The sequence below is a fragment of the Ruditapes philippinarum genome, unplaced genomic scaffold (genome assembly GCF_026571515.1).
Source record: "Ruditapes philippinarum isolate M1 unplaced genomic scaffold, ASM2657151v2 ctg1525_1_1_1_1, whole genome shotgun sequence".
Classification (NCBI taxonomy): domain Eukaryota; kingdom Metazoa; phylum Mollusca; class Bivalvia; order Venerida; family Veneridae; genus Ruditapes; species Ruditapes philippinarum.
This window is the reverse complement of record NW_026864043.1, coordinates 17,953-125,840: the sequence shown is the minus strand read 5'-3', so window position 1 is coordinate 125,840 and position 107,888 is coordinate 17,953. Positions and strand designations below refer to the sequence as shown.

General features: G+C 31.6%; 5 protein-coding genes and 1 long non-coding RNA gene across 8 annotated transcripts; all 6 read right to left on the bottom strand.

Moving 5' to 3' along the window:
* Positions 1-6,272: 6,272 nt before the first annotated feature.
* On the bottom strand, positions 6,273-11,210 carry LOC132724246 (adhesion G protein-coupled receptor B1-like). Its single transcript, XM_060709079.1, has 8 exons — positions 10,606-11,210; positions 9,910-10,013; positions 8,994-9,096; positions 8,544-8,694; positions 8,327-8,396; positions 7,967-8,033; positions 7,609-7,694; positions 6,273-7,261 (listed from the first exon to the last, which is right to left on the bottom strand). The coding sequence occupies exons 1-8, from the start codon at positions 10,621-10,623 to the stop codon at positions 7,066-7,068; spliced, it is 795 nt and encodes a 264-aa protein (XP_060565062.1). The 5' UTR covers positions 10,624-11,210; the 3' UTR covers positions 6,273-7,065.
* Positions 11,211-11,575: 365 nt separating this feature from the next.
* LOC132724259 (uncharacterized) lies at positions 11,576-15,675 on the bottom strand. Of its 2 annotated transcripts, XM_060709092.1 has the most exons (7): positions 15,398-15,675; positions 14,441-14,635; positions 14,086-14,151; positions 13,573-13,681; positions 12,533-12,649; positions 12,033-12,111; positions 11,576-11,700 (listed from the first exon to the last, which is right to left on the bottom strand). In XM_060709092.1, exons 2-7 carry the CDS (start codon positions 14,519-14,521, stop codon positions 11,631-11,633), a joined length of 522 nt encoding a protein of 173 aa, XP_060565075.1. In that variant the 5' UTR covers positions 14,522-14,635; positions 15,398-15,675; the 3' UTR covers positions 11,576-11,630. The 2 variants fall into 2 exon arrangements, with proteins under 2 accessions (XP_060565075.1, XP_060565074.1); XM_060709091.1 differs by having other exon boundaries at positions 14,441-15,675.
* A 107-nt stretch (positions 15,676-15,782) lies between these two features.
* On the bottom strand, positions 15,783-20,471 carry LOC132724255 (complement component receptor 1-like protein). The gene is made up of 4 exons (XM_060709089.1): positions 20,444-20,471; positions 17,604-17,732; positions 17,046-17,219; positions 15,783-15,988 (listed from the first exon to the last, which is right to left on the bottom strand). The coding sequence occupies exons 1-4, from the start codon at positions 20,469-20,471 to the stop codon at positions 15,783-15,785; spliced, it is 537 nt and encodes a 178-aa protein (XP_060565072.1).
* A 14,438-nt stretch (positions 20,472-34,909) lies between these two features.
* Positions 34,910-67,920, bottom strand: LOC132724249 (neurogenic locus notch homolog protein 2-like). Of its 2 annotated transcripts, XM_060709080.1 has the most exons (32): positions 67,768-67,914; positions 66,469-66,597; positions 65,904-66,077; positions 65,337-65,468; positions 64,806-64,919; positions 64,315-64,428; positions 63,982-64,095; positions 63,426-63,539; positions 60,824-60,937; positions 60,185-60,298; positions 53,284-53,397; positions 52,567-52,680; positions 48,356-48,469; positions 47,817-47,930; positions 47,324-47,415; positions 46,916-47,110; positions 46,417-46,482; positions 46,028-46,136; positions 44,531-44,647; positions 43,397-43,475; positions 42,608-42,731; positions 42,324-42,367; positions 41,649-41,769; positions 40,866-40,969; positions 39,834-39,936; positions 39,404-39,554; positions 39,203-39,272; positions 38,868-38,934; positions 38,520-38,605; positions 38,021-38,147; positions 36,488-36,529; positions 34,910-34,982 (listed from the first exon to the last, which is right to left on the bottom strand). In XM_060709080.1, exons 1-32 carry the CDS (start codon positions 67,862-67,864, stop codon positions 34,911-34,913), a joined length of 3,441 nt encoding a protein of 1,146 aa, XP_060565063.1. In that variant the 5' UTR covers positions 67,865-67,914; the 3' UTR covers position 34,910. The 2 variants fall into 2 exon arrangements, with proteins under 2 accessions (XP_060565063.1, XP_060565064.1); XM_060709081.1 differs by lacking the exon at positions 53,284-53,397 and having other exon boundaries at positions 67,768-67,920.
* An 11,579-nt stretch (positions 67,921-79,499) lies between these two features.
* Positions 79,500-83,602, bottom strand: LOC132724256 (uncharacterized). The gene is made up of 3 exons (XM_060709090.1): positions 83,430-83,602; positions 82,713-82,889; positions 79,500-80,412 (listed from the first exon to the last, which is right to left on the bottom strand). Exons 1-3 carry the CDS (start codon positions 83,452-83,454, stop codon positions 79,700-79,702), a joined length of 915 nt encoding a protein of 304 aa, XP_060565073.1. The 5' UTR covers positions 83,455-83,602; the 3' UTR covers positions 79,500-79,699.
* Positions 83,603-83,837: 235 nt separating this feature from the next.
* LOC132724248 (uncharacterized) lies at positions 83,838-91,451 on the bottom strand. Its single transcript, XR_009624881.1, has 3 exons — positions 91,275-91,451; positions 90,837-91,013; positions 83,838-84,008 (listed from the first exon to the last, which is right to left on the bottom strand). It is a non-coding gene; the product is annotated as an uncharacterized LOC132724248 (long non-coding RNA).
* Between the last annotated feature and the right edge of the window lie 16,437 nt (positions 91,452-107,888).

Below are 107,888 nucleotides of genomic sequence, written 5' to 3'. Positions count from 1 at the left end.
TTTAAATGTTGTACGTTCCAGCTTATCGCTTATCTCAATGAGCCAATTTAAAGATTGTTTGTTTGTACAGAGTTGAAAAATATATATAGTTGAAAATATTTTCAAGATTGAAGCTACATATACGAGCGCTCAGAGACAAATTGAAGTCTAACATTCTTTTTAGTAGCAGCTTTTCCATCTTATTTCACTTTTACAATCAACTTACTGTTTAAATTAAGCAAAGAATTTTTTAGTGTGCCTGAAATTTTAGTTTTAATTGATAATGTGTATTGATATTGGTTGTTTAAAGATTATATGTAACATAACGATGTGGAAGTCCGATATTAATGTAAGAACAAGCTTGTTATAATATACGTCTTGAGTCATGGTTTACCGTTGTATACTATTTTTCAACAAGATTAGGGTACATTATATTCGCTTAATTACATTTTGCCAAAATTAGTATTAATGGAACTTTAATCCGAGAGCTTTCCCTGAACTAGAGTTTGAATGAAGAGAGAGCAGCACTGATAAAGTGAATATACGAGTAGTGACATCATATAAGTCAGAATAGACTCACTATAAGCTAACAGGAAATCGTTCAGAGTAATAACGATCGAGACTAAAAAGTTCACGATATGTGCTATTTTTAACGGTCCTACTTGTATGATCGATGCCTAAATTATCAATATTGAGTGTGTTCTGGCACACCTGGTTGGTTGAAAGATTGAATACTGGTTAAGTCAGTCCAGCGGTGCATCAACCGTGAACGCAATTTTTTCAATGCTAGAATTTGAATATATTGTTTTGAAGAGATCTCACTCACTTCTCGATATTCTTTTATTTAAACGTTGCATAATGTTTGTTTTGTACTGCTTAGCACTTCATAGATACTCCATAACGCAGTAAAAGTTAATTATTATCAAAGACTTTACTCAATTAAAAGACATGTTCTGATTAATATTTTAGGGTATTGCACACTCTGATATTGTTTGATGAATTGAAGACAACGCAAAAAAAATACTATTTAGGCTTTGTTTATCTTACCTTAACCAAAATAAAGAATAAAGATCTTGAAAACACCATATTTAATCTCTGTAATGCAGAAAAACATGGCTCTTACATGCACCCCTCCCTCCCTGGTTATCTATTTTGGTGATGCGAAAGATAAGATAACTCCATTTTGTATTATTTCTATTTTATAGTATAGGACCTTTTATTTGATTATGTACTTTGGTTCTGTGCAATGTGTGGTTATTGGTTTTAATAATGAATGAGTTTAATTTAAATTAAACCTTGTTTCTCACTTTGATTTTTTATGATGTCATAAATATTCTGGACGTTCATTCAGTATTCATCACTACTCGGTGCAAACAAATTGGCATGTAATTTATAATTGGAAGTTTTTGCAGGCTTGTGTACTACTAAGTAATATTATACTTACTGGAACAAAAATAGAAGGCATTTGATATTAACAATTGTAGAATCGTATTGACCACTCCTACATGTTCTAATTTATGAAATTTGGATAATTGTCAGAAATTGTGAAAGGGTGTGTAAAATTAGTAAGACGGAATAATTTACGTTGCTGAATTTGACTCTTTAGCGTTTTTATGTCTAACCCAATCTGTGATATTGCGCAAACATTGTTGAACGATGTTTTATGTAAACAAATAAAGTATCCAAAGGCAAATAGACAATACACAAAAAGCTTAATATTCTGCAGTTTTATAGTCTTTTTATTCCCGCAGTTAATCAAAGTTCTGATAATAATAAAAATTATTTAAGTGTGAAACTAAATTTGATACCAAGTATGCAATGATTATCTAAAAATTTTCCTGTATTTAAGTGAACACTTGTAACTGAGTATAGTTGTGTGACGCATCATTTCTTTCTCATACCTATTTATGGCAATTTATGCACTTGGCAAGATAATTCGATGTCACGCCTTGTAAAAAAATTCACACATGTGAAGTTCAGAAATAAAGTGGGCTATATCTGTATTGTCCCTGTTCTTTTTGAACTTACTATGAAGAGTTCTATATACTCATGATCGTTATACTCTTGACACTATATGAAAATACTCTTTTTGAAGATGATTTGTTAAAATAACTTCATATCTATATAAGTTCGGTATAATCTATGTCGCACACGCTCAAGTGTAATGACAGTTATTTTTACAATTACTCGATAGTATGTAATAAATAATGCGATGATTCAACATGATACGTTGTAATAGCAATGTAACATAACAGAGTGGAAGCTCGTGCTAGACAGAATACTATCTATTTGAATTTTCTAAACGCTTGTATTGAAGTTTTTTGACAGAAGAGGATGTAAAACTATGTATCCAGCGATTTACCTTAAAAAAGACTTGTAAGTTTTCTTCTGCGTTTGGCTACATGTTTATTTAAATCATTAAATTATAAAACTAACAAATTTTTTCGGAAGTTTATTTTTATTGCATCCTTGTGATTCCAATGCGTAGTATCCCTTTGCCTTTCTTCAGACGCGATAGTAAAGGTGTTTGCATTACATTTATTTCAAAATCCTTCTATAGCATTATATTATCGTTTGGTATTTATTAAAATATATTGTTTTTTTTTGTTTTAAACCAACGAGTAGTATCTCGCGAATAGAGATGAGGATCAATAATTTAAATTGATGATTCAAACAATGTTCTCAGCACCAGTAAAATTGAGTTTCGCAAAATTCAGATAGGTATGAATTATTAGGCCATAAAATATGCGTTATTTAACGGTTTTCAAGCACGTTTTGGTCACTACTATCGGTGGTGAATAACCAAACTGCTGATATGTTACCGGTGATTACCAATTTTTACGTTAATGACCACTTCTTTCTCACGTGATGTTCTGAGAGACACAGAACGTGAAAGAGACAAGAAAAGAGCAATTCTATGCCATGGCTCATGAATACTACAGAATTTGGTGACTTTCTCTTATTTTCAATTATTTTCATATTCGATGCCATTTACCAAGAAGATCTACTTTTATATTCTGTTTAATGTTCATCTACAATTCTGTTTAAGATATACGGCAATTCGCAAGTCTCAACTATGAAAATTGTTACAGGAAAGCTGAGTATGTACAAAAATGACGATACTCGCGCTTAATTCCATTGCCAAAAAACTACCTCCTGGAACAAAAGTGATCCCTCGTAAGCATTAATCCAACAAAATAAACATAAGGAAATATGCAGGCCTCGGTTTGTTTTTTCTTTTTGCCCTTTGCCAATTTACAATGTCACGTAATGAATGAAACCTTAGCAAATGTGACCCCTGTCGTAATAAATATTTGAAATATATAATAACGACATAATAGAAATGATTGACCTTGGTTAGCCAAGAGAGCAGGATGTTTGAATAACTTAATGATTTCTTTTTTGTCTTTAAGGAACTATTTCCTTTTAATTAACAAATTAACATGTAAAGTTAGACAAGAGGTTGCACGTGAGCATATGTTCGTCATTTTCTCTTCAAATCTGAAAAAGAAATTTAAAACTGAAGATGTTTAGAATAAATATATTTTCTATTTATCTATAATCAACAATGCTTTCCTTCAAACGTCAGTGTATAATATTGGGGCTGTGAATTTTATACATGGGTGTATTATCACCTATTTTTAAGTTAGTTCAAACATAAATACTTCTTAAATATCACAGTTATTCTAATGAATGTTATCGTGCAATAAAAGGAAAATTGGAAAGACAATAAACTGTTTATATAGTTTAAATTTCTCTTACAATACAACAACTACGGTATCATGCCCAGTTGCATAGCTTTTTTACAGTATCAAATAGAGAAACATCATACTTTGAAGGGCAGGCGCGACATTCATTCCTGTTGAGATATAATTTTTAAAGTTAAAATCATAATAACACTTAAAAGACTGAGAAAATAAGGCACTAGGTTATAAGCCATAAAGAAAAATGCCTTTAAAATAATAATAATTTTTTATTAAACGAAAATCGTAATGACGGTTGCACTTATCATCATGACATTTACTATACATCTAGAGGTGAGGAGAGTTATAAATGCATAACAATTTCATTGTTTCTTTGTTAAAAAGCACAGATCCGTAATAACTGTAAATTGATGAATTGTAACAAATGATACTCTACATTATTGGAAGAGCGCATAGATACAGGTCGAGAGAGAGCCATCAAAAATAAAACAAACAAAAATCATAATAGAGAACTTGGTGACACGCGTGCCATTGGATACGCGTTAAGCCTTAACACGCCAAGGCTCAAATGTAACATTTTTTTGCAGTGGCTGGAGGCCACGTTGCCAGAACATTATCTTTATTCAGAAAAAGAAAACATGAGAGCTTTAATCCGACGATAAACTCAATGGCAATTCTTTCGCATTTAGCAGAGCAAAACATCTCGACTGCCATTCTGCTTGAAGAAGAAATTGCGAAAATATATGTGGCTAAATTAATTTTGAGAATCTTGACGGTGCAATACACTAAACGTACACATTTCGTAACTTAAAAATACACTGTTTACAGAGATTAGTTTTGGGATGTAATCACCAGGAGTGCTATTGCAATTTCTAGATGTGCGATTAACGTATGATTTGTACCATATTTTGTAAAAGCAAAAAAGACCTCAATCATGATTAAACACAAGTGTAATCACCCAAAAAGTTGAGCAGTTCGACGAACCTCTTCGAGAGCCGCTACGGTTGGGTATTCAGAGAAATACTCAACAGAGCATTATGGACTCATAATAACGCAAGGACGAAATACCAGTGAGTTAAGCTATGACGTGAGACGTTGGAGGGTTCCTATATTCAGTTGCTTATTTCCCTTCGAAAGCTGGCCAAATGACATATACTGTCCGATGTAACAAAACCAATATAACAGTTGATTATGGAATAAAGTGTTGCTTTGGTAGGATTAGAAACATTTTACAAGTGTTCTGTTCCTTTTTTTAATGATCTTGTGTATAATTGGTCTTAGGTACTTATGGGGTCGACCTTTGAAAAATATATCAAGCAAAATAGTACCTGTATTTGCAGGCTCGTGTATTCGGCACTGATGTATCGAAGGTAAATAAACGTGCAATATAGTACAGTATGTTAGAACCTAATACTTGTCTTTGTTTATTTCAATTGCTACTGAATTTTGATTCAGATCTGGCACTTATTTAACCATAAGAACTCTTCTAAAGCTTGATTTACAAGTAGTATAAACCGTTTAAAGAAATGGCTTGAAAATGACTTTTTTTGACAATATCATAAGGATATCATATATCTTTTGTTTTGTTTTCCGCTTCAAGCTTTATAAAATCAAACTTACCTTATACAACCACCTCTTGTGTGAATTTCTTTGATCCCACTTTTGTACGGTGTTAACTCTCCTAAGGCCTTAGAATTCTTTAATGTGCTGTCAATAGAGAAAGAATCGTCAGCAATGAATCATATCATTGACCATCTCATCAACCAGAGTGTTAAAAAGAATTAAAATTCATCCAGGATAGTTGTAACATATCAAATTGTATTAGAGTCATAGAATCGTATTCATAACGTTCGATACAGTTAAAAGAGAGCTCGTAATAGTTTGATATACAGATAGCGTCTTAGTTGTATGAAGCATAAAGAGAACTATATATAATGTTCAAATAACAAGGAATACATTGTTTAATTGGCATAGTCTTAAAGTCGGTGAGAACACTTTCATAGGAAAGGCGATAAACCAATAGAAACGGGAACGTTGACCCCGTAAATAGTTGCCGAGCTCTAGAATGGAGTTTATTACTATAGATAATTATTTAAAAATCAGGCAATGTTTCTAAATTATCTTTTATTACGTGCCTCTTAAATCTATATCTAACAACTAATAGATGTTAACGCATACTTTATTGGTACTGCGATATAATCTGAGTTGATTGACATATCCCAATATGAAATAGTGAATCTACTTGTACATCGAACGATACACACGGTTGCTTCATTTAAGACACAATGAAATATGAGAGATATGAGCAAATCCTGACACAAGAAATGGTTGTACAGACTAACAGACTAATGTTCAATACAAAAGACCTTTTACAATACGATATTTCCTGAGAAACGAAAGGAACAATTTGCGCATGCTAGCTCAGTCTGCGAAAGGCAAAAAACCATAACTTCATAAATAATTTGATTTAATCTAAGTTATAGAATAATTTATTTTGATAAATTACTGATGCAAAGGCAAATGTTAATAATTAACTCTAAGTTAACATTGATGCATTCGGGTTATTTTAAATAAAAACAAATCCCCGGATTGGTGCATTCGATTCTGAATTAGAAAGCTTCGTATACAAGCATTAAAAATTAAACACCTGTTGCATTTAAGTGTGTAGAAATGCGTCAAATTGGTATATCTTCAATTACAAATACTCGGTAAAGGAGAACAAAGGTTAGCTAGTGTCACTATTAAAGATATAAACTCCTAAACTCGTGAATGCGAATTCCATGGGCAATATTCTATTCATATTCTCATACTTAGAGGCTTTCATCAACGTGATTTCAAGCGATGTCACCCGTAAAACAGTAATTTTGGCAAGTTGTAAGTGCATATAAAACATATTTTGATATTTATAAAAGATAACAGAAAATATGCGAGACTAACAATTCAATGATCCAAAAGCGTATTCATAAGTCCTATGATTGAACTATCATTTGTCACCAGTAATTAAAATCGAGACAGCAGGGGTTTAAGATAAAATTGTATTACCCTTGTAGTACATAATATAACACAATTGGTACTGTACACTTCTTTGATTATGTGGATTAGCAAGGTGGCATGTGGCAAACAGAAGTATACGTGACCGGTTTTTTCGCCAGATATTTTACAATATCATTTAACCGGGACGTTTTAGTACTATGACATAGTTAATAACACAAATTATGATAAACCTTATTCGAATAACTTTTTTCATACACTTATCTTATCAATGTTTATTATTGAATTTTGTGATTTGACAAATAATGTGGTTTACATTTACCTAGATTTTGTAAATGTGTTACAATAAACTGGATAAAAATGTGGGTTATTTTGCTATGCACTTAACTTCTCAAGATTTTGTAAAATACCTTTTGCAAAGATATGAAATTTGTCTTGAAATGTATATGACAAGTCCTACCTGTAGTCCATTTAAAATTGCAAATATGTACTGGAGGAATTCCGAGTTACCATCAATGTAGAACACCTCGACAATCCAAGTAATACCAAGAAGTGGAAGCAATACGCATAGTGCCCAAATGCTTGTTCTAAACACAATTATAATACATTTAATAACTCTTCAATTGAACAAAAGTAGTTACAAGCTTAAAGATTCTAGGAAAAATTAAAGACTGTGTTATTTAATGATTATTTATATTGAATTTAATCCCTGACAGGAATGAATACATTTACAAAAACTTCAATATGTCTTTATATCAATGTATTGATATTAACTGTATTTTTCTGACAGAAATGTACTTAAACATGTAATCGAAAAATTAAAACAACAAAAGACACAATTAAAATTTGATAAAATATGTAGCTGGTCAATGGAGTCCATAAGACAAACAACAATAACAACAATAAAAATTCAAAATACAAAACATATACTCACTTTACTCTTTTCCCAACAGGTTGTTTCTGCATTGCTCTTGTGCGACATATAGCACGTATAACCAGACATAGACATATGGCATTGAACTTAAACAACAAATAATTAGTTTATTATTTTTTTGATTTTTTCTTGATCTTTACTGTGAAAAATATAAACAAACAAAATAAAAATGCATCTTTAATCGTTTTGTTTTACATACATACATACACATAATGTATCGAGGTGGAAAACCTGTTTTCATACATTATACATTGTTATTGTAAAACGCATTCATTTTTATAAATTTTCTTTTAAACATTACTATTTTACGGTTTTATAAAGTAAAGGATTAAAAAAAACACGTTTAAAGAATTCTTACAGAAATAATAGCAATAGCCGGACCAACAAATGACCAGATCAACCCATTGTCAGACGTTAACCAGCATCTGAAATGGTCGAAAAAAGACTACTTACAGTATAAATAATAACAGATATAACAAAAAATTAATATGAAGTAAATTTTCACCATCAACATTTGTAAGAATGCATTCTTATGTAAAATTGTATCCTCTAAATCTAAATGGAGAAAGACACACATTAAAAATAATTGACTAGAAAATAAAATATATGAAAACAATATCCAGTCAAATATATCAATAATTAAGAAGCTTTTGCTGGCAAATTAATGTATCAATGTTACATAATTGAAACAGTATGACAAGACGTTAATGTTGCTTACATCTTCTTGTTCCCGTAGCCTTCAAGCTCTGACGAAGCCATTGAAATGCCAACAATGACAACTGGTAAACCTGAAAGATAGAAAATCCTTCACAATGTTCTAATTTGATCTGATAAAGTTTAATCATTGATGAAATAAAATAAAATGATTTCAGTGCAAATAACACAAACACATTAAATAATATTTAGATTTTTCTAGACTGAAAATTTAAGCATACCCCATGCCATTGCCAGAAGACTTTTCAGATTCAACCTTGTCTTGAAGACATATTGTACAGCTATGGCGATTTGGATTCCTTGTAGAAACATTATGCCAAATACTACCAGAAATATGTAATGCAAAAATACTGCTATAGCCGTACAAAGTTTCTGAAATACAGAAAAAACAATTATTTCAATAATTTAAAAAGCAAACCATAAAAGCCATAATATACATCAACTTACCAGAAAGCCATGAAAAACAAGTTCACTATTATTACGCTAGAAAACAAAACGAATGAATGTTAACTTGAGTTTTATATATATTGGCTATATTGGACCTTCATTATCAAAAACAAAACTGTTTTCAATCTCATTGACCCCTTCGCTATTTTCAAATGTCATTACCACGAATGTATATTTCATTTTTTATATCAAATCAGGGATATAATTAATTAAATAAAACCTACTTTGCGTTTTGTTCTGTTGATACCAATTAGAAAGACAAGGTAGGCCACAACTAAACATACACATAAATGAATCATCACAGTTGTTCTCTCGCTTCTCAACTGTCTACAAACACACAACAAATTGTAACAATTTAACAGATTAAACTGATGTGTATATTATAATGTCTGTTACTTCATTCAATATGAAATTGTCACAAACTTCAATACTTCATTTGATCATAATATTATAAGTTGTCATCATTTATGTCCTATTATGCTACTTTTGTTAGGAATGAATGTTTAGAAATATATCAAAACTCTCCTATGAACTATTAAAATACTATACTTCTTATTTATGCTAAGTTGCTAAGTTTTGTAACTTGAAAATCTTTTATGATTATAAACAGGTTTTTGTGATACATTATACTAGTCAACGTTGTGATATTGTATTATTTTTATGTGCTGAATATTTGTTGCTTCTTTATTCATTTTATGTTTTATTATATTAATGTTTATACATGTATGTAACATGATAAAATGCTGAATAAGTACTACCATTACTAAATTAACGTCACTGTCTTTCAAAGTACAAAACCACAATAATAATAAAAAAAAATAATTGACTTATATACTGGTATTGTAAGTTATATCAGTACAGTCATATCTATCAATTGGTTTTTATTGTAACACATGAAAGGGATTATTAATGTTATGTTTTGTTATTCAGTCATTGGTCAAATTAGAAGAGTTTAGATATACATGTATTTCTTAACATACAATCCTAACCAAAGTAACATAATGGGACATTTATAGCAAAGTGATGATAACTTTAGTAACTCATTTCATTGGCAATGTATGTTAAGAACGTATTTATATTATAGTTACAGAATGCTTTTGTCATGGTACCTAACATCATATGATTTCAAAGTTAACTTACTTCCAGAATGTAACGTGTAGAACAATGGTTGCAACCAAACAAAGTATAGATATAGAAAGACAGACCATTGAAATTACTCGAAGATCCCAAGCCGATTCTTCAGTCTGGAATAAGATATTTATATCGTTTTATTTTTTCTAAGTATTGTCCAGAAACTATTAAAGTTATATAGATAGAGTTACATTTAAATGTTTATATCTTCCCTATAAAAATACAGCAGATATATGATTATGTTAAATAAGCATTAACTATAAAATAGAGTGGAGAAGTGGAATGGAGGTTAATGAGTAATCTAATGTTTGCTGGCCGCAAAGACACATTAAAATTATTGCTTCCATTAACGGATACAAGTGTTTCAATAAGCATATAGCTTCCAACACAATCATGCTTAAATCAAATCAATCGAATAAACAAAGTAATAAGAAGTAAAATGTTGAAACTTGAAGGTAATGTTTGGGCCTTATTTCTTGTTTCTTTGTTTCCAATATATAGTATTTTCTTTATTATATAGAAATATAATTAACACCCTGACTTTTACATTTCATAGTAAAACATTTCTTGAAAAAAATCCAGAGATTACATTTGAACATTTTGTAACAATTAGTCCCAGTTTAGGTAAAAAACAAAAAAATGCAAACGACTCGCAGAATCGCATTGCGTTATTTCTTACTAAATTATTGTAAATACAGACACTACCTGTTTGATAGGGCTCATCAATACAGCAAAATTTGTAAGATGTGCACATTCACAAACTGAGACGTCATTGCTAGTTGAAATAAGCTCACATCCATCGTCTGACCATATACCCTGGGATTCACTGGTAAATGTAATCTTACATAATTATGCACACATCAAGTGTCAGGTTTATTCAGCTTAATGAGGTTATACATATATTTAAATAAAAGCACTGAATTTACTGAAAAGAAACGAAGCATTAAATTAGGACTAACAACATCTTAGAGCTTAAATCAGTTAAATATCGGTCAACTGTAAAAATCAATAAAATGTTTAGGTGGTGTTTAAGCACGTGTGGAAAGGTCGAGGTGTACCCATGAAAAATTAAATTAAAAATAATATAAAATAAAACAAAACAAAAATCACATTTGCTCGATATTACTTTTGTGTATCAAAACATTTGATACTATGTGTCGTTGCAACAAATGCCACTAATTTTCTGTACATTAACAATTAAAAGATAAAACGTTTAATATGTTTATTGTGAACAATTTAGAAAAAGCAAATGCCGTTGATTTATCTAACACTAGTAGTCTCTAGTTCTGAAATGCGTTTACTTCATTAGAACAATATAAAAATATTTTATCAGATAGCTAGTTAGATTATTTAATTTACTTTTAACAAAATAATACCTTTCCATTTGCCAATAAACGCATATTGGAGATGATAAAGTTTTCTGAAATATAAATAAGACATGACATTTATATATCGTTGAGGAATACATTTTTAACACTATTATTTAAAATCCAACGAATTAAACATTAATGAACTATTTTCTTTTAAAGATTACTAAAATCATTTATTCAATGATATCTTGAAATGAATGTTTTATTTAACCATTTTTAAAGTAAAGCAACTGGATTTTGCAACGTTTTTGCCACTTTGTATACTATTCTACACATTCATAGCAATTTTGTCAGTTGTTACTCACATCAAAATGCTCAAATGTAATGGAAATCGGAGGATTTAACTGCCTTGCTGAATATTTAGACGGTATCGTCATTGCAAAGGATTGGTCCATTTATTTTGTTTTTCTCTGAAGTTACTGCATCTGCACTATTTACATGATTTATGCGTGTATAATATTATTGCAAAACAATTTAAAGAGCTAACATTATTATTATAAAATATATGTTAAAATCTATCACATTCTAAGGAAAGTCAATTTCTATAATTTCTATAATAACTATATAATTTCTGATATCAAATACTATGTAAATGATTATATTGTTTACATTTGTACACTCTTAAAAATTGAATTGTTTAAACACATACAGGCTACAAAGGTTTTAATTTGATTTAGCATGACTTTGAGTAGAATAATATTATTTTAAATAGAATGTTAAAAGATATCATTAAAAATCTAAAGCTTTAATATTTAACCGTACCTTTTAGAATATGTATTTGGTAGAATACCACTGAGGTTCCTGTATACAACAGCTGTAGCAACGACTTGATCTGTTACATCTACATGTACGTCATAATGGTTAGAACAAGTGCAGACAATTTATGTTAATCAGCATTTTCGACATAAACATCCTGCATACTTAGAATTAGTATTATAACTCGTAAACTTTCATGTACAATAGTAAAGACAGTATTTCTTTATGCGGTATGCAATATTTATTCGTTTCATTTCTTTTTTGAAATCCAGAATGCAGTTTATCAAGAACATTTAGACGTTTATTTAATCAATTGACATGGTGACATTACTTTATAAGAATGGATATCATAAAACTACAAATTTCAAATATACACAGTATACAGAAATTAACAAGATATTCAAAAGTTTTTGTTTTTTTAAATGTGTTTGTCTTGCTACACAAAAGTATATAGTGTCACATGATACAAATTTTAAGACAGACAATGATAATTTAATCTTTATAACCATCAAATGCTTGTGGCTGCAATTCTATTTTGCTGTTGGCTGTGTTAAGCCACTCGATGTCAACGTTTTCGTCCGGATACACAATCTTGCTTTCTGCTAATGTTTGTGCCTGAAGCGCTGAAAATAGATGCTAATGATTAATGTTATCTAATAAAGTATTTGGCAAAAATCGGCTACTAATTGTTTTCTAATGCATGGCCCAATCGAAGAGCAATTATTGTTTTACCATTGTCCCCGGTAAGTCTATTTCATATACATTGTATATAATTGGTAGTAGTTTTCAATAGTTTCAGTGTTTAAAAGTCTCCTAAAAATCAGAGACAACGGGTTTACACTGTGTGGCTTAGCTCATTGAACACTGTGTGGATTGGCTAATGGACACTCGAAACGTTTGATGAAGTAGTTAAGTTTGACACAAATGCAAGCACTTACAATGTTTTATCCCGTCTTGTTCTCTGTAATGATTCCATGGTTTAAAACATCAACTGTTATAGAACTAACGTTTTAAAAGCCTTTTAAATGTTATTAGGGATATAATTAATTGTGTAAAACTTAAATTATCCTTAAATCATATCAGACGAAGTTATCTAAAGTTGAGAACATTGCTGGAAAAATATGTCTTACACAAACTTGTAAGATAAGTTGCGTTTCATGAAAAGAGGCCATTAAAGAATGAATTGTGTTCTCAAAGTTGTAAATTCAAAGTGCTAAATGAATTGTTTGTTTCCTTCCGAAATATTATTTATGAGTAATAGGCAAGAAAAGGATAAAATTTAGGCTATCGTTACAGATGGAAATAGTAACTGTTTACTATAGATAAAACTTGGCAGAGCCTTGTAATAGTCGAAAACAGTTACCCTCGAGATAGATATTCCGATATGTACCAGCAGCTAGTGTCAAATAGAGAAAATGTTAGGTTCTTATAATCTGTTGTTAAACAGTAGGTCCCGACCAGGGTAATTTAATTCATATCAGCATATTGTCTTTTTTAAGTAGTATACATCTGTGTCAAACGTCCCTTAAGTCACTAAAATTCATACCAATATTAGCTTTTTTTATATTTCGTATGTCACCAGGTTGCAAATTTTCACTGAGGGTTTCAGAAATTTGATCTACAGCTGACACTAGCTGAACTGCACTTGTACTCTCCTGAAACAAGATTATCCAATAATTACAACATCCTTTGTTTTTTCAACTATGAAAATTAGAAAAAAAGGTTTGTAAACTTGCCCTCTTTCAATGTAGACTTAATCGTTTCGTAGTATTCGTTCCTTGTAAAATATGTTGTTCATACACTTTTACAAAATTATTACATTTCAGTTTACCTTATTGTTCTAAAGCATGTTCATTTGCAACATTTGTAAACATAATTACACCACCGATCATAAATGATCATGTTTCATTTTATATTGTACGGGTTTCAGGAAATTAATCATCTTGAGAAAGAGTTTGTGGCTTTTAGTAGAAATAACTTTTTCGTAGCAAAAGAATGATACTGCATTACAGTTTCAAACATATATAAAGAAGCCAAAGATAAAAAACAACAGATGTACAGGTTCTGATTGCCAGGTGTCACTGTTATTGTTGTCAATGATATTGCCCACAGAATCAAAGAAACTCTGAAAGAAGAATACAAAAACGATAATTAGTACAAAAAACGAGTATTATCACAGCTACTTTTTTAATGACATTCTTCCATATGCAATATATAAATTACTTTGTTTGCTCAGTACACTATATTGTACTTTTGAATACATTCATAAAAGTTTCATGAAAATTATCATAAATAAAGCCATGTTGTTATAAATTTCATAGTAAATTGATAGTTTCAAACTTGAATATTAAGCAATATATTTCTTTCTAACATGATTTTGCATGAAAAAAGAGTTGTTGAGACAATGGACTTACATCTAAAATCGACTCATTAATCACTAACTGAGGTGGCAGTACAGTCGCAATTGTTTTCAATGACGTTGTAAGCAGTTTCATTTCTCCATTTGTTAACTTCTCACTTGCATTTTCTCTTTGAACTGTGGCGCTTACTATATCAGCCAAAACAGTATGAAAAGTTTCCGACTCTGAAGTATTACTCAGTGCATCAACCTTGGCAACGAGTAACATAAAATTTTAGTAATATTCATTATACACTTAACGAAACATATAAGTACCCCAAAAACAAACTTGCATTAAACACGTGTTATTTTAAAAATATGCACATTAGATAATGATTATATGTAATGCCCCAATTTGTCGTCTACTCTTAAGGATTCTATGCAAAATTAACCATGCAAAACCATACTTTGAGAGAGGTCGTTGAAAATCGAAAACGAGCACGTGCACTTCGTGCAACTGACCATAATGACCAATATAAACATGTATCGATAGAGTGTAGATGTACCTAACATAAAAGTACAAAACATGGATTGTATGTCGTTGCAAGAACGTGCAATCGCTATTGGACTTTTAGAAGCCGGAGATGTATTACTCAGTGCATCAACCTTGGCAACGAATAACGTAAAATTATATTCAGATCCGTTATATTTGCGCTGATAATAAACACTTTTTGCATATACGTACTTTTATTTGGAACAAACCAGTGCTTTTTACAGTATATATATTTAGCCGTAGCCAATCAAATATTCGGACTTCCATTTACATAGTGTCGAATGTGACCAAAATATAATATTTCAAGAATATTATGATTTTGACCGACTACAAAACGAGTCAAAGAAAGGAATTGCATTTTTAAAGAACTGTTAAAGTTTAGCAAATGTCAAGTTGTAACAATCGCAGTTCACGACGAAAAAATAACTTTATATAGTTCCGATAATAATGCTGCATAAACAGATTTAACAGGTTACTTACGTCATTTTTGATATTTTGTACGGCATCTCGTATGCAATTATACACAGGTAATTGCCATTTTCCACCGGAAGAACATGCTCTTGTTATGTGTCCTGGTTATGATGTAAATGATTATAATGATTTCTATATGTGACACTTTTAAATGGCACATGGAAATACCTAGACCTTAACAAGGAATTCTTGTTATTTTGTAAAACATCATCTTGGTTATTTCTTCTATGTCATTTTGGTGAAATGAATTGTTAGAAAAATACATGATCATGCAAATATCAAATCAATAATAAAGTATTTTCAATAACTTAACACAGAAGTTGTGCTGTAACCGTCACTGATGTGTCAATTAAAAAATATTATTCTGCATATTGCAAATAAAAAAAAAATACCACTAATCAGTTTTCATTCTGATTATGAGAAATCTAAACATGTAACCAAATTTTCTTTCTTTAGTTAACTTCATCATAATTCTTACCACGCCAATGGTAGTTTTACCTGTAAAACCTTCGCCACATGTTTTGTTTACTTCCATTCCAAGAAGTGTATAATCCCAAATTGTGCCTCTGTTGTCAGTTTCTCTGGTGCACATCTGTCTACCTTTAAACCATATAGCAAATTCAAATTTGAATACTCAAAAACACAGTAACTGTTATAATACTTACAAAATCTTGATACTGTTACATATCACAAAGTTTTTGTACAAACATTGATTCAATTAGAAAATTGATTTGACAGGACATTTCAAAGATTTTAAGTATTAAATAGTTAGTTTTCGTATGTTGTTTGATTTTAAAAATCACACCGACACTTTGCATCACGCTCGTCTGTCTCTTAAAACAAAAGCAGATGCACTTCTAAACCATTACAATAATGTTGAAAACAAGCACTTGACCATGTCCAAATGGGCACTATAAAGAACTATTAATTTAACAACATAGATCAGTTATACACCTTAAATGACACCTTTATTCAAAATTTAAACAAAGTTTACCGTATGGTTAACGTGTTAAGGAAATTAGAAACTAAAACTTGGCTTTTGAAAGGGCTATTTTTCAGAAATGAGTAACTCAACATAGTCTATTATATAATCATTATGAAAAAAATATTTTCCTTTTGACCATTACTACGAATTAAATAATAACATTCAACTAACAAATGACAAAAACAAAATTATTGTTTTTAAATATGTATAAAAATGTTTCCCTCCCCCATCCATTGATAAATTTTGTTTGACAATTTTTCTTATTCAAAATAGCCTAAATTAACCAAAATGAAGATCTGTTTACAAAGTTTGCCTTATTTTTTTCAACGTATATTGTTTTATATTTTGAAATATGAATTACTTTTACCGTCTAGGTTATATTTTATTAGACTTCAAAACATCAGGTACCAAAAATTGGCAAAATTTAATCAATGAATACCGATAATAATTTTAAATGTAAAATAAAACATTTTTGCTTGCAAAGAGTAAAATGACAGACATATAAATAATGTTCAAAGAAAAAAAGAAAGAAAACAGAGTTGCATTTTCTGGGGCTTGAACCGCCGCCCCTCAGTTTTGACATTGATAAACTGTTGAATGGATAACTTTTGAAAGCAATGAAATTAGGTAAATTAAATGAAGAATCATTTTAACAGGCAAATCGATACTCACTTGGTTCACATGTTGGTGCAGCACCATCCCAACCAGTATCTTGCTGACAAGTTCTCGTTGCCGTGCCAACAACCTTGAATGTGCTAACACAAGTGTATTGTGCAACATCACCAGTATGAGTACCGTCTGGGGTAGTAACTGCGCCATTGTCCGGATCAGTCAGATTTCCACAATCTAGAAATTTATATGAGTTTAATAAACATAATACCTGAAATTTAACGTTTGGAAAAAAAGAGTGATATGGTACATTTTGTGTGACATGCTGTACTTTTACGTTACTTTTCTCTTTTATTGTATGTTATCATTATAAATAGCAAAAGCGTTATTTAATTGTAAAACTGATGATGATAATATTCAGAAAAAAATCCCAAACATTTTCACACTCGAGCAATTAATAAAATAAAGATTTCATTACATTTTAATCATATTGCAAGGTTTTTTCGTCTATATAAAAAATTTAATGTTAGCTCTATGATATTGCCCAACTATGTTGCATGCATATCTTTAAACAAAACTTCTCATACGAAGTATTCGTTCGTTACGGAATAAAATTCTTACTATATTCGCAAGTAATGTCGGTGGCAGTTGCTGTATACCCGACAGGGCATTCACATAGCAAGGTTCCTAAATTACAATACGAGTTGGTGAGGAAATTCGGACAATTCGCTTGTGTTGCCACTGTGCATCCTGATTTAAACAAAATTCATCATCAATGTTAAAAAAGGAATACCGAAACATTGATAGTATTAAAAACACTCATTTATAGTCATTGGAAAAGCATTCTATAATTTGATTTCTTCTTTATAACCCTGGACAAATGGTGCAGAAGAACAATGATATATTCATTTAAAAGAATATCACTTAACGCACGGGCATCACTCACAATTTACAATTTATGATCGTATGTAATTAAAGAGATTCCAAATCAAGGTAAGAAATTACATCTTCTTATTAATGAACATTAAATATAAAATAATAAGAGAAACGGCTACTGTTTACTTTATAATGTACGTGTACTTAGTAGAATATTTCAGTTTTGTAACTCATCTAATGGTAAGTAAATAATTCAATTAATCAACTATGCAAAAGTCAAAGTGCTTATACTCGTACATCTAAAATATTTTATCTTAGATTATCTTATAAACATTGGAACTGAGCACTTTTTATTGCAGCGACAATGTTTTGCCGATGTATTCTTGGAATGTAATGTGGCGTTAGTATTGAAATACTGGTGTCTCTGATAAATTACACAGAATGCTAAATGATCTGTAGTTTGTTGAACCATTGAAGGCTACAGGATGAAGTCTCTGTCCCTCATTATACATTTTTCTACATTTTTTGCTTAACCGGCATCAATTTTCTTAAAATGACAGCAAACGAATAACAATTTCTACTAACTTAACCTTTATACTCATATAACAAAACAGAAATTTACACGTGGTCATCCCTCAAATAATTTCCTAAGATGATGTGTCAGAAAAGATAATCTCTCGAATTACATACAGTATACTTTGTAAATAGACTTCGAAAACAAAAATAATATTTAGGTAAACGATAACACATATTCTTATCTCTTAAATAAAATGTAATCCTTTTAAAACTTGTACTGTTTGTATCACATGTGTGACCACTACTTTGCAATTATTTTAGTGTTTAATTACAATACATGAATGCAAACCATGTGTAAAAAACAAGTATTATTATGTAATCAAAGGTTCATATTATTAAAAAGATAAAATTCTCTCATTGTGAGCTCGCCAGGATAAACTTATAAAAGAGAAGTTTAACTTTCAGTCATATACATGTATATTGTAGCAAAAGCTTTACCAAATAAACAATAAGTAAGACACGCATTTGCACGTACCCGTCACCCCTATCTGCCCCTTCACGTCTGCAATAAAATATCCCAGTATTAATAACAGAATTAGTGTCTTCATTTTCAGAATCACCTCTAGAGTAATTCCATTCCTTTAAACACTAACGAATTTGCACACTATATATAACAATTGATTTAATTATCAAATAATGTTAAATGTATATGTAATCAATGTCTCGACCGAGGGCAAAATAAATTGACTGTATATTCGTTTAGATATGAACATAATGTCTAGTGGTTATTGGTTTTGATCCATTTTGACAATAGGTTAAATGTATCACACATCTTTAGTTATAATCAAGAAAAACAATAGAAGATATTTAACAGTATGCATGGTTTAAATATCATTGCCAAACTAGTGTTAAACTTGACAGCATTTGTAATCTTTTTCAATTAAATATGCAAAGATATTTTCAAGGTTAAAAAAAAGTTCAGACTTCAGCAGGTAGCCTTGTCATGCTATATACTAATAATTTCAATTTGTGATGAAAGTAGCAAAACACAAATGAACAAAGTAGCATAATTCACTTTAAACAGTTCAATCATGATTAATTGGAATTAACACTCTTGTTGATGCCTAAATTGATGTTGACCATTTCAGAAACAAAGATCATTATTTAGAAATCTACTGCGCGGCGACACAACAACATTAACACTTTTATATTTTTATTTCAGTTTTAATACAACATGAATGCCAAAATATGAACAAAAAATATTAAAAGAACGCTAAAAAAAGGTTTAATAAAAGGAAAAGGACATTGTAAACATATATAATGAAAATTATCTCTATTAAGCATTGAAAACTTGTATATAGGTAAATCATTTTAGTGTAATAATTCTAGAAATGGGAATATAACGTAAATGCTTACAAATCGCAAAATTGGTTTAATCAGTTATGTTCATGTGAGCCATTAAAAGCTGCAACACGTCCAACGTCCTAAAGTACTGTATCGAGAAGAATTCAAATCTCAACACCAGAAGCATAATGTATTTGAATTTTAGTTCCTTTTCAGCAGCCATGTTACACTTTGAATAACTGTTTTAACAATGATGTCGGTGTGAAAAATACTTAGAAGCAAAGTAACAAAAATTGATAGAGAGATCTCCCCCTGATATAACGTACAAGAGGACATTACTTCTTTCGGTCTTTTTCTTGCCGAATTAACAAGAATTTCGGATTCACATACAATGTATTCGATTCCTTGTATAGCAGCTTACGCAATTATACACTGGTTATTGCCAGATTTCATCGAACATACTCTCTCTTTTGATGTTTCCTGTCATTACAATATATCTATTTGTATAAAATATGCATGTTGACTACTTTGATTTTTGTTTTCCTGTTTAAATCAATGAAAAGTGAGAGCAATATAATAGTTGCATAATTACTATCGGCATCCATCGAATCATTTGCATTCTTTCAAAGCTGGAAAGGATATTATTTTTATTTTCTCTCCGTGTGGTTAATCAGCTAAAGTTGTGTGCATTACTCTTGTTCACCACCTCTCTAGAAACAGTATACTTTCAAACTGTTCCCCGGCTGTCGGCATTGTTCAGACATTATCGAACATCATGAATATGAATATGAACGTCGAATATACATTACCAAGCATTTATACTAAACGAACTGTAGTCTCGTATGAAACGGCCCTATACGTTGATAGGCTACACATAACATGCAGCCTATATTAAATCTAAATTTTTATTAGTGTCTACAAAAAATACGACAACAACAACAACTGCAAAAAACACCCACACACTCACACACATGCCCAGGCATTCGCACACGCACACAGATATATCAAACAGTCTAAGAGCTAGTGTGAAATATAAGCGTGATTAAATTAATAGAACTGGTCATTGAAATTTGTTTTCTCCTGTTCTTTGAATATGCACGAGAACATATTGTCCAAATGAATATTTTTTACAATGATTTAAGTATGAACTATTTGTTTGGATGCCGAAAATCAAATCAAACGTACAACATACTTGCGAATTTGCATTCTCACCTTTACAGACATTTTAAGGTTAAGTTTGTTTAAGATTAGGTGTCAAGAGGTTAAAAAACGAAGTAATGTATATAATTTGATGATTCATGAATGAAAATACTTTATAATATGTATGTTTTTGTTATAAAATTGACTTATATATAAACATGTAGTTATCTATCAGATATCTTTATTTGACCCTCAACGTCTGCAATAAAACATCTTAGTATTAATGACAGAATAATTTTCATCTTCGTTTTAGACAGTCTTACATATCGCGCATTGTAAGTTATGTTTGATCAAACATTAGTTGATCCATTTATATAACTCGTTAAGCAATTTATTCCAACTTTGAAATAATCTGAAATGCAGACGAATTTATTTGCTTTATATAGCACATTAAATGATCCCATATTCATCGAGATATGTTATTGATTTTTGCACTTTTGACAGAGTATTATATGCTTAACACATTAACTACAATACTATAAAACATGCTATATAAATGGTAATAATCATAAAGTGTATCCCCTTGTCTCTTTATACAGTATATCAAATTTATCAACTGATTATCTAGATGTCAACAGTTCTTAAGGTTGCATTGTTTGGCCACTTCCATTCCGTTTCCAATTTGCCTTTGTTCTTTATTTCATATCAACATATTCTATCACATAAAAAATGACCTGTTGAATGATTGTAAGGTAGATAGCACTTCATTTTGGAAATCTATTGGTAAAATCGGTGTAGGTTTTTCAAAAACCAAACCAATTCCAATGGAAGTTATTCTACCAAATGGAGAACTATCTACTAATGTTGACGATGTGTTGTTTAAATGGAAACACGACTTTAGTTCATTGTTCCAAAATGTGAATTTATCAAATATCCCATTTAACGTTCACAATATTGATAGTGTACATGAAGACACTCTTATATTTAATGATAACATCCACATCTCTATACTTGAAGTTAAAAAAGCTATTGAAAGTGCGAATCTCTGTAAAGCATGTGGATCCGATAATATTCCTGTAAAGGTTTTAAAAAATGACACATCAGTGTATTTTCTTCATGTTTTGTTTAATGCGTGTTTTAATACGGGGGTTATTCCTACCTCATGGGGTAAAACTGTTATAAACCCTATCCCAAAATCGTCCACAGCTGACCCGAGAGACCCACTTTCATATAGAGGTATTGCCTTATCATCAGCCATGTACAAACTTTACTGTTCTATTCTTAACAGTCGTCTTAGTTCATGGGCTGTAGATAACAATAAATTACATGACGAACAAAATGGATTTAGAAGGAAACGTAGTACACTTGATCACATTTCATCTCTTTCTAGTATTGTTGAAACAAGAATCAAACATAAATTGTCAACATTTACAGCCTTTATAGATTTCAAAAAAGCTTACGATTTTATCAATATAGACATGCTCTGGATGCGTCTTCAAGAGTCGGGCATCTCTGGTAAAATGCACCGAGCTATAAGTTCTCTATATTCATTTGTTTCGTCATCAGTACGAGTAAACTCACTGAACACTGACTGGTTCGAGGTTCGAACCGGTCTCCGTCAGGGTTGTATTCTTTCGCCTCTGCTTTTTAACTTATACATCAATGATTTGATTACATATTTGAAATCATTCAATGTAGGAATTGATATTGAAGGTGAAAAAATTTGTATTTTATTATATGCTGACGACATTGTGTTGCTTGCTGAGAACTCAAATGATTTACAGTGTCTGTTAAATGTTCTTAATGACTGGTGCTCTGTAAATGATATGACTATTAATTGTGAAAAAAGCAAAGTTGTACATTTTAGACATGTCGCAATTACTAGATGTAATACAATTTTTACTTGTGGCAACGATATATTTGAAATTGTGGATAGATATAAATATTTAGGTCTAATTCTAACTGAACACTTGGACTTTAATATAACTGCTAAACATGTAGCTCAAAGTGCAGGTAGAGCCCTAGGCCTTGTTATCGCGAAATGCAAGAGTATAGGAGGCGTTCCATACGCTGTCTACACCAAACTTTATTATTCCATTGTGTGGCCCGTGATAAACTACGGTGCAGCGGTTTGGGGTGACCGGTCTTTCTCATGTGTTAATGCCGTCCATAATAAAGCCTTGAGGTTCTTTTTGGGTGTTGGTAAATATACACCTAACGCGGCACTTGCAGGTGAGATGGCCTGGCAACCACCAGTTGTTCGCCAATGGAAATCTATATTTACGTTTTGGGCTCGTTTAAGTAATACAAACTCGTCCAGGCTGAATAAGAGAATTGCTCTTTGGGCTCATGGTAATGCAAACAATAATTCTAAAACTTGGTATTTTCGTGTTAAGTCGAAATAGTTTGAATGTAGACTCAGCCATTTTTATGACATTTCTAACTATGTATCAAAACATGCTATTGTTGATAGTGCTATATGTTTTTTGATGGATAAATATGTATGTGACTGGAAACAGCTTATCAATAGATCTGTAGGTAGTTCAGGTAGAGGAAGAAATAAACTAAGAACATATTGTACTTTTAAGAAAGATTATAGTGTTGAGAATTATTGCACCATGATTATGCCACCTTTACACAGATCTGCCTTCTGTAAATTTCGCTGTGGGGTTGCTCCCATTAGATTAGAAACTGGAAGATATGAAAACTTAAGTCAACAAAACCGTACTTGTCCATTTTGTGTTAATAACGTTGAATCAGAATCGCATGTTATCTTACAGTGCTCACTTTATGATGATTACAGACAAAACTTATTTCATAAGGCGGCAGCCGTCGATCCAGAATTTTATAACAAGTCAGATAATGATAAACTTGTGTTTCTTTTTACAAATACCTCCTTAATTAGAATATGTGCCAAAACCTGTTTCGATATTCTTAATAGACGTAAATCTTATCTTTGTAAATAATATTATGGTAGATTATTATTATAATTTTTATTTTACTTATTTATTTTTTTTAATGACATAAGTGCTCCTCTTTTAACTACAAAGTCGTAATGTTTTATTCTTACTTATTCTAACATAGAGCATAGTTTTATCATGTAAATAGTCATAATTATAAAATGCTATATATATATTTATGTGTTTTATACATTTGTAGTCTCCTGTAATTCTGTATAGAATGGTTATATACATGTTCTTATGATATATTTAATGTTGTATTATATTGTACCATGTATATAGATGAGACTTTAATAAATAAATAATAAAAATGTTATACTTCTTTTTGCTTTAAATTTTCTTAAACAATCGCCGTATAGTATATGCAACTAAATTAATTGTTATTCGCTGTTGCAAAATGCGTGTTAAACATGTATAACTGATAACATTACTGTTATTTATTCGAGCATAATGAAAAGCAATATCATGTTCTATATTTAATGCTTATTCAACTAAATATTATATAAAAAAATCACAATTCTGCAAGCGTTAATAAAGTAAAAAAGAAATTAAAATATGTGTTAACTAACAATAATATTTAAAGTCATTTAAAAATTATTTTGAATGAATCTTCACAGGTAAGTATATAGAATGATTAGAAACAGTAGAACAGCTTTGATGCATTGAGATTCATTAGACTGATTAAGTTCTGGTTTCATCATGAAGTATACAACTTACTTATACAACCTGTGTAAACTTTCATGATGATACTTTCTGATTACGCACTCTCATTGCTGTTATGACCTGTATTAATTAAGATTGTTATGCAATCGAATTAGGTATTTTCATATATAAGATACTAGATCATTACCCCCATAGAAGATTACGATGACAATATCAAATTTACAAGAAATGGTTCATTATAAAAGGTTGTTGACAAAATTTGAAAATGTGTTACATGTATTTAAAAAGATGAGGTTGAGTTCAATAAGACGGTCGATACTAATGTAGTTACATCAATCTTAATAAGCAGTAATAAAAATGTGTTTGATGTTTAAGTGATAAGTGTTTTATCTATTTTACCACTTGGAATATCTAAATATTGTGTCCATATAACAAAGTAATGCACATGTAGTACATAAATTGTGATTGTATTCATTAAAATAACGATGTTGATGGGGTGTAATATAAAATACAGTTAAGTTTTCTTTCCAAAGAACTATAAATATAATGCAATGTTCGGGTAAAATATCAAGTTTTTCGATCGGACTATAGAATATACATTAAAAAGCTTATCAACAAACTTAAGTGTTTTTAAGGTCGTTTGCAAGAATTTTTTTTAAGGGTAATCTTATTACAGAGGGTGTCTTTCTTGATCTTTGGAAGGTTATGGAGAGTCAATCTTTTAATGAGCTTTTGCTTGAAGGCACAGTATGCCTCAGAAAAAATATATAAAAAGTTACACATTTAGAAAGGGAAAACATGAATTTTTTAATGTTTAAATAATGGTATGGTTTTAGAGAATTTTTTTGTTTGTTTTGGGTTTTTACGTCACATCGACACAGTATAGGTCATACCGCGACGTTCCAGCTTTACTGGTGGAGGAAGACCTCATGTGCCCTTCCGTGCATTATTTCAGGCACGAATGGGTACCTGAGTAGAACCACCGACGTTCCGTAAGCTAGCTGGATAGGTTTTAGAGAATGCTAGAAGATTGTTACCGGAGAAAAAAGCAATGAATGTGAAATATTTGTCACACTTGTAGCAAAATGTAAGCAATGTAGTATTTGATTTCCATATAAAATACTGATTCATTATAACTGAACTTATTGCCGAAAAGCAACAGATGAAAAACAATGGTTCAGGTAATTGTGCGATGAGTAACTTTTTGAATATTATATACCTTTTTACGACGCAGTCCGTTGCTATGAATAATCGACCGGAATTAGAAATTTCTCGCACATGCGCAATCTGCGTAGGGCAAAATAATGCTTCGCTCTACATAGAAATACAGTAGATGTTCAAAGACAATTCCGAGTTAGTTCAAGGTAAACGGTAGATAATTATATAAAATAGCTTTTAACAAATATAAAAAAGATGACTTTGTAGCTTTGTGGCGAAGAATGCCATAAAAAGGCATGGAAAAGATACTTGTTTAAGAATCTACGATCACGGAAGAGATACATAATAAACACACTTTTTATCCAATTATTTCGTAATACATGTTATTTCTAATAATGCACGTCACACAATTTTACTCTTCTCAAAATCCATAAAGTTTGATCGGTATATTTAAAAGTTACATAAATTACCATTTAAATAAGCGTAACTGATTAACTATATCATGATATTTAAACGTCCCGGTTGAATGAGCAAACATTCGCGTGTCAGTCTGTTTGACACTTGCCGCCTGACCAATCCATTTATTCAAAAGGAAGTGTTCAATACAAATTGTGTAATATTATGTAATACAGGGGTAATAAAATTTTATCTTTAACACCCTGCTGTTTCAATTTAACTTACTGATGGAAAAGTCGTCTAATGATACCTTAAACAAACGACATGTGTGTGCTCTTTTTGACCCCCGCAAATATTCGTATACCTGTTAAAATATAAATTCACGTTTTCAGTACATCCCGCCTTAAGTCATCCCAAAATTAATATTTATTGGGTGACATAACATGAAATCGCATCTATTAAAGCCTTTAAGTATGATAAACTGTAGACATCGTTATTGCGTTTTGCCTTACGCAGAATGCTCATGCGCGAAATGCAAATTTCCTTGCTATGGAAAATCGTATTATAAAAAGGTCTATAAAAGGACACCAAAAAGCATTTTGGGGGAAATACAAAAAAAACATAATGGACCTTTAAACCGTTATTTTTGAAATTTCGTGGGGTTCGACACTCCACCATCCCCTCTAGACCACCCCTCTGAAAACTTTATTATAAAGTTCCACCGTTAACATGTGACTACTTAAATATTTTATTATTTTAATGATATTAAGACTATTGCTTTAGGTTACATATACGACTAGTCAAATTTTACATGTCATATTTCGGTAAGCTAAATAAATGGCCTTTTCAACCTATAATCAGACATACGTTTTCCTGAAATGTGTTATTACAAAAATGTAAGACTGCCCAGAATTCATACTTTTCTATCATGTTTCTATAAAAAGGATTAATAAAAAAGCAGGAGAATAATGCAATTAGCTAAAAGCAATGGAGTTAATAAAATTTCTACATTCTTTTAAAATAACTGGAAAATATGAAGAAAAAAAAAACAATTACAAGAAAAAAAAATTCTTAAAAAGATAATTTAAAATCCTTGTTGATTCTTCAACATTGGACCGCACCCCAAAGTACATAATGCAATTTTGGGTCGGACCTCAAATTTCGTTGGACCCAAAAGTGCGGTGTTACAGTTCTCGTTCGTTTACTTTATATAGAAATCTATTTGGGTGCTATATGTCTGATATCACTTAAAGACCCAGGTAGTTTTTCAAAGTTGTTACCCAAAGTTGTTACCCATTGATGACATCGGACCACGGGATCGTCTGCTCACTCATATACTCTATATTCTTAACGTAAAACATAAGTTAATATATACGAGATAGACATTCAATTTCCTTAGAGAAAGGTTATATCATTTACGGGTGATTTCATGATGTTGCAGTTTAATTACAATTATGTCATGATTTACATTTTAGGAAGCACGGTAAATTTACAGATTATCAGGAATTGAGATTTCCTTTAAAAAATGTGTTCATTTTTAAATATTATATTTGCTGCCGATTCAAATCACTTCGTGTGAAAAATTGATTTATAAACATTTTAAAAAGGAAACGGTAATGTTTTCTTTCGGTATTTATATGTCTGAAAAACTGATTTATGTCAGAGGTAAACATTAAAGTACTATTCATTTAAACATGTACTGATAAAAAGGCATGCAATAGTGGTAATAGTCTGTTCAGACATTGCCAAACATAAAATAGTATTTTATTTAAGTTGATTTAGCACTTGTATGATTGGAAGGATTCAAAGTTGTGTATGTGTGTAAGAACAACTATGCTGTGGTGGGTTTATCGAAGTCATCGGGCTTTGGGATGGTGTTGAACTTGAATGTGTCTTTTGTACGTTCTAAGATGTTTTTCTAAATTATGATTTGATATTTGTACATCATTTATTATAGGTAGATTTTTGTGGCTATTTGGTTTCCATTGTAATCGTTATAGATATAACTTTGTTGGTTATAACTGGCAGGACAACGTAGGCATATATTTATTTACTAAGTATCATTGTATAGAAGTGAATTTCTTTGTCGATATTACCCTTTTGTGTAAACTAGTATTTTGGAACATTGTATATGTTCACTCGAAGAAGAAAAACTTACGTTTATATTAATTATTTGGTTATTGTTATTTGTGTTTACGGAATATAGGGGTCTTTTTGATTGATAGGCGGCGAAACGGTAGCCGATTTCTTGTATAATCCAACAAACCCCTTATATTTCCGTAGGTCAGTAACAAACCCAATTATTGATTTATTTCACCTACAAACTTTCATTACCTAGATGAGAAGAAGCATGTGATGGGTGGGTAAAGTTAAAACAAACTTAGTAAAAATATTCGTGTACAAAATTGCATATCGATAAACCTGTTGGCACATGAATTGATTGAAATGCTGACATTCATACCATTTGATGTTGTCTGATTAATATTGACAATGGAAATAACACGTGTGCCACAAAAAGCTTTGTTTCATTTGTATAAAGGAATACTAATCACAATTTGTAATTTTTGGATTTTCATTTTTGATAAATGGCCATCAACTTGTTCTTGCGTGACAACAGTAGGTCAACTACTGACCCACGATAAATAAATTGAAGGTCACCATATAAATGCTCTAATTCAATGTTAACACTAGATGCTAGTGGAAGGAAAGTAAATTATCATCGGTTTGTCGGACTGAATTTTTATTCATAGTTTCATATGATACCATTCTAAATATAAACTATTACATGATCTTTATTGTTTTCAAGCTATATTCCCGGATGTACTTCTTGTCTTTGGTTCCCTGTTTGTATTCCTGGTTCTGATTGACGTCTTCATCCTGGCATTTTGTGTGTATCTAAGATATTTCAAGAAACCGGTAAGATTTCTTATATGTCTCTCATTTTCTATTGAATGAGAACACGAATGATAGATATACGTTGACTTTAACGTAAAGTTATGGATCGTTTGTATTCGTTGATTAACAGCTTTTCTTACCCATTTCAATTACTGTTAGATATGTGTTTGTAATATACGGCCATGTGAAGTTTAGTATGCAGATTGATGTTAACATCAATAAAGCTTTAAAAGGTTACAAGTATGAAAACAGCCATTTTTTCAAACTAAATTTAAATATTTGCTGATATCATATCATACATGAATTCCCTCACCATACTTCTTTGCAATAAGTATGCATAGAAAATGAAATGTTAAATTTTCCAAACAGTAATTTTTCTTTCAGCCAAAAGAGCCAAAACCTGAAGTTCCTGAAAAGAAAACAGATTTTCCGGATATTTTTGATGAAGAAGAAAAGACTGGTGTCCCTCCAGCTGCATTCCTACAAGCTAGTCAAGAACACAAGGAACGAAAAGAAAGGGAAAAACTGGAGAAAAGACTGAGTAAAGCCGCAAAAGTTGCTCCTGAAACTAGGCGAGAAATTTTACGAATGGATGAACATCCACCACCGAGAAGAGGACCACATGTTCGTGTAGAAAAGAAACCATACCTCGGTTTCGAAAAGCCAAGTTTTCTGAAAAAAATCCAAAGCCGACGAAATAAAGATTACAAGCACGACAATGACTTGACAAAGGAAGATATTGACACTGACCGCTCTAAGGTTTTTGATGACGTACATTTAACTCCGATAGAGAAATCGAACCCTCCACCAAACTCGATACAACAACAGGCGATGAGAGAGCTGCGTGAGGACACTACACACCATGTAATTCATATTCTTGATATGTAGAATATGTTATTTAAACCAATTATATGTATAAAAAGTAAACCTGTTATGATTAACTATGTGTTTAAATACGTATATGTTATATCATAGGTAGATTCATATTAAAACTTGGTAAAATTGTATTGGTTCTTTTCATATTCACGAATCATCAAAACAAGTAGGATGAATGACTGATAGAACGTTGTATAGTATGAGGTTTTATTCTCAACACTGTTATAGGTTGAGAATTGAGTACCGCTCAAGCCGGTGCTAAGGGCGTGAGGGACATTGCACTTATTCATAATCACTCACGTACAGACTCAATCAAACCGAGTCTGCAATTCTGATGTAATTTTGTTGCGATTAATGCTTCCGAGGGATCACTTTGTTTCCAGATTTTTTAACGTATAAACCATGTTTTCTCCTTTATGGTAGTTGGTGGCTCCGGAACTGCAAATAGCGACGACTCTCATCACAAAATACCGGACGATGATCAACTTTCCCTTGACGATCTGACTCCACCGGAACAATTACAAGAACAACATACAAGTCCTACACCCAAAGAGCCAAAGAAGACAGGTGATCAATTTGAGAAGAAGTTCTACGGCCGAATCCCATTACCACCTGTGTCTGATACCCAAGTGAGCTACGATAAGGAAACACCTGAAAAGCCGTACACAGACAAGGAACGAAGACATCTGAAAAATACTGTGAATACATACTCTCCTGTTTTAAAAAATGATTGATTTATATGAATTTGACCTATAATTTTGAAAAACATGAATGACTTAAACACACAATGCAGTGTACTTTACTATCACCAGAGACAAAACATCATTTATTTAAGCATGCTGTTTGGTAATGTTACGTTCCGTTCCGTTTATTCTTTTAATGTTACAATGTCTGGTATCAACTTTGATTTTTGCAATGTTAAAACCTTCTTGAACGTATGCAATTTTCAACACATTACAACTTTTGTAATAACTTATTTTAATGTGCGTTTTAATTTGTACGTTCAGCTTTCGCTTATTAATAGCCAATTTAAATGTTTTGTTTTGTAAAATTGAAAAATTAATATTTGTTAAAAACCTATTTCAGATTGAGTCATACAGGTAGATGGTACAAATTGCAAGTCTTCACTTCCTTAAAGGAGTTTTCCCATCTTATTTCACTTTTGAACAATCAACTTACTGTTTTAAGCAAAAGGAATTTTTAGTGTTAAAATTTTAGTCATTAATTGATAATGTTTGAAATTTGTTTGATTATATGTAACATAACGATGTGTAATTCACGTTGAGCAGTTGTATAAAACATCTTGTCATGTTTTACTTTTATAATTTCAACAAGATTAGGTACATTATATCTCGTATTAATGCAAATGGTATTATGAACCCTTACATTGCCGCTGTAAGTTGAATGAAACAAGGACTGATAAGTGATTACGAAGAGTCAACATCATAATATAACTATCAATAAGCCCGAGAATCGTTCAGAGTATAATCAGACTAAAAAGTCACTTTATGTGCTATATTTATCTGGTCCTTTGTGATCATTGATTCCAATTTATTATTGTGTTGACATGGTTGGTTGAAGATTGAATACTGGTTAAGTCAGTCCTAGCGTGCATCACCGTGAATCTGCAATTTTCAATGCTAGAATTTGATATCATTGTTTTCGAGAGATCTCATATTCTCGATATTTTTAAACTGTTGCATTATGTTTGTTTTGTCACTGCTAGCACTTCATAGATATCATACTCAGTAAGATATTATTATCCAAATTCTACCAATTAAAGACATGTTCCGATATATTTTAGGTTGCATTAATATGTTTACTGATGATAAAACACAACAAAAAATACTATTTGTTTATTTCCTTCCATTAACCAAATACAGAATATCTTGAGAAACATGTACTCTTCATTTTGTGCTGAGGAAAGATAAGATAACTCCATTTTGTATTATTTCTATTTTCATAGTATATTATTTATTGTACTTCTGTGCATGTGTGTTATGTATTAATAATTGATATGAGCTTTAATTTATTAACTTGTTCTCACTTGATTTTTATGATGTCATAAAATATTCTGACTGTTCATTCTGTAATTCATCAATACTCAGTTGCAAAAAGTGTGCATTTGTTTAATTGGAAGTTTTGTATATATACTTACTGGAACAAAATAAAGGCAATTTTGATATTACAATTTGTAGAAATGTATTGACCACACAATGGTTTACTTGAAATTCTATGATTGCCAGAATTGTAACGGCGTTTTAATTGTAAGACGAAAAACTGAAGTGCTGAATTATGACTATTTAACGTTTTATTTGTCTAACTACGTGGTATGAAATTTGGTTTGAATTATATTATGTTAATGTTTAAAAATAAAGTATCCAAAGCCATTTACAGAAAGCTTAATTCTGTAGGTTTCTGTTTTTTTTTGTGTGGTTTTTCTGGTGTTTTTTTTTTGTAGCTTTTTTTACTCCCTCAGTTGTTTACACGTAATCAAAGTTCTGATAATAATATAAAATCTATTACACGTAAAACCATCGTGCAGTCAATACATTCCTGTTAATTTTGATACCAAATGCCAATAATTTTAAAATAGTAAACAAAATTTTCCTGTATTCAAGTTAACACTTGCAACTGAGTATGTTTGTGACGCATCATTTCTTTCAGCTTGCAGGCTATATGTGGCTGTGTAAAATATACATGTGAAGTTAAAACAAATGCAACTGTTTGTCCAGTTCTATTTGAGACTTTTAAAAATTAATTCAAATGTTTTAAATGTGACACTTCTAGCAATTACTCTTTTTGAAGATGATTTGTTAAAATAACTTACATATCTATAATAAGTTCGTATATCTATGTCGAAGTAAGTTGTAATGACAGTTATTTACAAATCTACTCGTATAGATGTATAATAGGCGATGATTCAACATGATACGTTGTATAAAGACCAAAGAGGGAAGCTGTCACCAGTAAAACATTTATTTTCTACGCTTTATTGAGTTTTTTGGACACGAAGAGGATGTAAAACTATGTATCAGGCATTACTTTAAAACGACATGTTGTTATCTATGCGTTTTTGCACATGTTTTGAATCATTAAAAATTTTTTTTTTTGGAAAGCATGCAATTATGTTTATTTGTTTATTGCATTCTTGTGATCCAATGCGTAGTCTCCATTTGCCTTTCTACAGAGGCGATAGTTAAGGTGTTTCCATTAAAATTGCACAAACTTCTTCAAAGTGATATCCTTCAATATCTTTTAATGTCGTTTGCGTATCTTAATAACAGATACTGATTTTTGTTTAAACCGCATATTAATTTTCGGTTGATGAGAGGAAAATCTAACTTAAAATGTTAGCCTGTAAATGAAGATATAGTTTCAGATAAGTCTTTTTTTAGCAACCCGTTTAATCGTTTTGGCTGTTTGTTTACGCCGATTTTCACACGTTTCTGGTCATACTTCGGTGGTCGATACCCTAGCTGCTGGATAAATTCCCATTAATTACCAATTTCTCCGTTAGTGACCAAATTCTTATCCCACATGATTTCTGAAACAGCCTATTGGTAATTCGATTCAATGCCCGTGATTACACAATTGGTGATTTCTCTATTTTATTATTTAGTATTATGCATCCCAAGAAGAATCTACTTTCTACTGTTTATGTAATCTTAAATTCTTAAATACGTGCATGTTTACATAATGTTTAGAGATATGTACTCCTGTTTTCTTTTGCCCTTGCACTGTACAATTCACGTATGAATGAAACCTTAGAATGTGACTCTTGTCTTAACATAAATATTTGAAATATTTTAATGCTTATTAAATCAATAACGAACATATAGAATGATTGATTTGGTTAGCCAGAGGCAGGATTTTGATAACTTATGATTTGTTTTTTGTCTTTAAGGCACTATTTCTCTTTAATTAACAAATTAACATGTAAAGTTAACAAAGTTCAGTGGCAATAATTCTCTTAAATCTTTGTAAACATTTAAAACTAAGATGTTTTAGAATTGAATAATATTTTCTTTATCTAAATCAACAATGCTTTCTTCAAACGTCAGTTATAATATAGGCCTGTGATTTTATACATGTGTATTATCACCTATTTTAAGTTAGTCAAACATAAATATTTCTTAAATATCACAGTTATTCTATGATGTTATCGTAGAAATAAAAGGAAAATTGAAAGACAATAACTGTTTATATAGTTTATTTTTACAATACAACAATACGGTATTCAGGACCAGTTTTGCAAAGCTTCACATAAATAGAGAAACATTTTGAGGGAGGGCATTGTTCCTTGAGATATTTTTGATACAATCATATAAAAGTATTATATGATAAAAAATTAAGATGGGTTTGCCTAAAGAGAAGTTTTAAATAAATATTTTTATTAAAGAAACGAATACTTATTATCAATCATGACATTTATCTATACATCTACTATTAACAGTTATCACATGCAACCAATTTCATTGTTTCTTGTTAAAAACAAGATCTTAAATGTTTATTGCATGAATTGTCTCAAATTTTCCGTTATCAAATAAGAGTAACAAAAGCCACAAAATATACCAAACACTATCAACAAGGAAAGGCAGCGTTCAATGAACGCAAACCCCACAAGCCAGGTTCAAATGAGTCCCTTTTTTGCAGTGGCTGGACGGCCACGTTGCAGAAACATACTAATTCAGAAAAAAGCAAACTATCCTTCTAATAGACGATAAACTATGGCGTTCTTTGTTTGAAGCGAAACATCTTGTTTGCCATTCTTTTTCTGAAGAAGAAGTTCGAAACATCTGTAAATAAATTTGAAAACTTTTCGAACGTATGCATTTCATACTACTATAAATATTCTGTGTATATTTTTCATCTACTGCTCCATGGGCATTTATACATATTTGTAAAGCAAGAAATATTACATTATCAACAGTATATCCAAAAAGGTACAGTTTAGCAACCTTAGCCGCTGTAGGTTCGAATTCCGACAGGGACTTTGGATTCTTTCACGTAAGGAAACTATCCAGCTAGCTGACGGAACGTTGCCGGTTCTAGTCAGGTACCTGTAAGTGCCTGAAATAATGTACGGAAGGGCAAACTTACCTTATACAACCACGTCTTGCGTGAATTTCTTAGATACCTTTTTTATTCGTTGTTCTCCCATTGCCTTTTTAACCTTTCAATAGAATGAATTTATATGAAATATATCTCATTACCATCATTAATACAGAGTTATAAAAATACTTTATATAATGCATTACATCCCAGAATAGTTGATTCATTATTTTCTGTGATTAATGATTAATAAAAATATATAATAATGTTCAAATAACAAGCTAATGTAGACTTTATTGGATACTTAAAGGCTAAATTCATGGGTATATAAAATAAGAGCACTGCTAGGCGGAACATTATAAAAGTGATTGTTTTAGTAAAAATGAAGCATTTGTAAGACATGGGAATTAAATAAAGTATTACCTCCTCCAAATAACAATCCTCCTATGAAGTTTGAATATTGTAGGCCAAATGGAAATTAAGTAATGCTCAAGAAACTGTTTTCAGTTTTAATGTAATAGTGACCTTTACATTTGACCTTGTGACCCCAAAATCAAAAGGGGTCTTCTACCCAATATGGACACTCATACTATGAAGTTTGAACACTGTGTGGCAAATGGAACTTAAGTAATATTCCGGAAACTGTTTTCAGTTTTTGAGGTAATAGTGACCTTGACCTTTGACCTCGTGACCCAAAAATCAATAGTGGTCTTCTACCCAATTTGGACAATCATCCTATGAAGTTTGAATATTGTGAGCCAAATGGAACTAAAGTTATGCTCCGGAAACTTTTTTCAATTTCTAAGTAATAGTGACCTTGACATTTGACCTTGTGACGCAAAATCAATATGGGTCTTCTACCCAATATGGAAAATCATCTTATGAAGTTTGAACACTGTGGGCCAAATGGAACTTAAGTTATGCTCCGGAAACAGTTTTCAATTTTAAGGTAAAAGTGACCTTGACCTTTGACCTTGTGACCCCAAAATCAATAGAGGTCTTCTACCCAATATGGACAATCATTCTATGAAGTTTGAACACTGTGGGCCAAATGGAACTTAAGTTATGCTTCGGAAACCAAATTGCTAACTGAAGGACGGACGCCAGGGGCTATAACATAATATGCCCGAAAATTTTTTGGGCATATAAAAACAAGAACGGTGACCCGCTGTTTCGCTTAAGCGAACTTTGCTTTTATAAAGGTTACAAATTTAAATATGTTGTTTCAAGATAAAGCGTTTGATATAAATAATTAAGGTATAAGTCGATAAGATACATAAGCCCTCGATAACTACAAGTATAATCTACCGGTCCGTCTGTATGTAAGCTAGTGAAGCGGACGATACGTTTCCCAATCAACAAAAGTCACTGCGCTCTATATATAGCTCACGGGCCGCTGTTCTGAAGAAGGCTAAACAATGATATGATGCACTTTTACTATGTTATATTACTGAAATACTTACTCGAAAAAGCACATAATTGTTTTATCATCATATTCTAAAACCAGGCAAAGTTTAAATATATAAGTAATAGTATTAGTTTTAATACTATGTAACCCGTGTATACGTTTTTATCAATATTACATTAAAATACATGAGCAATATAGTGATCTATTGACATACTTACCTGTCTATTAAGGGCACAATGAAATAGGAAAATAAAAAATCCCTGAAACAAAATAAATAAGACGGTTGTACGATCGATGTTGAATACTATAGACCTTTATTTATAAAACATTTCCTTAGAAACCGAAGTAATATTTTGCACATGGGTATTCTGCGGGAGTAACAATTTAATGACCCAAAAGCGCATACATACGATGGGTGTTCCAAAATTAATGCTACTTTGTGTTTTCTCTTTGATATAAGTCGTTAAGATCATTTTAACTCTCCCTGTACCTCAAAGTACTCCCCCTCTACCCTAACGCATGTTTCAGCCGATCAATCCCCTTTTTGAAACAGTTTTCGTACTCTTCAATGGGTATACTCATAAGATACTGGTAAATGACAGAGCCCAAGGCATATCTTAATTTGTATTTTTTTTTCAGGGCAGGTGAAATATTTTAGTTTGTGGAACAAGAAATAGTCACAGGGGGCTAGGTCTGGTGATAAAGCGGGATGGGGGAGGACAGTGACCTTTTCCGCCTTTAAAAACTCCGTTAAAAATGCGTGCCTTGTGAGCTTGCGCATTGTCATGCAAGAGTCTGAGGTACTTCAAACCTGTTGGTGGACGGCGGCGTTTATAGCGAAGTACAACGTCTCTATAGTACTTGCCTGAGACAGTTCTACCTTTCGGCACAGGAATTTGCACGACTGGGCCCTTATTACCATAGAATAGTACATACAAAACCTTCCACGTGGTTCGTATTCTTTTAGCAATGCTAGGGCGCAGTGCTGTTTATGTGGCCTAGATTTGATTAGAGCATTAATTTCGTTTGGGTTCGATAAAATACACCCATGTCCCGATTTAAATCGACCAATCCACCTACAAATAATCATATACGATATTTGACCCTCCCAATACATAATACACACCTCGCGATGAATATCATTCGGCTTTAAGCCAAGAAGTAGAGACCTACCTTTGATATAGGGGCCTAATTTCAATCACGATTAAGCTCTCTGTCCAACCATATTTGTATGAGTGTAACGAGTACGCTTCTAAACAATGTTTTACAGTACCAAGTTAGTGCAATTGTGAGCGAAATATTGACCAATTCTACTCTCCAGGTATCACGCTATCGACATGTATTAGTTTTGAGTTAATATAGCCCGATTTCCACAAGATAGAACATGAGTAACATTAATTTTGGAACACCCCTCTGTCCCCTGTTTGAAGCATCATTACACTACTTTGTCATCAGTAATTAAAATCGAAACAGAATTGTATTTAAGATAAGATTTTATGTACTTTACTAAATATTAAACAATTGGTACTGTACACTTCCTTCGATTATGTTGATTAGCAAGGTGGCAAGTGTCAAACAGTAGACAATGTTGCATACATTTACCTAGATTATGAAAATATGTTAACATAAACTGGATAAAAATGTAGGGGAAATGTACTTTCTCAAACCTTTGTAAAATACCTTTAACGAAATTTGTCTTATAAGGTGTAAGACGTATCTATTTATCATTTGTAAAAAACGTCAAATCCTACCTGTAGTCCATTTAAAATTGCAAATATGTACTGAAGGAATTCCGAGTTACCATCAATGTAAAACACCTCGACGATCCAGGTAATACCAAGGAGTGGAAGCAATACGCATAGTGCCCAAATGCTTGTTCTAAACACGATTATTATACATTTAATAACTCTTAAATTAAACAAGTACGTAAAGGCTCTAGGATTCTAAGGAAGAATTGACAACTGTGTTTTTAATATCTCTATATTTTTTATTGAATTTAATGCCTTACAGAAAAAATCAAATTAATATATTTAACGAAATGTCAATATGACTGTATATCAATGTATTAATATAAACTGTATTTTACTATCAGAAATGTGCTTAACCTTATAAGCATAAAACAACAACAACAACAACATCAACAACAAACAATTTAGATTTGATAAAATTACATGATTCAAGAAGTTCAATGAACATAAAACAACACAACAAAACAGCAACAAACAAACAAACCCAAAGTAACATACTTACTTTACTCGTTTCCCAACAGGTTTTGTCTGCATGGCTCTTGTACGAAATATAGCACGTATAACCAGACATAGACATATTGCATTGAACTTAAACAATAAATATTTAGTTTATTATTTTTAATTATTTGTTAATTATCTTTACGGTGAGAAATAAAACAAACAAAATAAAAATGCCACATTCAATCTTATATATTTTAACAACATATACATAATGCATCGAGGTGGAAAATCATGTTTACATACATTATAATTGTAAAACGCATTCATCTTTATAAATTTTCTTTTAAACATTACTATTTTTCGGTTTTACAAAGTAAAGGAATAAAAAACACGTGTAAAGAATTCTTACAGAGATGACAGCAATTGCTGGACCCACAAATGACCAGATCAACCAATTATCTGACGTTAACCAGCATCTAAAATGGTCGAAAAAAGACTACCTAAAGTATAAAAATATGGCAGTTATCAATAGATGAATAAGATGCATTCTTATGTAAAATTATATCCTCTAAAGCTACAAGGAAATGGAGAAAGACATACATTAAAAATCATTGGCCAGAAAATGCAATATATGAGAACAACATCAAGTCAAATATTTCAACAGAAAAAAAGCTTTTGCTGGCAATAAAATGTATCAATGTTGCTTAATTGAAACAATATGACAAGAACATTAATTTTGCTTACAACTTCTTGTTCCCGTAGCCTTTAAGCTTTGACAAAGCAATTGAAATGCCAACAATAAAAGCTGGTAAACCTGAAAGATAGAAAATCATTCTTCTCAATGTTCTTGTTCGTTCTGATCAAGTTAAAAATTAAATAAAATGTTTTCAGTTCAAATAACACATACACACATTAATATTTAAAAGACAGAAAATTTAAACCTACTCCATGCCATGACCAGAAGAATTTTCAAATTCAACCTTGTCTTGAAGACGTATTGTACTGCTATGACAATTTGGAGTCCTTGTAGAAACATTATACCAAAGACTACCAGAAAAATGTAATGCAAAAATACCGCTATAGCCGTACAAAGTTTCTGAAATACAGAAAATTAATCATTTTAACAACTATAATGCCGATTTAAAAAACAAACCATAACAATCAACCATGTACCAGTCATAAGCCATTCACTATTATAACGCTAGAAGACAAATCGAATGAATGTTAACTTAAGTTTTATATTGGTTATATTTCATTATCAAATACAAACTTTTTTCAATCTTATTAACCCCTTCGCTATTTTCAAATTTTATTACCACGAATGTACATATTTCATATTTTGTATTAATCAGGAATATAATGAAATGAAACCTACTTGATGTTCTGTTTTGTTGATACCAATTAGAAATACAAGGTAGGCCACAATTAAACATACACATAAGTGTATCATCACAGTTGTTCTCTGGCTTCTTAACCGCCTACAAACAAGTTTTTATTATTTAGCAGAATAAACGGTTGTATATTAAAATGTCTGTTACATCATATTATATAAAATTGTCACAATCGTGTCGTCAATACTTCCTTTTATCATAAAATGATACAAATTAAAATAATATACTTATAATTAATGTTTACTTGCTTAATGTAGTACATTAAACTAGTCAACTTTTAGCAATACGATACATCAGCAAAGCTGAGATATAGTATAATTTTTATGTGCTGAATATTTGGGTTTTTTTTTATTAATTTATGAATTATTATATTGATGTTTATACATGTTTAACATGGTAAAGTGCTGAATAATTGTTATTTTTCGTAATTCAATCATTTGTCAAATTAGGAGAGTTTAGGTATATTTTTAAAATAAACATCTATTCCGAACGACAGTAAAATAATGGAACATGTATTGCAAATTGTTAAAAACTTAAGTGGCTCATCTGTTGGCAATGCCTTTTGTAACTTAACAATTCTATATAATGTTTTTGTTATAGTGGCATCAATGTTATTTCTAATTCTAACATGACCCCATTGAACATAGAAGAACCGAAAGTGTGTGTAACCACAGTTTGGCGTTCTATATTTAGACAGGTGGCGTAATCATTATGCACGTGACGTAACCACTAAAATGTGACGCGCTAAGTACGGAAACAAATCAGGCGCAATTTATGTTAATATCAGGTACGGCAGCATTAATGTGTTGGTATCGTGTTAGAATCGAAATAATATATCCAAATCCGTGATTTGATGATTTGATCGATTGATAACATCACTGTCGTTCGGACGACCTTAATTATATCACTCGGGCTACGCCCTCGTGATATAATTCCTCGCATCCGAACTCCAAACAGTGATGTTATTGAGCGATAAAATCACTGTTTGGGATATATTATTTCTTACGTAAACTTACTTCCAGAAGGTAAAGTGTAGAACGATGGTTGCAACCAAACAAAGTGTAGATAAAGATAGACAGACCATTGAAATTATGCGAAGATCCCAAGCCGATTCTTCAGTCTGAAATAGTTTATTTATTCCGTTTACTTTTTTCTAGATTCTGTCCAGGTTTTGTCCAGGCAATATACGAGTTATTTTGACCAAATTATATTAACGAAAGACATTTAAACGTTTATATCTTATCTATGAAAATAGCTGCAAAAATCAGAGTTTGAAAAGGTAAAAAGGCACCAACTATGAAATACAGTGGCGAAGTGATAGTGTGGTTAATTAGTAATCTGATGTTTGCAGGTCGCTTGGGTTCAAACCCAGTCAGGACAAGCCATTGTTTCCATGAGCAAGAAACGTAAAACTTATTGTCTGGTATTGGTTGGTTCCATGAGAGGATTCAAGCATATTTCAATACGTTTATAACTTCCAACACAAACACGCTAAAATAAAATCGAATAAACAAAGTAATAATAGTGAAATGTGGAAACTTGAAGATATTGATTTAAGCCTTAATTCTAGTTATTTTTTTCTCCAAACCTAATCATAGCCTTTTCTTTATTAAATACGAAAACAAGACATAAATTAAATCCTGATTTTAACATTTCATAGTAAAACAGTTCTAGAAAAAATATTCCAGGGATTACATTTGAAAATTTTGTAACTTTTAGTCCCAGTTTAGGTATTAAGCGACTCTCAGAAGCGCATTGCGTTATTTCTTACAAATTTATTGTAAATAGAAACACTCTACCTGTTTGATAGGGCTCATCAATACAGCAAAATTTGTCAGATGTTCACATTCACAAACTGTGACGTCATTGCTAGTTGAAATAAGCTCACATCCATCGTCTGACCATATACCCTGGGATTCACTGATAAATATAATCTTACATAATTATGTACAAATCAAGTGTCAGCGATATACAGCTTAATGAGTTTATACATGTATTTAAATAAAAACACTGAATTACTAAAAATAAACGAATTTTTAAATTCGGACTTACAAGATATTAGAGTTTTAATCAGTTAAGTATCAGTCAACTGTTAAATTCAATAAAATGTTTAAGCGGTATTTAAAAATGAAGAAGAAGAAAAACAGAAACAAACAAACTTATTTTGAAATGTTCTTAGTTTTTCTTAGTTTGATAAAATGACTTCACAGACAATCGAATGCTCTTGCTATTACTTTTTATCAAAACATTTAATGTACAATTTATTCATTGGAATAAATGCCACTATTTTACTTATGCCACTATTTTTCCGTATATTTACATTTAATAGATAAAATGTTTCTGTTAATTGTACATAATTTAGAGACGCACACGTCAGTCGTCTGATACATATCAAGCTTTCCGGTGGTTAGAACAAAATATAGATTATTATATAGCTAGTTAGCTTATTGAATTTACTTTTTACAATATAATACCTTTCCTTTTGCCAATAAACGCATATTGGAGATGATAGCGTCTTCTGAAATATGATTAAGACATGGCATAAATGTATCACTGAGGAATACATTTTTAACAAGATTATTTGTAATCCAAAAAGTTTATTTCTTATGAGAAAATCTTTAAAAGGATTACTAAAATCGTTTATTCAATTATGTCTGAAATATTTTTAATTAAACCATTAAAAATGAAAGACTAGATATGCCACGTTTTGCCGCTTTGAATAGTACTATACACATGCATTTTGTCAGGTATAACTCACATCAAAATGCTCAAATGTAATGGAAATCGGAGGATTTAACTGCCTTGCTGAATATTCAGACGGTATCGTCATTGCAAGTATTGCTCCATTTATTCTGTTTTTCTCTGACGAACCTTTACCTGCACTATATATGTGTGTATAATATTAATATAAAGCATATTATATATTATTATAAAATATATCTTACTATCTATCACATTCTACAGGAAAGTCAATTTCTTTAATTTCTATAATATCTGATATCAAATACATGATTATTTTTCATACTTTCGTACACTCTTAAAGATATACTATGCTTATCCTTTAGTGAAATATTTCTATCATAGAAATTTATTAAAATTTATGAAATTCTTATTGAATATGTCTACTTTGGATAAAAGAATGAATAAACTATGAATGGGAAGCTGCGTTCCCTATTACAGGTCAAGAAATATTGGTCTTTTCTTTAAAATACTGTCAGCTTTTTAATGGCACTATATTCTTATTATGACCACCTATAGTGTAAAGAGTTTAAAACATAACACATCTACTTTGTATCAATACAAAACATGTTTATTGTATATTTATAATAAGACTGTGTATCCATTGTCAATATTTTCTAATATCAAATTTGAGCAAAGTATATCTTTGAATATTTAATTGTATAAACACATAAAGGCTACAAAGGTTTTGATTGGATTAAGCATGGCTATTAGTAATTATTATAATTATAATATTATTATAATTTTGTTAAAAAAGAATGATAGACGAATAAATTCAAAATATTGAAACATTAATATTTACACGTACTTTTTAGAATATGTATTTGGTAGAATGCCACTAAGGTTCCGGTATACAACTGCTGTAGCAATGACTTGATCTGTTACATCTACATGTACGTCATAATGGTTAGAACAAGGGCATCATTAATTTGAAATATGATAAACAAGATCAACAAGGATATGCGGCGTTCAATGAACGCAACCCTCACAAGACGATTTATGCGAAAGGACATTTTCTACGAGGATTGATCAAAAAGTTCTTGGCCCGATGTACTTCTTGTAGTCAGAGGACCCAACTAATGGTCTTACTTTTCAATAAAATCGCCCTCTACATTAATGCACTTTGCCCACATGTGCTCCAACTTGTTTAACCCTTTAAAATAGAACTCTATATTTTGGTCCTCAAAGAACTCATTGACCGCCTCCATGACACCTTCCTTCCAAAACTTCCTGAACTAAACTAAAACTCATAGCCACTTCCCTAGCAATGCTTCGCAGATCACGCCTTCTGTCCCTCATGACCAGATCGTGCACAAATTCGGCAGTTTCATCGTTGGTGGCAATGACGGCTCTGATTTCAGCTTTCTCCATTTGGTCTAAATGACACACCCCTCTACTGATCAAAGTGTGTTTTATATTACTTAATCTGTGTAAAACTGCGTGTAACTCGGTCAGTAATCTTCAATAAGTTATCGGTATCGACGAATTGTGTGTTAATGTTAGTAATGTGGCTAGAAGTATATCGGGCCGAGAACATTTTGATCATACCTCGTACATTTATATTCTGAATACTTAGAATATGTATCAAAGCTCGTAAACATTCAAGTATTAACCAGAATATGACATTAAAGATATTGTTTGTCAAATAATATGCTTTACATGCTTTACTCAGCCTGTATGAAAAGTATGTTAGTTTGTTAAATATTGTTTCTTGAAATCCAAAATGCATCTATCCAAGTACAATAAGACATGTATCTAATCATTTGATACGGTGACATTCTTGAACATAAAACTAAAAATTTGAAATATATAAAACTAACATTATACGAGTATAAACAAAATATTCAATAGTTAAATATGTTAATTATGACACACAAAGTATATTGTGTCACAAGATACGAATTTCAAGATATACAAAGTAATTCTAATTTTAATTTATTACCATTAAACGCTTGTGGCTGCAATTCTATTTTGCTGCTAATTGTGTTAAGCCATTCAATGTCCATGTTTTCGTCCGGATACACAATCTTGCTTTCTGCTAATGTTTGCGCCTGGAGCGCTGAAAAAAGTCGTTATTGATCAATATTTTTCTAATAAATTGTATCTATTTTCTTGTTTATTTTCTTATGCATGGTCCAATCAAAAAGCAATAACCTTGTTTACCATTGTACCCGGTATGTGTATTTCTAACATATGTTTTAATAGGTTCAGTCAGTACAGCGGCATCTTCTTGTTTTCTTTTTCTCCGAGTCCCTGAGTTGAGCTTGAGCTATGAATACATTATATACAAACGTGCTGGGACAAATTGAAGAACACAAACCGGTCTCAGAACTATACAGTTTGACCAAAAGAAAGAAAGACTGTCTGACAGATTATCGCTCGGCCTTAAGACACACACTCGTTGTGTTTCATTTAGTCTACCTGTACCTTCTTGTCTTATCCAGCGAGTCCCTGAGTCGAGCACGAGCCAGAAATATATTATACCGGCGAGTCCTGGAGGCTCTAACAAACCAAACAAGACCGGCTTATCACTGTGCGGCTCTTTTAAAAGAAACACGGACCGTCTAACGGACTGGTTTTTAATGGCCCGAGTATATGCACTAAAATTGTCGCAGTATCTTCTAATATTTCATTTACTGATTCCCTGAACCTAGCTTGAGAAAGAAATAAATAGTACTGGCGTGTTCAGACGTCTCTAACAAGTCGGAAAAGAACGCTCTAACCACAATGTGGCTTGGCTGAATGAAACTCGGAGCGTACTTATTTATTTTGAACCAAATGCATGCACTTTTTTTGTTTCACCCAGTCTTGTTTTCTACATTAATGATAATTCCATTAGTGAAATTAACAACTGTTAAAGAACTTAGGTTTTAAAAGCCTTAAATATGTTATAAGTGATATTAATTATTTATGTTGTAAAAAAAATAAATCATCCTTTAAATTTCCGACATTGTTGACGAGGTCATCTACTGTTTAACAAAGAGCTAGAAAAAAACTGTTTTATTCACACATGTAAGACAAGTCGCGTGTACGAAAAGACGTTATTAACGAATGAATTGTGTACTTATTTTTCCATTTTGAAAAAAGCTGTAAGAATCTACACGCTACTATATGATAAAAGTGCCATATGAAAATGTTTGTTTTCGTAATTTCTTTCCAAATTATGATTTACGACTTGTATGCAAGAAAATGGAATCAAACCTCGGCTATAGTTACAGAAGAGAATATCTGGCTCTCGGATAAGTGTTAAGAGGAAACTCGGCAGAGCCTCGCTACCGCTGAAAAACTAAAATCCTCGAGGTAGACATTCTGGTTTGTACAGGCAGCCAGTTTAAAATTCTTATAACCTGCAATAAAAACAAAATATCACGATGTTTCACGAACATTTGTTGTCCTGACAAGGGTAAATCAATTAAGCTGAAGTCAGTAAGATACATACCGATATTCGCATTTCTTATATTTCGTTTCTCGCCAGGTTGCAAATTTTCACTGAGTGTTTCAGCAATTTGATCTACAGCTGACACTAACTGAACTGCACTTGTACTCTCCTAAAACAAGATTGTCCTATAAATATGTACAACATATTTTGTTTTTTTACTATGAAACTTAGAAAAATAACAAAATGTTTGTAAACTTTGCCTTCTTTCAATGTAGACTACTTTCATAGATATGAATAGTTACGTTTTGTATCGCAAGGTTTAGAGGAAAACAATCATCATGAGTGAGTTTATGGCTTTTTGTAGAACAACTTTTTCATAGCAAAAGAATAATACTGCATTATAGTCTCGACACATCTAAAGAAGATAAAGATAATAGAGCCAGAGGTACCTGTTCTGATCGCCAGGTGTCACTGTTATTGTTGTCAATGATATTACCCACAGATTCAAAGAAACTCTGAAAGAACAAAACAAAACAAAAACATGCAAAAAGAGTTATTTCACATACGAGTGTTATCAAAGCTACTTTGCAATGTTATTCGACCATACGAAAATTGATTAAACGTATAATTTTATGTTTTAAAAGATTGAACGTGTAGTCGTTTAACTTAAAAAATGTACCAATTTTGCAGTATTTATCACCTTATTTTGTGCTCATTTCGGTCATTTATGTAGATTATAAATGTTGTTTGCAATGTGTAAATTACTCTCTTTGTTCAGTACACAATATTTTGCTTTTAAATACATTCTATAAATTTTCATGAAAATTAGCATGAATCTGGAGCCATGCTGTTATAAATTTTATAGTTTCAAATTTAAATCTTAAGCAAAACATTTCTTTCTTATATCATTTTACATGAAAAAGGAGTTGTTGAGATTATGGGACTTACATCTAAAATCGATTCATTAATCACTAACTGAGGTGGCAGTACAGTCGCAATTGTTTTCAATGACGTTGTAAGCAGTTTCATTTCTCCATTAGTTAACTTCTCAGTTGCATTTTCTCTTTGGACTGTTGCGCTCACTATGTCAGCCAAAACAGTATTAAAATTTTCCGGCTCTGAAGTATTACTCAGTGCATCAACCTTTGTAACGAGTAACATAAAATTATATAACATAGCAAAAATATTTAGATTTTGAACAACTACATTACTAGCCAAAGAAAGGAATTACATCATTTTCTAAACAATTGTTGAAAGTTAGGCAAATGTCCAGATAGTCCGGAGTTCATGACGAAAAAAGTAACATTATATGGCCTGATATTAATGTTTTATAAACAAATTTGACAGATTACTCACGACATTCCTGATATTTTGTACGGAATCTCGTATGCAGTTATACACAGGTAATTGCCATATTCCATCAGAAGAACATGCTCTAGTAATATGTCCTAGAAATGATGTAAATGATTATCATTATTGCTTTATGTGTAACTTTTATATGACACATGGACACATAGAAATTAACAGTGATTTCATGTTATTATGTTTAATATTATCTTTGTTATTTCTTTTATGTCATTTTGATTGGCATAATGTGTTAGATAAATACCTTAAATTTTTATATTAATTCTATTTTTCAAATCAATAATGTATTTTCAATTATTAAACACGGGAGTTGTGCGGTAACCGTCACTGCATGTTTCAATTATAAAAGAATAATGTTCTAAACAAAATAAACAAAATATCACTCATAAATTTTCATTTTGATTATAAGGAATCAAAATATATGTTATAAGATTTTCTAAATTTAACTTCTTGATAATTCTTACCACGGTAGTTATAGTTTTACCTATAAAATCTTCGCCACAAGAATTGTTCACTACTAAACCAACAGGTGTATTTTCCCAAATTGTGCCTCTGTTGTCAGTGTCTCTGGTGCATACCGCCACATCCTCAATTTTAACTAAACAGCCAAAATGTAATTTCAAATTTAATAGATTTTAAACACAGTCATAATATTTAAAAAATCATCTATATAAAATCTATATAGCACTATTTTGACAACTGTGAGAGGCACATTCATCGATATCTAAACACAATAAGAATAACAAACATCACTTAACTAAACGCTCAATCGCAAAGTATATGAATTTCTGGAAAAAAGGAAATCCCTCAGAATAACCTTGTACTTTCAATTAGCTGAAATATCAAGAATTTTTTTAACAACAACAAAAACAGCAACATTAAGCACTTCCTAAAAAGTGTGTCAAAATAAGTGTATCGATAAACTGCAGCAAAATTGTAATTTTAAGTCCTGTTTTTGTTTTCTTTTAGATGAATAATAGTCACTTAGATTTTTAATGTCTTGGTGAGAAAACGTTTACTTACTTGTCGCACAAAATTCCCCCGTATATCCGGCAACACACGTGCATGTATATTGATTAATCCCGTCAACACATGTAGCGCCATTCTCACACGCATGACCAAGACATTCATTTATGTCTATATATATAATAAAAATAATTACCATAAATATATTCAATAAGTTATCTTTTTGACAAATAGTATGTTAGTTCCTTCACTCTGAACCTTCAGCTGTGCACAAGTTAATAAATGATCATTATCTTCATAGAATATGAACATAGGTAACCAATGTTTCACTAAAGAAACGTATAAATTATATAGGTTAAGAAAACGTTTTGATATAGGTAACCAATATTTCACTAAAGAAACGTATTAATAATAAAGGTAACGAGTGTTTCAATAAGGAAACGTATTAATGAAATAGGTAACCAGTGTTTCACTAAGGAAACGTATTAATATAGGTAACCAGTGTTTCACTAAAGAAACGTTATAATAATATAGGCAGCACGTGTTTCACTAAGAAAACGTATAAATAATATAGGTAACAAGGGTTTCACTAAGGAAATGTATTTATAGTACAGGTAACCAGTGTTTCACGACGAGAACGTATTAATAATATAGGCAACCAATGTTTCACTAAGGAAACGTATAAATTATATAGGCTAAGAAAACGTATTGATATAGGTAACCAATATTTCACTAAGGATACGTATTAATATAGGTAACCAATGTTTCACTAAAGAAACGTATTAATAATAAAGGTAACAAGTGTTTTAATAAGGAAACGTATTAATGATATAGGTAACCAGTGTTTCACTAAGAAAACGTTTTAATGAAATAGGTAACCTGTGTTTCGCTAAGGAAACGTTATAATAATATAGGTAACACGTGTTTCACTAAGAAAACGTATAAATAATATAGGTGACAAGGGTTTCACTAAGGAAACGTATTTATAGTACAGGTAACCAGTGTTTCACGACGAAAACGTATTAATGATATAGGCAACCAGTGTTTCACTTAGGAAACGTATTTATAGTACAGGTAACCAGTGTTTCACGACGAAAACGTATTAATAATATTGGTAACCAGTGTTTCACTTAGGAAACTTATCAATATATATAACCAGTTGTCATGTGGTCGATATTCGTGTTTTTGAATATCGTTTTTATGTATCATTTTGTCCTTGTATTTGTATATATATCTCTTGTATTTGTCTGTTTACAGTCCGATATACAATCCATTATCCCATATCATTCTTATATCATTCCATTTCATCATCTCATTATAACAACTAATTTCTCATATTTCATTTTGACATAATTTGCATGCCGGGCCTCAGTTTTTACAAACTTCCCGGAAAATCCACCTCACGCATGCGCACTTGAATATAAATATTTCTATTGGTTTGCGCCAGAAATTGTTGTCTTGTTTATTTATTTATTTATGAAGGCGTATGTTTATGTCCTTACAGGTAATTGTTGTTATTCATTAAGTTTCATTATCATGCATATTTCCATTGATCGTTTATGTATTTCTGATCTGTATTTATGCACTTGAATATAAATATTTCTATTGGTTTGCGCCAGAAATTGTTGTCTTGTTTATTTATTTATTTATCAAGGCGTATGTTTATGTCCTTACAGGCATAAACAGACCATTCCTACATTTGAAAAAGGACCATACGACACAGTGTTTCACTAAAGACCTGTTTTAATAATATAGGTAACCAGTGTTTCACTAAGGAAACGTATAGACCTTTTTACGACGCGGTCCGATGCTATGAAAAATCGACCGGATATAGTATTTCCCCGCACATGCGCAATCTGTGTAGGGCAAAAAAGCATAGTCTAAGATAGAAATATAGAAGAAGTTCATAGACATTTCCGAGTTAGTTTAAGGTAAATGGTAGAAAATTATATAAAATAGCTTTAAACAAAAATACAAAAGATTCCTTTATAGCTTTGTTGCCAAGATTGCCATAAAAAGGCATGGAAAAGGAAATTGTTTAAGAATCCCCCCTTACAGTGGGCCCGCTTACGGTCACGGACCTGACACTAAGATTTTTTTTCAGAAAATGTGGAATTATTTCTTTTATTCAAATGGGAGTCAACTAAATTGTTGTTGAAATAGTTCATAAAAAAGTTAAAAGAAATTTTATAACATATGAAATCGAGGTTAATTAGCTTTCTGAAAATAGTCAGAACAGGCCCGGTGATAATGCATTGCTAGTGTTCAGTTCACCTGATTCTATCCTTTAATTGACTGTGCAAAACAGATAATTATTAAGTCACATAAATATTTTTTAAATAGTTAATTTCTTTTTTCGAAATCCTTAAGGAAAGTGAAATAACACTCATTTTATCCGGTTCCTCGTAACACATGTTAATATTTTTAATGCAAATCACACTCATTGTCACTTCACAAATCAATAAACATTGATGAATAAAAGTTACTTAAATAACGATTTTCATAATTGTACGTGATTAATTATGTCATGGTTCTAAAACGTCCCGCTTGAATGATATTTATACAATATCTGGCTGGAAACAAACAACCACGGTCGCGTGTCAATCTGTTTGACACTTACCGCCTGGCCAATCCTTAATGATCAACATTATTTTTTGTCCAATTACATTGTAGTATTTTTCAAATTTCTGCTTAGTCTAACTTTGGTTAATGTGTACTAAATAAATAAAATTTACTTAATCTGTCGTCTAACCAGTCTTAACAAATTTCAATAATGCATTATATTAGGGAGGAGTTAGAGGTGTGGTTTGCACTCTGAATTGTAAAATATCTAGGTTAGCAAAACAATGCCAACGTAAAAAAAAATAGGCGAGGTCAGGTGTTTCTAAATGTGAGGATACAATCAATTAATTTATTACAAAGATAATATATGTGGGGCACGCAGAGACAAATGATTACATAGTAACTTTTTTATATCCTTTTAACTCTAAAAAATGTCTGTTATAAATTGCTGACTGTTTTAAACTTTATTTTTTCTAGAAAAAGTAAACAAAACATTATTTTCTTAAACTTGATATGAATGAACTGCATTAACAATCCTTGATGTTAAGAATACAAGAATTACATTTTTGGCTGTAAATGGACCCCCTCCACCTGTAAACCTAAATTGACACAAAGAAAAATATGAACTGTTTTTGAAATGAGCAAATCAATAGGGATTTAAATGTTAGTGAATAACTTGAAGGTAATAACGAATGTGTATCAATAAATAATTTCTAACGTATTTTTCTTACATTTTACATTTATTTTATAAGGATGTACACATTTCATTAACTCCATTGTTTTTACCTAATTGCATCGTTTTCTTCGCTTTTTTTCAGATATTTTATAGAAACATGATAGTCTTTTACTGTAGATAAAGGTATAAATTCTGTGGCATTTCAGTAAAAAAATAATGTTGATCATTAAATAGGTTAATGTTTAATAATACGCATTAACAAAAATAATTGGTCACCTGCCTGCGGCAGGCTTGACCAATTATTTTTGTTAATACATATTATTAAACACTAACCTATACAAAGTGTACAATACACATTGTGTAATATTATGTAATACAGGGGTAATAAAATTTAAACTTTAACACCCTGCTGTTTAAATTTAAACTGTGGATTAAAAAGTCGTCTAATGATACTCGTACCTTAAAAAGACGTCTTTTGGATGCGCCATTTGACCTTTGGATTATTAGTCCTGCATATTTATTATATCTGTTATAAATATCAATTGACGTTTGAAGTACTTACCGCTTTCATGTTTTCTGGTTGATATAACATGGAATCACGACAATTAAAGCCTTAAAGTATCATACACTGTGGTCAATTTTATTGCGCTTTTGCCCTACGCAGAATGCGCATGTGCGAAATGCAACATCGGTTGCTATGGAAGAATCGTATTGTAAAAAGGTCTATACATAATATAGGTAAGCAGTGTTTCACTAAGAAAACGTATTAATTATATAGGTAACCAGTGTTTCAATAAAGAAACGTGTTAGTATAGGTAACCAGTGTTTTATTAAGGAAACGTATTAACAATATAGGTAACCAAACAAATGCCCGAAATTCCACATAAGAAAAAATATGAATTTAAGGAACCAGATATTTGCTCGAAGAATATAAAAATATAATATTAGTTAGAGAAATGTTTTTGTATGACTTGTATCATAGTGATATCATTATCGCTACAGGCACTTTTTTAATGTTACATATACTTACTGTTCTGACAAAATATTCCATTATAACCATTGACACAGTCGCATGTATAGTCGTCAATACCGTCAACACAAATAGCTCCATTTTGACACTGGTTACTTTCACATTCGTTTATATCTGTTTGTAATGATATGTAACATTGTTATTGTTGTGTTTATTCATGATTGAAAAAGTCTGGAAAAGGGGAGATTCCTATAAGCATTTAAACATTAAAATGTAAAATAAAAGAAAAAAGATTAGAGGGGAGATCCTGCAATAAAACTCTGAAAATTTAAAATAAAACAAAATCAACACTATGTTCCCTCTGACTGTACATCAAAACCACATTGAATCGCCTTGAAATATAGCATGCAGTATCCCTTGGCTTTAACCATAACTTTTATAGCAAAACATATGGACAATTAACATGTTTATTTCTCTGATTACTATGTATATCTTATCAGAGACTAAAGTACTGTTTACGCTAGTTAACTATACATATAAAAGATACAAATAGTATCTTACATATTCCTTAGAACGAAATCATCAAAGTAGACAAATCAATTTAGTTGTGTCCAAGACGTGTTCTGGTTCAAACTCTGAACTAACAAAATAATAGAATTGAATATTCAATGATACAGAGCCTAATCCGTCTGTACAGGTGGAAAAGGTATTAATATTACCACACTTGTAATTAAATGTAAGAAGTTTATACATGTTATAACTTCCTTTTTTTCTTACTTGAAGTACAGAAAGTGCCTTCCCAGCCTGCGGCACATACACATTCATAAGCATTAAGTCGGTCAACACATGTAGCTCCATTGTTACATGCATGTGATTCACACTCGTTGATATCTGAAACAGATGAATCATGCATTCGCTTAAATTAGTCTACAAAATCAACAAAATATGTAAATTTAATATGGAATGTGTTGATTTACAATCATTTTAATCACGGTATATTGGTATATAATGCTTACAAAGAGTTGCGATTATTAGCTTTTAATTAGAATGGCAAGCATAAAATATATTTCAGCAAAAGCGATTCAGACATATTATAATCGTTCTTATGGTTTAATTTTTATTACATTAATATTCATTCCCAATTTGCAAGTGTGATATAAACTAGATTTTACTTATTCAAATATCAATCTCAATGTTCTACTTAGGTGATTCACAAAAAAAATCAAAATCGGTTTGGAATAGAAGATTCTCATATCTAAATTTCATATCATTGACGAAAATTGACGATGTATCAGTATGATGTTTGAATTGTCTTAACTAATTCACAAAATGATTTTAAATTGGTAACTCACTGGTTTGGCAGTTTTTGTCAGTGTAACCTGCCACACAAACACAGGTATAGTCATTGACAGCATCTTGGCATGTACCACCATTCTGGCAAGGTGAAGTAGCACAATCATTTATATCTGAAATGTTACAAATGACATGCCTTTAAAGTTTAACAAAACAAAATACAAGCGTCGGAGAGCCTAAACCGCATATACAAAAACTTCACATATACTTTATCAAAAAAGTTAAAATCTGCCATAGAAATCTTACGAACGCATAAGAGAATAAACTTCACATTGGCATCAGAAAATGCAATGTACAAGCTTTATCATTGGTATAATGACGTATTTCGTTTGCTATTTTATGAAATGTCTTAACATATTCATGATTGGTTTTCGCATGATATTATTATAAATCGATTCTATAAGAGAATGATAAACTGTACACAAAACTTACACACATTTGGAATAAACTATAAGTCAATGTATTGCATACATCTTAAGTAATTTTTCAAATTTTAAACTACAAGCATACTTACTGGTAGCACATGTTTTGCCTGTGTAACCTGCGACACAATTACACGTGTAATCATTTATCTTGTCGACACATGTTCCTCCATTTGAACACGGATCACCAGCACATTCGTCTATATCTAAAATCATATTTCTATATTGAAGTTTTCATTGTTATCATTATGATCATCTTGTTCCAAAAACGCTCAATACGTATATCATATTTTAATGTTCTATTATTATAATTATTCTGACGACAGTTGATCTATGCATAAAAATATACAACTGATTGCTGTAGCTGAAGCAAGGCAACACTTCTTGCATGTAACCGTTACCGTATAATATTTAAATGCATTTTTAGAAGAAATGCCTCATAATCATTTAACCGTTACAATTTACTTGTCGATTCACCTTTAGTACAGTTTGTATAAATAACAAGAAAGGCAACACTTATTAAGGTTAAGGAAAATACACTATTAGTACATGTCCAAAAATGAGAAAGTGCTGAAAACAACAAAATGAACATGCGACATAAAATTGAAACAATTTGTTCCAATATATTTTAAACACTCATTATATATGCATTTTAATATCAACAAATATTTAATAAGTCTTTGATCCATTGACCTCGCTTTATCATTTTCTTTTACAGAGGCGGAAACTCAATTTCGTTTTATAAGAGAAAATTATGTTAACAATCAATCATCAAATACAGTAGGCATATTCTATCTTATACTGGTATCAATTTTACAAAGCTATATTACGCTCAAATTTGATATTTGAAAACATTGAAAATAATTGCTTTACTTTCTCTTTCAACATGTGTCGACTTCGTACAAAGTCAATATGTTATGTTTTACATTTTACACAGTAAAGGAGGCCACACTATAAATGTATAGTATCATTTAAATAGTCGCAGTTTTTTTAAGAAATGACTGACTTTACCTGTAACAGGAAAAGCAGCTTCCCATACATAGTTTGCACATTTTTTATTCAAATTAGACATATTCAATTTTCAATAACGTTCTGCGATAATTTTTTTTTACTCAAAGATTAGCATAGTATATCTTTAAAAGAAACATACAATATTTTTAAAGCATTATATAGAGTATTGTATTTCATTATATCCATGTGTCATTACTGTAAAGTAGTCGATATATTATTGGTATGCCCTCAGTCAAATTTTAAATGATATTTTAACAAACTCTTATATATTTTTTTATTCTTTTTACCATTTAGTGAAAGTCGTATTGTTTGTATATAAAACTATTGTAATAATTGTCTTCTCAACTGACTTGTTATGACATATTTGATCTCTTAACAAAATTGGACTGTATTTTATCATGTTTATATCAGTTTGAATATGACCTACCATGTTTTAATGTATATTCAGTTGCATTCTGTATTAACAAGGTAAATTCTGCCAATTAGACCACTTCATAAGCAAAGATAACCTCTAGACAAATAATATTATATAGATGCACACTTTTTTTTGAAAACTTATAGTTTTTACCTTTTAATAGTGAGCTTTTATAAAAGCTGTTACCTTTTAATAGTGAGCTTTTATTAGAGCTGTCACTATTGGCAGATTTTACAATTGATATTATGTGATGTTTTAATATGCATTTAATTTTAATGTGTACTGTATTTGCATATATATTTGTATATATTTTATATACACATACATATGCACATAACATAACAGAATATAGTTTTAATTGTAAAATATGTATAATGTCTTAAGTCTCTTGTAATTCTACTTAAAGAATGGCTATGTACAATGTAATGTTTATCTTGAATTTATATTGAAATATATGTAATTATACACAGATGAGACTAAAATAAAATAAATATATATATATTACATTATGTTTATTTATATATAATTTTAATTGTATCAATGTTGACGATGAATAAAATAATGAAGAAATTAATGAACATTTTTTCGTGTACAAAACCACATTAATGAAAACATTTTTTTCATGATAATACAGGACAAACATGTATTTTATAAAGTATTTCAACATGTGAGATACTGTCTCAAGAAAGTAGCATCTAGCACTAAATGATAAATCAATGTTATAAATGCAGCAAACTATACGGAAGAAAACGTATAAAATCACATCGGTTGTTTTGAGTATTTAAGATGATTCAAATACCCTTTCATTTTCATTTATTTCCAAAAATATTTAACACAATTACAGATGGGTTTAACATGGCACCCTCGAAAATGAAAGTAAATATTATATGTTTTAATAACAAAATATCATGCTCAGGCAAAACGAAAATAAGCATTAACTTTGTACTTTCATTTAGCTGAAATATCATGAAGAATTTTAGCAACAACAAAAACAGCAACATAAAGCACTTCCTAAAAAGTGTATCAAAATAAGTATATCGATAAACTGCAGCAAAATTGTAATTTTAAGTTCTATTTTGTTTTCTTTTAGATGAATAATAGTCACCTAGATTTTTAATGTCCTGGTGAGAAAACGTTAACTTACTTGTCGCACAAAATTCCCCCGTATATCCGGCAACACACGTGCATGTATATTGATTGATACCGTCAACACATGTAGCGCCATTCTCACACGCATGACCAACACATTCATTTATGTCTATATATATAATAAAAGTCATTACATAAAAATCATTACCATAAATATATGCAATAAGTCATCGTTTGACAAATAGTATGTCAGTTCCTTCACTCTGAACCTTCAGCTGTGCACAAGTTAATAACTGAGAATTATCTTTATAGAATATAATAAGCATAGGTAACCAATGTTTCACTAAGAAAACGTATAAATAATATATGCAACCTGTGTCTCACTAAGGAACGTATTAATAATATATAATAATATAGGAACCCGTGCTTCACTAAGAAAACGTATTAACATAGGTAATCAGTGTTTCACTAAGGATATGTATTAATATAGGTAAACATTGTTTCACTAAGGAAACGTATTAATAATATTGGTAACCAGTGTTTCACTAACGACAGGTATTAAAATAGAGGTAACCAGTGTTTCACTAAGGAAACGTATTAATAATATTGGTAACCAGTGTTTCACTAACGACAGGTATTAAAATATAGGTAACCAGTGTTTCACTAAGGAAACGTATTAATAATATTGGTAACCAGTGTTTCACTAACGACAGGTATTAAAATATAGGTAACCAGTGTTTCACTAAGGAAACGTACTAATATAGTTAACCAGTGTTTCATTAAAGAAACGAATTAATAATATAGGTAACCAGTGTTTCACTAAGGAAACGTATTTATTATATAGGTAACCAGTGTTTCACTAAGAAAATGTATTTATAATACAGGTAACCAGTGTTTCACTTAGGAAACGTATGAAAAATATTAGTAACCAGTGTTTCACTAAGAAAACGTATTATTAATATAGGGAACCAGTGCTTCACTAGGAAACGTATTAATACATGTAACAAGTGTTTCACTAAGGAAACGTATTGATAATATAGGTAACCAGTGTTTAACTAGGGAAACGTATGAATAATATAAGTAACCAATGTTTCACTAAGAAAACGTATTATTATAGGTAATCAGTGTTTCACTAATGGAACATATTAATATAGGTAACCAGTGTTTCACTAAGGAAACTTAATAATTCAGTGTTTCACCAAGGAAACGTATTAATGATATAGGTAACAAGTGATTTACTAAGGAAACGTATAAATAAATAGGTAACTAGTGTTTCACTAAGAAAACGTATTTAATTTAATAATGTAGGTTTTGTTTGTTTGTTTGTTTGTTTTGGGTTTTACGTCACATCGACACAGTATAAGTCATACCGCGACATTCCAGCTTTACTGGTGGAGGAAGACCTCAGGTGCCCTTCCGTGCATTATTTCAGGCACGAACGGGTACCTGCGTAGAACCACCGACGTTCCGTAAGCTAGCTGGATAGCTTCCTCACATGAAAGAATCTAAAGTCCCTGTCGGGATTCGAACCCACAGCGGTGAGGGGTAAGTGGTTTGAAGTCAACGACCTTAACCACTCGGCCACGGACGCCCCAATAATAATGTAGGTAACCAGTGTTTCAATAAAGAAACATATTAATATAGGTAACCAGTGTTTCATTAAGGAAACGTATTAATAACAAGAGCCATGTCAACATGGCCATACCCCGCCGAATATGTTTGCTCATTGGAAGAATGTGTATGTAGTAGAGCAGAATAATTCAATTTTAAGAGGTCTTTTGGTAATGAAAACTGATGGCTGAAGTGATCACTGATTTGAAACCTATGTGAATACTGATGGCTGAAAATAACAGAGGGCAATAACTGATAAATTAATGCAGGGTAGGTTACCATAATCGTGCACTGCACTCCTCCTCAGTAAAATCTATCCATCTATGAAGTTTCAAGTTGATACCTCAAATACTTTTTGAGATAAGCTCCCAACAAAATAGTATGAAAACGAACAAAGGGCAATAACTCAAAAAATTGTATAGAGAAGAGAGTTGTCATTCTTGTGCACAGCATTCCTCCTCAATAAGATCTATCCACCTATGACATTTCATGTTGACATCTCAAACACTTTTGAGTTATGCTCCACTCAGGTGAAAAATTAAGTATAAAAAATAACAAATGACAATAACTCAAAAATTATGAAAGGTACAGTTATTATTCTTATGCCTTGCACACTTCCTGAGTGAGATCTATGCACCTATGAAGTTTCATTTTGATATCTCAAAGGCTTTTTGAGTTATGCTCTTGACAAAAATTAATTTTAAAAAATAACAAAGAGCAGTAACTCAAAAATTATGCAGGGTGGAGTTAACATTCTTATGCACTGCACTCCTCCTTAATGAGGTCTATCCACCTATGTAGTTTCAAATTGATACCTCAAATACTTTTGAGATATGCTCCGGACAAAAATGTCGGACGGAAGGACAGAATGACGGATGGACGGACGAACGGAGGGACAGACTATTTCTAAATAATAAAGGTAACCCGTGTTTCTCACACAAAACAAACGCCCGAAATTCCACATAAGAAAAAAATGAATTTAAGGAACCAAACTTTTGCTCGTAGAATATACAATTAATGTTACATATACTTACTGTTCTGACAAAATATTCCATTATAACCATTGACACAGTCGCATGTATAGTCGTCAATACCGTCAACACAAATAGCTCCATTTTGACACTGATTACTTTCACATTCGTTTATATCTGTTTGTAATGACATGTTACATTGTTATTGTTGTGTTTATTCATAATTGAAAAGGTCTGAAAAAGGGGTGATTCTTATAAGAATTTAAACCTTAAAATGTAAAATAGAAGAAAAAATATTACAGGGGAGATCCTGCAATAAAACTCTGAAAATTTAAAATAAAACAAAATCAACACTATCCCTCAGACTGTAAACCCAAACCACTTTGAAACGCCTTTAAATATATCATGCAGTATCCCCTGGCTTTAACCATAACTTTTATAGCAAATAGTATGGACAATTAACCTGTTTATTTCTCAGATTACTTATGGTATATCTTATTAGAGACTAAAGTACTGTTTATGCTAGTTAACTATATATATAAAATATATTAATAGTAGCTTACATGTTCCTCAGAACGAAATCATCAAAGTAGAAAAATCAATTTAGTTGTGTCCAAGACGTGTTCTGGTTCGAACTCCGAACTGACAAATTAATAGAATTGAATATTCAATAATACAGAGCCTAATCCGATCGAAACACGTGCAGCGTGATCAGAGTCTGTACAGATGGAGAAGTTATTAATATTGCCACAAGTGTAATTAAATGTTTAAAATTTATACATGTTATAACTTCTTTTTTTTCTTACTTGAAGTACAGAAGGTGCCTTCCCAGCCTGCGGCACATACACATTCATAAGCATTAACTCGGTCAACACATGTAGCTCCATTGTTACATGCATGTGATTCACACTCGTTGATATCTGAAACATGCATTTTCCTAATTTTCATTTAACATTCCCATAAATAAGTCCAAAAAGTCAACAAAATATGTACAGACATTTTGTAAAAGTAATATGCTTTACTATGGAATATGCTGATTTACAGACATTTTACAAACATTTTAATCATGGTCTATTGACAAAGAGTTGCAATTTATCTTTTAATTAGGATGACAATCGGAAAACATGGCATAAAACTACATTTTGTATATTAAAGAACAGCTGATTCAGACTAACGGCTCGGGTGATATAAAATCTTAACAGGTAATATATCCACATATATCACTCCAAAACCAAAATAACATATAATATAAACTTGATTTTACTAATTCATGTATCAATTTTAATGTTCTACTAAGTTGATTCACAAATGTTCAAAATCGGTTTGGAATAGAAGATTCTAATATCTAAATTTCATATCATTAACAAAAATTGACGATGAATCAGTATCATATATATTTAAATTGTCTAAACTTATTCACAATTGCTTTTAAATTGGATACTCACTGGTTTGACAGTTTTTGTCAGTATAACCTGCCACACAAACACAGGTATAGTCATTGACAGCATCTTGGCATGTACCACCATTCTGGCAAGGTGATGTAGCACAGTCATCAATATCTGAAATGTTACAAATGACATGCTTTTAAATGTCTACCAAACAAAGTGCAAGCGTCGGATCACCGAAAACACATACACAAAAAATCACATTAACTATATCGAAAAAAGATATTGTTGAATGTTTCTCCTACAAAAGAACTTATTTTAACGGACACCTAAGAGAATAATGTTCACACTGACATCAGAGAATTCAATTCATCAAATAAATCGTAGCGCAAGAGTGTAATAAAGCCATTCAATAAAAGCGATATTACACTAGTGTAATAACACTTTGACGTGTCGTCATTTGCACTGGATATATAGAGGATATTTGTTTAGTTCAGTGTAAGATAGGAATATATTTCACCGAGTGAGCACCAAAAGGTATATTTCACGAGTGGTGCAGCCACGAGTGAAATATGAACTTTTGGTGTTCACAAGGTGAAATATATTTCGATCTTACACTATACTAAACAAATTTTCTTTTTATTACATGCAAAGAAACGTTTTAAAAAGACATTTAACCTAATACTGAATGAAAAGCGCGCCAAATAATAATACAACGCGACGTCATTTACGACGTCACGTCATTAAGTTGGTACCCAGTACTGTGCACGCTGGTATTTCACTGAAACAACGTAAGGGGCTTAAATTCAAAACAGTGAAATTATCAAAGTGGTAATTTCACTGTTTCAAACAGTGAAATTACCAATTTTATATCACTGATATATTTCTATAAACCACCGAAAAGCATGTAATAAAAACATAGCGTTAAAGTGCTCTAATGTTAGCGATACACCATGGCGTTTCGATGAAAAATTGCTCATTTCAACAGTTTACTGTTCTTATTTTATATATGCGATAAATAGAATATTATATTCGCGTAGATTCAATACTAAATTTATTGAACTCGTTGAATAAAACAATATTATGTTCGCCAGAGGCTCGCATAATATGATTCATTCAACTCGTTCAATAAATTTAGTATTAAACCTACAATCATTCAATATCCTCTATTTACTAGCTGCATATTTGGTATGCTGGCCTATTTCTTTTTCTATTTTACGAAACGTCTTTAGATATTCACTATTGGTTTGCATGATATTATTATAAATCGGTTCTAAAAGGGGATGGAAAACTGTACACAAAATAATACAAATTTGGAATAAACTATAACTCAATGTATTGCATACATCTTGAGTAATTTTTCATCATTTTTAAACTTCAAGCATACTAACTGGTAGGACATGTTTTGCCTGTATAACATGCGACACAATTACACGTGTAATCATTTATCTTGTCAACACAGGTTCCTCCATTTGTACAGGAATTTAAGAACATTTGTCTATAATTGAAAACATATTCTGTATTGAAGTTTTCATTGACTTCATCATGACCATCATGTTCCAAAAACACTCAATACGTAAATCATATTTTAAAACAAGAAATATTTTAATGTTCTATCATTAAAATAATGACCGACTACAATTGCTCAATGCATAACTGATCTCTGTATCTGCAGCAAGGTAGCTCTTCTTTCCTATCAAGTAACCGGTACTGTATATTATTCAAATGCATTTTTAGAACACACTCCTTGTTAGAAATGTCCCATAATCATTTAACCGTAACATTTTATTTGTTGATTCATCTTAAGGACGGTTTGTATAAATGACAAAAAAGGCCATACTTATTAAAGTAAAAGAATATACAATACTAGTTCATGATTCTGGGAAAATTGTTGAAAACATCAAAAAGAAAATGCCACGTTAAAAAGAAACATTTTGTTTCAAACACATTTTAAACATGCATTATATATGCATACTATTTTCAACAAATGTATAATAGGTCTTTAATCCATAGCTGACGCAGTCAAATCCATATTGCAAACATCACAAAAAAAATTCTTGTGAACATATGAAAACTGACGAGAGTCGTCAAATGTCTCTTAGCGTTTCTGTTTTTTCGAATATTGTGTTTGTTGTATATTCATACAATTTTTTAAAATAAAAAAGGTCAATCACTTACAATTTAACCACAACTTGTGTTTGGCTGTTTCTTACAGCATTGGTCATGATTATTATTTATTAGTATTTTAGTACTTAAATACACAAGTTAAAGTTACAAATTAAAATACATGTAATACATGTACATATATAATATATATACATAATATTACATTGACAAGAAATTGTCACGAAGTAAATTTTTAGTTCAAAGCAATTTATTTTACCGTTAATTATTTCTTGTTTATATTCATATCGTTATCACAATTCATTATTATCACATTATTCTTTTATAAGCTCTTTGTGCATTTTTTTTTCAAGTATATCAATACAACAATTTAACAAAGAATTAAACCAATATAACAAGTAATATACAAGAAAAGCAAGTAAACAATGTTTATACTTTATGCACGAAAATTGTGATATGAATAAGAAAGCTACATGTAAAATCAATACTACTTATTGTAAAATAACATTAATAAATGAACTAAATCACGACCACTTACTTTTGTCACAGAAATTGCCGTCGTACCCAGCCACACAGATACACGTGTATGTATTTATGCCATCAACACAAGTGGCGCCATTTTGACACGCATGTGACGCGCATTCATTGATGTCTACAAGAAAATTAATGTATTTAATACTTCAACAAGCATAAATATGTCTACAATGTAATTTAAACAGCATCTTTTTCTTAATCTAAATAGGGATGGATCTTGGAGGATGGTTGGATGAAACGATATGGTCCAAGACGTTAATGTCAATTCAAAATAGTTAAAAAAAATTACAATAAATAAATATATCGACTATTCAGCTTTGATTTGACACGACAATTTGCACTTGTTTGAAGAAAGTTTTCTGAGCATTTAAACTGTGGACGGTTTTTTCTTGTTCTATATACATTAAAAGCAACAATGTATTTTTATCATACATTCTAACAATAGCTAAATAAAAATGACATTTTATTTGTGATGCTAATCTAAAGATAACATAATAGAAAAAAATTCTTCAAGATAAACAAGTGTTTACTTTCCTAATATGATTCCAAAGTCAACTTACTGTTTTGACAGAAATTTCCGTCATACCCCGCCACACATGTACATGTGTACTGATTTATACCGTCGACACAAGTGGCTCCATTTTGACAGACATTCCCAATACACTCATTGATGTCTAAAAAGTAAACAAAAATATATCGTTTCCTTGTATAATAAAACATTGAATGTTGTATAATACAACACTGAAAGAAAATAACAGCATAAATACCAAGATTTGCGCAATTTAGTACACTTAAAGTTACTTTTCCACTATAATTTTTGTATTAAGCAAGTTTATGAATAAAATATGAAAACATAGAGATATTTTGGTTGAATAAATATAAAATTCACTCACTGGTTTGACAGTTGATTCCTTCATATCCGGCAACACAAGTACATGTGTATGCATTAATACCATCAACACAAGTAGCGCCATTTTGACATTGATTCGGTGTGCACTCGTCAATATCTGCAGATCAATTTGCAATGAAAATGACAATGTCATACAAATGATGTGAAATATCATTCTAAGTTTGAGTTAACACAATTTCTAATTTATTGCAGCATTTCTTCGTGAATACTGTACATCATGTGACATATTATTTCAAGCTAAGGGTGAAAACAGAAACAGCATCTTAAATGTAATACAGCATTTCGTCATATCTCCATATAGGTTTCAATGTCAGAAGCAAAGCTATAGGCAATTATCAGTCAATGACAAAACATCTTAGTAAACTTCAATTAGCAATTATGGCTGATAACACTAAAACAATATTTACACTATTTCAATACTAAAGGTATGAAATAAGTTTACGCTCTAAAATAACCAAAACAAAAATCACTTACCATTTTCACAATTGTCTCCATTATACCCGGGAAGACAAGTACAGGTGTATGCATTGATGCCATCTACACAAGTTCCACTATTTTGACATTGATTCGGAGTACACTCGTCGATATCTGAAAATAAAACAAGGAGTTGAAATAATCAACGAGATTGGAAGCGAATACATTGGTGAAAAATTTACATTGTTGGGGAATGTGCATTGTGTCAGAGTAGTATATTGATATTTTGTTTATAAAACTTAATATACGAATAAATAGTCTGATTTTAAAACTCACAAATCGGCTACATTTTGTATTACAATCTAAATACTACAGCATCTGTCAAGGGAAAAGGTTCTATGCTACTTACTTACTAACCTACACTTTCATACTCATTGTCAAATTAAATATTACACTGTTGTTTGTTTTGTCATGTACATTTTGCACTAACATTTCGTCTATCCTGCACAAAGCAGCCCTACTCAATACATAACACCATCTTAATTTTAGATGCATCTGGTATCTTATAAATACGTTCAAGTAATGTATTACCAGTACATGCTAATCCAGTTCCGTCATCTTCATACCCGGCATTACATTGGCAAGTTGAAAACGCCACACATCCTGCATTTGCTATGTTATTACACTGGAAAATGTTTGTTGAGCAGGCATCCCCTAATTCAGCTGATTCAGAAAGAGAAAAATTATTAGAAACTGATGCATAAAATGAAACTGAACGGTTATATGAAAATGAAATGAATAATTAAGAAAGCCGCCTTTAAAAAGTTAATGTTTGTACTCTTGGTTAAGTGGAAAGGTAACTCTTTATATTAAAAGTTGATTAATAATGCATGTATTAAACAAATGATCGTTGTATGTAATGACTGTAGGAGTGTGAGTAAAGTCGTAGGCACATTTAAGTGTGTACTATCCTACAAATTTGAGCCTTTGATATTTTTGAATACACATGATTATGTCCACGAATATCATAAGTATTAAATAGTAAAATCCGACAAGATGAACAGTCCTTGTTGTCAGAATATACTGTTGAATTAATAACTTTTGTGAGCAATGAAATTAAATTATGAAGAATCATTTAAATAGACGATCTGCACTCACCTGGTTCACATGTTGGTGCAGCACCATCCCAACCAGTGTCTTGCTGACAAGTTCTCGTTGCTGTACCAACAACTTCAAATGTAATAAAACACGTGTATGTAGCAACATCACCAGTGTGAGTACCGGCTGGGGTAGTAACTAAGCCATTGTCTGGGTCAGTCAGATTTCCACAATCTAGAGATAAATATAAATACTTTAATAAACATAATACCCGAAATTTAACGTTTGAAAAAAAAGAGTGATATGGAACATTTTGTGTGACATGCTTTACTTTCACTTTACTTTTCTTTTTTATTTTATGTTATCATTATAAATAGCAAAACAAGTTATTTTATTGTAAAAATCATGATGATAATAATCAGAAAAAAATCCCAAACATTTTCACAATCGAGCAATTAATAAAATAAAGATTTCATTACATTTTAATCATATTGCAATTTGTTTTCGTCTATATAAAATAAATTAATGTTAGCTGTATGATTTTGCCAAAATATGTTGCATACATATCTTTAAACAAAACTTCTTTTACAAAGTATTCTTTCGTCACGAAATAAAAAAATCTTACTATATTCGCAAGCAACGTTGGGGAGTGTTGCTGTATACCCTGCAGGGCATTCACATAGCATGGATCCTAAATTACAATACGAGTTAGGAAGGAAATTTGGGCAATTCGCTTGTGTTGCCACAGTACATCCTGAAATAATTAAAACAAAATTCATCATCAATGAAAAAAAGGAATACCGAAATATTGAGAATATCAAAAACATTCATTTGTAGTCATTGGAAAACAACATCGATGATCTTATTCTGGACAAATGGAGCAGAAGAACAAGGATATATTAATTTAAAAGAATATCACTTAACGTACGCTCATAACTCGTTATTTACAATATGTTTTCATAATGATCTTAAAAAGATTCCAAAATCAAGGTAAGAAATTACATGTTCTTATTTTGAACATTGAAAATGAAATAATAAGAGGAATGGCTACTATTTACTTTTTAATGTACGTGTACTACTGTAATATTTCAGTTTTTAAACTCACTAATGTGAGTAAATCAATTAATCAATCATTCAATCAACTATGCAAAAGTCAAAGTGCTTACATCTAAAATATTTTATCTTAAATTATCTATCTTAATTAAACATTGTAACTGAGCACTTTTTATTACAGTGACAATGTTTTGCCGATGTATTCCTGGAATGTCATGTGGCGTTCGTATTGCAATACTGCTGTATCTGAACAATAGCACATAACGTTAAATGATCTGTAGTCTGTTTAACCATTGAAGGCCACAGCATGAGGTCTCTGGTCCTCCTTATACCCTTTTCACATTTTTTTTGCAAACCTTAAACAATTGTCTAAAAATGACATCAAACGAATAACAATTTCTACTTACTTAACCTTTACACTCATATAACAAAACTAAAATCTAACACGTGGTCATCCCTCGAATAATTTCCTAAGTTGATGTGTCAAAAAATATAATATCTCGAATTACATATACTTTGTAAATATACTTCGAAAAAAATATTTAGGTAAACAATAATATATATTCTTATCTCTTAGATAAAATGTAATCCTTTTAAAACTTGTACTGTTTGTATCACCTGTGTGACCACTACGCATCTGTTTTGCAATTATTTTAGTGTTTAATTACAATTCATGAATGCAAACCATGTGTAAAAAGCAAGTATTATTATGTAATCAAAGGTTCATATTATTAAAAAGATATAGTACTCTCATTGTGAGCTCGCCCGGATTAACTTATAAAAGAGAGGTTTAACTTTCAGTCATATACATGTATATTGTAGCAGAAGCTTTACCATATAAACAATAAGTAAGACACGCATTTGGACGTACCCGTCACCCCGATCTGCCCCTTTACGTCTGCAATAAAATATCCCAGTATTAATAACAGAATCAGTGTCTTCATTTTCAGAATCACCTCTAGTGTCATTCCATTCCTTTGAAACACTAGCGAATTCGCACTATATATAACAATTGATTTAATAATCAAATATTGTTTAATGTATATGTAATCAATTTGTCTCGATTGAGGACAAAATAAATTGATTGTATATTTGTTAAGATATTGACATAATGTCTAGCTGTTATTGGTTTTGATCCATTTTGACAATAGATTAAATGATTCACACATCTTTAGTTATAATCAAGAAAAACAATAGAGGATATTTAACAGTATGCATGGTTCAAATATCATTGCCAAACTAGTGTTAAACTTGACAGCATTTGTAATCTTTTTCAATTAAATATGCAAAGATATTTTTACGGTTAAAAACGTTCAGACTTAAGTAGGTACCCTTGTCATACTATATACTAATCATTTCAATTTGTGATGAAAGTAACAAAACACAAATGAACAAAGTATTACAATTCACTTTAAACAGTTCAATCTTGATTAAATAGAATTAACACTCTTGTTGATGCATAAATTGATGTTGACAATTTCAGAAACAAAGATCAATAATTTAGGAATCTACTGCGCGGCGACAACAACAACTACATTAACAATTTTATCTTTTTATTTCAGTTTTTTATACAAACTGAATGCCAAAATATATAAGAACGCTCAAAGAAATTTTAATAAAAGAATAAAAGGAAAAGGACATTGTAAACATATATAATGAAAATGATCTCTAACTTGTGTCTAGGTAAATCATTTTAGTGTAATAATTCTAGAAATGGGAATATAACATAAATGCTTACAAATAGCAAACTTGGCTTAATCAGTTATGGTTATGTGAGCCATTAAAAATTGCAACATGTCTAACGTCCTATAGTACTGTTTCGAGAAGAAATCAACTCTCAACACCAGAACCATAATGTATTTGAATCTTAGTTCCTTTTCAGCAGTCATGTTACACTTTGAATAACTGTTTTAACAATGATGTCGGTGTGAAAAATACTTAGAAGCAATGTAACAAAAATTGATAGAGAGATCTCCCCCTGATATAACGTACAAGAGGCCATTACTTCTTTCTGTCTTTTTATTGCCGAATTAACAACTTTTTCTGATTCACTTACATTGTATTCGATTCCTTGTGTAGCAGCTTACGTAATTATACACTGGTTATTGCCAGGTTTCATCGAACAGACTTTCTCTTTTGATGTTTCCTATCATTGCAATATATCTATTTGTTTAAAATATGCATGTTAACTATTTTGATTTTTGTTTTCCTGTTTAAATCAATGAAAAGTGAGAGCAAAATAATAGTTGAATAATTACTTTCGGCATCCATCGAATCATTCGCATTTATTCAAAGCTGGAAAGGATATTATTTTTATCTCTCTCCGTGTGGTTAATCAGCTAAAGTTGTGTGTGTTACTCTTGTTCACCACCTCTCTAGAAACAGTATACTTCCAAACTGTTCCCCGGCTGTCGGTATTTTTAAGACATTATCAAACATCATGAATATGAACGTCGAATATACCTTACCAAGCATTTATACTAAACGAACTGTAGTCTCGTATGAAACGGCCCTATACGTTGATAGGCTACACATAAAATGCAGCCTATATTAAGTCTAACTACAAAAAATACAACAACAACAACAACTACAAAAATCCATATAACACACACACACACACACACACACACACACACACACACACACACACACACACACACACACACACACACACACACACACACACACACACTCACACAGATGCACAGGCATTCGTACACGCACACAAATATATTAAACAGTGTAGGAGCTAGTGTAAAATATTAGCGTGATTAAATTCATAGAACTGGTCATTGAAATTTGTTTTCTCCCGTTCTTTGAATATGCATGAGAACATAATTATTGTCCAAATGAATATTTTTTACAATGATTAAAGTATGAACTATTTGTTTGGATTCCGAAAATCAAATCACACGTACAACATACTTGCGAATTTGCATCCTCACCTTTACAGACATTAAGGTTAAATTTGTTAAATAACAGTTCTTATAGATAAGGTGTCAAAAACGAAGTAATGTATATAATTTGATGATTCATGAATGAAAATACTTTATAATATGTATGTTTTTGTAATATAATTGACTTTATCAAACATTAGTTGATACATTTATATAAGTCATTAAGCAATTTATTCCAACTGTGAAATAATCTCAAATGCAGACGAATTTATTCGCTTTATATAGCACATTAAATGATCCCATATTCATCGAGATATGTTAATGATTTTTGCACTTTTTGACAGAGGATTAAATGCTTAACACATTAACCACATTACAATAAAACATGCTATATAAATGGTAAACATTATAAAGTGTATCCCCTTGTCACTACATACTGTATATCTTGAAACTGGTTTGAAACTGGTTTATTTGGTTAAAGGCCTTTACAATAGCAATTGTGCTAGATTATTGCATAGCAAGTTGTACTGAATCACCGTTGTTGTTAAAGCACATAATCAAATTAAAACAATGAGTAGAAGTTATTGAAAAAATGAGTTTTTAGTTTATGTTTAAACACATCTAAAGACCGAGACTGTCATATATCTATTGGTAATTGGTTCCATAATTTCAGTCCCACCGTACCAAAACTCCTGTCACTGAATGTTTTTCTTCGATTGAAAGGCACTTCGTAAACATTGTTTACTAAATCAGCTGATCTGAGCCCTTGTCGCTTTGGTACCTGCCGACTTAAAAGTTCAGCCAGGTAAAGCGGTGCGCTGCCTACAGACCACTGGTACATGAATGATAGAATATTCTGATTTATTTTGGCTTTAATAGGTAACCAATGCAAATCGTACATTGCCTGTTTAAAACTATCAATTTTCCGACGTTTTAAAACCAACTTTGCACACATGCTGAATCTTTTGGAGTTTGTAAATGTCTTTATCGGAAATACCATACAAAATCACATTGCAGTAATCAAGATGTGAGATCACTAGACTTAAAACAAGAGTTTGTGTTGCTTCTTTGGTGAGGTAGTTGCGTATATTCTTAATTCTAAAAATGTTGAGCATGGCTGTTCTACATTTTGTTTTTACATGTTCTTAAAGTTTAATGTTTCATCGAGTTAGGCTCCTAGGTAACGAAAACATTTTACATGACTGACTGCCACCGGCCATGTCAATGTCAGTTGTCTGACATTTGTGAAGTTGCTGTTTATTTCCAAACATGATTAACTCGGCTTTCAAAGCGTTCATTTTTAGCTTTTTCTGGTTCATCCAGTCGTTTATGGTGATTGCACAATTCTCTATGTCTTGGATTGCTTTAGTTTCACTGTTTTGAGTTATGAACCTGAACGTTTCGTGATCATCTGCGAACCCATAGACCAAAATTGAGGGCGGTATGACGTCAAAAAGTGTCCCTGCATATGCAATATATAGCCATGGTCCTAGGCAGCTTTCCTGTTGCACATTGCACTCCTACGGACGAGGATTTAACAAAGATGAATTAACGCTAACTACACAAGTGCGTTCACTTAAGTAGGAATCAAGCCAATACAGCGCCTTGTCACTAGCACTACATTGTTGTTTGACGACATCAAGTAGTATTTCATGATCAACAGTGTCAAAGGCTGTATTTATGTCCATAGCAATAGGTGCTGTCACATCTTGATGTTCTATAGCAGAGAGTAGGTCATTTACCAATCTAAGTAACACCGAATCACATGAATGAATTTGTCTGTATGCAGATTGATTCTTTGGCAAGAGCTTATGATGATTAAGTCTAAAATGTACTGATTTTTCTGTTAGCTTTGAAAGAAAACTCAAAGACGGCACTGGCCTATAATTGCTATATGTAAGTTCTAGCACATTTCTTCAAAAAAGGTCTGACTATAGTCTGTTTCAATCTTGATGGACCTTGTTTCAACGATGGATTTATCAGTTTAGTAATAGTTGGAAGGAAGTAAATGTGTTAGATATTGTTTGAGAACATGTGTAGGCAATATATCTAACTCACAAGACTTAGTGTTAAATTCACCTATCAGTAGTTTGACTTCGTCTTGTTAAGGCTCCTTAAACTCGTCAAGGACTGGGACGTTTTAATTAAGTGGTTTGTATTTGTTAAACTCATGAAGGGAGTCTCTAAATTTAGAGATTTTATTCATAAAGTAATCAGCAAAGTTGTCCGAAAGAGTGCTGTCACTTATTCCACTAGGCATAGGATTTTCAGATTTTGTTCCTGTCAGTTCAGAAATAAAGAGCTTTTTTTGAACCACCTTTAGAGTAAGACACTATTTCACTGAGCGTTAACGTTTTTTTTCGCGTTCGATGGCATGGATGTACTTGTTACGTAAATTCTTATAGGTTTGTTACTGTTCAGGTTCTTTGTATTTCGTCCATAAACTCTCCGCTTTTCGAAGTTCACGTTTGAGGTCAACAATGTTATAATTTAACCAAGGTTTAGATGCTGGAAATATTTTTATCTTTTCAAATAAGGATACATGTTCATTAAGAATATGTTCAAAAATTGCAGACTCGGTTTGATTGAGTCTGTACATGAGGGATAATAAATACGTGCAACATCCCTCATACCCCCTAGCACCGGCTTGAGTGGTATTCAATTCACAACACTTAATAGTGCTGGCATCAATGATCCCGAAGACCCAGAAAAATATAACAACACAAAAGTAGAAAACGGGCAACTTTTTACAGCTGCCACACAGCACTTAATACCTATTGTTGTGAAGTATAAACATCTGCAAACAAAGTGATCCATTGGAAGCATTCATCCCAACACAATTACAAGATAATTGCAGACTCGGTTTGATTGAGTCTGTACATTGAGTCTAAATCAAGTTTTGTCTCGAACCAGTTAACGTAAATATTGACATCATCAGTGTTAATATTGATGTTTTCGAATTCTTGTACAAGAGCAGGATCATTAACGTCTCTCCAAGATCGGGTTTTGAATATTTTACTGAGGATATTTTCGTTCTTTACATTCAATGTAAATTTAACAACACAATGGTCTGAAACTAAAGTTCCTGGTTCACATAAAAGTACTTCCACGCCGTTAGATGGTACTGTTATTACCCTATCTAGGATATAACGACCTATGTGAGTATTGAAGTTTATATGTTGTGTCAGTCCCATTGCGAAAAGTGAATGTTTAAAATCCACCGTCACACTGCTATTGCCATCGATATGCAGGTTAAAATCTGACTTATACCTGTTTCCAAACCGGAGAAAAAAATCGTGGTAGACGTTTAGGAAGCAATTAAGATGTCATGGAGGCGGTCAATGAGTTCTTTGAGGACCAAAATAGAAAGTTCTATTTTGAAAGGTTAAAGAAGTTGGAGCATTATAAGTGGCAAAGTGCATTGATGTAGAGGGCGATAATATTGAAAAGTAAGACCATTAGTTGGGTTCTCTGACTACAGGAAGTACATCGGGACAAACACTGTTTGATTAATCCTTGTAGAAAATGTTGTTTCACATAAATCAATGGATTAAACAAGCACAAACAACGAGCACAGGTGAGAAAAATGCATTGATGTAGAGGGCTTTTATATTGAAAAGTAAGACCACGGGGGAGAATCACGCCGTTCGTTACCCAAACAAACAAGATGGCGGATGCAGTCGAAAAGTAAGTTTTTCCCTTTTTTTCTCTGAAATTCGTAATGTTCTAGTGTAAAGGTACATATAACAACCTTCTCCACAATTTTTCGGGCACACAGGATTTTATTTCATGATGTTTTGTTCCGTACTTCTTGAAATGCACAGCGAGATAATTTTCCATCGGTTTGATCGTGGTAACGCACGGCTTCTTCTCTAAAATTCACTGTTTCTTTTACATATATGTATATTAACTGAATAGATAAATACAGAATCCCTAAAGAAAGCCCAACACGACAAATTGAAAATGTTGCAGGCTCGGTTTGATTGAGCCTGTTCATGGACGATTCATATCGGGTCATTTCCTGGAAATGATAACGTATGGCGCACAATATGAATGATAACGTACGGCGCATTTTTCTGCTTATTAGAATTTCTATATATCAGTTTGTTTTTGATAGAAAAGTTATGCTTTTTGCTTGGGTCTTTCCAGACATAAGAGGAAGTGTAGAACCAAACTGAATATATATTAGAAAGGAACTGAATTAGAATTAGTGTCCAAATGTATTTGTCATCCAATGGAAACCTGTATTTCTTCAAAATTATTTGTGTTAATTCAATGCGCGCGCATCCTCAAAATCCTGATACCGCCAACACTTTTGGAGCAAAAAACGAGCCATGCGAAGCAATCATAATAGATTTGAATTAAATTCTACTATAAACTAACTTCCAATTTCTCAATTTCTGTAACAATTCAAAGCCAGGTGTACGCATTATCCAGAATCAAAATCGCACTCAACACGAAATATTGACGATAATGGGAAGACTTGTGTCAAGGCATTTGGAATATTAAAACTAGAAGTAAGGCTATCTTTAAATTAAATTTAAATTAAATTCAAATCTATTCTGTGTGTGCATGGTATGGCCCCTTGTAATTTTCATCGATACTTCATAGTCTCCTTCTATTTGTCATATACAGTGCTTCATAGAACTTCGTTTGTAAAAATAGTCATGCGCTTTCGTGGGCCGCTTTTGAATATTAATTTAATTAAAATGACGCCTAAAGGTCAACCTATTTTATTTTTGTATTTATGGATAAAGGATATACACGCAGTTCAGATTTAAATCCACGTCTTAGATGAAAAGATACTGCACGTGTTAAAGTAAAAACCAAGACAAAATATATATTTATTACTAAATTAAATGTAGGAAAAAGTCTAAGTTTCTAATTTCTGAAGAACAGCACGGATATAGAGGATATTGAATGAGTGTAACTTCAATACTGAATTTATTGCACGAGTTGGATAAAATGATATTATGCGAGCCTTTGGCGAGCATAATATTATTTTATTCACAAGTTCAATAAATTCAGTAATGAATTAACACGAATTCAATATTCTATTTATCAAATACCCTAAATAAAGACCGTTTAAAGTGAAAAAGAGTCACTGTCCAGTGACGCGCCTATAGTATAACGCTAACATTTATGCTTTGTTTGTGTAACGCTAATGATGTCACTTCAAAATATATGCACGGTCGTGCAATACCATTTTACTGATTTTTCTTTCGCAAAATCGGCACAGGTGTGTGATAAGAACACTTACATGTGCTTCGTAAATACTATTTTCATAGTAGCGTAGCAATTTTTATAACCGTTCTTTCATAAAGATAATGACGTCAGTTGAGCGCATGAGTTGTCTAAAGGTTTCAGACGGGTCTTCCGGCATGGAAAAAAACCATCGGAATCCAAATCCGATTTGAAACTTGTATTTCATTTTCGGTAAAATGTTTACCACTAGAAATTAATAAGCACATTTTAAAGTCACTCTTTTATTGCTGATACCTACAATACTTTTTATAAAAAAAATAGATTGTTGGGGCATTTGTGGAAAAAAACGCCATAATATGATAAGCAAATTCATGAATTGCATGTAACTGTTTTGATCAAATTATGACGTTCCTTTCATTTAAAATTTAAAAAAAAACCTGTATAAATATCTGGCGTCAAAGTAGCTCAACGGTCACGCTAAATGGTACCGTTTCCTCAAATCAATAGGAAATTTTTTATTTACTAAATTTATTGAACTTTTTCGCATAACATTATTTTTTTAACTTATTCAATAAATTCAATATGGAACCTACACTCATTCATAATTCTCTTAATATTTACAGCAGTAAATTTAGCCAGAATGGGCATGGATGCTAAGAGGACGACCTACTACAACTTTTTAAAGTCAGTGGTTTCAGTTAATATACATATTTGAAAAGGAAACAGTAAATTTGTGTGAAGAAGCCGTACGTTATCACGATCAAACTGTTGGAAAATTCTTTCGCTTCGATTCTTGTGACGCGCATTTCAAAAGAAGTACACTATGGCCCTTGTATTGCTCAATTGATTATAAAGGCTCTAAATGACACGGAACAATCAATATTGTTTTTAAACCTACATCATAAGGTTCATATCTGCATCTGAAATAGTGCAAATGTGAACAAGGTTTTTCCACCTTGGACTATGTCACCTAGTTTTTAACCCATATTCAAACTTTAAAAATTATTTAAACAACATTGCTGACAAAAGCTGAAATATTTCATCTACAATGTTAACAATGTTTTTTTCATATTTTGACACTGTGTCAGGTGACAAATATACTGACTTAAGCTTAAAAGTATCTTAAACAACTTTCTGAACATTTTCAAAATATTTGGGCCAAAACAGTAGCCACTAGACTGTTAACAAGATTTGTTTTCTTTTTGGCTGCTGTGACCTAGTTTTTCAACCAAGATTACACATGTTCAAACTCATCCCAGCAATTACAAGGACCAACATTCTGAAATTTTGTGACAATTGAAGCAAAGATAGGACCATTAAAATTTTAACAAAGTAAATGTTGTCGGACGACAGATAACAGACATTAAACAAACCAAACAGCTCACCCTGAGACACTTCTGGTGAGGAAAAAAGGGGCATAACCCTTCGAAATAATGAACTGTGTTTTGATACTACATATTAACATGCCAAAGAAAAAAAAATGTGGCATCCTCATAAACTTATTCTTTGGAAACTAATCACGTACGAAAAAGTTAGGAGGCTTCCGCCTTAAATAAGCAGAGAATGCTTAAAATTTCTGTGTATATAAGATTTTCCTGCTAATTTAAGACGGACATGGAATTTTGTAAAAACTCATTCTAAGCAAAATCATATTCCGCCTAAGGCTTAGGCGGAAAATATGGGATGAACAAAAATTAAGACGGGATTTAGGACTTAGAATTTTGTCAATTATTCGTTAACAGGAATTTTGTAAGACCTTTTTAATAACCAGAAATTGAATTTGAGACATTTCTGCAGAAAACAGGTAAATCATTAATTGGTAAAGTGATGAACAATGGTTTTGCTGTTAAAATTTTATTCAATGTTGGTTTTCAAAACTAAAACATCATTGTAGATGTCACATTGTATAAACATATAAATATACATAATCAATAATTGAAAAAAAGACACCACTACAAAACTAAAACTAAAACGATAATTATGTTTTGGTGAATATACCTCACTGTGTAAGGTTTGTGTATGAACTAAACTCATATATCAAGACCTTTAATCTATGTAAAATTAAAGTTTGTAATATTATTAAATAACTAGTATCCTTGATGATTTCTTATAAATAGGATACATAGATAAATGCTCTAGAAACCACTCTACTATGATAACACCACATACCTGATAACACACAGATCTGACGATGGTTTCCCATAGTTAATTCTGCTACAATCCAGACTCTTCCATGTGATTTTTGTGCCCCCACTATGGGGGGATTCAGATTTACCCTTGTCCGTCCGTCCGTTCATCCGTCCATCAGGTCGATCATCTAAAGGTCTATGAGCTTCATTCCGTCCATGATTAAGGTTATAAAAAGAAGGAAATCCCATAAACCGACTGGTTTATGTGGTAATTTTACTGATTTATGGGGGAAAATGCGACATAAAGATGTCCTCCCGTCCGTCCGTTCGTCCGTTCCCTTTTTGTTTCGCACGTAGCTCAAAAGGTAATTGACCTAGAATCACGAAACCTTACAAGAATGTTGATCAGCATGCGTAGTTGTGCACCTGGATATTTTCATGTGGATATATTTAGTATTTTTAGAGTTATTGCGCTTGAATTAGTAAAAATTTCAATTTTCAATTTGTGTCGCACGTTATCAAAAAAGGTTTTGACCTAGATTTTGGAAACCTTATGGAATGTTGCTCAGCACGTGAAATTGTGCACCTGGGTATTTTCGTGTGGATATTTTTAGTATTTTTAGAGTTATTGCCCTTGAATTTGTAAAATTTTACAATTTTCAACTTGTGTCGCACGTAACTAAAAACGTATTTGACCTAGAGTCATGAAACATTTCAAGAATGTTGTTCAGCATGTGTAGTTGTGCAATGTTGCTCAGCATGTGAAGTTGTGCATCTGGGTATTTTTGTTAGGATACTTTTAGTATTTTAAGAGTAATTGCGCTTGACTTAGTAAAAATTAACAATATTTAACTTGTGTTGCACGTAACTCTAAAAGTTTATGACTTGTAGGCCTGAAAGTTTACAATAATGTTGGTTAGCATTTGTATTTATGCAACTTGTTTTCTTGTGTCTTCATTCAGTATGTGTAGTATTTGTCGTTTATTTAATAAAAAAAATTTAGTTTTCAACTTGGGCACATGTAGCCATGGGCACATGTAGCCAAAAAACATTTGACCAAGAGACATAATAATATTGACAATTCGGTGGACTGTGGGGCACCCGCGTCGTCAATAACTTTTACATTTTATATGAAGAGTCTGTTTAGAACGACATTGCAAAGTTTTCTTATTAAAATATGTTGTGAATTTTGAATTTCTACATTCTCCATTTATTTCCTGGTATGTTTATATAATTGTGAAAATAAAATGATGGGTTGGATTATCCCTGTTAAACATATGATGGTCCTGTCCAGTTATACAGTTGTAAAATTTGAAATCTAAGGTATCTGGGTCAGCAGAAGCTTGGAAATATAGCTAATAAAAAGGATCTTATTGATATTTAAGAAATTGTGGAAATAATATATCAGGACTTTTGGAGATAATATTCTGTTTAAATTGTTAGGACTGTATATTTTTGATTTTTTTTCAATGAAAAAAAAAACAAAAACAAAAAAACAAAAAAACTTAGCCTTGTTAATGAAATGACAATAATCTGGATATGTTCAGTTGTAAATGAAATTTGAATGCTTCGTTATGACCTGGGACAAGAAGAAAAAACCGGGATAATAAAAATTCAGGTAAATAATTTTTGGATACATAATGCAATAACAAGTTTTTAAAACAATAAAAATAAATTTCAAACAAATTAGATAACTTTGCATTAAGTTGGAGAGTAAATTTTAAACACTTAGTTTGGTTGTTATGAATAATAGTTCATAATGTATAATTTGTAAGGTGCTGAAACCGTTGTATGTTGTAGTTGTGTTGGGGGTAGAAGCAATCAAAAACCCCAACCATTTAATAGCTTACATGCATTCTTTAGGTTTATATGGTTGCAGTGTTTTACTGAGGACTGTTTGTGTTAAGCTGGTGTAAAAAGGCTGGGAAAGGAGAAGTCAATGTCAAGGATATTTAACGATGTCTTAACTTAAAAAAAGAAAGAAACTTGGTGAACAAAAAACTAACATTTACAGTGAAATGAAATGAAAGAATTTGCCATGGATTATAAGTGCAATTAAAAATATAACTCGTGCTTCTGTTTTCTTTTACATACTCAGTTTATGCAACCTAATGTTAAAAGGCTATGGTAAAGCTCACAAAGATAAAAGCTTGGTTATTTTAACCACCTTTTGTCTGTCTGTGATTAAAAATGTGATGAAGAAAGGGGCATAATTGTTCCAATAATAAGTTGATTCCAATGAAAATTGAAAATAACATGTATTGTGATCAACAGAATCATTGAAATCCTTCAAGTTATTCGACCAGTTTCACTTAAAATATTGCCATTGGTCCCTTTTTCTATTATAACATTATGAACTTCATTGTTCTCTTTTGTTTTGTTAACAGTTATCCCTATTTGGTAAGCCATCAGGCTTATAAAAAGAACATAATTGCATATCTGTTTTAATTCTGTCAGATGTGATTAAAATTGAACATATACATGTACCACAAATAAATATATTTTGATTACTGCCATCAATTGTAAATCTCTATTGATATCTATTATTATCTCAATATCCCATGTATGAATATTAAGAATAAATGTATTCCTGTTGTGTAGAATAGACTGAATAAGAGGAATGTTGGCGATTTTCCTGTCCTCTGCTGTCTCCATGGTAATATGGTCTGTACTCATATCCACTTGTATGTGACGGATAAACATGCTCCTTTGTATATGAACAGTAGTCATCAAACCTTGGAAACGATTCCTTGTAATATAATCTGCTGAGATTTCTATCACCCTTGTTCACAGCCTTCTGTTTGACATGATTTCCGCAGTGAAACCCATCATAGCATTTATACCCATCATCATTACGTAATGATCGTGACCTCATTGTCTCCTTATGGTTTAATTCCTCTTCACGACCTCTGTCATTTAATATATAAAGCTGCTGCTGATGTTGCTCGACTGGTCTCAAATTGTCTTTGTTACAATTTCCTTGTTTGTGTCTTTTATGGCTTGTAGGTTTTCTGCCACCCCTTCGTAGTCGATAAAACAAACAAACAAAGATAACTGTCCCGACTAAAGCTATTACAAGTACAGCAACAATAACAACAGCAATAACTACAATCATTTCATCACTTAAATAAGTGGTCAATGATGTAGTGACAGGTGGTGTTGTTGTTGTTGGTGTTGTCTGGGATGAAGTTTTACTGGTAGGTGTTGTTGTTGTTGCAGTGGCAGGTTCAGTCGTTGTTGTAGAGGCAGATGTTGTTATTGTAGTGGATGTAGTGGTTGTTGTAGCTAAATAGAAAATGATATGTCCTTATTTTCCTCTTTTTATTCAAAGAACTAAACTTTGTTAAGGAATCTAGTGTCACAAAAAATACATGTATATAAGAAATTCAACTTAGTTACAACAAAATTTTAACATACAGCATAAAGTGTTTAATGGGCAAAATCAACCTAGATTTATCTTACAAGAGGGCCATGATAGCCCTGAAATCGCTCACCTGTATAAAGACCCCCTGAGCGAGGCCAATTTTAACCCAGGGACTGTTATTTAAACAAACTTGGTGGACACCCATTAGAAGATGTTTCATGTTTCATGAAGAGTTTTTAAGTTTTTACTATACACATATAAGGAAATGACCAATAACCAATGACCCCAGGACAGGGCAAATGTTAACCCCAGGGCCTTAATACTTGAACAAACTTGATAGACACACATTGGATAATGTTTTAAGGTCATTTATGGTAAGTGTGGTCTTGTGAAAGGTCTTGTCCCAAGGAATGTTGTGGCCAAGTATGAAGACAAAACACCTAGAACTTAAAAAGTAATGATCAAGGTACAAGTTTGCGGACGGCACAATATGCACAACCAGGCTTGATATTGACCATTCCTGTAAAGTTTGTATGAAATTGCACCAGTAGTTTATTGATAGTAGTCCTGACAAATATTGTGTCGGACAGACAGACAGACAGACAGACAGATGTTATAACGAAATGGTACAAATGTGATTTAAAATATGTGCAAACTTGATAAAAGACTACCTAAGAATGCTACGGATAAAGTTGGTGATCATCACATAATAAGTTCTGTAGAAGCAGACGTTTAAAGATATTTCTATTTTTAGCTTAGGCGGCCTTAAAAGGGGCCAATCAAATTTATATGAGCAAACTTGATCAAAGACTACATTAGAATGCTAAAGAGAAAGTTTGGTGATCATTCATTCATCAATTAGTTTTGTAACAGCAGACGTTTAACGGTATTTCTTTTTTTTAGCTTCAGCGGTCCCTAAAATGGCCAATCAAATTGATATAAGCAAACTTGATAAACCACTACTTAAGAATTTTTCAAACAAAATTTAATGATAATCCATCAATTAGTTCTGTAGTAGAAGATGTTTTTTTTCTATTTTTAGCTCTAGAGACATCTAAAAGGGGCTAATCAAATTAAAATGAGCAAATTTGATAAAACACTACCTAAGAATGCTACCCAAGAATACTACAGACACACTTTGGTGATCATCCATAGTTTAATTTAATAGTAGATGATGTTTAAAGGTTTTTCTATTTTAAGACCCCAAAAAGTTTAAAAGAAGATTTTTAAGTTTTTACTATAGACATATAAGGAACATCAGTACCTCGGGGATGGGGCCAATTTTGATCGCAGGGCTTTCTTTTGAACAAACTTGGTAGACACTTACCAGAAAAAGTTTCATGCTTAATATCTAAGCTCTAATTCTTTGGGTTTTATAAAAGAATATTTTTTTAGTTTTTACTATATACATTAAAATTTTAAGGAAAATCAAAGACCCCCGCCCCCGGTGGGGGCTTATTTTGACTCCAAGGTTTTTATTTGAACAAACTTGATAGACACTCACTAGAAGATGTTTCATGCCAAATATCTTAGCTCTAGCTCTTTGGGGTTTTTTTTTAAAAGAAGATTTTTAAGATAGATTTTATTATAAGCATATAAAGAAAGAATCAATGACTCCCCCGGGGCGCGGACAATTTTAACCGCAGAACTGTTATTTAAACAAACTTGGTAGACACACATCAGACAATGCTTCAAGCCAAATAATTAACCTCTAGCTCTTTCGAGTTTTTTTTTTTTATTTTTACTTTATACACATACGGAAAAGCACTGACCCCCTTGGGCGGGGCTTATTTTGACCCTAGGGCATTAATTTGAACAAACGTGATAGACACTTATTAGAAGATGTTTCATATCAAATATGTAAGCATTACCTCTTTTGGTTTTTTAAAGAAGATATCTTAAGTTTTTTTTTCGGTTGCCATGGCATTTTTTTAAGGTGACCACCAAAGGGTCATTCCTGTGAAGTTTGCATGAAATTGGTTTAGCGGTTGGTTTACGAGGAGGTGTCGTTTACTGATGACGGTAGGACGGACGCGGACGAAAAGTGATCACTAAAGCTTACCATGTCACTTTCTGACAGGTGAACTACAAAAAGGGACAACATATTACAGTTGTCAAAAGGCTCTTTACACTTTGTTTTTAATTAATCGATATCTAATACAGCAACCGAAATAACAAACCGATTTACAAAAAGCAAATTTAAAAAAGTTTAACTTAATACCTGGCCTGTCACAGGTTGGAGCAGACAAACTCCACGTGCCGTCCGCCTGACAAGTTCTCTGAAGTACACCATTAAGCTCAAATCCTGAGTCACACGAGTAAGATGCCATAATGCCGTATGATGTACCAGAAGAAATATCAACATTGCCATTAGCAGGATTACTTAACATCCCGCAATCTATATCAATCAATAAGTATATCTTAACAGGAAAAATAAATACTACAGAACTACAATGCATGATATTAGATCATATAGCATGTATCTGTTATTTTCATTTCTAAAGTGGGAATATATTGATACAAAAACATTCCTACAACAACATAAACGAATATCCTTGTCAAGCATATTTGTAGACACTGCTGTGCATATAGGATAAAATACTTTCACTGTTTTGCTAAATTCAGATAAACCTTCATTAGAAACATTTACTACTTGGTTTTTAATAAATAAAGGATATCAAGTTATAAATTTAACAAAATTTAACATCTAATGCAGCAAAAGTGTGAGAAAAGGTAAGAAATCCGTTTGCCTAAAATACTATTATAATACCCCGCAATAAAAGGAACCATATTTACTTTTTATCGTACATTTTTTTTTGAAAAAATAAAGAAATTAATAAAATAAATAAAACAGGACGTCAGCGTGACATGCTGTTTATTCTTATTTTGGGTAAACACAAGTATCTAATTTTGGTAAAGGACAAGCATATCTATTTACCATTTATTTGACACACTGGGTCCATACCACTCCAAGTCCCGGACGCCTGACATCTTCTTGTACTGGATCCAACCAAAGAATAGCCAATGTTGCATGTGAATAAAGCATTTGACAGGTATGTCGTACCTTCACTATTGTCAACTGCACCATTAGCTGGATTCGTAAGAAAGCCACAATCTGCAAAGCAAACATGATATATCTGGCATGGTTATTGTAACATTAAAGAATAAGTAGAACTTTCATGGAAAATACTAGTATTACAATTTGAATTTCTCAATTAAAAAAAAGTTCAATATACATGTACTTACTATCGCAAAAATTTAGTAGTGTGAATGATGAGTAACCAGAACAGAACAAGATAATATTTAATTTAAGTCTGAGTCATGTAGTCTGCAAACAGACCTCTTATGTTGCATGTTGGCTTCGCATCATCCCAAGAACCGTCAGCCAAGCATTCGAGACTTGAAGCTCCAATCTTGTCGTATCCATTGTTACATTGAAATACAGCCACACTCTCATAGGTCGTACCATCTGTTAGATCGACATTACCATTCGCTGGAGCAGCAATTGTTCCCCAATCTAAATATAAAAAGTACATCTAGTTACGAAATCTAAATATAAAATGCGTTCTAGAATAAAAAAGGAAATTTCTGATTTCCTTTTTCTGTGGTCGACCCAAATGCGCTTTTGCAGCAACAAATTTATATGCAGAGAATGAGAGACAGAGAGAGACAGAGTGTTGGCTAACATAGGGGAATAATATCCCTATCTTTTAAACCTCAGATGAAACGCGTTGAACCTGTCCGTTCTGCGGATAATAGTCCTCCATCTTTTTATATGCGTTTATATTCCAAGAATAATATTGGAAATCTTTGTACGGAGTTATTTGATGAATATACATAGAAGTATATTTTGTTAACTTTTAAATGGGTCACTATTACGCACATTTATGTAGTTCATTCTCCGGGATCGCAAATGGTTTAATAATGTTTAATAAAATGACTAAACATTTTATCTTTTCTCCATATTCCTCATGCGTTAGTATGATCTTTGCTTATAATTGTTATTCATGTGGATAAAAATATTTTTATTATACACGGTTTTACCTCCGTTTTAATGACGATGATATGATCAATGACAAAATAGAGGTTAAAAATATAACGCAAACATTTGTTGTTGTTTTTTTGTGACAATTCGTTTCTGTATTTAACATTTTCCATCATATTATAATGAAAATATATAGTAAATAAACAACAAAAATAAGAATAAAAATATTTAAAAGTTATCTAAAACTGATATTGATATATTAGCTAGTAGTAACAGATTATTGCCAACTAATCCATTTTTACCAATTGTCTATTTATTAAAATACCTATCCATTACCTACAATGTAATCATTATTTATGAACATCAATCATTAACTTAAAAATAACTAGCGCAAAAATATAATATGTATAGTCATAAATTCATAAATGAATAATTATAATAATAGATAATATAGATATACGTATATTTATATATACATGTTAAATGTAATTATAATAATAATTATAATTATTATTATTATTATCATCATTTTTCATTGATCACTATATTTATTTAAATATGAAAAATCAGTTGATACTTTATAAATATTTATCGCACAAAAAATCGCACGAAAAATCGGCACGCAGCAGCCGGGACTCGACCATGGGTCTCTGGATTGCCGGTCCAGTATGCTTACCACTACACCACAGCGGCCGCTGCCTTTTTTTCGTGCAAATTGGCCTTATATATTTAAAAATAAATATAAAATATAAAAATAGTTAAAAATAACTTAAATATATAAGGCAAATTTATAAAAACTAAATTAAAGTTAATAAAAATCAAAACATGACATATATACTGTATGGTTTGTTGTTACGTCTGATACAATTAAAACCGACAAAATTCCAGACCTTTTATTTTAGACAAATTCACTTAAATGAGGTGCTTTACAAAACATCACTAATTCTAATTATCTTAGGAATGTCTTACAGCTGCTGACAATATTAATTAGTCTATGACAACGTTATAAATATTTACAATTATCATTAATTCTTATACTGCATATTGTAATTAGCATAATGCCATCCTGTAATATGTCAGAAGTCAACGGGAACGTGATAAGTGATGATTGTGAAAAATACATTTATAATTAAAATGGTGCAGAAATACATGAAGGTATCTCAAAAATAATATACATGTTAACATGTCTACATTGACCCGAACATGGGAACAACATGTACAGAAAAAAATCCGTTATCAGTCTTAAATTACATTAGATTTATTAAGATTCAATTAACATAGCGCACGCTTCTTATCTCATATAATGTTAATCAGTCAATGAATATAAAATTATGTTATTTTTATGAAGAACTAATTTAAAGGGCCACACGCTAATCTTATCAATATAATTAGATCTCCACATATGTCAGAAGGGCAATATAATTGGCCGATTTAATATACAGACTGTTGCAATATGCATTTCAGAAGTGGTGAAACAGGGCGCAAATTGGCACGTACTTGACGCGCTCTCTTATATGCCACCACACGATAATCATTGTACAGAAATATATAAGAATGAATGAATTTATTTCTCTGTCACATATTATGTTTATTAATGATATTTGAATAAAGATTTGGAAAGTTAATAGAAATTGATCTGTAGCACTTTTTCTTTGGACATGCTAAATAGAACATACATACATACGTTTTATTTAGACTTGTACATAGTACATCGTCATAGAAATACATTGCCATCTGAAATTCTGCTGTGTTTAAAACAAAAACTATATATTTCAAAAGGGGGAAATTATAGCATAATATATGCATATTGCGTGACGTATTCTTGTAATGAGTTTTGACATTTTTTCTTTGAATAATGAGTAGAGTTAAGATACTTTAAAAGTACACCAACATTAAAAAGCTTTTAAGAAAAATAAAAATAAGATTATTTCTGAGGCATAATGGGCCTTTAAAAGAAATATGGTGGATGCGCTTGTCATAAACCGGTTAAACAGTGTTATACTACCGATGCGTATGTTTCTTTTAGTTTTATTACTTTTCTTTTTCTGATTTTAGTACACGCATATATATGTTTATCTGGTTTTATAAAACTTTTCCGTATTGAAAGAATTGTTCATTTTACCTATAGTAATGTTGATCTGTTTTATTTTTATGTACGGTAAGTGTCACGTTGACATCACCACTTGTACGATAATTTAGTATGCTGCTCATTATATTATGAACATGTATTTACTCCTATTTTAGATTTAATGGCGTTCTTATTCTTTAAGTTATATACATAGAATAGTTAACTTTTGGCTACTACTTCGTTTGGTATAAAGTTTCTTATCGTCATACATTTTATCACATAAATGGCATATTCGTTAAACTTTATATTTATTACTTCAGTCGAGTGAAAATCAAACTTTTAAATAATTTGTATTAGATGGTTTACGTTTATTCATTTATAAGATAAACTTTAGAAGTGTAAAATTCTCTGTTCAACAGTCAGAATATTCAATATCTAAATAGCTGATAATAAGTCACATATATAGTTAAGTATGTATAAAAACTATAATGATGACATCAGACAACCCGAGATATATCCAACACACTTATAAATACATATTTGTAACTATGTAACATAGGATACAATGCATGTCACGCAGGGGAACATCACGGATACCCCCGAAGTATAATAACGAGACTGATGGTATCTACAATATGTGACTTCTTACTAACAGCGATTATATTGTCAAGACCATAAGCTTTGGGGGTACGATTGATATTCTGCTGCTTGGCAGACGATACTTTTATGTCTCTGTACATACGACACTCGTTTAATGTATTGAACTTGGGTAATGGGGATAGAAACAATTCTATTTTATAACAAAGTTAATTGCAGCATGTTAATCAATAGTTATGTACTGAAACACTTTTCTTTTTGGGCCAAACTGCAGCCTGATGATCATATCAAGTAATCGTATTACATATCTGTTATTTATGTGCTTCTAGGGTCTTTGGAACATATATTTGAAAATAAGTGAAGTTTTGAACAATATATATTGTAGCGTATTTCTTGGTTTATAAGTAACTGATCGTGTTAATAGGATAAGCGACGGTTATTTTTCTGCTTGATTGTTAAGTCTGTGGATATGGATATTACAAAGTATCTTAACAATTAAATATGAGTTCCTTTTTAATAGAAAAAAAGTTTGTACGTAATAAGTTTGTACCACTCTTATATCTTTATACGTACACGTTGTTTTTCATTTTAGTTTGTACTGTATATTGTTTGGTATTGCGAGTCCATGATTACCTGCCATTAGGCGTTTTTATTTTGCACTTGTTTGTTGCATCAACGGACAGTCAAACGGTTGTTCTGTTTCGTACTTAAGGTTCTATTTGTATATTTAATTTCTTTAATGAATATAAAAACGGCGGTACATAAAAGCATTTATAGCTATTTCGCGCGGAGGGTCAATAAGCACTTTTATAGTACATAAATGGATGCCTTCATATCAGTGTGCGGAACTGCATGTTGCTTGCAATCAATATGCGTGCTCGTATGTTTCCTGCTGATTTTAATATTTGCACTCTTTATAAATCTACGGTAAAAATTAAGTAGGCCATTTTACGATTGTTGTATCATAGTAATATCATTTTGAAATTTTCTCTTTCGTAGGTCTCTCCGGTTTTCTTTTTAACGGCCCTGATTTCACTCAAGACATTTTTACCGTGAATATTGAAATAGACCTAGTTCATAACTTTAAATGTCGTTTTTATTTCTACGTTGTGCGTCAGTTACGCAGTAGTATACTATAGTTCAAGTCTCTTTAGTTAACACTGTTCTATATTTTGTTTGAAGGCAATGGATTTTATGGTTCTTTGAGTGGAATGTTCAATTGCCGAATATTGTGACATTTTAACAACAGAAACTTTCGTCTGCCATTTTAACATGAAGGTGCTTTCGTGCATAAGCTAGATGTAAGCTAGGTAAAAGGCTTGTGAAACATATACGCAAGAAAATGGTTTGCATGATAAGCAGTTGCAAAAACATAAACTTTATGAAAGAAATTCTTTCAACAACAATTTGAAATGAGATCAAAAAAAAAAAAAAAAAATACGTAACGTCAAACAATTTATGCGACTTTTTTCACCATACATATTACGTAATAAAAGATTATTATGTCGCTGATTGAGCAAACACAAATCCCTGAAATGATTCCCTCCGTAATTAAACTCCCTTTAAAGTGCTTTAAACCGCACGTTAATTGCTTGTTTATTAAAAAAAGTTATGCCGATTCAAAGTTAGTCCGACGCACATCAAACGAGGTGTCATAAATCGGCTATCCTACGTTGTCCGTTAAATTATTGTATAATACACAAATATCACACCAAAGAGGTTGACACGATGCGGTAACAATCTCTAACAATTTATATGACCCAGTGACATCTGACCAAATAAAGTACTGCTATCAAATATAATTTCATAGCAGAATTTCTTCAAATCTTAACGTGATTTACTGTCCGTCTGGTATCTGTCGCACATGTCACGTGACTATCGGTAAAATTTGAGGCACTCAGTGGGGTAAAATGGAAGCATTTAACGTTCGTACAACTATCGGATAATCTAATTTTTTAACTTTTGATATTATAATTATATAGAGCATCATTATTATTAATATAATATTATATCGTTGCAATTCGTGTATAAAATTCCGATAATATATATATTGAAATAACAAAAAACTTTGTTCCTGACATACTTTTAAAGTCCGTGCATGATACGTTGTACAAATAAGACCGGGCTATTACATTTTTTGTCCGATCAGTTCATATAAATGCTTTGCATAATTTAATAGAAATAATAGGCATTTATCGATCAATGTGATCTGACGTTCATGACTATTATTATCCCGAATTTTATATATGCACGGCATACATAGATTCAATTTCTTCTGGGACATACAATTAATTAATTGTGTTCGATTTACTAGTGAACTATATGTTCAAAACGTTCGCTGAAAATATATTTTCATATCCTTTTCATTGATTCATAAAGAATTAATCATTCGGAGACTATCGAAAAAATATTTTAAAAAAATTTGTAAGGGACACCTGACCACCTGTCATATAAAGTCGTTCACATGAATATGTTGTCTGTTGCTTTTGACATTGTTAGAAATCGAGGTTGAATGTAAAGCAAGCTCTTGAATCCATATTTAAGTTCGTAAACTCAATATAATGTCTATTAGATTACGGGATAAATAAATAATTATTTCACACATTATGGATAAAGGCAGCTACATTGTTTTCACCCCCTCATGCTCATGCGATTTACCTCTCTGCTAAATTATTTGTTACATCCTGGCCGATAATTTGTTAATTTATAAAATGGGTACTTAAATGATAAACGATGTAATGTTGAAATATTCATAAAAGATGTTTTTATGATACATATATTACGAGTAGTATCGACAAATAACAAATAAATATTCATGGATATAATTATGGAACTTCCAATTTCCCTCATTTCCCTCAATAGAGGGCGGCGCGTTATCGATAATTGACAGGTTTCGCGCATAGCAGATAAAAATTGTATAGTTATAGTTTTAAAATTTTTAAAAAGCATAGTTTCTAGACTAACTGCTTCAAAAGTTTTAATCATGAATGTATTCAGAAAGGTTTATAAATCTAATAAGCAAAAAATCTGATTTTAGGTATTTTTAGTGATAATTGATTCCGTTGTCACCTTTAAGAAACGTTATTGCTTCCTAACTGATTAATAAATTTCTAAACCGAGGGAGGACTCTCAGCCATTATATCAGTTGTGGATAGTATAAAAATGACTTTTGCCTTATTCATCTCAAAATGTAACTCAATCTTAAGCGCTAAAGACATAATAAAAAATAACTAAATTATAAGAAGTGATGTATATGCAGGTAAACAATGACAACGACTAGTTTATTTGAATCCCTTACGTACATATAAAAAAACAATGTAAATGGATGAAGCGGCATAAAGATTAATTTGGTACAACTATAACCTTTTAAAATATGTAGAATTTCAGCATTTAAAGTGGCCTTTCAGTGATATAAGTGTACTTTATAGTTTGTTATTCATTAGTATGCCAACTAGTTCTTTTTTGAACATTCTAAGGTTTATTGAGCTTATAGAATGTTTGTAATAAATGATTAGGCACATTGTAAGCACCATGTGCAGTAATGGATGAAGCATGGCATTGAGGCATTTGCTAATGTGGCAATGATATACACAATGCATTTATCTTAAAGCAGAATACGTATAATGAAGATGCACGATGCTGTATATATCATATCAAAGCCTGCATCAGTTAAGACAACAACTCAAAATACAAACCTTTTATCTGACAGACAGGGTTAGCACCGCTCCATACACCGGTATCTTGGCACGTTCTTGTAACGTCTCCTACCAAGGTGTAACCAGTGTTGCAAGAAAACTCCGCAAGACCTTGGTATAGTGTATTTGGAGTATATTGGAATGCGCCATTAAGAATAGCTGCCACGGTACCACAATCTGACAACCAAAATAATACGAATATCAGGGGGAATAAAAACTGTTTTGTATCTGTATATGATTCTTCACTGTAAGAATTGTCACGGCAAATTACAAATAGAATAATAATTGTCACTTAATGTGTAAAATATGTTTCTTTCAAACAGACTAAATTAAAACATAAATAATCAATCATAAATTTATAAGAATGTGCATTGAGTAGCTGCTGTGCTTCAAAAACTTTGATGCTGTCTCAACATTATATTATAACTGTTGGCATACTTTTGATGACGCATGTAGGCGTTGCTCCACTCCATGATTTGTCTGCTTGACATGTAACTGACGACAATCCAGTTAATGTGTACCCGGCATTACAGGAAAAGTATGCTTTACTTTCGTAATATGTTCCTTCACTTGTATGATCGACAGCACCGTCTGTAGGCGGAGTAAGTGTTCCACAATCTAATATTGTAATTGTTAATAAGATATAAGATGTGTTTAAATGTTCTAGCGTGATTGTCACAAACAACTTAAATTTTAAATAACTTTATGAACATTAAAATGAACATTAAAGCTGTTTGCCTGCCAATGCCCAACTTGACCTAGAAATCAGCAAAACAACCTTCCTGGCTGAATTTGGATCAAAACTGCAGCCATTAGTCTGTTTATAAGCTTTTTTCTATTTGTAGGTCCGGTGACCTAATTTTTCACCCCAGATTATCCATCCTCGAACTCGATATGTATTTCGGTCCGATCAAAACTGTGACTGCTAGACTGTTAATAACCCAATTGTTGATGACACCGGACGCCGGTTATAGCCCCATCACTATACCTTACCTTGACCACTTCGTGGTCAAAGGAGCTAATAAAAGATTTTTTTTGCCAAAAAATAGGTGTTTATAATACAGCCGTATGAAACTTTGATATGCAGGTACAATTACTTCGCTTTTAAATATTATCATTTCAATTAAACATCATTTCAATTAAACATAACCAATTTCAAAAAACATAATCATTAATATATACATAGTGTGAACATAATGCCCTTATATTGTGTTAAAATTGTTTCATTAATATCTCTACAAAGATCACAATTGTCTGGCAAGAGTTCATGACCTGAATCACTTAATAAATATTTCTGAAAATCATGACCTTTACACTTACTCCCAGCTATTGAATATTACATGAAAATGGCATAACAAGTATGAGACATCCCTATGTAAGTTGCTTCATTTCATTTAAGAAGATTTTTTCTAAGTTTTCTCTAAATGTGCATAATGGAAATTAATTAACCCCCACGGTGGGGCCAATTTTGACCCAAGGGCTATAATTTGAACAATCTTGATAGAAGTCCACTACACAATGTTTCATGCCAAATATCTTTCTGTAGCCTCTGCGAATTCCGAAGAGCAAATTCTTTAAGTTTTTATCAAATAAACATAATGAAAAACTATGACCCCCCTGGGTCGGGCCAATTTTGACACTAGGGTAAAAATTTGAACAACTTTGGAAGAGAATCTATAACTGATATTATATACCTTGTGCCTTCAGACAAAAACAAGTTTTAATTATATGTACATAATAACATAATAATTTGAACAATCTTGATAGAGGTCCATTACACAATGTTCCATGCCAAATATCTATCCTCTACCCTTTTTCAATTAGGAGAAAAATATTGTTTAAGAATTTAGTATATACATATATGAAAAAAACAACCCCCGGGCTGGGCGGGGCTAATTTTGACACTAGAGGTAAAATTTAAACATCTTTGGGATAATATCAAATACTAAATATCAAAACTCTAAGCCTTGTACCTTCAGATATGAAGACTTTTTTTAAACACATTATTGATGTATCGTGTTTTCACTTAGTGTTCAAGACAGTTGTGATTTTAAATATTGATATTAGCTATGCGTGTTTGTCATATTTTGCCAGGGATGTAAAGAGACAATCATTGATGTGTCATTTTTTTGTGTCGACATATAGGGGTTACTTTTGTCGGCGGTGTCGGCGGTGGTGTCGGCGGCGTCGTTGTCGGCGACCCCTTAAGCTTGTCCGGCGCATAAGTCAGTCATTAAAAGTCGGATTGACTTAAAATTTAGTATGCATGCTTTTTATAATAATTCGGAGCGCAGAGCACAAGGACCGTCATTAGTCTTGACTTCTTTATGTTTTTTGTTATTTTTCATACTTTATTTTTGTCTGGGCCTTTTCTCCTAAAGTATAAAAGCTATGGACTTGAACTTTCATAGGGTGATAGATCTCATTAAGAAAATGTGCATTGCATGAGAGCCGGTCTTTGCATTTCTTATTTTATTGAATTATTGCCCTTTGTTTACTTTCAAATTTTATTTTGATTTTTGCCCAGGCCATTTCTCCAAAAGGATAAAAGCTATGGGCATGGAGCTTCATAGGATGGTAGATCTCATTTAGAAAAAGTGCAGTGCACAAGAACCGGTACTCTGCATTTCTTCTCTTTTGAGGTATCGCCCTTTGTTAATTTTCATATTTTATTTTTGCCCAGGTTATTTCTCCTAAAGTATAAAAGCTATGGACATGAAACTTCATAAGATGATAGATCTCATTAAAAAGAAGTGCAATGCACAAGTACTGTGCATTTCTTATTTTTTTGAGTTATTGCCGTTTGTTAATTTTCATACTTTATTTATGTCCAGGCCATTTCACCTGGAGTATTAAAGCTTTGGTCTGTTAACTTCATTTGATGATAGATCTCTTAAGAAAAAGTGCAGTGTACAAGAACTGATAATCTGCACTTTTTATTTTTGAGTTATTACCTTCATTATTTTTCATACTTTTATTTTTGTCCTGGCCATTTCTCCTAAATTATAAAAGCTATAGACTTTAAACTTCATTGCTTTAAACTTATTTGTGTTTACTATTTTTTTTTAGTCCATGGGCCCGGATTTGAGCAATAAATCCTTTCGATTAACAGCTAAAAGTAAATCCGCATTCAAGAACTCCTTTCGATTTCTATATTGATTTCCCCGTCGTTGATTCGCAGCATGTCATATTAATGAATGAGAACCGGAAAGCAGTTCTGCTGTTACATAAATTCGAAAGCTATAAATAGCGATAAATGTTACTTCGGTTATTAATTTGTTATTTCCCTTTTTTAGTAGAACATGAAATTATAATTTGTTACATTTTGAAATACATTTACACACAGCATATCAAGTATACTATTAGTGATTGAATTTGTCAATATAAAAAAGATTTCAGGAATTAGATTTCAACAATTTCGTTTTTGATAATTATTTTCAATTTATATTCATGAAATTAAATGTTTAATAATAACATGTTGATATATTGGTTGTTTTGAAATAATTAAACTTTAGTATATAACGTTATATTTCATTCGCGTTACTGGAACAGCATACCACTTTGAGTAAAAGAAAAAAGAAAAAAAGTATGACTGGTGATATGTACGGGGGTCCGTACTTTACAGCGAAAGCTGCAATGCGGATGGACCTTCAATAAGGTGTTTCCGCTTTCTCAGCCATGTTTGTTTTCACAAAGTCTGTCCAAAGTGAAAGTAGGCCAAAATTCATATAACAACAAAGCTCATATAATGATGAGCAATTTGCAAGTACAATTCCAATTCTATGTTTTTAAGACTATCTTAAACATAAATAAAAATGATAACAATAAGAAATTTACCTTGAATGGGCTACATTTCCAAAGACCAAAAACATTCTGTTGCAAAGTTTTATGCACATTTCATGAATGGCAAAATCCAGTTTAAAGTATATTTTAGTGCAAACAAATGCTATTTTTTTTGCAGAAAATACAAAAAAAAACAGTTTTACTTTAAAAAACATAAATCTTAGGAAAGTAGTTTATCTGACCTTGAAAAGAAACATGACCTCCATGACATGTGTGAAAAAGTAGAACCATGAAAATAAACATCATTTACCTATTTCTTGTGTACATGACAAACAGATAGACTTCACTGTTACACATAAAAAGGTTAGATTTTAAAGTTTGATTGTTTTTTCATTTTAATTGTAGTTCATAAGGCTATTAATGATGATTGTTTTCTTGCACTACTTTTTACAAAAAATAATGGAGGCCATGTGCTTAGAAGGACATGAGATACTGATTTATTTGGAGTTAGGTTTGGGAAGATTTTTGTATTTGCTGCAAAAAATAGCTTTTGTTGGCACTAAAACAGACTTTAAAAAGGATTTTGCCATTCATGAAATGTGCATAAACATTTGCAACAGAATGTTTTTGGTCTTTAGAAATGTAGCACATTCAAGGTAAATATTCTTATTGTTATCATTTTTATTTTTGTTTATAATTGTCTTTAAAATATAAACCTGGAAGTGTACTTTCAAATGGTTTATCATTTTACAATACGAGCTTTGTTGTTATATGAATTTTGGCCTACTTTCACTTTGGACAGACTTTAGTGAAAACAAACATGGCTGACAAAGCAGAATCACCTTAAGTATAGGATATAGATAGATATCATGACAACAACAGAAACTTTGATCTGCAGTTTGAACATGAAGTGCTATGTTTTTTATGAATTGGTTTAAAGCAATTCAACAAATAATATATATTGATCTCACTTAAAATTAATTAACAATAGTTTTTTTTATATATAACCAATGTCAAATAGCTTTCATATCTTTGTCTCGCACGAATATGATATTAGTGAATTTCCTCATACCTACCTAACATTCAGGTAACAGTCCTTTATTATATTGATAAGTACTGTATCACCATGTAACGCGTGTATAATAAACAAAAAATCCTGAATTTGGTCTTTTTGAAATGTGTGTTCTACTTTCAGTATTGAAAGAAACCATTTTTTTTTAATTTGACATGAAAAATATACATGTAACATTACTGTATTATAATATTAGTCCCTTTTGTTACTATTTGTATATTTGTTACAATTATAACATACTTTTATATTTCTATCATCTTCTGTTACTGACTACAGTAGTAACACAAATAAAACACAGTTCAGTCATGTCACATAACACTTACAAGTCTTGTTCGTATTCAATGGAATTACTTTCCTTACCAGGTAGGCATCAGTGAAAGCATTTTTATATTAAAAAATTTTCCCCTGTTTTTAATTATGGACAGTGCATAAGATAAGTATAATTATGCAAAAAATGGTTTACAAAACATTCGGAAAAAATCTACAATAGTACTTAATCTGAATTTAACAAGACCTGTGCGTAGGACTAATTTGGTTAGGTATCTGTAATGAGCACATTTTTTTTGCGCGGAGCTTCTCAATTGCTGCATTGCACCAACATTTGTACTTGTACATGTTGTGTGCTGATAGATGTTATTGATAAGAAGTGCCGTGACTTTTGTTAATTTTCATATTTAATTTTTGTCCTGGCAATTTCTCAGTATAAGTCAGTCATTAAAAGTCGGATTGACTTAAAATTTAGTATGCATGCTTTTTATAATAATTCGGAGCGCAGAGCACAAGGACCGTCATTAGTCTTGACTTCTTTATGTTTTTTGTTATTTTTCATACTTTATTTTTGTCTGGGCCTTTTCTCCTAAAGTATAAAAGCTATGGACTTGAACTTTCATAGGGTGATAGATCTCATTAAGAAAATGTGCATTGCATGAGAGCCGGTCTTTGCATTTCTTATTTTATTGAATTATTGCCCTTTGTTTACTTTCAAATTTTATTTTGATTTTTGCCCAGGCCATTTCTCCAAAAGGATAAAAGCTATGGGCATGGAGCTTCATAGGATGGTAGATCTCATTTAGAAAAAGTGCAGTGCACAAGAACCGGTACTCTGCATTTCTTCTCTTTTGAGGTATCGCCCTTTGTTAATTTTCATATTTTATTTTTGCCCAGGTTATTTCTCCTAAAGTATAAAAGCTATGGACATGAAACTTCATAAGATGATAGATCTCATTAAAAAGAAGTGCAATGCACAAGTACTGTGCATTTCTTATTTTTTTGAGTTATTGCCGTTTGTTAATTTTCATACTTTATTTATGTCCAGGCCATTTTCACCTGGAGTATTAAAGCTTTGGTCTGTTAACTTCATTTGATGATAGATCTCTTAAGAAAAAGTGCAGTGTACAAGAACTGATAATCTGCACTTTTTATTTTGAGTTATTACCTTCATTATTTTTCATACTTTTATTTTTGTCCTGGCCATTTCTCCTAAATTATAAAAGCTATAGACTTTAAACTTCATTGCTTTAAACTTATTTGTGTTTACTATTTTTTTTTTTAGTCCATGGGCCCGGATTTGAGCAATAAATCCTTTCGATTAACAGCTAAAAGTAAATCCGCATTCAAGAACTCCTTTCGATTTCTATATTGATTTCCCCGTCGTTGATTCGCAGCATGTCATATTAATGAATGAGAACCGGAAAGCAGTTCTGCTGTTACATAAATTCGAAAGCTATAAATAGCGATAAATGTTACTTCGGTTATTAATTTGTTATTTCCCTTTTTTAGTAGAACATGATATTATAATTTGTTACATTTTGAAATACATTTACACACAGCATATCAAGTATACTATTAGTGATTGAATTTGTCAATATAAAAAAGATTTCAGGAATTAGATTTCAACAATTTCGTTTTTGATAATTATTTTCAATTTATATTCATGAAATTAAATGTTTAATAATAACATGTTGATAAATTGGTTGTTTTGAAATAATTAAACTTTAGTATATAACGTTATATTTCATTCGCGTTACTGGAACAGCATACCACTTTGAGTAAAAGAAAAAAGAAAAAAAGTATGACTGGTGATATGTACGGGGGTCCGTACTTTACAGCGAAAGCTGCAATGCGGATGGACCTTCAATAAGGTGTTTCCGCTTTCTCAGCCATGTTTGTTTTCACAAAGTCTGTCCAAAGTGAAAGTAGGCCAAAATTCATATAACAACAAAGCTCATATAATGATGAGCAATTTGCAAGTACAATTCCAATTCTATGTTTTTAAGACTATCTTAAACATAAATAAAAATGATAACAATAAGAAATTTACCTTGAATGGGCTACATTTCCAAAGACCAAAAACATTCTGTTGCAAAGTTTTATGCACATTTCATGAATGGCAAAATCCAGTTTAAAGTATATTTTAGTGCAAACAAATGCTATTTTTTTTGCAGAAAATACAAAAAAAAAACAGTTTTACTTTAAAAAACATAAATCTTAGGAAAGTAGTTTATCTGACCTTGAAAAGAAACATGACCTCCATGACATGTGTGAAAAAGTAGAACCATGAAAATAAACATCATTTACCTATTTCTTGTGTACATGACAAACAGATAGACTTCACTGTTACACATAAAAAGGTTAGATTTTAAAGTTTGATTGTTTTTTCATTTTAATTGTAGTTCATAAGGCTATTAATGATGATTGTTTTCTTGCACTACTTTTTACAAAAAATAATGGAGGCCATGTGCTTAGAAGGACATGAGATACTGATTTATTTGGAGTTAGGTTTGGGAAGATTTTTGTATTTGCTGCAAAAAATAGCTTTTGTTGGCACTAAAACAGACTTTAAAAAGGATTTTGCCATTCATGAAATGTGCATAAACATTTGCAACAGAATGTTTTTGGTCTTTAGAAATGTAGCACATTCAAGGTAAATATTCTTATTGTTATCATTTTTATTTTTGTTTATAATTGTCTTTAAAATATAAACCTGGAAGTGTACTTTCAAATGGTTTATCATTTTACAATACGAGCTTTGTTGTTATATGAATTTTGGCCTACTTTCACTTTGGACAGACTTTAGTGAAAACAAACATGGCTGACAAAGCAGAATCACCTTAAGTATAGGATATAGATAGATATCATGACAACAACAGAAACTTTGATCTGCAGTTTTGAACATGAAGTGCTATGTTTTTTTATGAATTGGTTTAAAGCAATTCAACAAATAATATATATTGATCTCACTTAAAATTAATTAACAATAGTTTTTTTTTATATATACCAATGTCAAATAGCTTTCATATCTTTGTCTCGCACGAATATGATATTAGTGAATTTCCTCATACCTACCTAACATTCAGGTAACAGTCCTTTATTATATTGATAAGTACTGTATCACCATGTAACGCGTGTATAATAAACAAAAAATCCTGAATTTGGTCTTTTTGAAATGTGTGTTCTACTTTCAGTATTGAAAGAAACCATTTTTTTTTAATTTGACATGAAAAATATACATGTAACATTACTGTATTATAATATTAGTCCCTTTTGTTACTATTTGTATATTTGTTACAATTATAACATACTTTTATATTTCTATCATCTTCTGTTACTGACTACAGTAGTGACACAAATAAAACACAGTTCAGTCATGTCACATAACACTTACAAGTCTTGTTCGTATTCAATGGAATTACTTTCCTTACCAGGTAGGCATCAGTGAAAGCATTTTTATATTAAAAAATTTTCCCCTGTTTTTAATTATGGACAGTGCATAAGATAAGTATAATTATGCAAAAAATGGTTTACAAAACATTCGGAAAAAATCTACAATAGTACTTAATCTGAATTTAACAAGACCTGTGCGTAGGACTAATTTGGTAAGGTATCTGTAATGAGCACATTTTTTTTGCGCGGAGCTTCTCAATTGCTGCATTGCACCAACATTTGTACTTGTACATGTTGTGTGCTGATAGATGTTATTGATAAGAAGTGCCGTGACTTTTGTTAATTTTCATATTTAATTTTTGTCCTGGCAATTTCTCCAAAACTATATTGTTCACAAGGCGACACATCCGACTCGTGGAGTTTTAGTTCTTAATTAGAATAACATTATCTTAACAAATCGAAGCGTTTGAATGTAAGTTATTAATTAAATAATGGTTATCAATAAAAGTGCAATCAAATAGAGCTACTTGTATTGCGGAAATGTAAAACTTGTATTAGAAATTAGAATAGTGCAAGTGTTCGATTATTTCTCGCCGAAGTAACAACAGTCATGCGTACGAAATTATATCAAATTTAATCAAACATATTTGAATTATATACAGTATAATTCTATTTTCTCCGAAATCAATTTTGTGTCTACATGTGTATTCAGCTGAAGGTTTATCCAATAATAGTGTCGATAATTTTTGTATTAAAGCACATTTTTTATCGCTTAAATCTTTTACTACCTGATAAATATTTTATTAGCATAATAGTGTAGTGCTCTGTTGGAGTAGATACTGGAAAAGGCAATTTTCCATATCTTTTTTTGTTTTTATTTGTTGCCTTTTTTCAACAACCCGTGAATTCCATTCCATTTGAGAACATTGTATACACACATTCGCATCCAATGGTTAAGTATTAGACAAAACAAAGTTATGATTAGGATGATAAATGGACAAAAAATGTATGTCAAATGAGCCAAAATTGTTAGATATGGTGGAAAAGAATTCAGAGTTTCAAACTGAATATTATTGATTATTACACGAGCCGTCCCCTTTAAAAAACTACCTAATTAAATAACTGCTCAATAGTGTATTTTTTATTTAGACTGTATACATATTATATAAAGTTATATTTATATATTTAGCGCTTGAAACATATTAATACGTATGTAAAAGGGAAGGGAGTTCAATGTTGTATGGTAACCACAGATTTTGATGAGAAGGTTATTAATGTAAATTTTAGGTCACGTGGTTCTTCTGACTTTACCATGAAACAGAAAACAAAAATGTCACAATTTGAATTTTACCTGTGCTCAGTAGTTTAAACAATTTATAAAGTGGTTCTGGTCTGTGACCAGCGTATGATTATTATGTGGCGGCGTAATAAGGGCACGGTTATGGGTAGTGCCGTGATAATCACACGCACGACTTTATAATTAATCAGTTTTATCCGAATGATAAATAATTTCTTTTAAAACTAGTTCTACGTTCAATGTTAATTTTTTAAAAACATACTTCTTTTTGTACAATTTGTTATGTTACCACGCTTCGTTATTATTACACGGTTGGGAGTAGTGCCGTGATAATCGCACTAACGGTCTTATATACACTCCAAATAAGAAGAAATGTATACCGTTTTATTCCAAAATAAATTCTGCATCTTATGGTATAACTTTTGTGGGAATGCTAAGTTTTCCTGGAATTTTCATATGAGTCATCATTTTCATATGAATACATATAATTGTGTTCTTATTTTTTTCTTGAATATAGTTTATAAATAAAAAAAAACACCGGACGTTAATAGATATTTGATTAAATGCAGTTTGATGATAAAGTGCTCAAGATTATATTCTTAAAGCACTACAAGCACTGAGGTATACATTGCTTGACCATGTTGACATTACGGTCTCTATTTTTGTCATCAGAACCATGTTGATGCAGAGCCAATTTTGACTTTTATTACAGTCTGTGCTTTTTCTGATACCATACACTGTGCCAGTAATATTTCTGGCACCTCTTCTCCAAATAAACAAATAAAGTAATTGAAGACCATGATCTTGAGTGCACTTCCTAACTGAGGGATCTGAACATCACAGTGCCTTCACGATTCTCCCAGTCTTGACCTCCGATCCGCCTCTGTCTTCCTACAGACCACCCTATCTCATGGTCTACAAGTTCCAACATGTATGGCCAGTTTTGACTGTTTAATGTCACCGAGGAGGGCTACATATGCGCCGCATCATGACAAAACAAACATAATGCGTTTGCGACCAGCATGGATCCAGACCAGCCTGCGCATCCGCGCAGTCTGATCAGGATCCATGCTGTTCGCTTACAAACCCTATAACAAGTAGAGAAACTGATCAACATGGATCCTGATCAGACTGCGCGGATGCGCAGGCTGGTCTGGATCCATGCTGGTCGCAAACCCATTATGTTGGTTTTGTCATGACATGGCTCATATAATTTTTTGGCATGACAATCCGTAAATATTTTTACAATCCAATAGGTGAAATGTCTGTCTTATTATATATGTTGCATTTTAATAATCTTAATTAAAATCCTTTCAAGCTATCTTCATCATGCAAAATAAAATTCACTAGTGAGGAGGTTATTAAGGGCTTCTCCCCCCCCCTCATACAAAAATGTCAAATTAAGAAGTTAAACTGTTACAATGTCTTATCAAAAATAAAATCACATAAACAATAATTGTATCATAGTTTGGAGACCTTTCTGTTGAAAATGTGTTAGGGTTAAATCGTATACATATACATGCACAGTGCGTTAACTGGAGTGCGGGTATTAGTTACCCGCACTCCAGAGCATGCCCATTGATATGCTCATTTTTGCTGGGGTTTACATATTGTGACGGCAGAGAAAGGGAAAGCGACAGAAATGTCATATTCAGATGTTCGTTCATTGGTTCATTTTTGCCGGGGTTTCATATTGTGACAACAGGGAACGTGCTTTTATGTTTGACTATGATACAAAAGAGAAAGAACACCAAAACACTCGGCAATCTGATTTATACTCGGGGGCTACGCCCCCTCGTACAAATCAGATAGCCTCGTGTTTCGGTGCTCTTTCTATTACTTATATATTTAACAATATTGACTTGAAACATTACAAAGCATTAATATATGCGGGAAATAATTAGATTAGTAATATCACAACTAGGGTGACAGAAAAATGCAGCCTGACTAAGATTCAATCCAGAGACTTTCGAAATACATGTACCATACCACAGCACTACAAAAAACAGAACCCTTGGAATACCACACTGCAAGTCTACAGCTTAAACATTTTTCTCTCATCTATGCATTGACATAACCCTTACTTTATTGAAATTTGCCCCTTTTCATCGGAGCATTTACCGGTAAGTGACAAAGTGAATTGACCAGCATAGCTCCATTTTGGATCCTTAAAATAACAGGGTTTAAAAAATCAGCCTGACTGGAGCCCAAACCTTTCATGCATTGAATACCATTCCACAGCTCTACCAACTGAGATATAAGGTTTGTTAATTATATATCTTCTCCCAATATTATTGAACAGCTAGATATACTGCGACATCCCTACCATATAGAATTCTTTTCCATTATTCATTTCATTAATAACAGAATATACTTCTTATAAGCTATTATCACATTTTGCACCAAATATAACAGGGTAAGAAAATGTGCCTTTTGACCGGAATCAAACCTGGGATCATCAGAATATTGTACATGTATTAGGGGCTGAACTGACTGAGCTTTCTAGCTGCCATGTCATTAATCTATTATATGTTCACTGCATAGGCATATAAATCAAAATACTGACCCATTATTAAGAGTAAAATATATCAGAAGAATCCATTGAAAATGATATAATTTAAACATTTGATTAATTTTTGACCAATAATTATCACCACTACCTTCTAATTGACCTTCGATTCAAACTGAGCCTGCAGTATTTTATAAAAACAAACAAAACCGTTAATTAATAAATTTTTACATAATTATCTGTTCATGAATTCAAGATTCAAAATATTTTCTTTGGTGACATAAACATGACGCTTCTTAAACCCCATTTACACAGTCCTGGTTTGACATCCTGGTTCGTCACGGTTAAGTACACCGGGACAAACCGTGGTGAACCGGGACAAACCGGGAGATAACCACAGATGTATTAAAATGTTTAATACAACCTGGGCTCACAGGCAAATACCAGGAGAGAAGCTAAGAACCATGTTCTATCGGCTTGGCACCGAGAATCGCCGAGGACACCCATTTATACCACATTCATACCGTGACAAACCAAAGTAAACCGGATTGCGTGTTAATTAATGTCCACAAGGCAAAGCCAGGACTGGTGATGAGATAATGCCACCACAGTAAAAACAGGCAGAGCTACGGTAGAACCAAGGTACGCGGTTGTTGGCGGCAATGCTCCGGTTGGACCCGTTAATGTCCCAAATATTGCCGGCAAATCCCGGCTATACAATGGTGATAGATTGTGGCGTCACGACCCCATGCCGATTACAGGTAATTTAAAGAACATGTATATATACACTTGAAGTGCTACTTTTGATCATTTTGTTAAAAATTCGTTGATTTAAGTCATTTAGCTATGACCTTTTCTTGCTCATCTGTGAGAAGAGGAGGAACAGGTCTCTGCTTTTTCTTCTAATGTGAACTTTTTCTTTTTTTACTGTCCAGCTGGTTCGACCATTATGCTATCTAGGGTTGTCGTTTCCAAAGGTACTTTAACCTCTTTAGGCGTTGAAGGTCAAGCAGTTTTATTCTCATAAATTTGAACCGGGAAGCATAATGGCGCATTACCCAGGTGTGACCGGGACAGTATCAGTATTACCCGTTGCGTTACTGTGGCTTAAATGGGGATGGTAGGGATGAACCTTTTTAAAACCATATCCAGTCGGGTCTCTACAGGTATCAACTGGAAATACACCGGGTTAACATCGACACTTACTGTATATATCCGATGCTATATTATGTATTGTATTTGGAATACACCTGGGCTCTGTCGGGGATGTGTAAACGCAATTTGATTTTTCAGAAAAACACCACGTTACAACCCGGTTAGACGGCTAAAGAAACTGTATCGATACCATGGCCATTACCGGGAAAGTGTAAATTGGTCTTTATGCTACACAACACAACAATATACTATGCTATATTATGTAACTTGTCAACATTACACAATTTTATAGATAATTATATTAATAAAACATATGATACATACGATGGATGTAACTAATGTTTTCTAATTTGTTTGTTCTTATCTGTCTATCTTAGTCATTATGTATATAAACATAAAAATATATCTTTAAAATTTATAAATTGAATAGAAATATATCTTTAAAATTTATAAATTGAATAGAAATATATGAAGTATTTACAGGTTTAAGAAATTCATCAAATAGATGGAGGTCCAGGAATGATGAATATGCATAGATATTTTATTTTTAGACTGGCTTTATATACCTGTTAAACCTGTTTTTTCCAGTTGTTGCGGCTTGGAATTATATATTTATTCGTTCAAACCTGGGATATCAATTAAGATTTCATCATAAATATCTTCAGGACTCAATAAATTGATAATTTTGATTTCAGGGGAAAATAGATAGTATTTATGACAAAAAAGCCATGATGCTTGAAGACTAATCTGATGATATTCAATACCAATCAAAATATTTAATTGAAAATAAATCAAATGTATCTGAAGGTAATGAGAGTCATATTTCATTAAATTCCATTGACAGGGTAAAGTATTTAAATTGGTTTGTCGATAAGATTATAGTTGAGTACAAATCCTGAGTACAAGGATTCATCAGTCAGAGACATTATGCTTGCCCATGGCTAAATGGTTAAAAATTTAAACTGAACCATTCATGGGATTTTAAATCAGATAAGAAGATCCAAAGATGAATGAATAAATTCATTTATTTAAATTTATTTTTTTAAATTTTAACATAACTTAGTAAATTTCAAAACATCAACATATAATATGTTAAGAGAGAATTTTTTTAAATGCTTTTTTATTCTAGTTTAATTATGTCTTTTCATGAGACATTATTAATTTTAATGACTTTGATTTTTTAAAAATCTGAATTTTGTTAGTTAAATTTATTTCATAACAGTCACAACTTCCTGGAAAAATATTTTGATAAATGATAATAGAGCAAAGTCCATTATTTGGCACTTATATCATTATTTTTACAGAAAATGATCATATATAGCATAGATGGGGAACTTTAACATACAGTAGTTGCCTAGTTTTCCTAGTTTCGGATGCAACCCTGGTCCTCTGCAGTCCTTAATATATGGGACTTCGGTCCCATCTGTAAGATTGTTGACAAATGTATCATGGTGAAGATGTGATTTTAGCTATCTCACGATCTATGGATCACGAGATCAAGATGTTACAACTCAACAACAGATCACCTCCTTTGAATAAGATTCCATTTACTTAATTTGCATTTATTCATTGATAACAAAACTTTTCTTGAAGGTTTTCAATACAAAGTGTTTCATTTAATTGATAGGATTATGTCATGGTTCATAACTGTTCACTGCTTAGGGGAGAAATGTGAAAGTGACTGGATAGCTCAATCGGTCGATTATGGTTTGGTACTTTAAGGATCCCGGGTTCGAATCCCGATCAGGCCTGCAATTTTTCTTCACATGTCTATAATTGCGACCGACCAACTTGTTACCATTGATGCAGATAGCTTACAGTTCAATAACGTAAGCTCGTATACCCTGTACAATACTTCAATATAGCAGTAGAAAAGTAATTATAAATGGTTCAGATCTGTTCTACTATAAGAGGAGTTGTTGAATGTGTAAGCATTAAAATTACTCAGTCCGATGAGAGCTGGTAGTTAGGTATTTGAAGTGTACCGGGTTTGAGTCCTGGTCAGGCTGCTCATTTATCTCACTCTGTTACAAAATTACTAATTGGTAGGACTTAAGAATCTTGTGATCATATATAAATATATTATTAAGTTTAAATATGCATTAAACATTTTTAATTTTGTTGTATATAATTATACAAATTGATCAACTTGTATGAGAGATATTGGTTGAGTGACAATGAAAACACAATGTGTTCCTGTATATATAGAAAAAAAAAACTTATGAATTATAGAAATTTAATGTTTACAGAATGATGTGGATCCAGGATGTAAAATTTCATCAAGAGGTATAGTACATATTTCAGTGTATACATGTATTTGGTACCGTTAGCCTAGTGGTTAAGGTGTCTGCCTTCAGAGTTTAAGGTTGAAGGTTCGAGCCCAACGGGGAGCGTAATTGAAGTATGAATGTTTATCATGGGACCCGTTCTGAAATGGCCGCTTCTTGAGCTGCTAGGTAGTTAAAACAAATGGTTACCAATTTTTATCCGTCTGGCGCCTGTCATAGTGGTAGGATTTGGGAGAGACAATAGGTTTACAAGCAGAAGGTATCTCATAAGTCAGATATGACCCCCCTTTTCCGATTGACACTTTTAAATAAAAAAAACCCTTCCCCCTTTTACTTTTTTTTTGTATTGATTTTTTTAAAAAAAAGGGGAAGTCCGGGAAATTTTTATTTTTATTTTTTAAAATTTATTGTTAAGGGTTAGGGAAAAAGTTTGGAAAGATCCGGATAGCTCATCGGAAGAGCTGCGAAGGGTATTCTGGGGGTCCTAGGTTCGATTTTTTCGTAAAAAACTGCACATTTTCTCACCCTTGATATTGGCCCCAATTTTTGTGTGTGAATATAGCAGAGTAAAATTCATAATTAAATTTTCTTTGTAACCTAAAATTTTTGGGGGGGAATTTTAAATAAAATTTTAGCGGGAAAGGTCTCACGTATTTAGGGAAAAAATTTCAACAGCCGGATAGCAAACTAGTAGTTTAAACAGCCCTTTTTATGTTGCATTTTGGGTTCCGTTTACCCAAAAAACCTTTCAGCCAAGCATTCGAGACTTGAAGCTTCCAATCTTGTCGTATCCAATTTTACATTGAAAAAAACGCCCCCACTCCCCATAGGTCTTTCCCATCGTTGTCACTTTCCCATTCGCGGGAGCAGCAATTTTTCCCCAACAAATATAAAAAGACATTTTTTTTTACAAATCTAAAAAAAAAGAGAATTACTTCTTAAAATTACGAAAATTTTAAAGCCTAAATCAAAATTTTTTATAGGGGGGAAAATTTTAATTTTGAAATTCAAAGACCCCATAATACAAATAAAAAAAAAAAATTAAATCTCTTAACAATAAAAAAGTTTCATTTTCATTTAAACCGACATTGAAAATCTTTAAAATCAATTAACGCTATTGCTCTATAAAGTCAATTTATTTTTATCTCAAGTAATGAAACAAAGGATGTGTTGATTAAATTTCTGAATGAAAGCATAAGCTAGAGAAGGGTGGTAAAAAGTTTGTTAAAAAATATAAGCAAAAAAATTTTTTAATTTTATGAAATGATAAAAACAAGTTCAAAAA

Excerpts from the sequence above, each read along its gene's own strand:
- LOC132724259 (XM_060709091.1), bottom strand. The coding sequence starts at position 14,653 with ATGTTACTCGTTGCCAAGGTTGATGCACTGAGTAATACTTCAGAGTCG. Across the intron at positions 14,152-14,440 it reads TTAATGAGTCGATTTTAGAT|AGTTTCTTTGATTCTGTGGG; the intron begins GTAAGTCCATTG and ends TTCTTCTTTCAG. Across the intron at positions 11,701-12,032 it reads CCAAATACATATTCTAAAAG|TGCAGATGCAGTAACTTCAG; the intron begins GTACGGTTAAAT and ends TCATGTAAATAG.
- LOC132724256 (XM_060709090.1), bottom strand. The coding sequence starts at position 83,454 with ATGGACCCAGTGTGTCAAATAAATG. Across the intron at positions 82,890-83,429 it reads CCCAGTGTGTCAAATAAATG|ATTGCGGGATGTTAAGTAAT; the intron begins GTAAATAGATAT and ends TGATTGATATAG. Across the intron at positions 80,413-82,712 it reads TCCAACCTGTGACAGGCCAG|CTACAACAACCACTACATCC; the intron begins GTATTAAGTTAA and ends TTTTCTATTTAG.
- LOC132724255 (XM_060709089.1), bottom strand. The coding sequence starts at position 20,471 with ATGCCGACAGCCGGGGAACAGTTTGAAA. Across the intron at positions 17,220-17,603 it reads CGACATTACTTGCGAATATA|ATTGTGGAAATCTGACTGAT; the intron begins GTAAGAATTTTA and ends ATAAATTTCTAG. Across the intron at positions 15,989-17,045 it reads TGCACCAACATGTGAACCAA|GTAGACAGATGTGCACCAGA; the intron begins GTGAGTATCGAT and ends TATGGTTTAAAG.
- LOC132724246 (XM_060709079.1), bottom strand. Across the intron at positions 7,695-7,966 it reads CGGCTATTGCTATTATTTCT|TTCAATGCCATATGTCTATG; the intron begins GTAAGAATTCTT and ends TTGTTGTTTAAG. Across the intron at positions 7,262-7,608 it reads CCTGTTGGGAAAAGAGTAAA|AACAAGCATTTGGGCACTAT; the intron begins GTGAGTATATGT and ends AATTGTGTTTAG.
- LOC132724249 (XM_060709080.1), bottom strand. The coding sequence starts at position 67,864 with ATGACACTAGAGGTGATTCTGAAAATGAAGACACTGATTCTGTTATTA. Across the intron at positions 64,429-64,805 it reads TGGAGACAATTGTGAAAATG|ATATTGACGAGTGCACACCG; the intron begins GTAAGTGATTTT and ends ATTGATCTGCAG. Across the intron at positions 63,540-63,981 it reads CGGAAATTTCTGTCAAAACA|ACATCAATGAATGCGCGTCA; the intron begins GTAAGTTGACTT and ends ATTTTCTTGTAG.